Consider the following 140427-nt stretch of genomic DNA (forward strand, 5'->3'; position numbering starts at 1 on the left):
TTCTGAGAGCAACCGTGGCGGTGGTAGTTGTCAGTTATTCTAGTTACATCCCTTTGGTGTTCCCTAAGCCCCCTGTAAAATCTTGCTAAACTATCCAGCCTGGTCTCAGCTGGGCTGGAACAAATCGATGGAAGGGTCTGTGTTCAGGGTTAGGTCAGAGAGAGTAAAGGGCCAGCAGGGGTGTGATGACACCAGGGGAGTCCCAGAGTCAAGCCTGCCATGGCCCTCCCCACTGGAGAATCCCCCTCCCTGCCGCCAGCCTGGAGAATCAAGGTGAGAATTTGATGAGAACACTGGTGGGGGAGGCACAGCCACCCAAGTGACCAATTCCCTTTTCTACGCGTTTCCTTTCCAAAGACTAGTGCCCAGAATTATGTGCCCTGGGTGGCATGGGAGCCAGGGCTTCCTGTAAGGGCAGAGGGAGCCAATAGGGAGTCAAGAGAATCTGCCCTGGAAAAGCCAAGTTCAAAATCCAGGAGGACCAAGCTCAGAAGGTCAGAGCATGATTGGGGGGTGCGTTACAGAGTTTAGGGTTTAGAAACCTTCATCTGCCTCTTCAAATCTCTGACCTCATTTCCAAACCCTGCACTGGAGCCACTTAGGCTTCTTGCTCTTCCATGAGCACATGAAGCGACCCTATCCATATCAGGGCCTTTGCACCTGCCGCGCTTCCCCCTGGAACCCTCTTCCCACAGTTATTCACTTAACTTGGATCTCTGCTCAAGTATCACCTCCGAGAGACATCTCTGACGACCCTGTGGAAAATAGCTCATGTCTATCCCCTACACTTTCTTGTACTTCACAGCACTATGCCCTAAAATTTTATTCTATAGGACATTTATTTGTTTATCTGATTATCATCTGTTTACCCTGGTAGAATGGAACCCCATGAAGGCAGGAACCGTGTTTTGCTCACTGTTGCCTCCCAAGGGTCTCAGACAGGGCCTGGCACATAGTAGATACTCGATGAGTATTTGCTGAGTAAATAATTAAAAGTGATAGATGTCTACTGACCTTCCACTAGAGTTCCAATACTTGCCTTTCTGGAGATCAGCCTGCCTTAAAGGGGCAGGCACTGACAGAGGCAATGTGGACGAGCCACAGGTATTTCTACCTAGGCCTCTGGCGACTCTGTTTCCCATCTTTCTCTCTCTGGCACTTGGTCATCTCCCCTGAGGAGACACAGTTCTCTGCAGCATTCCTTGACCACACCACACACATTTACTCTGTCTTGCCATCCTTCATGCTTTTGCCTCTTACAGTGTTCTTTCTCCATTCTCTGCATTCCAAATCTTTCTTCTCTTTCAGGTCAGAACTATTCATCCTTTGAGAGCTAGGTTGAGGCTCTTAAACCTTTTCATAAAAACCTTTTTGTACCAGTCAAAACTAATATTCCTTTCCCTTGGAACCCTGAGCACGTTCTTTCGACTTCAGTTAAAGCAGTTTTCCCAATCTGGTGTAATTAGGACATAAGAGGGGGTCTGTCCTCCTTAGAAGATGATGAGCGGAGCTTCCCTGGTGGTGCAGTGGTTAAGAATCCGCCTGCCAATGCAGGGGACATGGGTTCGAGCCCTGGTCTGGGAAGATCCCACATGCCGCGGAGCAACTAAGCCCGTGCACCACAACTACTGAGCCTGCGCTCTAGAGCCCGTGAGTCACAACTACTGAAGCCCGCACTCCTAGAGCCTGTGCTCCGCAGCAATAGGAGCCACCGCAGTGAGAAGCCTGCGAATCACAATGAAGAGTAGCCCTCACTCGTCACAACTAGAGAAAGCCTGCACGCAGCAACATAGACCCAATGCAGCCAAAAACAAATTAATTAAATAAATAAATTTTTAAAAAAAAGATGATGAGCTTCTTAAAAATATTGAATGGAGGGTTGGTATCCCCAGGACTTTGCATATAATAAGTGCTCAATTAATGTTTGCTTAATTGAATAAAATTGATATTCTTCTCTGAGAATTACCTGGGGAAAATGAAATGAATTTAAATGTGCTCTGTGTGTTCCACACTGTGCTAATAATGCTATATTATACTTTAATTCCCAAAACCTTATTTCCAAAAAACTGCAGTCTTAACAGCATATACATCTTATGGCATGTATATTACCATCCCTGTTTTATAAATAAAGATCAGAGAAGTTGTGTGAGCTGCCCAGGGTCACACAGCTACTAAGAAGCAGAACAAGGGTTTAAAGTCAGACTTACATATTTAAAGACAAAATGGCTTATATTTAGCTTAATGGTTTATATTCAAATTATTTTTATCCCTGTAAATTCAGAATGAAATTCTAGAAGATGACATAGCTAGATATAAACAGGGATGGATTTGTAAACCTGATTCTAACACACCACATGGTTAAAAAAAAAAAAAAGTGTCCTTTTTCCACAAGAATGAGAATAACTTTCTGCTGTCTTCTGTGTGTGTGAGGAGTTTCTCTGAACTACATAGACATCTGCCCCAGATGAATCAAAACAACTGGCTACAATGAGGGCCCATAAACGGGTGATGCCTAACTAACATTTTTCCGGAGGCCAGAACAACTAGCATAGTTTTACCCAGGGCTTTAGAGATATTTATAGCAACAATAATGGCTGATTGCAAGTGTTTGTGTGCCAATTAAATTTATTCTAGGAAATCTTATAATTATCAGGTTCAGTAGCTATCACACAGGACCCAACAGCTGAAGCCACAGTTCAAAATTTTATTTTTAAAACCTCCATTGAAGCTAAGAATAGAAAAATAAGAGGGTTGCCCTGAAGTGGTATCGCAGGGCAAACTCAGCTCCCTGAATTTTGTTCAGTCCCTGAAGAAATAAAATTTCACAACAGTGTAAGTGAAATTAAAAAACTATTCATAAAAAAGCATCTTTCCAAATAATGCACTCTGCCGTTTATAGAACTTATCAGAACATGAAAATTGTCCTTTAAAGCATTTCTGCGAAATCCTTAAATACTTCCAGAGTGAAAACTAATGCATTCTTAAACTCTCATGCTTTTTTTCAGATTGAAAATACTTCCAGAGTGAAAACAAATGCATTCTTAAACTCTCATGCTTTTTTTCTAGAAAAGTTGTTTACCAAAATGTATTCCTTATAAACTCGAACAATAGAAAAACCTTCAAACCTAAAAAAATATAAAAAGAGGGGTTGGATGGAGATACTTTCATACAATGCTAGTGATTTTTTTTTTCCTTCAAAGAAAGTTTTCTTCTTTTAATGATGCTTTCAAGAAAAGGCTTTTAAAATAGAAAATCTGGAAAATACAGAAAAAAATGTAAAAGAATAGAAAAGAGAAAGACTTTTGTCCCACTGCTCCCAGAAACGATTGTGGCTAACACGTTGATCTCCTTTTGCTTTGTTTCTTCTAAGCTTGGTTTTTATTGTTTCCGTGTTTGTTGTTATTTATCTGCCCATGGTTTTGTCCTGAGCAGCGCTGGTGACCTGGCAGATGGAGGACTCGGAGTCCCAGGAGACTGAGCTGCCATCCACGGTGTGATCACAGGTGAGTTATTCCTCTTCCCCAGGCCGGATGTTTGCACAGGTCGGTTCTTAGAATCAAAAAATCAAGCACCCTCTGTCCACAGACCGACACCATCTTGCACACAGGCTCAGAGCCCAAGTCCAAACTCCTCAGCCAATCAGAAGCCTCAGGTTCAACACCCTGATCTAGGTGATTTTAAAGACCCCCCCCCCCACCTTGGGGGACTTCCCTGGTGGTCCAGTGGGTAAGACTCAGCACTTCCAATGCAGGGGTCCTGGGTTCAATCCCTGGTCAGAGAACTAGATCCCGCATGTGTGCCACAACTAAGTCTATGCGCCACAGTGAAGATCCCATGTGCTGCAAGACCCCGCTTTTTGTTTAAATCCCTGTGAGTTCTGAGTAAGAGGCAGGAGGAGAGAGCCTTTCCAGAACATTGCCTGGGCCTCCCTGTTGCAGACTGCTTGCCATCTCCACCACCCTTGCAGGTAGATTGTAGGAAGGGGCAGGGGCAATCAGCAGACTTTCTGCACGTGATCCCAGGTCACTGCTGGAGAAAATCAGATGAAAACCATCTATTTGTGTCAGGGTCAGGAGAAAAGAAGCCATCAGTCAAAGCTTAAGGAAGTGTTTTGTTTTTTCTGTCCCTGCAAAATGGTCCAGATTCATTACATGCCCCGGCATGCATTTGATGCCGCCCGGGGTGATGGCCACACCCAGGCCCTGACCACACAGGGTCCAGGGGCAGCAGGACTCTTAACTAGAGTTGCCAACCGCTAAACAGCCTGGGCCACAGTGTGTGGTAACCGTGACACACGCCATCTCCTCCCGGGACACAGCCAAGCCAGCAGCGGGGCAGTACGAAACCTGCAGGTCAGTCAGGGACAGAGTCAGGGGCTGGCAGGCGGGGCAGAGGGCCCAGTGGGGCAACTGGGGGCTCAGGGGTAAATGGTGCCCTGGGAAGGACTTCTAACGGGAGTCTGGAAGATGGGGGATTGGGGTAGAAAGAAACAGGGAAGTACTTCCTAAGTACTTACTGAACCCAATGCTACTTATACAATAATTCTATTATTTGAGCTTCTCAAACATGTGAGCTAGGTATTGTTCTGATGTTATGGGCTGGCGCTCTGCACCAGACCCTGGGGCACAGCAGCAAGCGGACACCAGATCCCTGCTCCCCGGGAGCTCACCTTCTGCTGGGGGAGCAGCCAAGAAAGAACTAGACAAATAAATATATGAGACGACAGGTGAATGAGCTCCAAAGAAAAAGTGAGCTACCTCAAGGGACAGCGAGGGGTGCCGTCGGGAGGGGCTGAGTGGCGTCTGTGTCTGAGACCCCAGGCGGAGGACGCAGCCGCGGCACAACTTGCCGGGGAAGTGTGCTGGGGGCCTGGGGGCCACAGGGAGGCCCGGGAAGGGCGTGGCATATTGTTACAGGCCGCGGTGAGCACTTTGGACGCTGTTCTGAGATGGGGGCCATCAGGGGCTTTTAAGCAAAGGAGAGACAGGATGTGGCTTCTGGTGTGAAAACATCGCTCCCTGGGTGGAGAATTAGACCACAGGTGGGAAAGAGGAAAGCAGAGCCGCCTCAAAACACCTCGTTTACAGATGAAGATTCGGAGGCTCAGGAACGTGCCTTCAACAACTGACGGCACCATGACCACCCCTCATCTTTAAGGGACTTCCTTTCGCCTTTAGAATAGAGCGCATGCGCGGACGAGACCACTTGTGATCTGCCTCCCCCTCCCACCCCAGTTTCCCCGGCTACCCCGGTCGCCTCCTGGATTTCTTTCTGGACTCCGGAGGCCCGCATTCAGGTACTTACCTGGTCTCTGCGCATTTGTCCTGATACCTGCAGTGCTCTCGTCCAACCTGCTCACCTGGCCGAGTCCTAGTCAGCCTTTGCATCCTGAACCACCTTTTCTCAGGGAAGCCACTCCCGTCCCCTGCAGACCGGGCCAGGTGTGCTGGGTACCTCTACGGGGTCCCCCTCCGCTTTGGTGGCATTCTTCACCTCTAGTGGTCCCTGCTCTTTGGTCGTCTCCCCTCCAGGCTCTGCAACACCCATAGGCAGGCTGGCTTCTCACCTTCCACCATCAGCACTTCAGCCAGGCACATGACCTGGCACGTAATACGGACCCTTGCTCATGAATACTTTGTGAGTTGAGGAGAACACTTGCCCAAGATCACACAACTAATAAATAGGCCGATCAGGGTTCAAACTTCTGATTCCAACTTCCATGTAACCTCAGGGTGTGGACTCAAGTCTTGGTTTAGCCCAGACCCTGGGCGCTTCTTAAGAATATTTCTTCCTGGCCTCATTCTGATCTGCAGAATCACAGCTCCCAGACTGACTTGGGATACTGCTTCTGTTTGTTTGTTAGTTTAATCAAGAACCCCATGTTCTTATCACCAAGTATATTTTGGAAACACATTCCAATGGGACTCTTTCCCAGAGGAGGTTCCTAAAAGAAAAGAAGTCAAGGAGGAGGTGAGAACATGATTCCAGGGACTACTTCAACTATAACAACAGTTCCTTCTCAAATGTCTTCTCTCTTTTATAAAAGGAAACTGCAACTGAAGCCCGATGTTTGTTTATGTGAATTATTTTGGGGGCCTAATGGAAGGTTCCTGAATTTCCATTGAGCGTGTAATTTCCTGGACAACTCGAAATAGCACTGCCCGACAAGCTTTGACCAAGTCTGAATTCAGGAACACTCAAAAGAAGCACAAGCAAAGGCAGGGGAAACTCTTAAAGGCCCTGAAGGGGAGACAGAAGACCAGAGAGGTTACCCAACCTATCTGAAGGCACACAGTGGACAGGTGGTAGAGATGGAACCAGACTTAGATCCCTGTACCCCTGGCTGTTAGTTTTTCTTCTGAACCATGAGTGTGCCAGGGCAATGTGGGTTCTGCACAGAAACAGTGATGCTTGCACTTCAGAGGAAAGGTGCTCTGTAAACATCACATTGGTGACGACCCACTTGAAGAACAGTACATGGCGCACAGTAGGTGCTCAATAGATAGTGGTTAACTGATTGACCAACCCCAGCCTCCTTATCACCTGAGAACTGGATGCTTCATACTATTTCATTCTCTGCCTTGTTGAAGTAAGTTTGTGGAATCAAGTTCCCACTAGCCAAATGAAAATATGTTTGATGATTTTAAAAAATAATCAATGCAGAATCAAGGGAGGCAGACTGATTCTCACTCTGCCATTTCCTTACCTCCCAGAACCTCAGTTTCCTGATCTGAAAAATGGGGATGATGCCTCCCTCATTGTGTTGTCAGTGAGGATTAGATGAGATACTGCATAGTACCTGCACAGAGTCAGTCAGCATTGGTTAAATTAAAAAGAACAAATGAATGACAGGAAGGAAGTAGTTTGTTCTGTCTTAAATTTAGAATTTGTCCTCCCTCCTCCCAGCCTCTTGCTCTATCTATCAAATGTGCAGCAACTATAGCCAGAACTTCCCTGAATGAAGAGTCTGTGGTTAGAGAGAGAAAGTGAGTCCAAATACACTATACTAATAAAGGCAGAAATGAATGACAAAAAAGCTCCCACAGGACCCACTATCTTTCATTGAATGTGATATATTGGCATTTTATTAGTTTTGAGGAAGTTTGGCTACAAGTAACAGATCAGAAAACAAAACGAAACAAAACTGTAGCTTAAACCTCATAGAAATTTGTTTGTCACTCATTATAACACTGGTGGAAGGAAGGCAGTGTGAGCTGAAGTGATGCTTCACTTTTCCTTTTATGTGGCTCTGCTGTGCATGGCTTCTATCCTCAAGGTCAACTCATGGCCCAAGATGGCTGCTGGAGCTCCAACCATCAATCCAAATTCTGGGCAGCAGGTAGGAGGAAGAGCTGAAGAAGGAGGCACCCTCTCCCTCTGTGATGGTTCATTTTATGTGTCACCTTGACTGGCCCCAGGTGCCCAGTTTAAACATTGTTTCTGGGTGTGTTTGTGAGGGGGTTTCCTGATAAAATTATCATTTTAATGAGTGAACTTAGTAGATTATCCTCCCCAGTGTGGTTTGGGCATTGTCCAATCTGTTGAGGGTTTGAACAGAACAAAAGCTTGAGTAAGAAGAGATTTCCCCCTTTTTTTCCCCTGCTTGACCTGGGACATTTCATTTCATCTTCTCTTGCCTGTGGACTGGGATTTACTTTATCAGCTTCCCTGGTTCTAAGGTCTTCAGACTCAGACTGAAGTATACCACCGACTTCCCTGGGGCTCCAGCTTGCTGTTGGGAGATTGAGGAACTCCTCAGCCTCCAAAATCACGTGAGCCAATTCTTAGGAATGAATCTCCATATAGATCTCCTGTTCTGTTTCTCTGGAGAACCCTCATTAATACGCCCTCTAAGGACATTTCCGAGAACTGCATACACCACTCTGGCTTTATTCTGCTTAACCAGAATTTAGTGATAACTCCGAGGAAGGCTGGGAAATGTAATCTTTACTGGAGGAGGTTATGGGTACTGCTTATTCACGATCTCAGTGAGTGAAAGAAGAAGGGGAGAGTGGACATTGGTGGGCAAGGAACGGTCCTGGCCACATCCTTATTGTCTGTGTGCTGCTTGACTACTAGTGAAGCTCAGGGCTTTTCCTAGGCCAATTTTAAATGTTGAGTTGGGGTAGAGCATCGATGCTTTTTTCTTAAATGAAGATCTTATTTAGTGACCTAACATATGTAACTGACACCTGGGTGTTCGTTCCCCTTGAAATGGGGCTGGGACTTAAGACTCCTGTCCTGAGCAAACTCTAGGGCTCCCTGCCCCAGAGTTAGAAAAACACACTCAGAATGGAAGCCCTTTGAGAAAAGGCTTCCGGTAGTGGAGGAGTCAATGGGCTTTTATCAAGTATTATCTTTGTAAGATACACATCACTGTTGTGCCTTTTGTTCTGCAAAGCTTAACGCCCACACCTTTCCATCCCCCACGGTGCCTCTCTTTCCGTGATGCAGGGGCCTGGTCTGGGCTTTCTCCAGTATTCTCTTCTCCCCTATCGTGCGATTGAAGGAAAGATCCCTGATCTGAGGGTCCGGAACCTTTGGTACCCATCTTCCAGTGATCCTCTAACTACAGTCTACTGAATCCTGTGGCTTCTGCTGCCAGCATCAAAGACTACGTGAGCAGGGAGTTTCTGGAAACGAGGGAGGGGGGAGATCTGAGGGACGGTGTGAGAAAAAGGGGATGGTAAGGAAGCTCTGCAGGCCTCATGATGGGTAATGTTCTCCTCCGTGTCTCTCATCCCTCGGGAGACTGGCTGCAGTCACCACACAGGGCAGTTTGGAGGCTTATATAGCGGAAGGGTGGACCTGGAAGCCATGGCGTGTGAAGGCAGGCCTTAAGGGGCAAGAAGATCCAGGTTTATTTGGGTCTTACTGGGTTTTAGTGGGGGAATCCCTCAGACCGGCTCTCAGTGATGGGTGGGCTAGAGTTTGAGAACCATTGGGCCAGGCACCCTCTGGGGATTCTTTTAGCCTTCCAAATTATGGCCGAGATTTGGGGATGAGGCCATACACCCCAGATCTGTGCAGCACCTGTGGAACTCCATGTTTTAAGGGCCCTGTAGCAATTTGGAGATGGTGGTGATAAGGATGTTGGGTCCTGTGATGGGCTGTGTCTGCAGGGGCAGGAGACAGGCTTCCTCAGGTGGTTTTGTGGCCATGGGTGTCAGAGCAGCAGCTGAAGGCCATGTTGGGCTCTGAGTGGTGGATGAAAGCAGGGAACAGACACCTTTGGGGACTCCCCAAAATACCTCATTGGTACTTTAAAAGGCGTCTACTTTTCTGCTTAGGTAAGGCGGTGAGGGGCAGGACATGGAGACTTCTAATTGGGACAGAAATGTAAGTGAGACTTTATTTATTTATTTATTTTAGTTATTTGGTTGGGCCAGGTCTTAGTTGCGGCAGGCGGGCTCCTTAGTTGTGGCTCTCCGGCTCCTTAGTTGTGGCACATGGGCTCCTTAGTTGTGACATGTGAACTCTTAGTTGTGGCATGCATGTGGGATCTAGTTCCCTGACCAGGGATCGAACCTGGGCCCCCTGCATTGGGTGCATGGTGTCTTATCCACTGCACCACCAGGGAAGTCCCCGAGACTTTATATTGTTGATCTAGGGTGTTGAGGCCAGCAGACATTTGCTGCATATAATAATTAGACTTCTTGCCAGCAATTGGGTAGAGAGAGGCAACACAAGGAGAGGTTAATCTAATGGATATTCCAAAGGCCAGAGCTCTTCAACGTAGAGGAAAAAGCCAGACTCCTGAATAGGGCACCTAGGCCCTTGTGAACCAGCCCCTGAGCACCCACACTGGACAGTGTCTTGTCAGGCTCCTCTCTCCCGCACCACACAGCTTCCTCCTCCCCAGCCCTCCTTCTGGAATAATCTACCTCAAACTAATGTCATACCATTACTCCTCTACTTTATAACCATTGATGGTTCCTCCATTGCCTTCAGATGGTCCAAATCCCTCAGCCTGGTTGTTGTATGAGTCCCTTCACAGCCTCACCCTTTCCAACCTCCCGCTCTAGATTCACTGTTTATTATTCATTTTTCCAAATTGTGTTCCACACACTTTGCAATCCAACCCTACAATATCACTGACTGAATCTGAATGTTGTCAAACCCAAGTTCAGTCCTGGAAGCACAGTGAGGCCAAACAAACTGAAACGTCAGAGTTTGGAGCAGAAATAAGGTTTATTGCAAGCGCCAAGTTAGAAGAATGGGTGGCTCATGCTCAAAAAGCCTGAACTCCCCGATGGGTTTGGGGAAGAGTTTTTATAAGCAGAATTTGAAGGGAGGGTTGCAGGGTATGTGACCTTACTCTGATTGGTTGATGTTGAGGTTACGGGGTCGTGTTCCAGGAATATCAATCATCAGCCTTCTGATTCCAACCAGAAGGGGTCCATGTGCTTGTGCCCAGCCTGAAGGTACCAACCTCCACCTGGGTGGGGGGCCTTAGTTCCTGTAGCAGAACTCAGAGATGTGTATCAGATTGTTCTATATATCCCTTGAGGAGGAACCAGGACGCTGCCCCATCACTGCACCATTGTTTCTTTCTCTTTTTTACAATTTATGTATTTTATTTATTTTTGGCTGTGTTGGGTCTCCGTTGCAGTGCATGGGCTTCTCATTGTGGTGGCTTCTCTTGTTGCGGAGCACGGGCTCTAGGCACGTGGGCTTCAGTAGTTGTGGCACACGGGCTCAGTAGTTGTGGCTCATGGGCTCTAGAGCACAGCCTCAGTAGCTGTGGTGCATGGGCTTAGTTGCTCCGCGACATGTGGGATCTTCCTGGACCAGGGCTCGAACCCACGTCCCCTGCATTGGCAGGCGGATTCTCAACCACTGCTCCACGAGGGAAGTCCTGCACCATTGTTTCTTGACTGCTCCTCCTTTGTTTCTGCTTTCCCTCACTCCAGTAATTAGTAACTGTTTGAATCCGCCCTCTGGAGTTAAGGGAAGGCCTAGGAGGCTGAAGCCTTTTAACTACAAACAAGAAATGGGGGGACATGGAAAGGCTTTTTTCCCCAGGAGGGCCCCAGAGGATCCTGCTCGGTTTCAGAAAGACACCTAGGAATGCTGACGGCTTTGCTCAGAAGGTCCTCCTCCTTTTCCACCTACTGAACTTCTCACTCCAAAGAAGTAGCTTGAGCACCAGGGCCCGTGGGAAGCCTTCCCTGATCCAGCTGGGGCTGAGCTGAGCTTCCTCTCTTTATGCCCACACGTACCTTGTCCTCGCTCTCTGTTGGTGCACCTAGAATTCAGAGTGTCCTTTATTTCCCCCACTAGATGGTGACAATCTTGAGGGCTGGGCTTGGTGTTCATCGTCTCTGCAGGCTTAGAGCTTAGTATAGTCGCATGCAGAGCCACGCCCCAAAGAACTTGTTTAGTGAACAAAGGGAAATGCGTGGATAAGCTCTGGTCTTGGCCAGTGTTGCATGGAGTCACACAGGGCCAGCACAAAATGTAAGGGGCGCCTAAAAGCTCATTAATGAAGATACATGATTTCTTTAAGTTGAAGTATAGTTGATTTATAATGATTCACGTGTACAGCAAAGTGATTCAGTTTATACACACACACATATACACACACACACACACACACACACACACATACACACGTATGTAAAAATTCTTTTTCGGGCTTCCCTGGTGGTTGAGAGTCCGCCTGCCGATGCAGGGGACACGGGTTCGTGCCCCGGTCCGGGAAGATCCCACATGCCGCAGAGCGGCTGGGCCCGTGAGCCATGGCCGCTGAGCCTGCGCGTCCGGAGCCTGTGCTCCGCAACGGGAGAGGCCACAACAGTGAGAGGCCCACGTACCGCAAAAAAAAAAAAAAAAAAAAAAATTCTTTTTCAAATTCTTTTCCATTGTGGTTTGTCACAATATATTGAATATAGTTCCCTGTGCTATACAGTAGGTCCTTGTTGGTTATCTATTTTATATATAGTAGTATGTATCTGTTAATCCCAAATTTCCAATTTATTCCTCCCCCTACCCCTTTGGTAACCATACGTTTGTCTTCTATGTCTGAGAGTCTATTTCTGTTTTGTAAATAAGTTCATTTGTGTCATGTTTTTTTTAGATTCCACATATAAGTGATAGCACATGATATTTGTCTTTCTCTGTCTGACTTACCTCACTTAGTATGATAATCTCTAGGTTCACCCATGTTGCTGCAGATGGGATGTAAAGATACATAATATTTTAATGCAATTAAAAAAAATCCATATTGATGCCCCAAACTCCACGATGAACAAATCTCAAAATGCTAAATAAAGACAGGATCCTATCCGGCCCTTGCCCAACTCCTGTCACTCATCTTCCTAAGTCCCGTCTTCGTTGCTGCACGCGGGCTTTCTCTAGTTGTGGCGAGCAGGGCCACTCTTTGTTGCAGTGCACGGGCTTCTCATTGCGGTGGCTTCTCTTATTGTGGAGCACGGGCTCTAGGCGCGGGCTTCAGTAGTTGTGTGGCACACGGGCTTAGTTGCTCCACAGCATGTGGGCTCTTCCCGGACCAGGGATCAAACCCGTGTCCTCTGCATTGGCAGGTGGATTCTTAACCACTGCACCGCCAGGGAAGTCCCAAAGGTGGTGCATTGATTAATCAGGCATCAGCAGAAAGCAACTCTGGCTAATCTTAGGAAAGGAACATACCGGAAGGGTGTTGGATGGCTCCTGGCCTTGTCAGGAGGCCGGAGAACAGAATCAGATGCAAAGGCAGTGGACACAGCCTGGTTAGGACACGGTTTCTGGCACCTGGCATCACAGTCTTTGCAGCAGCACACACTCCAGCGTCAAAGTCATGGGCAGCAGTGGCCAACTGGTCGGGTCTGGGTAAGGCCATGCCTTGGGTGCATGACAGGTGAATGGGAGGATAACCCTCTGGCATTTGTGGTGGAAGATGCTGAACTGTAACCCACTACCACTCACCACAAAGGGGTGAGTTGTCCATTGTCCCAGATGGAAAAGGGCTGCATGTTGGACAACTCAACTAATGACAAACACTTAATACAGGCAAGGTTGAATTTCCCTCTTGGGAGACTGCTTAGAGCTATGAATTAAGATGGAAAACTCTGGAGAAGGAACAAACCAGTAGTAAGTTGGTCTCACTTTCAGACACGTGTTCTGTTTTCTCGGTGCCTGTGAAGGCCAGTAGGACACATTCAGATGGTTTTCCCATGGAGGCAACAAGCTGTGGAGATGATATGGTCCTCGTGTACCATCTAGTACAGTTGTACCAAAGAGCTGCCTTCTTGAAGTGGGAGGTGGAGACGGGGTGTGTCAGAGCCATTCTCTAACCTGTGGCTCCAGTGTCTTTGTGATATCACTTTATCCAGTTCAGCCAGCCAGCCCCAGACCTGCTGGATGGAGAGGCAAGGCTGGAGTCTAAGGAAGGACCGTTGTCCTGCCCTAAATACAGTCAGGGCTGGTGTGGTCAGGAGGACAGAGCAAGCGCTTACTGGAACCCTCTGATGTGCAGGTGCCGTACATGCCTTACCTCATTCACGCTCTCAAAGCCCAGCAGTACTACCAGGGTTAATTCCATTTTACAGGTGAGGAAACTGAGGTGCGTGAGTAACACGTCCAAGGTGACCCATGGAGTTAGGTGTGCCAGAGTCAGATTCAAACCCAGGTTGGTCTTTTCCAGAATCTGTGTTGCTGTCTGGCCCATCACCAAGAGAGAGTAACTTTACACCCATTGCTGGCCCTTATCTATTAAATCTTTGAGGTGTTTGACATTTTCCTTCCTTAAGAACCAATGTGAGAAAAGTAGCCAAGAGGAGACAGGGGGCAGAGTTCGCCCCTGACTTGCTTACTCTGGTCTTCCACCCCACACTCAACTCAGCCCTGGTCCTCAACCCCACAGCCATCACACCTCACTGCAAGCCCACTGCACCTCCCATCTCCCAGTATTCCAGCCATTGACGTTCTTTTCTTTTTCTTTTTCTTTTTTACCTTCTTATAATGGAAAATTTCAAACCAGCACAAAATAGAACCCCTGATACCTATTACCCTGCTTCAATCATTTTACTGATTTATATTTGATTTCAGTGTACTCTTAAGATGTTCATTCGTATTCCTTGCATCTCTAGGTCTGCTTACCAGGAGATTTTCCCTTAGGTTTAAGGGAAGTTTCCCTTAAATTTACTTTTCTTGCCCCCTCCCGCCCCTTACCCCTCTACCACTACAACTTAGGTACCTCTAAAATCCTCTTTTTGGGTTTATGCATTATAGCACCTTCAGACAGCATTAAATGGCTTCTGAAATGTTTTGCAGAAAGACATGCATGCAAATGTTTCCTTCTGCTCCTTGTCCTCGTGAATCTCTGGACTCCTCTAACTTCACTCAGCTTTTCCAGGCCGTGCTTGCCCAGGTTTATGGTTCTGCTTTGTTGCAAAGGATCCTGGACTGTTCTTGTTCATGTTGTTCTTCTTACATTCTCTTAAGAAATTTTTTTTTTTTACCACCATCATTATTTGCCACTTAATAGGGTTTAATTGAGCAGTCACAGTACATGGGCAGCCAGGTCCTAGCAAAGAGTTTCTCACCCGGCATGAGGTTCAAGTCATCTCTGTGTCCCTGAGTGCCGGGACAGGGTCCGCCTGGCGGAGGAAAACTCACTGAGAAAGCGTCTTTGCTTCCAGTCTGAAGGCTGCCGTGTGTTCTTGTGGTAAGAACTTCCAGTCAGGAGGAAGAAGGTGGGATTTTGAAACGAATCATCCCATCTGTTCGTATTCGTTAGGGTCTACTTTCCCACCTAGACTAAACGCTCCATGAGGGCAAGGACTGTCTGCGGCTGTGTCCCCCGCACCCCCAGCACCTCCTGGCATGTAACAAAATAGATTTTTGTTTAATTTGCTTGGATAATACCTTCTTCCTAGGATCATCTTAAACATTAAATGGAATATTGAGCGTAATGGTTACCTTGATAAATGGTAAGTGTTGTTTTTATTGTGGACTAAGATAGAGTGTAGTCTGAGTCTGTGAGCCTCAGTTTCCTTCTCTGACAAATGGGGATAACAATGCCCCCTTAGGAGGGTTTAATTAAATAAGGGAACATAGGGAAAGCGCTTTGCTCAGCCCTTGACAGAGAGTAGATGGTCACCAAACGTCAGCAGCCAGCAAACTGCCCCGGGGATATTCGTCATCTCTCTTCTCATACTCTTGCTGTTACTATTGTCAAGGAAATAATTAATAAGCAGTCAATCTAAGAAAGAAATGGAAAATTTTATTCAAGCCAAACTGAGGATTATAACCCGGGAGCCAGTCAGTCTGTCAGAGAGCTCTGAGAAGTACTCCAAAGAGGTGAAGGGGGAGGCCAGCCGGTATATATGTGATTTTGGTGAAGGGGGTCCATGCAATCCAGCGCACATCTCAGCAGGTTGCTGCTAGCCTCGAGGGAGAAAAATTTTAATGAGTGGTTTTAGTGCTTTTCTAAGTACGGGAAGATGCAGGAACGCAGATTCCTCAAAAATTTCTCCTGGAAATATCTAACTACCCGAAGGCCTGTTCCGCCAGTTCTCCCAGAGCACAGAGCATGTCATCCTGGTCTTTGCCCTGAATTCCTTCCAGGGTGTACTGTAGGTCAGCCACTGCGGTGGCTAATGACTTGATTCTTATGGACTGGATGGTGGGCAACATTCTTTATTTTACAATCCCTTCCTTTTCAGTCTTAATTTCGACCAAGATTTGGGAGGCATTTCGTGATCAATTTGTCCCACGGCGCTAGGAATGCTCACTCCCAGGTCAGGCAAGGATTGCGTTGATAGGCCACTCAACGTGCTATTACTGGACTCGGCCCTGTTAACTGTAAGCAAAAGCCTCTGGACCGCCTGTCTCACTGGTCTGTTATGGTCCCGGAAGTGGTTCCCTCCTGTTGCTTCTTCCCATATCTAGAGTTACACTAACTATTACAATCACTGATCTTTTTTTTAAATTGTTTTTTTTTTTGGCCTGCGCCACATGGCACGTGGTATCTGAGTTCCCAGACCAGGGATTGAACCTGCACTCCCTGCGTTGGAAGCATGAATCTTTTTCTTTATTCTTTTTTTTTTTTTTTTTAGGATGAGAAAACATATTTTAGTTAACAATTTGTTGGCTGGATTCTTCACTTTCAAATATTTGACATGTGGTCTATGGACCTCCATGTACTCTTGCCCCGAGCCCCGTGTTAACGGGGAGCCTGGGCCCTGGGAACATTGCTTAACCTTTTGGTACTAGGTTCCCCATTTGTAAAGTAGAAATAATATCAGAACTAACCTCATAGAGTTATTACAAGGGCCGATGAGTTGGCACATGGAAACTAGCATTCTGCCCAATGCGTGGTGAACATTCAGTAAAATGTTAGCTGTTGTTATTTTTCTATCATCCAGGCCTGGGGTTCTACCCTCCATGCTCTGCAGACTTTCTGGTCCCCCACTGTCATGGGAAAGTGTGGAATCTTAACCACTGGACAGCCAAGGAAATCCCACAATCACTGATCTTACAGAACTATACGTTTGGTCGATCATTTCAAGTCACCTAATCATCATTAATTTGATCTGAGGCTCACACACATTTGGTAATGCAAGAAACGATAATCTTGTAAAATGAACAGAGTACAAGTAGTATAGCTGGTAATATTAGTAAGGGCATAAGTAAGTATTTAAGCTCTGAACTTCCATTAGGTGCAGTCCAGTATCTCCCCAGGTCAACTGACCCGTCTGTTCAGCACCCATCTTTAAGGGAAATTCTATATTGGCATTGCACATAAAGTTCACCGAAGATCTCTGCATGTACAAGGTGAGGGTGGGTCATCATGACCTTTTACAGGATTGAGAAAGGAACGTTATCTTCTAAGGAGTTACATGGCTGGCGCCAGTAGGAGAAAAATTGATCTTTACCTCTGGGGAGGTCTGGTTGACATCCAATGCAGATGCGCAATGCATACCAGTGGGGACGGAGGCCAAAGGGCAGAGAAAAAGTTTTACGTTTAAATTTTTCTTATCTTGCCTTAAAGTGTGAATTTTTATATCATCACTACTTTCATTTGTCTTCTTATGAGCTCATAGCTCCCCCCATTCCCCTTGTTTTCCTCTGAGATTTATTGAAGCCCTAGTACATACGGGGCGCTTTCTCGTTAGCCCATAGGAAATTTCATGAATTGTCCTATTCTTTTTTCTGAATGCTTCTGTGCTCACAGTTATAAGTAAAATGTCGAGTTTCTCCAAGTGGTAGGCTAATCTCAGAGCAAGCACCCAGCAGGAGAGGTTTGTGAAGGTCACAGCAGAGGAATGCAAGCAGGTAGCTGCATTCTCAAAACAACTCACTTTGCAATTCTTCCAGGGTAGGCTGTGACTGGGGCGATGGGAAGTCACTGAGGGCAGACTCCCCAGGGCCGGGTAGGTGATGTGAATGGATTAAGCGGCTTGGGTGCACAGTATGCTTCAGTTCATGACCATCACGCTTAGCACTTGCCAAAACTGATACCAGGGACTCCCTCTTTAATATAGGTCATAAATTCTGCCCAAACTCAGTCATTTCTCCTGTGACTTAAAAAAAATCAAACTCTAGATTTTGAAAATACTTGTTTGTCACAATTCGGGGGAAGGGGCCAGGGCGCTACTTCTGTCTGGTGGGTAGAAGTCAGGAATGCTTGAACATCCTACAATGCACAGGACAGACCCACAACCAAGGGTTATCCAGCCCCAAATGTCGAGAGCACTGAGGTTAAAAAACCCTGATCTAGAACAATATTCTCACTTCGTTTGTAATTTTTCTTCCCTCCATAATGAAGCATGGGCTTCCGTAGTTGAGGCACGCAGACTCAGTTGTGGCACATGGGCTTAGTTGCTCCTCAGAATGTGGGATCTTCCTGGACCAGGGATCGAACCCATGTCCCTTGCACTGGCAGGCGGATTCTTAACCACTGCACCACCAGGGTAGTCCCCAGGTGTTCTACAATTTTAACTTCTACCTTTACAGAGTTGTGATATAACCTAGTCAATATAAATACAATCAAATACACACCTCTGTAATATCCAATAATTCCCAGAAGGTCCTTTAGATCATGCCCCTCACTCCACTGAAAAGATGCCCAGTCATCTCCTTTGCCCATTGCCAAGTTTTGGACAATTTCCTTTGCAGAGCAGAAGTCAGAATATATCCAGCTTCTTCGGCCTCTCTGGCTTGGAGCCTTACAAATCCTTAGGACATATTATGTAAATATTTATGGGATGAATATTTAGCTTGTGGACCCAATAGCCCTACACCCTAATTTATGAACTTGGAAATAAATATGGGCGGTAGGGGTGAAAGGGAGTTTGACAGAGAAATAGTAAGAGCAGAAATAATAGCTGCTATTCAACATACCTACAGGTATGTTACATATATCATCTCATTTAATCTTTGCAAAACCTGTGGTTTGTATGTGAGGAAACTGAAGCTCAGAGACATCAAGTACTTACTGAAGGGTGTACAGTGAACATACTTATTGATTTGTTGGCTTGTGTGTCTCCTTTATGAGGGGGTTGGCTCTGGGAGGCCAAGGGTGTCCTTTGTTATTCTCTGCCCTATCTCGTTGCTCAGTCTGGCCCACAGAAGGTGGTCAATCACCATTTGTCAAATGCATGTGTAAGTGAATGAATAAAGGAGAAAAATGAATGAATGAGTGAGTGAATGGAGTAACAGAGCTAGGGCTCATTCCCAGTTCTGTTCAAGCTCCATCTCCCAGGTTTTCCACACTATTCCACAAAACATAGTTCCACCTTTCACTCTCTGACATGAGTAAGTGTTTGGGACTGTAATTTAACACCTTGATTGCTCTGGCAAAAGTGAATAGTGTTTTAATTAGCAGAAATTTTAGTGGATTTAAAATAAATATTTTAAATATTGATTTAAAATAAATATCTGATGATAGCTTAGTTGGCACATCAAATATGAAGCAAAAGAGAATTTTGCAGAGAATGCTTTTTTAGAAAGTCTCACAATGAGGGTAAATAAGAGGAAAAGATAGTGTTTGATAAAAGAATTTTTTGTCATAAGTTTCACTTGAAACAGTTGCCAGAAGACAGATTCAGCACACAAAATATAAAACTTCCCCACACCTGCCCCTGTTACAGTGTGACTGACTTTTCATAAGTATGTTCTGGGTCAGGGTAACTAGAATCTCTAGCTCCTGACGAGTAGCAGTGTTACTGAACTCAGATTCAGCTGCTTGTTGCTCAAGAATCCAATACTGAGAGACAAGTGTTAGGTGAAAGAAAGATAGCTTTATTGAGGAAGCTGGCAATCCTGGGGAGAAGGTGGACTCATGTCCCAAAGAACCAACTCCCAACTCCCCAGGTTTTGCTTGGAGATTATATAGGGAAAATAGGAAGGGGCTACAAGCTAGGGAGGAGATAATCTTCTATTTTCAGAGATGATTGTCTTGATTACATGGTTCCAAATAGCCATCAGGTCTCTCTTGTGGTTGGAACATTATCTGAGCCATAAATCTCTGGTTAGCTGGGAGGACTCCTCAGGGTCCTGCTCGGTTTCAGGTGCTGAGTAAACGTTACTGAATGAATGAATGTATGAATAATTAACAGATGCTTAATAAGTGCTTTCAGATGATGCAGAAGATAAATGCAAATTAATAGTTCTTTAGAGGAAAGTGATAATAGTAAGTATTCCCAGAGGGGTAAAACCCTGCATGCATAGATGTAAGTTTTGTGTTGTATAAATAAAAGTTCCTGAGTGAATCTCTTTTGGGATATAATAAAAACTGAAAACTATAGAATCAGAAATTGTAGAATTTTCCTGTCTACCTCCTTCTGCAATCTTGCAATAACATTTTAGCTGGAAAGAACCTTGCTTTCCTCAAGAAAATAAAAGCAAGTATCCTAACACTTTATAATTCTCTGACGTTCTGCTGCTCTCATTTTTTCCATACTGTTACTGAAGACAGATTATGAAGCCCCATCTGAGTTAGTGCATGTTAAAAATGATGTCAGGGGGAAAGCCACAGATGAAAGCCAGCCCTAGAGATGCGGCATTTATTTGAAACAGTTACCGAAAGACAGATACAACACATAAAATATAAAACTACCCAATACCTGTCTCATTAAATTGTGACTGAGTTTTCCAAGTTCTCCCCAGGTTTGGAATCCAGGCTCTGAGGTACTGTCCTTGGCCTGGCCCCTTCTCTCTCTTTCCTCCTCTTGGGCCAAACTAGATTGAAGTTTTTTTCCTCTGAATTAGTAAGCAGTGGGCTTGATGGATGAGTTACAAATCTTAGCTGAATGTACTCAAAGTACAAGAAGAATATATTCTTGGCTTTTGGTTATTAAACGCCAGCAATGCTATTTTTTGGCATCTAAGTCCAGAGGCAAGTGGAAAAAAGCAAGATTAACAGGAAATCATGAGGTAAAACATTTATAGGAGAACGTTGTCTTGCATGAAGTCATTCCCTTCAAAACTAGTGGAATTTCTATTTAGAACATTTCTCTTTCCCTCTCACTGGCTCTCTGTCTCTCTCTCCTTTTCCCTCTCTCCCTAGCTGTCTCTTACACAAATTTCAGCCTTAAGAAGACAAGGCAGTGGATGTTGAGATTGCATAAATCCATTTTTCTAAAGCATCACATGCTGCAATGTCTGTTGGTTATACAAATACATTATTTGGGGGGAACATAGTTATTTATAGAAATTTTCAGGTTAATTAGAACAATATACTCACTAACCTATTTTGTTTTAGTCTTAGTGACTCAGAGCAAAATATTCAGTGTTCTTCATAAGGAACATCTTGTCAAAGATCGAGGATTGTTGAATGACCAAGTATTGTGTACTCTGAGAATAACTGATTTTAATCAACACTTCATTTCTAATGTTACATAACCCTGATCACTTTTCTTGAAACTTAAGTTTGTTATTGTAGTCCTGTTGTAATTTTCCCTTTATTATGGTTCAATATTTAACCCAGCACTGTCCAATAGACCTGTCTGTGATGATGGAAATGTGCTGTCTGCATTGTCCAAGATGGTAGCCTTTAGCCCTATGTGGTCATTGAGCATGGCTATTGACCAGTGAGGAATGTGAAGCCCAGGGGGGTTACATGACTTACCAGGGAACACACTGGCTGTTCGTGACTGAAACTGAATGAATCTTCTGGATCCTTCTAGGATGCCCTGCTGCCTCCTGTTTAGATTTCATTTGGGCAGGCAAAGTGAGGAGCAATTTCAGAAAGGGGGACAATTTATGCATCTAATGACTCAGTGTGTGTATGGGAATAACATCACCCCCTCTGGCCTTGCATAGAACATATGGCATAGAAATTCAGTTGCACTAAATCAAAACCACAATGAGGTATCACCTCACACTGGTCAGAATGGCCATCCGCAAAATGTCTACAAATATTAAATGCTGGAGAGAGTGTGGAGAAAAGGGAGCCTTCCTACACTGTTGGTGGGAATGTAAATTGGTGCAGCCACTATGGAGAACAGTACAGAAGTTCCTTAAAAAACTAAAAATAAAGCTGCCATATGATCCACTCCTGGGTACATATCTGGAAAAAAAATGAAAACTCTAATTCAAAAAGATATATGCACCCCAATGTTCATAGCAGCGCTATTTACAATATCCAAGACATGGAAACAACCCAAGTGCCCATCAACAGATGACTGGCTTAAGAAGATGTTTTATATATATATATATATATATATACACACACACACACACACACAATGGAATATTACTCAGCCATAAAAAACAATGGAATATTGCCATTTGCCGCAACACGGATGGACCTAGAGAGTATTATGCTTAGAGAAGTAACTCAGAGAAAGACAAACACTACATGATATCACTTACATGTGGAATCTAAAAAATAATACAAATGAATCATATACAAAACAGAAAGAGACTCACAGACATAGAAAACAAACTTATGGTTACCAAAGAGGAGAGGGTGGGGAGTGACAAATTAGGAGTATGGGATTAACAGTTACAAACTATGATACATAAAAGACAGAAGCAGCAAGGATAGCACAGGGAATTATATTGAATATCTTGTAACAACCTATAATGGAATATAATCTGCAAAAAACAAATTGAATTACTGTGTTGTACACCTATAACTAACACAATATTGTAAATCAACTATACCTCAATTTAAAAAAAAAAAGAGAAAAGAAATTCAGTTGTGCTGAATAGTGGGACTGTAGGATTAGAACTCCAAGCCAAGCTGAACAGAATAAATCATTAGTTCCTGTTATAGTCTGCCTAAGGCTGCTCAGAACACATCTTAATATTGTGTTCTATGTTTACTATTTATTCATTCATTTATTAAACACCTACGATGGCCCAGGTAGAGTAGGTGTTGGAGGTATGAAATGGATAAAAACAGCTGAAGCATTCAGTGCCTGCAGGAAGACTGATAGCCAACCGTTTCAATCCACACTACATTATCTGTCGGGAGAGTACAGGCCCCAGAGGGTTTTATGTTATCTTTGGGGCACTGGTATGTTAGGATAATCATGGGCTCTGGAGGCCACATCTGGGTTCAGATTCAGTGCATCACTTACTAGCTCTGTGACCTTGGGCAAATTACTGAAACTCTTTTAGCCTTATCTTTTTTTTGTTTTTTTTTGTTTTTGCGGTATGCGGGCCTCTCACTGTTGTGGCCTCTCCCATTGCAGAGCACAGGCTCCGGACGCGCAGGCTCAGCGGCCATGGCTCATGGGCCCAGCCGCTCCGCAGCATGTGGGATCCTCCCGGACCGGGGCACGAACCCGCGTCCCCTGCATGGGCAGGCGGACTCTCAACCACTGCGCCACCAGGGAAGCCCCTAGCCTTATCTCTAAGATGGAGATAATACTATGCTGTTGTTGTTGCTAAGATTACATGAAATAATGCACATAAAGCACTTGGCATACTGCCTCATTTGTAGTAAGCATTCATTAAGCTTTAGCTATCACCACTATTACTGTTGTCATTATTATTATCATCATCGTCATCATCATCATTATTAGGAGTAAAAATGAGCTTTCTGAGGCATAATTATTTTTACTTTGCAGACAAGGAAACAGGCTCAGTGAGATTAAGCAGACAAAGTCACAGTGATGAAAAGGGACAGGGCCAAAATTTGAGGCAGGGCAGAGCTGGCTGCCCTCAGGAGGGAAGAACTCACCTCTGGGCCCCAGCCAGAGAGGGCTGCCCTTGAGCAGAAGTGCTGGGGCCTCTGGAGGTGTTCAAGCAGAGGCCCTGACCACTTTCAGACGGAGAAACAGCAGGCCTGATTAGATGTCTCAGGGCACCATCTAACTTTGCATGCCTATAGTGCAGTTTTCAGAAGTTTCCTGAACTAGCATTTATCCAGGAAATATGCACATTCAAGATCAGTTTAAATTTCAATCAAACAAAAATAATGCTCTTTCGAGCACCTGTTTTATGCTAGATTCTGGGGTAAGTGAAAGAGCTGTTGAATTAACCTTCCTGTCCATCATTCAATTGTCAGTCTGTCCATCCTTCCATGAATCCATCAATCCATCCATATCACAAACATTAAACACCTACTGTATGCTAAACACCGTCCGGAAGGTGCTTTTCTTCCATTAGTCTTATTTTTCTTACCAGAGAGTACTCTCCACTCAAGATAGGAAGTAGTGAGTGAGGAGTGACGTGAGCACAGTTAGAAGACGGAGTGGTTGCTTCTGGCAGAAGGTCCCCACCCCTCAGCTTGAGGGGATGGCAGGCAACGCACAGCAAAGAGACCGATATGAAACGAGTAATGAAAGCTCCGTGTGCTTGGAGCCATAGCAGATGCCTGTGTACGTACATGGGAGCAAGGGCTGCTTTTTGCCGGTTTTAGAGCTCCAGCCACTAGCATTACGATTGGTACACGCTAAGGAACCAAATGATTGGGGTTTTGTTTTATTTGAGTAATTTTTTTTTTTTTAAGTCTTGGAAACTGGCAATAGAAGCGTCTAAAGCGGTAGAGGGAGTCAACCAAGGCAGGTCTGAGGTGGAACCAGAGAGATGCGAAGTTTTTAGAAGAGGAGCAGCGTTCCAACTAAACCGCTCAGCCTGCCTCAAGGAGGCGTGGGTCCTGTGGGAGGGACGTGCTCGGTTGAGCGGGGCTCTAGCCTCAGGAAATGGTTGCAGCTAGGTCCCAGTGTGTGCCCCGGGGTATCGTGGCGAAGCTGCTCAGCTGGTCCAACCGGGAGCGCGCGGGCCGAACTCCAGGATTAGCTATCTCTAAAGTACCGAGCCAGTCCCCACCCGCCACCTGGCTGCGCGCTCAGCTCTCCCGCCGCGCGCGGGTGAGTACATTTCTGGAAGCAGTGCATTGCGGCAGTCTCATCTGCGAGTCCAGCCCGGGAGCTGCGGAGGCCGCAACAGGTCCCCAAGGGTACCCTGGGCCTCTCCGGCGCGCCTCGAAGGCAGGCGCCTTTCCGGACCCGCCCCGTCCCGGGGTCTGGCCGGCGCGCGGGGCAGCGGGACAGCGGAGCGGCCTCTCCGGAAGCCATCCCGGTGGTCCCCGAAGCCGAGTCATAAATCATTCATGAGCGGGGGCCGGGCGAGCAGGGCTGGGAGGAAAGAGGGGGGCGGCAGCGGCGGCGAGGGCTGACCGGTAGCTGGACCGGGCGCACGGTGAGTAGCCGCGTCCTCACGCCGGAGCTCGGAAGGTGTCTGCGGCCCCGACCCGGGGGCTGAGTGCACCCCTTTCCAGAAAGCTGGGGGCGGGGAATGGGGAATGGAGGGGCTTGCTCTGCTCCCTTCTCCTCCCAACCCTCGGCACCCCCTCCCCGGGCCGCGGCAGGTGGTGCGAGCCCGGGAGCGTCAGGGGAACCAGAGGGGCTGCAGGGCCGGCGAGGTGGACCCTGCGAGAGTTCCGGGCAGGGCGCAGACGCACGCAAACTTTGCGGGCTGCGTGGTGGGTCTTCTTTCCGCCCACTGGAGGGGAGCTGGCGGCTGTGGCCAGGAGCCGGGGCGCGAGCAGGCGGTGGTAACGCGAGTGGGACCCCAGACCCCGAGGCTACCGGCTCGTTCTCTGAGAGGGCGGCGGAAGAGGCGAGGTTGGTCCGGGGCTTGGGAACTGTTCGGGGGTGAGGGGAGGCCTGGGGAGTGGAACGAGGGGTGCGGGACACTGACCCTCCCCAGCTGGGTATGGAAAGGGGTCACCTTCCTCTGGTTTGCTAAAAGAAGTACGCGGTGCAATCGACCATCACAGGAGGGGGGCTCTGAGGGTGCCATGGGAGACCTTATCGCCTTGCCCATCTGGCAGCGCACGCACCCCTGGCTTGATGCATCCCCCCGGTCTGCTTTGGGTGCACAGCACGGGGACCTTTGGCGATTGCCTGATGGAGAACTGGGTGATGGAGGCGCACCCCGCTGGGTAAGGCGCCGGCCAGGACAACAAAGGGAAGCGTGGACAGAGGAGGAGCTTCGCGGTGCGGGAGAGTCTGGGGCCCGAGGTCAGTTTCCTCGAAAGCCCTCGCCGAGAGCGGCGGGGGATGCGACCAGGGGGCCCTGGGGCACACGGCTTAGGACGGCGACCCCAGTTCACGCCAACCCGCGCCTCGGCGGGGAACCGGCGCCGACTCTTTCGCGGCAGCCAAGTTACTCCGGCAACCCCCTCCCCCAGGGCGGCGGCGGATTCCTCGAGTCTCCTGGTTTCCCGCGCCCGCCTTGCCGCCTATCCTTTGTCCCGCAGCCGGAGAGAGGTTCCTGCGCGGAGGGAGCGAGGGCAAGAGCGGGCCCGGCCTGGCGGTGGGTTGGAGGGGAAGGCTGGGGGAGCGGCGCCACCAGCTTTCTGTAGCAACAGGTTGCGCCTGTAGCCCGCGGTGGCTGCTGACCTTGCTCCTGCCCGGGCTGGAGGAAGGTTTTCCCGGGTTTCTGAGAGAGGCGGCTGATCTTTGTTAACACAAGCAGGTGTGATTGAGGTCCTTGAACGTCCCCTCCCCCCATCCCAACAGAGACCCTCTGGAGACCCAAACAGCTGCTGTTCTTTGGTTGCTTGGACCGTATGAAATTGCCGTTTTCGAAAGACTTGAATAGTAGCAACTTCCTATTATTCAATGTGTGTGGAGTTACTACTTAGGCTTTTCTCACTCTTTTGTGAGTTTCCTCCTTCAATGTTCTGGAAGCTGTTCTGCCTGTCAGGGTGAGCCTGGCGGCCGAGTTGAGAATATTGCCGTTCGCAGGGGCAGTCCAGACCCTCAATCGACGGCCAGTTGTGTGTGTGCCAGGCGTCGTACCTATTCTATTTCCAACCCTCCCACACTATTTAAAACACCATTTTACAGACTAGCAAAAAGGAAAGCGTGGAGATTGTAAGCAACTGCTGTCACAGAGCTCATCAGCGGGGCTAGAGACTCCCAGTCTCGAAAGCCAGGGCTCTGGTCGCTGCAGCAGTGCCCTTTAGTTTAGTTTTGTTTTCTTAATGTATCCCATAATTTTTTAATGAACTTCCTTATGAGTTACACCCTGGACTATTTCTGTGTATCTAGTAAGGTGAAGCAAAGTGCATCAAAGGATAGGTCGAAAATATTAAAACTTTAAACCAAATATTTTTTCGTCGGGACTTTAAAATATGAAGGAAAGCAGTTTTGCAGGGGCAGGAGTTCGCTCTGAGATTTGATCAAGGTCAGGATGCATTGTTAAAAATGACAGAAGCCAATTCTGGGTAATTTTAGCAAAAAAGGGACTGGATACTGGGTGGCTTAGCGAAGTGACAGAAAGGCTGGCCAGCCAGGCTTGGGAGCCTGGAGGAGTGGGACTCAGGACATGCAACAGGACCCCTGATGGGTGTACGGCCATGGCTGCCAACATTAGACTCCGGCTGTGGCTGCTGGCATGTTTCCATCATTGCTAGGATGAAGTGGAAACTGCCTCTGCCTCAGTGTGTCTCATGCACAAGCCCAGGAGTAAGCATCTGATTGGCTGAGCCTGGGCTCAGTTTGGGCACCTCAGCTGGCCTCACCATGGGAGGCAGGGCTGCCACCCCCTGAACTCACAAAGGTGGGCTCAGAAGTTGGGCAGCTCCCATCCGCCCTCCCACCCACCAAAAACCCTAGACGACACCTACACAGATCCTTCTAAAAGAAATTCCTTCAAAAATTCCATCAAAAAGAAAAAGTAGAGAAGAAATGAAGCTGGATGGTCATCGTATTTGCTTTTAAACCAGTGTTCATGGAAGTGCCGATCTCTGGACCCCAGGCTCAGAATCATGTGAGGTATTTGCTTAAAATTCGTGTTCTTGGGTCCCTTTCCCAGTTTGAACTCAGTGTATTTGGATGGAATCCAGGAATCTTCATCCCATAAACCAGAAAATGGTGAATCTACCTTAGTGATTAGTCTAGTGCCTGTTTGAGGAGAGAGACCCCAAAGGAGCGATTTCCAAAGCCTGCTAAGTCGAGGATTGCAGCTGAAAGTATGCCCCCACCCACCCCCGCCAGAGTGGTAGACCAGTTGTTCCGCCATAGACGAATCCAATGAGGAGACAGTCTGTTCCCTGTGTTGGAGGAAACAGCTACAAGCAATCCAACACCTCCCTCCCGTGGGCTGAAGACTGCTCATAAACAGGTGCTTGACCAATTCTGAAATAAGTCAACATGACCATTTTGTGTCAGTCTTCTCTCTACCTGCGACCGTTTGATGTCAGCCATCCTTACTGAGTGCCTGCTGTGCGCCAGACTCCAAGGGTACGCAGAAGATGAGGAAGTCGGGGACCCCACCAAGCTGTTGGGCTAGATCAGTTCAATGCGATACAAGAAGGGCGTCTGGGGTGCTTTTGCCTCACGTCTGTTGTTCTGCAGTTGTGCTTGGGAAGATGGAGGTGTCTTTGGAAAGCGGCACGGATTAGCCAGGAGGGAACTCAGGAACAGTGCTGGCTCTCAAACCTTAGTTGTCCAAGAATCTGTCACCAGGGGAGCATGTTAAAAATGCAGATTAATGGGCCACATCTCCAGAACTGAGGTCCTATAATTTCATTTGAAACACAGACTCCGTTTTACGCTGATGCGGCTGTTGGGTCGGGAGCCGTCTTGGGTTTTCTGCTGGCAGTTCCCTGAGCTGCTCTCAGTGGCTCTTGCTACCTCGTGTGCTTTCCCAGGGAAGTACCCAGACCTTCTTTTTTGGAACAACGATTCAGACTGAGATGAAAACTTCTTCCTTTTTGCCTTGACTTTTATCCATTGTCTAGTGCTTCATAAGTAGTGAGATGTTCCTAAAAGTGGTCTAAACTGTAAGAGGGACCTACCCTCTGGAGCAAGATGCACGTGCCGCTCAGGTGCTGCCCTAACTCAGTGGAACACCCCATCTTTGCATTTCCGTTGGGATTTCTTTTCCCCTGCTTCTTCACTGAGGATGTCTGGAAGTCTGTTTATTCATAGCTCTCCTGGGGGCCTTCTGCCATTTCCCTCCCGCTGTGTTTCTCTCTGTCCTCAGCTGAGGCTTGGTGGCATTACCAGGAAGTCAGCCTTTCTTAGCAGCTGAGCCTCTAATCCGTCAGCTGCTGTGCTCCTGCCTGCCCTTTAACAGATAAGATAAGATGTGAATGTGGTGTGTGCCTGTGTGTGTCAGTGTGTGGAGTGTACGTTCCTGGTGTGTGTTTCGTCTCTGTGAGTTGTGTGTCATTGTGAGCGCATGCATGGTGTGTGTGATGTGTGTGTGCATGCCCACCTGCCTGCCTGAAGCAGCATGGTCCTATCCTACCTGAATAACCACACGCCGCCTCTTCTTTCGCATCTTCCTCCTGCCCTGTGCAGCCCTGCAGGCTTCAGAGAGAAATCTTGCAAAAGCCAACTTGCTTTGTTTCCTTCTTATCTGTTCTCTCTGGAAAAGACTTGAAGTCTGAGCAGGGTGCTGATTCCTGGTAGAACCAGTGAAAGGCTAGAGCACTTCAGAGCCTGAGGACAGGTTGTTGGCAGCAGCCATGCCTGGCAGGGATTGCCCTTTGGAAACAGTCACCAGGGTCCTGGTGTGTCTGTGTCTGTGGGTGAGATGGACCTGGAAGCTAGGGGTTCCATGAGGTTGGCACTAGGTGTCACTGGGGATCTGAGTAGCCCATGATTTGATAATGGGAGAGTCAAGGGTCATTCCATTGGCAGACCTGTGCAGAAGTAATAGGAGTGGTTATGAGGCTTAGAAGATGAGGCAGTATCTAAGGGGACCTGATATGAATGAACGTCTTCATTCAAATAGCTCATTAAATCCTACCTCTTGTGTGGAGCTCTCTTCAACTTGGTGGAATATAGGTAGCGGGTCCTCTAGCCTTTTGTGCAGTGTGTCACTTTCTTGGTAGTCCCTCGCCTCCATCTTGCATTGTGTGTTTCAGGAGTACCCTGTCTTTATTTTGAAAGTTCCTGAGTGTGTATCTGATGTAGGAAAGAAAATCAGGGTGTTCCTGACCCCAGAAAAGAATGGGCAAGCAGAGTATCCCAGTTGTTTTTGATTCATCTAGCCTGTTGCAGTGGCACACGCAAAGCAGCTGTTTTGGCTTATTTGGTTTTATATTCAACAGCTCTTACTGATAGCCAACTGTATGCCTGCCTTGTGTTCAGTTCTGGGGAGAGAAACTCGAGGAGGACAGGTCCACGCTGCCCTCACTAGACACTGGGCTGGTAGCCGATTTTAGTTCCTGATCTTTCTCCCTTTCCCCAGGGGAGGGCGGGAGTCTCGCTCTGATCTTCTTCTCATTGCCTGGACCCCGAGTCATCCAGGTGGTGACTTGGGACAGAGATTTCCATCAGGGCTACCTGATGAGCGTGTTAGACAGAAACCAGTGTCACCCGGCCTTAAAGAGTTTGTTCCCTGCCCTTGAGGCCATGCTTGTCTAGTTTGGACTGGGGGTGAGTGAAGATGGGATGAAATGAGATCAGTGAGCACATTAATAAAATAAAAGGTGGAGTAAGACATATCTCCAGAGATGGGGAGAATAACCCAAAATTGGAGGAAAGTTAAGCATCTCATCTATTGCTGTGGGCCTCTGCTTCTCTGACTGAAAGGGAGGGTTCTGTAGAGCGAGTGTCTTGGAGTTGGAAGAGTCTAAACTTGGGCTTTGAAAGCAAACTACTGGGTTTGGATTCTACCCCACCATGAATCAACCATGGCCTCGGGCAAGTTGCTGAAATTCGGAGTCAGTTTCCTCTTCTGTAAAATGGGATAATGCCTTAACCGAGGTTCTACCTGCAAAGCATGTAGAATGTGTCTGGAATGTGGTAAGTGCTAATGAATGTCAGTTTCCAAGACCACACACTCGTTACACTAGCTGGTATTTCTGGGCCTGGCCCCTAGCATGGAACCTTCCAGCTTTCCTGCCCCTGTGCTCTGAAGCAGGCTCTGTGTTTGCTTCCTCCGCCGCGGATTAGGCTGAGGGCTTGCTCTAAAGCCTTGCAGCCTCTCCTCCAGGGGAGCTGCCGGTGCAGGCGGGCTGCAGGCATTAGTGACCCCGCCCCTTCTCTCCCTGCCAGGGATGGTGCTTTGATCGACTGACCGTCCCCCCCCCACCCGCCCCACAGCCGAGAAGGTTCTCTGCCACCCTTCACCGCATGCCAACCCAGCCAGAAAGCCAAGGATTCCGCAGACTCAGACCTCGCCACACCTCTTCTGCACAGAAACGCACTCCTGTCTTCCCCAAGGCTTCCAGAACCTCTGAAGAGGGAGTCCCCCAGTTCTGCCTCATGTTTGGGGCATCTTGCTAGCTATGGCCCTTCTCCTCCGCTTCCTGCTGCTGCTGGGGCTTTATGGGGACACCATGTCAGAGGGGCCACCGCCATCATCCGCATACATTCCTGATGGTTTGGAATTTGAATTTCCTCCAACGAGCTATGAGACCAGAGATTCTTATGAAGCTGGACCTACTGGCATCCTCTTTCAAATTGTGCACATCTTCCTCCACATGGTGCAGCCGAATGCCTTCCCTGAAGGTAAGTGCCAATGGCGGGACAAGATACAGTATGTCTCCAAACATACTCACGGGCGCACACACACAATATTGTTTGTTAATGACAACACGATCAGTGCAGAATATATTCCGTATATTAAAGTATGAGATTCAAAGTGATTGAATTGCACAGGAGCAGAAAGTATTTAGCCAGAAGTTAAGAAAAATAAGTTAAATAGGTTGTTAGGAATGTGATGATAAGAAAATGAAATCAAACTGCGTTGCCATGTTGTTTTTCCAGTTCTTTATCCTTCTTCCCCTCCTTTTTTGTTTTGTTTTGTTTTGTTTTTTGGTTAGAGTATTGAATTGTTCTCAAGTTCATACCAAAGGTAGAAGTTAGGGTAAAAATGCAAATTCTCTGTCATCAAACGAGAAGTTAATAATGACCTCTCATGGCCATTGAAAGTTACAAATTTAACTCTCCTCCACCCACCGCAAAATGCAGTTTTGACACTGCTTAGGGCAAGGCCAGGGCAGACCATACCTGTTACCTGGGTAACTTGTTTGCTTCAGGTCTAAGAGTTTGAGTGTGAAGCCAGGAGGGAACATTCATGGCATCGTGCTGTAGTTTTGTGTGCGTACTCTCTGGCCTCACCACTGCGGCTCATCTGTACTCGGAAGTCTTCGGGGTATGTGTTTTTAGGAGTGGGATTATGAAAATTCAAATGGTCTGTGGGAATTGTCTGCTATTAAGGTTTGGCAGTCTAAATTTTTATTGATTTAATGTTAGATCTAGCTTAAGCTTGTTCTTTAAACTACAAAGATTTGAATATTATCATTGACTACTAAACATTATAAAATTTGTAGTAATCTTTATCATCTTCCTTAGCTGGCCAGCCATCGTTCATAAGCAGATTATTTGTGTGTGTGTGTGTGTGTGTGTGAGAGAGAGAGAGAGAGAGAGAGACGCACACACACACACACACACACACACAGAGAGAGAGAGAGAGAGAGAGAGAGAGAATGTATTTAGTGAACTTCAGCACCTGTTTATATTACGGGCAGTTTACAGATTTTCTTAATATATATTTACATAGAATTTTTTACATTTATTTGTCTCAGATTAAGCAACTGAAACAGTCTGAAGTGTAGTTTTCAATTTTTTGTTAGTTTAAATTTCGATTCAATGAAGTAAATCACCTCGCCCTACTGTCACAGAAGAGAGTCCTGAACAAGTACTGCTTACTGTTTATGTCGCTGCTTAAAAGACTAAATTTGGAAATCCAAAGGACAGAAGTAGAAAACAAACTGAGTTTATTTATTCATGTTGAATACAAATTCACTATTCTCAATATCTTTTTGTTTACTTTTGGACTTGATGTAAATATAATTGAATAAATAAACACCTACTAGTGTTTTTAGTCTTGGTTTCTTTGTTTTTTTATGTAAAAAGCATAGAATTCAGTTGTTTAATACGAATTTACAGTGACTTCTTTAAAAAGATTGTGAAGTCTCCTGTGTCATGCTAAGGCAGATCATGTAATTAATCCTGTAATCTCTTTCCATATGTCGTTTTATTTTTCTCCCTCTAGATTTCATATGAAGGCTTCCTCACACTTGTTTCACAAGGGGAAACAGTATCTTTAAAGGTCTTCATTCAAATGATCAGGTTAAAAGACATCCTGCTTCCGAAGCATTCTAGGGTTTTCACCTCCAACATCATGATTAGTCTAGAATTTAAATCCTAATGTAATCTGAGGGTGTTAGCCTTGCTTGTCCCTTGACCTTCTTTGATACTTACTACTTCGGAGAAAGAAATTTCCAGAAACAGACCAGCACTACCCCTTTCAGAAAAAATTGTCAGGTTGCTAAGAGAATATAATACTGAATTTAGCAGGTGACGTCTTGGTGTGTTGGTTTTCTTCCACCATCCCATTATTCATATTCTTTCACCCAGTTACTAGGTTTCGTAATAGCCTCAAAGTGCTCAAGAGGTGCTTTGCAACATAAAGGACACTATGAGGCAATCATGTTTTTCGTGTTTTTTTTTTCCCCTTGGCACGTGACTTTTTTTTAAAAGTTGAAGTATAGTTGATTTACAATGTCCTGTTGGTTTCAGGTGTACATCACAGTGATTCAGTTATACATATATATATATATTCTTTTCCCATATAGGTTATTACAAAATATGGAGTATAGTTCCCTATGCTATACAGTAGGTCCATGTTGGTTATCTATTTTATGCATAGTAATGTGCATCTATTAATCCCATCCTCCTAATTTATCCCTCCCCTCCCCTTTCCCCTTAGGTAACCATAAGTTTGTTTTCTATGTCTGTGGGTCTATTTCTGTTTTGTAAATAAGTTCATTTGTATCTTTTTTCTTTTTTAGAGCCCACATATAAGTGATATCATATGATATTTGTCATTCTCTGTCTGGCTTATGTCACTTAGTATAATCTCTAGGTCCATCCATGTTGCTGCAAGTGGCATTGTTTCATTCTTTTTAATGGCTGAGTAATATTCCATTGTATATATGTACCGCATCTTCTTTATCCATTCATCTATCGATGGACATTTAGGTTGCTTCCAGGTCTTGGCTTTTGTAAGTAGTGCTGCTGTGAACTTTGGGGCCACTGCATTTCATGAGCACCAAAACAGAGGCAGCTGTCTTGATAATTGAAGATGCAAGAGAGAGAGAGAGAGAGAAAGAGATAGATTTATATGTATTAGCTTAACTAAATACATCAACCAAAGCAGATGACTTCAGGATGAGTCCTCTGTGGAGTAACATCTTCACAGAAGATAATATCCCACAGGTCTGTTCTTTGATGTGAGAGAGAAGTTTTGAGTGCACAGTCCCAGTGCAGGAGCAGAAGAAGAAGGGACAGCCCTGGAGCCTCGGCTCCTTCTTTTCATGCTATCATTGGGGAGTTTTCCACATTTACATCCTGTTTCCAACCAAAATGGAATACCCAGTTTTGCATTTGGAACTCTCTAAAGAGAAGCCCATCCTGGTAAATACAAGATGGAAAGGTTTTGTTTAGCTGGGGCTTGAGACAAAGGCCTATTCCTGGATAGAAGAAAAGATTAGCTTAGATTAGACCAGGCAGACAGGTAACTCTACAGCTCGGCAGTGTGCTCTAGTACCTGGTGGGTGTTTCATAAATCCTGCCCTGATCTGAAGCTGCGAGGGAGATGTGGTGTCCTGGGCTTGGCTCACTAAGAAGACAGTGATGGCTTACATTAGGGGGGAATCGTCTGTCCATGCATTAACCTAGAAAGGGTGTTGAGGGCAGGATGTGTGTGTGTATGTGGCGGGGGTGGGGGGCCATGGGGGGAGCTGGGGAAAGAGCATTCCAGGCAGAGGAAACGGCATGTCCATGGAGTGGAGGAGACCGTGGTTCATGGTGGACCTGTGAAGTGTGTATTCATGGAGTAAGTCTGCCAGGGTTGGGGAGCCAGAGCTGGAGGACCCTGACTGGCAGGCCAGAGAGTTCTGTAGCGGGAAGGAAGCTAAGGCAGCATGAGCACAAGTTTCATTCACTTGACAAGCATTATTGAAAGCACTGCCTTCTGTGGTGCACCTTGCTGGGTGCTATGAGCCAGTGTGGTAGTGGACTTGGGTTTTGGGAAAAGAATCTGACAGCAGCTGACAGGATAGGTCACAGGGAGGGTGAGGTTCCTGCAGTGGTCCAGAGGGTGGTAATAATGAACTCATGTGGGTTGAGGCAAAAGTAATGGGGGAAACAGAGGCAGAGTCCATTCTGTGTCCAAAAGACTTGGTTTAAGTCCTATCTCTTGCCTATTACCTGCAAGGTGATCTAGGCCAACTTAATTTTCAGAGCCTCTGCTCTCATAGATGTAATGTGACTTTAATCATAACCCACTCTATAGCTTTTATCTGTGAGGCTTAAATAAAATGATGCATGTAAAGCCGATGTTTAAAACCATGCCTGAAAGGCACAGAGAAAAATCCTCAATAAACGTGGCTGCTCTTAGTATTATTACTCGAGAGGAAGAATTGACCAAACTGACGCCAAAATTGGTGTCTCGAGGGATATAGGAAAGAAAAGGTGTCTCCAGGAGGGATCTTTACAATGTCCTTGCTGCTGCTTCCTCAGCAACACTACATGGAGTTGCCTTGTAAGAAGCGACTGTGTTGCTTTTGAAGCTAAGTGGGTTGTGTCTCCCCAGCAAGCCCCACAGCAGCAGAACTGGCTCTAGAAGCCAGGATTTGGATGTAGCGCTACTTTACCAAGTAGTCTTTACTCCCACAAATATATCTGCATCTTGTGGGTTCTTGTTTTTTCTCTGTTCTCTCCTCCTCTCCCCAGCATCTGCTGTAAGGCACACTGTGCAAAGTGTTAGCTCATTTGAATCTCCCAGCAACTTTGAGAGGTAGATGATGGAGGTAGATGGTGGTCTTATTTCTATTTATTACATCCCCCTTTACAGATTGGAAAACTAAGTCAGGACAAGATTACACGTTCAAAGCACACAACTAGCCACTGGCAGATTGAGAACCCCCTGTCTCCAGGACTATTTTTCCTGTATTCTACAGCTTACTTTGTGGGTAATTGATTTCCTTTTTATTTTATCATACTGCTTTTAAAATGATTGTGAGTTACCACGAAAAATAGTAATTTTTGCACCTTGAAAGCGTACATTGCAGAAGATTATCTGGTGTGAATGGTGAGTAGTGCCTTTTCCAATTTGGGGTGTCTATGATGAATTTGGCATAAATCATGACCCAGGTCCGAGCCTTTTTAATGGAACAAGTGAAAAAAAGGTCTCCTCAGCTTTTATTTTTTTATAAATTTATTTATTTTATTTAATTTTTGGCTGCATTGGGTCTTTGTTGCTGTGTACGGGCTTTCTCTAGTTGCGGCGAGTGGGGGCTACTCTTCGTTGCAGTGCGCAGGCTTCTCACTGCAGTGGCTTCTCTTGTTGCAGAGCACGGGCTCTAGGCACGCAGGCTTCAGTAGTTGTGGCACGTGGGCTCTAGGCACGCAGGCTTCAGTGGCTGTGGCACGCAGGCTCAGTAGTTATAGCTTGCGGGCTCTAGAGTGCAGGCTCAGTGGTTGTGGCGCACGGGCTTAGTTGCTCCGCGACATGTGAGATATTCCCGGACCAGGGCTCGAACCCACGTCCACTGCATTGGCAGGTGGATTCTTAACCACTGTGCCACCAGGGAAGCCCTGCTTTTATTGCTATAGAAAATTTCTAAAATCATTTTCCACTCTGTTTTGGCATATTTTTAAATTAGATTTTAGGATGGTTGACCTATTTGTAACAACATTTTCTGCTAATTTGATTTGATCCCAGGAGTTGGTGGGTCTGGGGGCGGAGCTGGGGAAGTGGTAGAAGTGGGGAAGAGGGAAGAGTTAAGCTTGGTTTCCTCAGACTTTGAGATGCCACCAGGATGTGATATTAACTGAGAGTCCTTCTGTTGCAGGTAACAGAAACCTATCAGCAAAGGCAATCAGAAAAGGGGTTTATCAACAACAAGGTCCTATGGTATAGCACAGGGAACTATATTCGATATCTTGTAATAAACCATAATAGAAAAGAATATGAAAAAGAATATATGTATATATTCTTTTATATATGTGTGTGTGTGTGTGTCTGTGTGTATGTATGTATAACTGAATCACTTTGCTGTACACCAGAAACTAACACAACATTGTAAATCAACAATACTTCAATAAAAAAAACTTTTAAAAAAAGGGGTTTATCATGAGGACTCCGGGTTACTTCATGACGCTCAAGGGGGTTGGGGAGGGGATCAAGCCAGCAGGGACTCGACCTGGCTCCCATCTTGGCCCCTCTCTGCCCCGTGGCCTCTTCATTCCTCCTCCTTCCCATCCCCCTTTCTGGGTTCTCCCATCCTGTAATCCTCCTGGTGGAGAGCTAGGCTGCCAACGTCATAGGTTTCAGGCCAGCTTCCTGGAGAGCGAGTGGCTGGGCATTCTCTCTCTTTTCGTCCCAAGTCTCAGTTCTAGTCCTGCCTGGGGCCAGTCGCCAACCACGGGCCCTTCAGGTAACTGTGGCTACAGTCACACCTCGTGCCTGGGCCGGGTGCTGTGAGCCTGGCACTGTGAGGCACTGCTGGCCCTGTGGCATCACAGGCAGGGAGGTGGTTTCCAGAAAAGGGGTTGTTGGACGGACAGCCCAATAGGTGTGTCTGTGCCAATGTCCACCTAGAATTAGGATGTTTTATTATATCCAGCACCTGTGTGTTCTTCCTTAATCAGACGGAGCGAGCACTTGTCTTCTTTACATCACGTGACTCAGGTTGGCAATGGGCCTGGACATAAATAAGGTCATAGAGGGAAAGGACTAACACTAGTTGATCCTGTCTCCCCACTGTGCTTGGCAGTCTACGGCTGTCATCTCTATGCATCCGAACAATTAGAACAGCAAACAGCTGGTGTGTGCCGGCTCTCAGGGATTTGAACAACTCAGCAGCTCTGTGAGCTTGGGGCTATTAATCTTGTTTTACAGAAGAGGAAGCTGGGGTTCAGAGAGCTAACTGACTTGACCAGGGTCACAAAACTAGCCAGTGGCGAGCCAGGGTTTGAATTCAGGCAGGCTGGGTTCATTGTCCAGGCTCATAGTTGCCACTTGTATTTTGCTGATAAGGGAAGTGAGACTCAGGGAAGTTAAGGGAGTGTTCCAAGGTCACACACACTGATGGCTAAGGGACCAAGCCAAGGTTTGACCCAGAGTCCTGTGATGCCCACACCTGGGCTTGTCTCCCCTTGTGCTCCCTGGAAGGGGGCGTGTCTGGAGACTGTAACAGGCACTCCTTTAATCCATCTGATGTGTCTTCTGCTTCATAGTACAGCTTCCAGTGCTAAACTGAACAATGAGTCCTGTTGACTGTATTTTCATAAACTTGTCCACAAAGTACTGAAACGTGCCCCTGCCTTCCCGTAAGTGAGCAGTAGAGGTAGGCTGTGCCCTTCTAGAAAATAAACGTGCGCCAGTGCCGTGAAAGACACAAGAAGGAAAGCTTCCTGGTCTCCAGCGATGATGTCCTTTTTGAGGTCTTCAAATACATGCAGGAAATGAGAGATTAAGTATGAATGTAAATAAAGAGAGGCCACCCCAGCAGCTGCTGGATGAAGCCCATGTGGTATTAGACATTGCTGTCTACTGGGTGGAAGAGAAGTTCCAAAATGTACACTTGGAGAAGCAGCTGTCCAGTGTGGTCTGGATGGGGCAATGCTGGGGCAGAAGCATACAGCAGGAGGGACATTACAGGAGGGGTGGCCTGAGGTAGGCTTGCCACGTGCCCTCTGCTTGGCTGGGGTCTAGATTCGGAAATGAGCCCAACACTTGAGTGGTAGTGATGAGCCTGCACTCTGGAGCCTCTGCCTGGGTTTGATTCCTGGCTTCTATGTTGACGAGCTTTGTGACCTTGGGCAAGTGACTTAAACTCTCTGTTCCTGAGTTTTCCCTCTGTAAAATGAAGATAATAATAATAGTACTTTGGGGATCATCATAATATTTAAATAATATTTATAAAGCAATGAGGACCTTGTCTGATAAACTAAGTGCTATATAAGTGTTTGTTAAGTAAAATATGAATGTATAAAACCCATATTCATTATAAGCTTTTAAATTCATCTTACGTCTTGATGATCACATGGACAGAAGAGCAAGTATTTATGTGACTCCCACCGCACTGGTTTCTTAGGGATGCTGTAACAAATCATCACAAACTGAGTGGCTGAAAACATCAGAAATTTATTCTGTCATAGTTCTGAGAACCAGAAAATCAAGATATTGGCACTCAGGGAGGCTGAAGGCTCTAGAGGAGAATCCTTCCTTGCTTCCTCCAGCTTCTGGTGTCTCCAGGTGTTCCTTGGCTTGTGGCTGCATCATTCCAATCTCTGCCCATCTTCACGTCTGCCTTCTGTGTCTCTGGCTCAGATCTCCCTTTGTTTTCTTTTATAAAGGCATCTGTCACTGGATTTAGAGCCCATCCTACATCCAGTATGATCTTATCTCGAGATCCTTAACTTAATTATATCTTCAAAGACCCTTTTTCCAAATAAGGTCACATTCATAGATTCCCGGGGTCAGGACTTGGACATATCTTTTGGGGGGCAACCATTCAGCCCATGACACCTATTACATACTTCTTTAGTTCTTCCAGAGAATAGCTCAGAGATATTAAGTGATATGTCCAAGGTCATATTTCTGAAAAATGATGGAACCAGATTCAGAGCTGACTTGTCTGATTCCAAGTTCTTGAATTTCCATCCTGTAAGTATGTAGTGAGCTAGACCTGTTGCTGTTTGGCAGAAATGGCGTCGACTGGGTTCCCCTGCTCTCAAAAGGCTGACCTTGAGCACAGAGACCTCCACCTCCACAGTCAGCTATGATGCAGGAGGGCTGGTCCATGCTGACTATCCGGCATGAATAGTGTGCTCATGGCTGTCGAGAGGAGGGATTAGTCACGATGCGGCAATTGCAGAAGACTTCCTGGAGGAAGGAACATTTGAACTGAACTTTACGGGTGTGGAAGAGTTCAGGAAGCAGAGGAGAGCATTCCAGGTGCACAAGCAGAGGCCTGAGTGATGCAAGTTGAGACAGGAGCTTGTAGGATGTGGCCTGGTGAGCAGTGAGGCCAGAGACCTGCATGTCCGGGAGGTTGTCAGGCCATGAACTTGGGGAGTAGCTTGTGGGCAGATGGCAGACAGGCTCTGGAATGTCAGACCAATGTGTGCATGGGGTTCAGCAGACAGTGGAAAGTAGGCATCACTCAGTAAACCTGTAACCCCAACCAAAGCTACAGGAAGGAGGCGGTGGAGGGGTGGGGAGTGGGGTATGCATTGTCTGCTGTTTCTGGAAATTCTCATGTACACTTGGGCACTAGTGACCTAGCTCAGTGTTACTCCAGGTGTGGCCTTTGGACCAAAAGCATCAGGCATCACATGGGAGTTTGTTACAAATGCAGATTCTTGGGCCCTACTTACTAAATCAGAATTTGCTATTTTTTAATTTAAAAGTATTTTAAAATATTGTATGCATACAGAAAAGTGCACCTAAACCTACAGCCTGATGGCTTTTCATAAACTGCACACATCTGTGCAACTAGGTCCCAGATCAAGAAAAAGAACAGGCCCCCAGAAGAGCCCTCTCTTGTTTCCTGGTTACTGTCACCAACTCATCCCAAGGATAACCCTCTCCTGCTTGTTAATAGTGTAGATTTGTTACGCCTGGTAGAACACAATAGTATGTTCTCTTTGGTTTCTGGCTTCTTTTACTCACCATTTTATTTGTGAGATTCATCCATATTGTTGCATGTAGTTGTAAATATTCACTGTTGTTGTTGTGTACTGTTCTATCACATGAATATACCATAATTTATGTATCCATCCTACTGGATTGGCGTTTGAGAGGTTTCCATTTGGGGCCTGTTTTAGTCAGCTTGGGCTGCTATAACAAAATACCATAGACTGGGTGGCTTAAACAGCATACATTTATTTCTCACAGTTCTGGAGGCTGGAAGTCCTAGATTAAGGTGTCAGCAGATTTGACGTCTGGTGACAGTCCTTTTCCTGGTTTGCAGATCGCTGCCTCCTTGCTGTGTCCTCACCTGGTGGAGGGAGAGGGGGTTCTTGTCTCTTCCTCTTCTTACAAGGGCACTAATCCCTCCACAAGCCCACCCTCATGACTTCATCTAAACTCATAACGTCCCAAAGGCCCCACCTCCAAACACCATCATACTGGAGGTTAGGGATTCAATATATGAATTTGTGGGGACATAAACATTCAGTCCATAGCAGGGCCTTTATACATAGTGCTGCAATGAAGATTTTCGTACGTGTTTTTTGGTGATTATATATACACATTGCTGTTGGGTATATACCTAGGAGTGAATTGCTGGGCCGTAGGGTAAACATTTTTTCACCTTCAGTAATACTACCAAACAGTGCTCCAAAGTGAGTATACCAACCAAATCCTTAAACTTTTTTTTTTATTATTATGGAGAATTTCAAGTATGTGCAGAAGTAGAAGAGTCTGATGAGCCCTCACTTACCCACCACCCTGGATTCAACAACTCAACTCATGACCAATCTTGTTTATTTCTACCTCTACCCACTCCTTTTACTCACCCCCTTCATTTTGAAGCAAATCGCAGTTTTCCTATCATTTCCTCTGTAAATATTTCAGTGTATTTCCTTAAAAATAAAGACATCATTCTGTTACACTGTAGAAAGTTAACAATAGCTCTTCAATATAATAAAATATTCAGGAAAGATTCAGATTTCTCGGTTGTCTCATAAATGCAGTTTTTTTTGTTTGTTTTTTGTTTTTGCTGTACGCGGGCCTCTCACTCTCGTGGCCTCTCCTGGTTGTGGAGCACAGGCTCCGGACGCGCAGGCTCAGTGGCCATGGCTCACGGGCCCAGCCGCTCCGCGGCATGTGGGATCTTCCCGGACCGGGGCATGAACCCGTGTTCCCTGCACCGGCAGGCGGACTCTCAACCATTGCACCACCAGGGAAGCCCAGAGCTCTGGATTTTTAGTTTGATTTTTTTCTCCCCAGACTTTTACAGCTTTCTCACATGTACTTCATCCAATGGACTGGCCTTTTCTAAGTCTTTATAGAACATTAGACTTAGTTTTCAATGCTCATTCTTTTTATGTTCATATTTCCTCAGTTTGTGTAATATTTAATTACACATTTGTATAATATTTAATTACTTATTATAGATAAGGAGGCAGAAAGAAGCTTGGGAGCAAACCCAGTATTATGGGTTGAATTGTTTCCCCCTGAAATTCATATGTTGAAGTTCTAACACCCAGTACTGCAGAATGTGAACTTCTTTGGGGATAGGCTTGTTGTAGATGCAATTAGTTAAGTTGAGGTTAGACTGGGGTAGAGTGGGCTCCTAATCCACTTGGACTAGTGTCCTTATAAAAGGGGAAATTTGGAGACAGATCTGGACACAGGGAGGATGCCACGTGAAGATTGGAGTCATGCTGCCACACGTGAAGAAAGTACCGAAGGCCAGGAGAGATCTAGGACACATCCTCTCCTAGAGTCTTCAGGGGAACACCTTTCACACCCCGATTTTGAACTTCCGGCCCCCAGAACTGTGAGACAATAAATTTCTGTTGTTTAAGCCATTTGGGGTAACAGCTCTAGCACACTAATCCACCCCGGAAGTGAACAGGTGAACTGGTGTTTGCAGAGGGCCAAGGGTACCCAACAGAGGTGGTGATGGTGACTTCACGGTGAGGGCTGGTATACAGCCATGTTGTCTGAGGAAAGGAATTGATGGCTGGGTCATCTGATCAGCTGCAAAGTGGGGTTTACCTCCCAGAGCCTCCACTGTACGTTTGAATAGTCACACCGTCCAAGCCTTTAATTCATGAAGATTCAACTCTATGTGCTGAAGAGTAAAAAAGAGAGAAATAACTTGAATAGTACAAACATTTCTTTCTACTGTTGTACAACTGCATTATGTAGTGTGAAGCCACTTCCTCTGTCAGAGCTTAAAAGTTGTCACTGCTTGCTTGAGACAAGAGATTTAAGGGACTTCCATGAGTAATTCTTTTTTGCCTGCTTTCTGTTCACTGCATTTCCTGCTTGACCTGAGGACCTAACCCCCTGGAGATCAAACACCTCATTCTGTTGCTTTCTTCCTTCCACTTGCCTTTTGGCAAACTCCCTTTGTTTCTTTAAAAGTTTCTTCATGTGATACCTATTCTGGAGATCTGGTGGCTCTCATCGCATCATTTTGTCTGTGCTATCTGCGTCATTTATACACTTTTACTGTTGCGTGTTTAACACTGCCTTTTAATAGTTTGCTGTCTTAGATTGTACACTTATTGATGCCAGTAGTGCCTGGCACATTGGAGATCCTTCATAATCTCTTGCTTTTGTTTTGGTATTTTTGAACTTTTAAAACTATTGTACTTTCTCCCCTAACCACTACAAATTTCTTTCTCTATTTACTTAACAAAGGTTGAACATTTGCTATGTGTACTTTCTTGAAATACTAGTGTCACGATGATATCACCGAACTATCATACAGTAAAACCTGCAGGGCAGTGAGCCCTTCTGAAAGAGCATGTTGCTCTGCTTTTAATTTTTTTTTCTAGAATTTCCCTTACTGTCAGATTTTTGAATTTTTTTTTGTTTCTTTATTGTCAGCTGTTAATTTATCTCCGCTTTCTTCAAATCCTAATACTTCACTTTGTACACTTCAGCTTATACAACTATCTCAGTGAGTTGCAGTGGGTGGCTTCACTTTTTCCTGTAGAATTCAAAGTGTATTAACTTTGCGACAGCTATTTATATTTCAGAAACTTAAACTTTATTACCAAGATTGTTGCTTTTTTTACTTGCATGGGAAAACTCAAGTTTATAATTCTTTAGCCAACAAGATTACCAAATTTAACAGTAATTAAATATCTATGAAAAGCTCAAGGGCGAGAAATAGCTGTGATGTGAGGAACATCTTCTGTGATTCAGACTAAAGGTGACAAGGGCTTCTGGGGATACCTGAACAGAGAAGGAATAAGTATTGGATTAAATCTGAATCATCAAGGGACTTCCCTGGTGGTCCAGTGGGTAAGACTCCATGCTCCCAATGCAGAGGCCCCAGTTCGATCCCTGGTCGGGGAACTAGATCCCACATGCTGGAACTGTGTCCGCATGCCACAACTAAGAAGTCCACATGCCGCAACTAAAGGATCCCATGTGCTGTAGCTAAGACCCAGCGCAGCCTAAATAAATAAATAAGATAAATAAATATTTAAAAAAAAATCTGAATCAGCAAATGAGTCCAATTGGTTTCTTGCTCATTATTTATTAAAATAAAACTACATTTATTTTTAATATAAAAGCAATATACATACATACAAAGCAAATAACATTTTTTCTCGCTTTTTTTTTTTTTTTTTTTAATTTATTTATTTGGGCTGCATTGGGTCTTCGTTGCTGCGCGCAGGCTTTCTCTTGTTGCGGCCACCAGGGGCTACTCTTCGTTGTGGTGAGCAGGCTTCTCATTGCGGAGGCTTCTCTTGTTGCAGAGCATGGGCTCTAGGCGTGCGGGCTTCAGTAGTTGTGACTCATGGGCTCTAGAGCGCAGGCTCAGTAGTTGTGGTGCAGGGGCTTAGCTGCTCGCAGCATGTGGGATCTTCCCGGACCAGGACTTGAACCCGTGTCTCCAGCATTGGCAGGCAGATTCTTAACCACTGTGCCACCAGGGAAGTCCTTCTCACTTTTTTTAAATTAAAAAGAATTTATTATTTTTAAAATTTATTTTATTTATTTACTTATTTATTTTTGACTGCATTGGGTCTTCGTTGCTCCATGAGGGCTTTCTCTAGTTGTGGTGTGCGGGTTTTCTCTCTCTAGTTGAGGCGCGTGGGCTCAGTAGTTGTGGTGCGTGGGCTTAGTTGCCCCACGGCATGTGAGATCTTAGTTCCCAGACCAGGGATATTACCCGCGTCCCCTGCATTAGAAGGCAGATTCTTTACCACTGGACCACCGGGCAAGCCCCTTATTCTTATTTTTTAATAAATGCATTTATCCTGAAATGCGGGGTTCTCATTTTTAATTTCTAGTAGTTTATAATTTCAGTTTTGATTTCCCCGTTTACCTACTTTGGCTAAAACCAATTGAGGAATTGAGAAAATTTTACTTTTTTGAAAAGGCATGAATGACAAAGAGTCAATATGAGTTGTTAGAGTCTACTTATTTAAAACATTACCCATCTTCCCCTGTGTACTACTCTGCCATCCGCCTGGGCTTTGTCCCGAGCTATGTGGGCTGCACACCTGGAGTGATTCCTGGTGAGTCTTCCCATGCCTCTCCCCTCCTTGCTTTCTGTGATTGTGCAACGAAATATATCCCTTCACCTACCATTAGGGTATTGTAAAGGTGGTTAATCACATTTCAGAGTTTCCTTTCGGTGAGAGCACGTGGAATAAAATATTCCTTCTAGTTGAAGTTTTTCCTGAGCAATTGGACTGAACGCTTCTGGGTGGCTCCTGGGAGATTTTAGAACAGTGGCTCCCCCTTCAGGCACAGGTGTAGGACACAGGTGTGCCTCTTGCTTCCTATGTTCCTTTTCCATAAATGCCAAGTGCATGTGGAGTGCCTGCTTTGGGGGATGGAACCACGAGTCAGATGGCCTCCACCTGCATGGAGCTAAGGAGTTTCACCTTGTGTCCCTGGGCTTCCTTTTCTTTTTTCTTCCTTCTTATTTATGTTATACGTATCCCAGTAAGCCTAGGTAGAATACGAATAAAAATTTAAAATCCTAAAAAATAAAACACTAATTGGAAAAGGCACATAGACCCCAATGTTCCTAGAAGCATTGTTTACAGTGGCCAAGATGCGGCAGCAACCTGTGTCCATCAACAGATGAATGGATAAAGAAGATGTGGTGTATAAATATGTGTGTGTATGCATATATGTATATATATACACAATGGAATATTAGCCATAAGAAATGAAACTTTGCCATTTGCTAAAACATGGGTGGACTTGGAGGGCATTATGCTAAGTGAAATAAGACAAACAGAGAAAGACAAATACTGTGTGATCTCACTTACATGTAGAATCTAAAACAAAACAAAACAAAACAACAAACTAGTGAATATAACAAAACAGTAGCAAACTCACAGCTAAAGAGAACAAACTACATAGTGGTTACCAGTGGGGAGGGTGGGAGAGGGGCAATAGAGGGGTAGAGGAGTGGGAGGTCCAAACTGTTGGGTGTAAGGGGCTACAAGGATGTATTGTACAACGCGGGAAATAGAGCCAATATTGTGTAATAACTGTAAGTGGAAAGTAACCTTTAAAACTGTATAAAACATAAATAAAAAATTTTAAAAATTAAACAATAAAATCCTAAAAGCCAAGTTCTTCTTGAGTGGGATTAAAAAAAAAAAAAAAAACCTAAATATTGAATCATTTAAAACTAGAAGAGAGAGGATGGAGAAGACTCCCAGGGCGGTAGCTTAGGTGGAAGAAGTTTCTTCATCCTTTCAAGTAGAGTGATGACTCGTTTGTAGGAAGCAGCTTGAGAGACGAGCTTCTGTTTCTTAATTCTGTGGGAGGAAACTTCAGAGTCCACAAGGGCAGCCAAAAGGTGGGGACATAATTGTTTTTTTGTGTTTGACATTTCTTTAGCATTTATTTCAGGAATCCATCAGTCCTGTGTTATTGTTTTAAAATATTTAATATTTTAATAATTTAATTGATATATCCTGGGAAGAGGAGGTTGTCTATGTTCGAAAATCCTATTGGAGGTTGGCTGACCCAGAAGCTCGGCCTAATGAGATTTGGACAGCAGGCTTCTGGGAGGGCGATTGATTGTGACATGCTCACTGAATGCCACAAGGCTACTGCGGTGTAAAGTGACTGAATACTTGGGAAGCTTGCAAGGAACTGCATTTCTTTAAAGAGCCATTCCAAATATAACTTGTGCAATAGAAATAAAGCAGAGTAGAAATGAACGTCTACTCTGAAATTAACAGCTGACTTCAGAAATGAGTGCTTCCCTGCAATAACAGGGACAGACAAGTCTCCCTAAAGAACCTATTTGCTTACAGGTAAATCCACGTGTTCTACTGTGAGCATGTGTATCAAATCTGTCCACTTCTCTCTGTCAGGACTGTCCTCCCCCTGGCGGAGGCTGTCTGTCACCTGGACCAATGCAGATGCCTCAACTTAGGGAAGAGAATGGGGAAGGGGGTACACAGTAGCCTCAAGGTCTGTAATAGTTACGGCAGCTGCCTCTCCGCTCTTCCTGGAACACACCACACGATGTCCTGCTGCACACCCTTGGCATCTGACTGTTCTCTTTGCTTGGACCATTCTTCTGCATGGCTTATTCCTCATGTAACTTGGTCTTTGCTCAAATGTCATCTCCATCTCTGGCCACGCTCTCTAATTTAGGATCCCTCTCCCTAGTCCTTACGTTGTTTCATTTTTCTGTGTGACACGTTTATTGGTATTCTAGTAAACATTTGTTATCCTGTTTATCAGACTAAATATCTTAAGGGCTGGGACTCTATTCTGTTCACCTCTTCCATACCGTATCCCCAGAGCCTGGGACAGTGCCTAGAACGTACGTAGCAGGTGCTTATTAAATATTTGGTGTGTGCATAAATGGATAAACTCTTTCACACCTCCCTACCCTGCCCCTGCTGGCCTGTTAGTTCCTAGAAACTCTCCATATGCTCCTTCCTGGCGGTGGCGTCTTTGCACGTGCCTTGCCTTTCAGCCGGATGTTCTGCATCCTCTTAGTGGGTGGCTAGTTCCTTCATATCTTCCAAATCTCTGCCTGTGTTTCCTCCTCCGATGGGGCCTTCCTGACAAACTATAGCAAGCCGCCTCCTTGCTCTTCCTTCCCCAGCTCAGCACCCCCTGATCATGCTCTCAGAACTGTCTCATCTTCACTCTGTGAGCACCCACAGTGCTGTGTCATCAACCTTCCCTTTCTCTCCTCTCCCATCTTGATTCTCTTCTGGCAAAATCCCAAATCTGTTTGCACCGTTTTCTGGTTACTCCATCTTCTCATGACCATATCAGAGTAACTAACTGCTTCTAGAAAACGTTGCAACTGTGCCGACAGGACTTGCTTTAAATGTATATCCACAGATCTACAAACACACCACACTCCTGACAGAGTAAATGCCCTTCCTATTTGCATACTTTCTCTTCTCTTTCTCAAATTTCTACCCTGAACCCTCCTCCATCCACCAGTGACCTCATACTTCATGGAGAAAATGGGTGGAATCACATGGAAACTAACTCATCCCTCCGTATTTTTATTTCCAATTTTTCACTAGGCTTATTCAGACATTTAGAATTCTTTTCCCCAAATGGAGTCAATAGTCAAAAATATCATTCTCAAAGTTTTGGAAAGAATTATCAATTTACTAGAAGGTCCCGAAATGGTTTATGCCACCACCAGTAATGTGTCGGGAATTTTTTAAGGTTGAATTAATTGTGTCTCATTACTTTCATATATATTTCTGATCACTAGTGAAGTTGATTGTTTTCCCATCTGTTTCCTTTTTGAGGAGTTTGTCAAATGTCTGTCAAATGCCTTCTGCCTAATTAGGTAGCAGAGTCACTCTTTTTAATATTGATTTCGTGTCAGCAGCTCTCTGTACAGAAGCCCTTTGCCTAATCTCTTTACTGCGAATTGGCATTAAGCCATTGGTGTTAGGGAACTTGTCATTTAGGGACGATCGTCTGGTCAGAAATAATCATCCAATTTCATACTTCCATTTTATAGATGAAAAGCCTAAGACCCAGAGACAGGAAGCTTGCTCATTTCAGACCGTACAGCCAAATGGGAGCTGGCAGGACAGGGAAGCAAGAAGGAGGGCAAGGGAAATGGTTGGCTGGGAGGGAGGTGGTGTCTGCTTCGTTGTTGCCAATTGGGTTCCTGGTACTTGGAGAACAGCAGGAGCCTTGTTGACTGAACATGCTATGGCTGACAATATAAGTGAGTAGTTTATCATTTTTGGTCCTGTCATGCATTGCAAGCACAACAGACATACTTTTATTTGTATCCATTTTACAGGTAGAATATGTTCATATGAAATATACAGGAACAAAAATTTTACAAAGGGTCATAAACAGAAATTTTAAAAAGGGTTCATTCTCCACCCAAAGAACAAAGGCTGGTTTTCAGATTTTTTTCCCTGGGCAAAGATTCTTTTGTTATTGTTTTTATATAGCTAAAGTCACCCTATATCCCCATATAGAATGTAAGCATAAAGTTATGACCTAGAAGAAAAACAAAAAGATATTTAGATCATCTGGTTTCAAACCATTTACCCACTGGTCTCCTGTGTATGCAGATTATCTAGAACTGACTGTGCTTGAAGGTCTAGTCATTTTTTTATTATGATAAATGAGACTTAAAATAATAGGTTGTACATTTAAAGACCAAGCTCAGTTAAGAACTTAGAGCTGGAGAGAAATCAGCTTTTGTCCGATGTTTAGTGTACCATTGGAATGGCTGGGCTTTTAAGATTCAACAATAATGATGATTTGGGATCTTGTTTTAGTTTGTAAGAAGTCTTTGATTTCTCAACCCCACCCCTTTTAGAGCTTAATAAGGAAGGTGAGGTGAGGGCTTCCCTGGTGGCGCAGTGGTTGAGAGTCCGCCTGCCGATGCAGGGGACACGGGTTTGTGCTCCAGTCCGGGAAGATCCCACATGCCACAGAGCGGCTGGGCCCGTGAGCCATGGCCACTGAGCCTGCGCGTCCGGAGCCCGTGCTCCGCAACGGGAGGGGCCACAACAGTGAGAGACCCACCTACCGCAAAAAAAAAAAAAAAAAAGAAGGTGAGGTGAAAGACATGCAGGATTTTCTTTTTTTTTAATGATTTACTTTTTTTTAATTTAATTTTTATTTTACATTGTAGTATAGTTAAGTTACAATGTTGTCTTAGTTTCAGGTGTACAGCAAAGTGATTCAGTTATACATATACATATATCCATTCTTTTTCAGATTCTTTTCTCATATCGGTTCTGTAACAGAATATTGAGAAGATTTCCCTGTGCTATACAGTAGTTCCTTGTTGATTATATATTTTATATATAGTAGTGTGTATACGTTAATCGCAAATTCCTAACTTATCCCTCCCCTCACCGTTCCCCTTCGGTAACCATGTTTGTTTTTGAAGTCTGTGAGTGTGTTTCTGTTTTGTGAAGAAGTTCATTTGTATCATTTTTTTTTAGATTCCACATATAAGTGATCTCATATGGCCTTTGTCTTTCTCTTTCTGACTTACTTCACTTAGTATGATAATCTCTGGATCCATCCATGTTGCTGCAAATGGCATTATTTCATTCTTTTTTACAATTGCATAATATTCCATTGTATATATGTACCACATCTTCTTTATCCATTCCTCTGTCAATGGACATTTAGGTTGCTTCCATGTCTTGGCTATTGTAAATAGTGCTGCAGTGAACATTGAGGTGCATGTATCTTTTCAAATTATGGTTTTCTCCAGATACATCCCAATAGCTGGATCATATGGTAGTTCTATTTTTAGTTTTTTAAGGTACCTCCATAGTGGTTGTACCTGTTTACATTCCCACCAACAGTGTAGGAGGAGGATTTTCTTAAAACAAAATGTAACAAAACTTCTTAAGAATAGTGCCATGATTGTATTTCTAGATTTTTTTTCAAGGAAAATGTTCTTGCCTAGAAGAAGTTAGTTTATTAGATCTGATTTAGGTGTCTTGTTTAGGGCATGCAAGTTTTACTGGACACCTGTCACAGATGCATAACACTGGGTTAGGGATTATGAGATTTACATGGGAGAGAGAACATTTCCTACTTTAACAATCTCCAGTAGAGGAGACAAAATGCATTTATAGAGAATAAATAGTCCAGGGGACATGTAAGCCAATGGATCATTCAAGGTCACAAGTGGGTGATGAGTTGTAGGTATTTAGTGACAAGGATAGGAGGGTTTTTTGTTTGTTTGTTTTGTTTTTTTTGTTTTTGCGGTATGTGGGCCTCTCACTGTTGTGGCCTCTCCCGTTGCGGAGCACAGGCTCCGGACGTGCAGGCTCAGCAGCCATGGCTCACGGGCCCAGCCGCTCTGCAGCATGTGGGATCTTCCCGGACCGGAGCACAAACCCGTGTCCCCTGCATTGGCAGGCAGACTCTCAACCACTGCGCCAGCAGGGAAGCCCAGGAACTAGAATTTTTAACTTGATAGTATTACAGATTCTGTCTTTTTGCGTTTTTTTTTTTTGGTGAGGAGAGTGTTGGGAAAGGGGTGGAAGAGTATGTCAATGAAAGAACTTTGTTTAAATTTTTTTTAATATTCTCTTAAAAATTCAAGTGAGATCAAAGTATATACAGGAAAAAAAATCCCCCTCCACTCTGCTCCTAGTTCCATTCTCTGCCCCTCGTTTGGGGGAGGCCATGGTCAATCGCTGAGCCTTCTGTTGTCACATGACAGAACAAAATGGGGTGGTGTTGATTCCCGTTCTCATGGGAGTGTCTGTGCGATCACGTGCACCTTGGTGCAGACCAAAAAATGCGATTCAAACATCCTCAAGGCCAGTGTTCCTTAAATGAACAGCAGAGACAAATGACGTTTTCCAGGAACGTCTTAGGGGAGGAAACGAACTCCGGGACTCCACAGGTACTTTGGCCATGTTGCCTGCCTGGATTTAACAGTGGTGGCAACACAGCTGCTGGACCATCTTACTCTCAGGTCCAGCGGCCCCCTCCCAGCCCCATCCCATTGTCAGGGAGGCCACAGGGCCCTGAGCCCTTATCCGACTTGCATCTTGGTCAAGGATTCCGAGCTTCAGGAGCCCCCAGAGGTCTCCCTGCTCCTGTGCAACGTGAGAGCCTGCTTCCTCTAAAAGCACTTGACATGATTTAAGGGCCAGCCTGCCCAGTCACGGGCTTGGCTGCATGTGGCCTAACAGTGAAACAGAATCCCCCGGCACGGATCTGTGTGAACATGTGGCCGGCGGAAGGCTGCAAGGGCCAGACTGGTCCCAGATGCTTTTCCAAGAATTGCTTCCTGTGCAGCATTTTTCTGAGCTCTTTTCTGGAAGAGCGAGTGAGTGCCATCGTGAATTCTCATGCGAGCCGATGTGTGTCAGTCCTGCAGGGAAGCTGCTCCAATCAATTAAAGGAGGACTGCACAGTCACGTGCTGACAGCTTAAGTGAAGGGAAAAACTGCACCAAGGGTGATCGAATTGTATTTTAAATACAGGAAAGGGGGCTCGCCCTCTGGAATACTTGATTATATACTTGGAGGCAGGGAGCATACTTTTGATAAGTTCTAATAAACCCAGCTTGGCTTCCAAATGTCTGAAGCATCCATCCCTTTATTAAAAAACAAACCAAAGGGTTTAGTCATGTTGATGGAGGAGTTGAACAGCAGAAGGTAGAGCTCCGTGAAACTGAAAGGTACAGGACTGTGGCTGCCTGAAGGGGTTGTTAAAATGCATTCTCTCGGGCTTCCCTGGTGGTGCAGTGTTTGAGAGTCCGCCTGCCGATGCAGGGGACACAGGTTCGTGCCCCGGTCTGGGAAGATCCCACATGTCGCGGAGCGGCTGGGCCCGTGGGCCATGGCCGCTGAGCCTGCGCGTCCGGAGCCTGTGCTCCTCAAAGGGAGAGGCCACAACCGTGAAAGGCCCGCGTACCGCAAAAAAAAAAAGCGTTCTTTCAAGTACTAAATTTGGACAGACTCATTGCAGCCGCTCCAGAAGGATATGGTGAACTCCAGGACCTGAGGCAGTTGCATCGTTTGGGTCCCCACATCCTCACCCACACCAGCCAAAGGAAGATGTGAGCCAAGGAGCGGGTGGGTACCGTTCATTCCAATGTCAAAGGACAGCGAACATATTTAACCAAACCAGGCGGCTCGAAGATGGGCTTGCTAAAGTACATTCTTCAGAGAAGCAACACTTAACCTTGCGAGTGACAAACCAATTTAGTTCTGTCGTTTTTGATGGAAATCTTTGCAAAAGGCATATATTTATTTGCCTTTTAGTTTTGCACACACCAAACATAAGTTGATTTGGGGGGTTGTTCAGGGCCATCATTCAAGGTCGGTTGTCCTCAGAGACGACGTGGGATCTCCTGTCCTTGAATTAACTGGACCCCGATGACTTGGCTGGGGGCTCAGGCTGTCAGGAGTTGCCATGCCACTAATGGCGGTGACAGGGCCGCTCAGATGCGCTCTGCTCCAGCACAACTACGGGGCATACCCATTCTATGGGGGAACATAGCTGGCGTGGCTGAGTCATGGTTAGTCTTCTGTGCCCACTTGGCCAGGCTGTGGTAGCCAGTGATTTGATGAAATGCTCATCTAGGTGTTGCTGTGAAGGTGCTTTTTAGATGTGGTTCACACCTACATGCGAACCCTTTCAGTGTAGGGGATTACCCTCAATAATGTGGGTGGCCCTCATCCAATCAGCTGAAAGTTCTTCAGAGCAAAACCAGATTTCCACAGGAAGAAGAAATTCAGCTTCAGGACTGTGACGTCAACTCCTGCCTGAGTTTCCAACCTGCCCTGAGATTTCCAACTTGCTAGTGCCCACAGTTCCTTAAAATCAGTCTCTCTCCTTCTCTCTTTCCCTCTCCATCTCTATCTGTAGCTGTAGCTCTAGCTCTGTCTCTGTCTCTATCTCTATCTCCATCTCCATCTCTTCTATCTCTGTCTCTATCTCTATCTCTGTCTCTATCTCACCACTTACTGGTTCTGTTTCTTCAGAGAACCTGACTGACAGAGGCAGTTATTCCCAAAGTTTGGGATGAGGGTGGTGAGTAGCGTGTAGCTGGAGAGAATTCTAGCCCTCTCCCCATTCCAACCACTGAAGAATCAAATAAGCAAGGTCCTTGCATTTTTCCTGAGGCAGAGTTTATGATCATCAAGTTCTTTCTCTGAAGTAACCGCGTTCTGTGTAGACAGTGTCCCTCTGTGAGCCCATGTGGCCATTTTCATCTACCCTAATCTTGTGGCTTGGTGATGGGATGGTTGACACAAGTCTGCCTCTAAATAAGTGAGGACCTTTTTTTGGGTTTTTTTTTTTTTTTTTTTACCTTGTATGCTATCTTAACTCACCTCCATTCGAGCCAGTGGACTGATATCCAATAAAGGACCTCGGCTTTGCATCAAATGATGGTCAAACATATTTGTATTTATATACTTTAAGTTAAAATAAGATGTCTAAGGCATGAGTCTCTTCTTTTTATTTTTCCACTAACCTGTCAGCTATCAGAACAGATCACACCTACTATGCTAATGCAATGTATATTTAAACATTTTCCATGCAATGAGTTGGCTCCTTAAACATTTTTCTTGATTAAAAGGTAAACTGAGTCAAATTATCCAAATAACCAGAAGTTTCCTAATTTGTTTGAATTAGTGAGATTTTCCTGTCAAGAGAAGAATCAAATTTCATTTTAGAAATCAGAATCAGGAAGCTCTAAAGCATAAAAACAATCCACAGAAAACCTAGATCAAAGAGAGAAGACAAGCTTCAATCAACTTCAGTGGAATACCTCTGTCTGTAATCCAACATAAGATCTCTTCCACATGGGGCTCTGGTGAAAGTTCTAGGGACCACATACAAATTATGTGAATGTACATTTTCACCAACTACCTTTGCATCTTGATTTATTTTTTAAATTTATTTTATTTATTTATTTTGGCCGTGCTGGGTCTTTGTTGCTGTGCGTGGGCTTTCTCTAGATGCGGCGAGCGGGGCCTACTCTTTGTTGCGGTGTGTGGGCTTCTCATTGCAGTGGCTCCTCTTGTTGCGGAGCACGGGCTCTAGGCGGGTGGTTTTCAGTACTTGTAGCATGCGGGCTCAGTAGTTGTGGCTCACAGGCTCTAGAGCGCAGGCTCAGTAGTTGTGGCGCATGGGCTTAGTTGCTCTGCGGCATGTGGGATCTTCCCGGACCAGGGCTCAAACCCGTGTCCCCTGCATTGGCAGGCGGATTCTTAACCACTGTGCCACCAGGAAGGCCCTGCATGTTGATTTAAATCTGCAGTCTCCTCCAGAAAGAACAGCCTGGACCTGTTAGCTGGTGCTCACAACCCATTTTACCAGCCACCCTGTGCACATAACTCTTGGAGAGGGTACCAAGATCTTACATCCACTTAGTCTTAACTCCTTATCTGATGCACGTTTCCCTGAGAGTAGTTTACGTAAATAGTTTAGCACTAGAGACATGCTTGAATTCGTGGTTTAAACTGATTATGAACATATGTTTTGTAGATGAGGAAAATTCAGTTGGTAGTGAAGCTTTTGAAAGGCTTATGAACCTATCAGCTAAGCCTATTAATGACTACCAAGGCTTTATAGACCCATGGATGAAGAGCAGGCAGCAAGGGTGTTTATCTGAGCTATATTGCATTTCATTTTGTAGTGATTTTTCTGGGTTCAAATGCCATTTCATGCATCCTTTTATGAATACAGAAATTCTTTTAAAAAAATAATTTTTTAAATTGAAGTATAATTGATTTACAATGTCATGTTATATATATATATATATATATATATATATATCTGAACATATATATTGTTTTTCAGATTCTTTTCCCTTATAGATATTACAAAATATTGAGTACAGTTCCCTGTGCTATACAGTAGGTCCTTGTGGTTATCTATTTTGTATAGAGTTGTGTATATATGTTAATCCCATCCTCCTAATTTATCCCTCCCCCCTCTTCCTTTTCAGTAACCATAAATTTGTTTTCTATATCTGTGGGTCTATTTCTGTTTTGTCAATAAGTTCATTTGTATCTTTTTTTTCAGATTCCACATATAAGCGATGTCATATGATTTTTGTCTTTGACTTACCTCACTTAGTATGATCATCTCTAGGTCCACCTATGTTGCTGTAAATGGCATTATTTCATTCTCTTTTGTGGCTGAGTGATATTCTGTTGTATATATCTACCACATCTTCTTTATCCATTCATCTGTCGATGGACATTTAGGTTGTTTCCATGTATTGGCTACTGTAAACAGTGCTGCAATGAACACTGGGGTGCATGTATCTTTTTAAATTATAGTTTTCTCCGGATATATGCCCAGGAGTGGGATTGCTGGATCATGAATACAGAAATCCTGATCTTTGAATGAAGATGTCTTTTAAAATCCTGGTTTATGTTAGTGCCATCCTGTTGGCTTCAGTAAGTCTTAGTCTGCTATGTTATTTATGTGTATACTTGCTCCTGAGAAAAGTAAGTTTGCCTTTGTTTGGTCAAAGCTAGCAGGTTAGGCTATTTGTAGAGGAGGCTTGCAATGGAAAATGTTGGGGGTCTTAATTGGCTAAGGCTTTTTTAGTTAGGGTAAGTGACACCATTTGCTATAACAAACAAGCCCACATTTCGGTGAAAAACATTTCTCTCTAACAGCTCAGTCCAATGTAGAAGTGATGGAGTCGTGAGGGCTGGGCACTCTGTAATGGTTCCGTCATCCTATTGGGCTTTGGATTTCACCACTGGCTCCTCCAGTGGGTGATAGGTAGATGGGTCAAGTGAGCAACCATCAGGGGTCTTACAGGAGGCTGTAGAGGCCAGGAGTGGAAGTGATGTGCGCGCCTGTCTACCCACGTTCCACTGGCCAGAACTCAAGTCACGGGGCCCCACCTAACTGCAGGGGGACTGGGGAATCAAGCCGTGGGCCAAGGAAACTGAGGCCACACATGGTTCTGCTGAGCACTCATTTGGTGCCACAGGCTGAAGAACTGGAGAGGGCAGAGCAGTGAAGCGTGTGCGGTACAAGGGTGGAGGTGAAGGACAGACGCCAACATTTTCAGGTTAGTGTAACATACTGAGCACTGCCCTAAACGCCCTTCTCAGGGCAAAATGCCACTAGCTCTTCCACACCCGGTGTCATGCAAGCACATCCAAGAAGTTCACACTTTTCAAACTGTCTAAGTTTGTGTTTATCAGGACTTGTCAGGCATTCCACTTGGTCTGCCTACCTGCCCCTCATCCTCTCAGGAATTTGGTGTAGACGGAAGTCTTTTGTGCCTGGAAAGAAACAATTAAAGCTATGCTTTAAGTAATGTTTAATTTACTAAAGTTATGTATTTAGAAGCCCAGTGTTCGTAGGACTTTAAATTGAACTTGAATATTGTTTTATTCTACTTATAAAACTAATAGCTTTAGTAAAAATGTGAATAATCTCTTTCACTTTGACCAGTGTTGATTTAATGCACAAATTAGCAGATTAAGCCATTCTTAGTACAGAGACCCCCAGACCCTGTGAGTATAAAAGAATGCCACTGGGGGTCAATGGGGGACACTGTGGGCATCTCCACAGGGGGACACTTAACACTCTTTATGCTCTTAGTTAATCACATTTCCAGGTAAACACTTTAAGTGCCCAAGAGGGCTAACTCTGTGTGTGGGTAATTTTTTATTAATAAGAGTTCTAAGTACAATAACAAATTTAACCTGACATTTAGGAAAAAATAATGATTCACCTTCTAACATTTGTTCATATAGAAAAACCTGTTCTGAACATTTTACTCTCTAATTTTAATGCTTACACCATAATACTTCTAAGTCTATAACTTAATTTTAGGTTTAATGTTAATAATCCTATAGTGTTGCATCTGGTCAAAGAACCTAGAAAACATCAGGTAGAAATTAAAATAACCTGAATATAAGACTTGACTAAAAGGCTTTTCTAAAGCCTTTTAAAACAAACCAACCTAAAATTCGAATACTTTTGGCAGAAAAATTAACAACTATGAACAAAATTAACATTACATAATATTTTAGCAAGAACTGTATTATAATAATATTGTTTTACATATAGTAGAGTGATTTACAACATACTAAATGCCTATTTTATATCAGAAATAAAAATATCTTTATCAAAAATACTTTTTAATATAGTTTCACACTTTGGGGAGATTCTGTCCCCAGTAAATGGCAGGAACACAATTTAGAAGATGAAAGGTGTGATACATTTTTTTTTGGCTGTGTTGGGTCTTCTTCACTGCACGTGGACCCTCTCTAGTTGCAGTGAACGGGGGCTACTCTTAGTTGCAGTGCGTGGGCTTCTCATTGCGGTGGCTTCTCTTGTTGCGGAGCACGGGCTCTAGGTGCGTGGGCTTCAGTAGTTGTGGAGCACGGGCTCTAGAGCGCAGGCTCGGTAGTTGTGGCGCACAGGCTTAGTTGCTCTGCATCAGGTGGATCTTCCCGGACTAGGGATCAAAGCCGTGTCCCCTGCACTGGCAGGCAGATTCTTAACCACTGCGCCACCAGAGAAGCCCGTGGTACATTTTTAAATGAAGAGACCTAACTTAATTGAGTTGTCAAATAGATATTATCAGCAAAATCTTTCCAGGAGCACTTAAATTTGTCACAGATCTGATAAATCACCTGCCAACAACTGGGGTTTTTAAGTTCTCTATCCATTTTGTGAGAGAACATTCCAAAAGTGAACTTGCACTTTGCCTGGCTTGGTTCAGAACCTACATATGTATTAAAAGAAACCAGTTAGGAACAAATATCTTGTCGAAGATGAGGAAGATGAGTCTGTTATAGATGGATCCTGCACAAGGCACTTTTCTTATTTTATGTTGCTTGTGTAGCTTCAGACATCAAAAAACTCATAGAGAAGTTACACACACACACACACACACACACACACACACACACAGGAAGAACCAAAAACAAAACAAAACTACTTTGTAACCTGGTGGTATAACCAAGGGGTCAGAATTCGCTCTTGCTGCAACATTTCTTAATTTCCATCATCACATGAAATTTAAAGTAAGTCCCAGATAAGAAGACACTGTAAGGTCTAGGGGCTGAGCACAGAGAGGCTGACAGACAGTCCCTGTCATTCCAGGAAGACCCACAGAGTCAGATGCTGAGAAACAGTCTTCTGCCGTGAAAATAACTTTCTCATCTGCCTGCTTACCTATTTCCCTCCCACTGCTGTACCTTAAGAGGCAACTATTATGTTATGAAAAAGAGCATGGAAAGATACAGTGAGAAATGAAGCAGGGCATGAAAAAGGTGGCCAGACCACCCTCCGAGCTCAGGGCAAGGAGAACTCACCGGCCTCCTGGAGCTGTCCAAGCCGGTGCTCGGTGCCTTTCAGGCCCCATCTCAGCAGATCCTCCCTCAGTTCTGGAAGGACAAAGGGGTCACTATTGTCCGCACTGAAGTCTCACGGAGGGCAGGAGAAGACCGCGGTTTCTCAAGCAAGAGGTCTTACTCCTTTCCATCATGATCACAGCACCTGGCACCCTGTAGGCGCTTAACATGGTGGTTGAATATTGTTGAATGACCCGAAGACTAGGTCAGGTTTAAGTCACCAGGATTCGTGCAACAAACAGAACCCACTGCCATCATGACATCATTTTACAACCTGCTTTGAGCTGTGCACGCCTTCTCAGGGCTGAGAAGAAGCAGGTAGACACAATGGAGAATATTAGGGTAGAATCTGTTCGTTTGGAAGCTCTCAGAGCTGGTGTTGGTCACGGTACGGTCATCTTTGGTGAGCACCAAGGCTGAGCCGAGGTTTCCAGTTTGCGTGTTCTCTGTTTGGGGCTCTGTGCCACCTGCGTGCTAATGGCTAATACCCACCAGGCAATACGAGGAACTAGTCACAGTATTCAGGGGTCCTGTCTGATCTATGGAGTGGAAGCAGCATTTTTTCTTTTTTCTTTTTTTTTTTTTGGTAAAGAAGTATTGTGTTTGTGCCGCATCTATACCACAGACAGCTCTGGAGCCCTGGAACTTGCTGAGGGATTGCTTTGCAGCCTTGGGAGGGACCCAAGTGATATCTGAAACTTGGGGGCAAGGAGGGACTGAGAAAGAGGCGGAGCCCTCCAGATGGGACGGTGGCAGGTTTAAGAAGGAAGGGAACTTACTTACGAGGCTTGTCTTGAGCAGCTGCAAGATGAGTAGATCTCCGCACCCACCTGCCTGAATCTTAAAAGTTTATGTAGTGGCCTCAACTGGATTCAGTTATGTAGCCCATTCGGATGGTCTCAACTACACATTACTCTCTCAAGATTGCATCCTTGAACCCAGTCATAGTGTGGGATGGGTGGGCAGAACGGACGTTCCATGGGCAGGGGAGGGGAGGGGTGAGCAGCTTCTGAGTGCCTGGGTCCAGCTCGCAAGCCAACCAGTGGTCACATCCTGTCCACGGCCCCCTCCACCATGAGGATGCAGGCGACCCAGAGGCTGAGACGGTTTCCACCAGAAGCCTTCTATGAGCTGGCCAGGAAAGACAAAGGCAAAGGACTGGGATGCAGTAGAACGAGTGTGACACTTGGGAACCATGAAAAGTGTGGGGCAGAAGTGAGACCCCGGTTCTTCCACGTGCTTTCTGAGATGGACCGTAATGGATTCAAAGTTCTCACCAGCAGTGAACCTATTAGATCTGAGATAGAATTTCCTAGTGTGGGGTCCCATGGGCTCCCAGATGAGGTGTGAGCAGCAGAAGGTTAATGTCGGGGCTTGTCAAGTAAAGATGCTTGGGTTGTGCTGTACAGGCATTTGTGATATTCACTCACCCTGATTAAGAGCCGCTTAATTAGAGATACACAGGGAAGCCAAGGGAAAAATGGATATTGTGGTCCTGAGCGTGAAGGACGCCCATTCTGTGTTTTTGTGACAGGGGATGCTGGGAAGGAGGGGGCATTAAGGAAACAGATAGAGGCCTTGAGGCTTTGGGGGAAATGGAATTGCTCCGGGGTGAGAGTGGGCAGGGTTATCTGCCGCCTCTGGGCCTGTGCTGTCCAGTGCGGGAGCCACTAACCACGTGTGTCCATGGAGCACTTGAACTGTAGCTTGTCTGAAATAAAGGGCATTGACACCGGCTTCTGAACTCTTAGTATGAAAATAAGACTGTAAATAGCTCATTAATATTTACACTGATGATATCTTGAAATGATACTACTTTGCATATATTCGGAGTAAGTAAAACATATTAAAATTAATTTTAAACTAATCATGTTTTTAAATGGAACTACTAGAAAATTTGAAATTACTTATGTGGCTTGAGATAGATTTCTGTAAGACAGTGCTACTGTAAACCACGGGAAGGGAGATCATCTCTGCTCCAAAGTCTTGGGATGGGTTTTTAGCCAGTACAGCAAGGATCAGCTTCGCCAGAGGGTCAGGGCCAGCTGGCAGCCAAAGGACAGGGATCACCTGCCAGTGAGTGTTGTCGTTGGATGTAGTTGGGACCATGCCTGGGACACCCAGGACCACCAGCATCACAGAAGGACTCAGGAGGGGCTGGGTCTTCAAGCAAACTGATGGGGGCATCTGTTTGACAGAGAGGAATGTCACTGTTTCCCAGAGGTTGCCATGGGTACACAAGCCATGTTCTCTGGCATTGGCTCACCTCCACAGAGCTCTACTAGAGCAGCGCCTGTTACGTGTGTGCAGCAGACTAAAGCAAAGAGACTGGTTCAAGGTCGGAGAACACCTGTGATCCTGGGTTGCCCCCAAGGTACCTTGGAGAAACTCTAGGGTTCCCAGGGTTCCCTACCAGTTTGAAAATCTCTATTCCTGCAGCACATCCTTTACAGGTCTGATCCATGTATCTATCTGCTCCGTGCAGGTGGGAAGTTGTTTTCCAGAAGACCCTGTGGGGAAGTGGCTTGCTTTGTTTCCTGGCCTGTACATGTGAATGTCTTTGCTTTAAAGAAGGGTTCACCGTGGGGTTTCATTTGCGACCCCCAGTAGTATACTTTGGAAGTGCTTATAGCGGATACAGTCCTAGCATTCCAGAAGCTCATTCCTGGGGCAGAAGACAATGTGCAGTGTGGGAAGGACCTCGCACCAGGGGAAGGAAGACCTGGGCCTGTGTCTGGCCTCACAAATCACTGATTTTAGACAAGTCACCCTCCCTATCTGGCCATCAGCTATGCTATATCATTACTAGATGGGGGAATCAGGATACGAGGTGGCTCCTGAGCTATGTGAGAATTTTAAAATGCCCCAAATGAGCATGCCCAGAAAAAGTCAGTTTTGCTTAGCATTTTGGGTTTTTCTTGCACTGCTTGGAGAACGGAGAGGGACATCTCATGTTAAGAGCCCTCGGATTAGGTTAATTGTAAGATTTCTTGCATTTGTAAAATATTATGTAGTAGAAGTATTAAAGAATAAATTGCATTTGTGGTTCCAAATAATTAAGAAAGCAATTTCATGGGCTATGGGGCAAAAAACAGTAGGGATAAATGGAGTCAATTCCCTAAGGAAATCTGATGTTCCTAATCTGCGTGCAAATGTTAATGCATTTTCCACCTTAAAAGAAACATCACATTTAGAGTTTAGAGATTCATTATCTCCTGTGGCTAGTGGTGCTGTCAGTCCAACTTGGCTTACGTATATTAACCAGCAAAAATCATGCGCCCTGGTCACATTAAAACTTTAAACCTTGTGATTCAGTGTCCTGTCAACATGTTCATATAGACCAGGAGGGCAGCCTTTTTCTGTGAAGGGCCAGATAATAAAGATTTGAGGCTTTGGAGACCATATGGTTTCTGTCGCTCTGCTCTTGTAGTTTGTACGGCTGAGCAGGCAGAATCAACATATGGGTGGGGCGGTGTTGGAAATTTAATAAATAATAATTAATTAAACTCGATTTATTGACAAAAAAAGAATTAGCAATATCAATGTAACATTTTATTAGTGACTGTTAATGAGGTGTATGTAGTTTGCTGGTAAATATTAAGGTGTTCTGTGAGAAATTGAAAACCCTTAAAGATGGCAGCCCTCTAATTTTGCCACTGGCAAAATCGTAGGTCGAAAATATTTGTTCTCCATTCTTTGCTTCTGGTTAGAACCTCATTAGGTCAATTATTTACTTGCGCTAAGAAAGAGGAATAAAAGTATAAGAATACTCTATTGAGGTTCAATCCTTTGTGAGCACATATAGACCTTTATTTTCTAAATATGCATTTTATATTTTTACTGAAAAGGTAATCGTGCCATTGTTTTGTGGCTTTTTTCCCCCAGATATTTTAAGAAAAGTTGTACAGAAGGAGTTTGACCTGTCAACGGATTATGAGAAGGTAATTTTGACTGATGAATTTGTTAGCAGAAAATAAATATGAGCAAAACTTTGGCTGATTTGAAAGTAAATCTTTAAACAACCAGTCGTTTTACCTGTGAATTTAGTAACCTTTCTTGACCAAGAAGCTTTATGGAGTATTGAAATGCCTTATAAATCCCATTTGAACTACAGCAGAAATTTCAAAAGTAGCATTTGAAGAAACATTCGCCTTTCAAGCTGTATGTTATTGAAAAACTAAAATTTCCTTAAAGGAAGTCTTATGCTACTTTTTTTAGACAAGGGATGAGAACCCCTTAACTAAATGGAATGGTTTGAACGTCCCTAGAAGCAGGCATGCGTACTTTTCACATACACATGCATACTTGTAGAAGAAAAAGAATTAATTCTTACCAGAGCTCTTCCACAAGGAAGTGATGTGGGGGCTTGTTGTTAAAAAGATAAGCAGGGCTGAACAGGTGGGGAGGCGGCTTTGCTGGCGTTCCAAGCTGTGGGGACCACGTGAGCAGAGGATGAGGTGTGAGGGGAAGAAGCACAGGGATGGAGACGGTGGGTGAGAGGAAGGGGAAGGACAGGTGAGCTGGGGCCAGATCAGGGGAGGGCCTTGGAGTCCTCACTCAGATGAGTGGACAACAGTATTGTCAGAAAGTATCCAGGCACCTTTCATGTCTCTACTTAATACCAACGTTAGGGTTAGGGTGAGGGCTAAGGTGCTGTTAATTCACTCTGTTTGCATCCACGAGATTAACTTACCTAAACAGAAGAGTGTGTTATTTCGATTTTGGCCTATGATGAATGTCGGCTGCCAATGAAATAAACAGACGAATGTTTTTGCATTGAATGTTAGGATAAAAAAAATAGCTTTGTCAAGCTATTAGTCCTGCAGGGTCAGATGATTCGTTCCATCCTTTCCTGGTACAAAGGTGGTTATCAAGACAACAATAAAGGTACCAGTGGACTTTTATTTATTTAATGGCCAGCACAACAAAGGTGAATGACAGTGTCTCCAGCGGGTGTGACGGCAGTGAACTCTTGCCCTGTGGTGGGAACAGTGGCTGCATATTCTCAATTTGCAATAAAATGATACTTAAGGGAAAAGTGAATGCAGAAGCCAAAGAGGAAGTCCTCATCTCAAGGCCATTTATGTGTATAAAAGAGGATGAGCCAGATACACACTAGTGCCTACACCTTCCCTCCTACCACAGAAAGCATTTTCATTCTTCAGTGCCACTGGCTTCATTTATATCTTCCAAACATGATTGCCCGTGTGTGCCTGCTTCCCTGGGCAGAATAAAACGACCTTTGCTTTTCTATTTATATTGAAAATTTACATGCCGTTAGCAGCCCAGCCTGAATGCCAGTTAGCTCTGGCAAGGAATGAGTTGGGCGTGAGAGGCTGGGCCCAAGCCTTAGAGGACCAGGTCCTCAGACTCTGAGGTCACTCTCAGCAGCCTGCCAAGTATGAGCCAGAGCTGGCTGCCACCGTCCACGGCAGGACTCTCGGTTGGACGAGTCCTTTATGGTTGGCTCGATATTAGACTTGGAGTTCCTGTAAGCTTGGGGACCCCCTACTTCCTGATCTCCTCTCCACCTCAGGTGTCTTTACAAATGGATAAAAACCGTTTGGGTGGATCTGGTGTAGAGAAAGGAGCCAGAACTGGGCCCACATGAATGAACGGAATCCTACCCTAGGTGTGGAATTGGGTCATGTTTTCCAGTTATCCAAGGAAGAGGGATTTGGTTAAGCAAAGACACCAAAGAAGCCAGGGCTCCTTGGGAAGGGAGCTTTCTGATTGGCTTTAGGGAGATAAATGCTGGGTGTGTTTGGTCAGAGTCCCCGAAGCAGACCCGACCCTGAGTCAGGGACTCCAGGGCAAGTCACTTATTTGGGAGGTGCAGGGAACCCTGGCTGTGAAGTGGGAGGTGACACAGTGGAGGGAGGGCCGCCTGTAGAGGGTGTATCATTCCGCCACCCGCCACTGGGGGCAACAGAGCTCCATCCTGTTAGAGGAGCTCTGCTAGACACCGAAGACACGGGTGTGGGAATTAGCCCATGGGGAGGTGAAAGAGTTGAGGTATTTATACACCAAGACTGAAGAGGCACTTAATCATGATCACGACACGGGGCTTGTTTTAAAGACAGATTCCTGGTCTTACCCAAATCCCCTGAAACTTCTCCAGGGGAGGGGCCTGAAGTGTTTTTAACACACACTGTGAGGGGTTTATGATTGGTGAGGTTGGGAGGTAACAAGCCCGTGGGTCCCGGACCCAGGAAGGGAGGCTGGGGTCACTCAAGATGCCCTGTGGGTCCCCAGGGGCCTGTTACATGAACTGCCCATCCCAACATTTCAGATGATGCCGCTTTTAAAGGTTATTACCATCACAAACATTGTTCTTCCACACCTGTGAAAATCTACCAGCTAAGGCAATGGCTTCCAAACTTGGATTTCCTGGACCAGACAATTTGAAAAACGTCATCCGGGGAACACCATGGAGCCACATAATTTTATTTAACCACATGAGGACATTTTAAGTCAACTATAACAACAATAATGACTCTGTCCCTCTTCATACGTGTGTCACCTCCCTCTTCCAAAAAGAAGGATAGTCTTATAAATTGAGCAAATGAGGTGAGCACGGTGAAAGGACAAGTGTAGGACTCCATGGCATCAGGAAGGAGGGATGTACAGCAAACTCAGACGTCGTTATCAAGACAGACTTCCTGGAGAAAGCAACATCCAAACTCAGACTTGAGTTTCATCGGCGGAAGAGTGGTGGGAATAAGGTTCAAGCAAGAGGGAGCCCAAAGTGAGGAAAGGGAGAGAGACCATGATGCTTTCTGGGGACTCGAGTGCTCAAGAAGAATGGGGACGTGAAGCCAGCATTAAATAACATAGGACCACGTGGAGGAGTTTGAATTAAACATGGTGGGACTCCATGGAATGCTGTTAAACAAGGGAATGATACCATAAGACTGTCATTTTAAAAAGGACACTTGGAAGTTGGTGCCTTGGGCTCTGGGGTTCTAGGCAGCCACTGATTCTCTGTTTCATGGAGACCATGTGGTTGTGGTTAGTGTGTTAAGCATTTATAAATTTCCCTCTGATTCCCCTTGTCCATAACTAATTAGCATACTGATTAAGAACCTTTCAAGAAATCCAGTGTAAATCCAAATGTGAGCCCTAGAGCTTGACTGTACCCAAAACCCTGTTTGTCTAATAAATGCTCCCTTTATGTTCCGGTCTTGTGTCATCCTCCCCTCCCTTGATCTCCTCTGTGTGGGATATTAATGGTCTCAGTTGCGGTTAATGACTCCAGTAATGTTTTCTGTTTTCTTGATGCCCGCCGCCTCTGCTTGCACAAACTCTGCGACGGCTTTGACTTCCTCAGCCAGAAAATGTAGTCTTGATTCTGAAGGTAAAGTCCTCACTTGTTGTTTCATGTTGCTCCGTCTAAAGCCCGCGAGTGGTGTGACGCTTTTGCCAGAACTTTCTGTTCACTGTCATCTCCACTGTGATGACTTTTAAATTGTTTCCTTTTCGTTTCTGCCATCATCTTCCATCTTCTCTTTCAGCTTTTGTAGCCCACGAAAGAAGAGCATCCCATCTGCAAATTTAAACCTTGAGCTTCTCTTCAACACAGTCCATCCACAAAGCACTCCGGAGATCTTGGTATATCAGGAAATAATTTAGGTTCTTGCCAGATCTTGGCCAGACTTTGGGGTTCAGTGTTACAACTTTTTTTCTGTCTGCACCATGCAGCTTGCAGGATCTTAGTTTCCCGACCAGGGATCAAACCCATGCCCCCTGCAGTGGAAGCGTGGAGTCCTAACCACTGGACCACCAGGAAATTCCCAGAAACAATTTCTAAAAATAGTAACAATTTAGACTATTTGCTGAGAAAGATAGCAAAGTAAGTAAGAATTTGGAGTGTCCGGAGCTGGCTTCTCAGTTGGCCAATGATGTGAGTCTTCAAGGGTGGGTTACACACCAGCAAATAACGACTTTTCATGGCCGTGGTGTCCAACTTACCTTAAGAAGGCTGCATCAAAATTGCAATCACTTTTTTTCTTTTTAGCATTTTAACCTTAATATGGAAGTAGATAATATTCAAGTGCCATGTGCACCTTGCTTAATACGCATAAGCGTTTGCCCACGAGTTAGCTAATACTGACTGAACATTTGCTGTGTGCTGGGCACTTTGCTAGTTGTTTACACATTAACTCATTTAATTATCTGTCCCTCACAATATGCTGATGACATTAATGCTAATGTCACATTTCCTAGTTTAGAGAATTAAAAGCCGCCCCTGCTGGGATTTAAAGCAGGTCCTCTGACTCCAAGTTCACTGCTCTCTCCTAAGACATCACATTTGCTTCAAGGAACAAGGCTTGGGTTTCGTTTTCCTTTGCTCAGCTTGGCTTCAGAATGTATTGTTATCTAGCTGGTCCATTACAAACCATTACAGGTTGCAAACCGCCAACCTGTAATTTTCTGCCATTCTTTTAAAGTGTCTTGCTTTATGGAAATGTGAGTAACTGCACACATGAATTGGAATGAGAACGAGTTTTATCATCCTGTTGCATTAATTTTTATTTAGCCTGGAATAAAGCCATCAGTGATTATGAAAATAGGTTTAGGTCACTTGATTGTGTCTAGCTATTGTGCTAGTACCTAGGAACCTAGGAGCTATCTGAGACTTAGCTAGTGAGGCTGGGCTCAGCAGCCTGAAAGGGGCACTTAGCAAGTGTCTGCTCCATGCCAGGTACTTTCCATAGCACCTCATCACTAATCATACATTATCTGCAATATTCACAAGGTACGTATAAGGTACCTATTTTATTATATGTACCTTATACGTACCTTATAAGGTACGTATTTTATTCCCAGTACATGGGTGGGGAAACTGAGTGGCCTGTGAGTAACATGTCTGATTTGGAAAGTCTGAGCCTTTTTTTCTAAATTTAGATATATTCCAGATTCTTTCATAACAAAATATGAATTTGTCATTAATCGATCCAATCCAAACTACTTTGAATCCTTAATAACTATTACTAGTTCTATCTTTCTGGTGAAAAACATCCTTGGTATAGATTATTCATTATGCAAGGACTTCTGCCAAAATTTGTCATGCCGTTTAAAAACAAACAAAATACCTTTGGGGTTGAAATGACACCATTTGCAACTTGACCCTGAATTTGGCTATTTTCCCGGAAGTTGAAAGAAGGTAGTAACTGCTTGATCCCATATTCTGATAGCTCAGATCTCTGCTTCCTTTGTTTCAAGAAGGATCTTCAAAATGGACACACACACACACACACACCCCTCAAGATTTAACTCATGATGGCAAATAGCTTAAAAAGCATGAAATGTGTACGCTGTGGAATGTTCTACGTGTAATTTTATGTTACACTATGTGCTGTTTCTTTTGTTTGACTTGCAGATTATCTACTATGAGATCGGGATTATTATCTGTGCTGTCCTGGGATTGCTGTTCATTATTCTGATGCCTCTGGTGGGGTTTGTCTTTAGTTTGTGTCGTTGCTGTAACAAGTGTGGTGGAGAAATGCACCAGCGACAGAAGAAAAATGGGGCCGCCCTCAAGAGCTACTTCACACTCTCCCTCTTGGTGATTTGTATATTTATAAGGCAAGTAGCATCTTGGACAACAGCTGATTGTGTTTTAGGTTGATGAGAAATCTCTTGTGTTTTAACTGTTGAGCATGATTTGGAAACAACAACAAAATACAAAAAACAGAAAACAGAAAAGAGAGAGCAAAAATGCTTGCCCAGCACATCACTATAAGCAGAAATTAGTGCTGTAACCAGGCTGCTCTAGTTTATGTGATAAGCCAACTCCGTGTTTTTTTTCATTTTGAAGCCATCCTGATAAATCTGGGACTGAAGAAAGCATTCACCTCCCAGGACAGCGCCTCCTTCCTCTTAAATAGCTCTCATGAAACAGGCAGCATGCAGGAAGGCAGAGCAAGTATTTCTAGTTGATTTGTACGTCCGAAGGGATCTTTTGCAAGGAAATTTTTTTTTAATTGAAGTATCGTTGATTTACAATATTATGTTAGTTTCAGGTGTACAGCACAGTGATTCAGTTATATATATATATATATATATATATATATATATATATATATATATATATGTATTTGTTTTCAGATTCTTTTCCCTTATAGGTTATTACAAAATACTGAGTATAGTTCCCTGTGCCATACAGATGGGTAGAGTCCCTGAATTGGGGAATTGGAGAATATTGTTGGATGGAGTTAATTTTCTAATTATATGCCCAGTTTTTTTTTGTTTTTTATTTTTCTCATTTTTATTAGGAACTTAAAAAAAATCTTTATTTTATTTATTTATTTTTAAACAGCAGGTTCTTATTAGTTATCTATTTTACACATATTAGTGTATACATGTCAATCCCAATCTCCCAATTCTAGAGTTGCTGATACGAAACAGTCCCCAGGTGAGATGCAGTGAGAAAAGCAGTTTGTAGACCACGTGTAGAACACAACACCAGTGATTAAAAACAAAAAAGGAGGGGGATGTAAACACTTGGTTATGTTTGCATAGAGACCATGTGAAAGGATTGCTGAGACCCTGGCCAGGCGAGTTGCCTCTGAGAAGGAAATTGGTGGCTGTGAAGGGGAGGGAAGCGAACTCGCTTCTTACTGCAACCAGACTTCTTGTTTCTTTTGAATTATCTACCACACTAAAGTATTACTTACTGAATTAAGTACACCAAAAATTAAATTTAGAAAACCAAAAATTCCCCACAAAAAGCAAAAGCCAGTGCACTGCTACTGATTCCAAAGCAGTCAGTTTTTTTGAACAGATATCCTTCTGCTGAAAATAGTGAAATAGTAGACCTTAACACAGACGTAGAGAATGGACTTCAGGACATGGGGAGGGGGAAGGGTAAACTGGGACGGAGTGAGAGAGTAGCATGGACATATATACACTACCAAATGTAAAGTAGATAGCTAGTGGGAAGCAGCCGCATAGCACAGGGAGATCAGCTCGGTGCTTTGTGACCACCTAGAGGGGTGCGATATGGAGGGTGGGAGGGAGGGAGATGCAAGAGGGAGGGGATATGGGGATATATGTATGTGTATAGCTGATTCACTTTGTTATATAGCAGAAACGAACACACCATTGTAAAGCAATTATACTCCAATAAAGATGTTGAAAAAGAAAAAATTTAGACCTTAACAATATACTTATAAACAGGATCCAAGTGAATGTGTTAGCTAATTTCATGCACCATTGTTTAACCACCAGGTAGTTTTTGTGGGTGTGTTTCATCTGCAAGACGGGGGTGTGGGTTTCTCTGTCTCTCTCTCTCCTGTTTCCCTCTGTGTCCCTGTTCTCTCTGTCCATAATTTGAATTTAACTGCTTCTTCACATTGAATTCTGAAAGGCAGCTTAGGATCGGGGCAGTGGTAATTACAGATTTCCCCTGTCTCTCTGCTTTGTGTTTGAAGGATTTTCAGGAATGTACAGACCCTACAGCTGTGGGAGTAGTGACCTCCCCCCAGCTACCAGAAGAATGTCGGTTATAGCCCAAAGACCATTCAGACCCTTGTGCATTTCCTTTAAGCCTGAAACTTACATCCTTCATTCATCCAAAGACTTGGACAGCCATGTGTCTTCCTTTTTGTATACCCTAGACATCAAAGATGAGGCTCAGGTGACAAAGTGCCTTTTGAAAATACTTGCCCTGAGGGCTTCTTGTTAGCATGATTATTTATTTAACAAGTTAAGAATTTTCACTTGATATAAATACATATGATGTAACTTCAGGAAAATTCTTTATTGCATGTACTCATTTACCCAAATAAATGTTCACGTATGTAATAATGGGCTTTCAGTTTTTTTTAATGGAACATATGTCCTGTATTGGGTTTCTGTTTTTAAATTGCACTTTTATTTGCATTACATATAATTATGCAATATACACTTTATAGTTCACCCTGAACTGATTGAATTATTTATATGAGGTTTTAAATACAAAGATATATAAACATTAAAGTTACAATGTCAGAAGTAAACTTGGCTTTCATTTTATATAAAATGAATGCTAAATATATCTTTTATTCTTGAGAACTCAGACCCATCAAACACATTTAGGTAAGTTTTTTCTCCTGAGTATATTTTAGTTTAGAAAATTCTTTAAAAAGAAATCTGTGATTCTATCCTCCTACACAGTCAGCTAAGATATTTTCCCCACCCGAGTAAAACTTATTAATTAATATAACAATTTTAAATTTCAGAACAATTAAACCAAAGTTGATCAACTATTTGAGGCTAAGTGACAAATTTAAACTAATTTATTTCACATAATACATTGAATTTATATAAGGATTATAAATAGGTCTAAATAAGAGTAGTATTTGAGATTGTTTTGTTTACTTTGAATTCAGACGAGAAGTTTAAACTTCTTTGCTTTGAATTTTTTTTTTAATTTAAATAGCTATTTTGATGTCATCATTTTAGAACACCTACTGGTTTGCAAGTATCTTCAACAGCATGAGTTGAGTAATTGTTTTCACGTAATCAGAACTAGCCAAGAAGATTAAAGACCAGGAGAAAACAGAAATTTCCATATTATGATTAGATAAAAAGGAGAAGAAACTTATGTCCACAAAATCAGAAGATTAGAATGAAATAAGAGGGGAAAGAATGTCCACAAAATTAGAAGGCGGAAAGAGAAAGAAAACGAGGTATTAGCCTCTGCTTCCATCGACCTCAGCAGAGCTTGGATACTAGTGATAAATAATGTTTGTATATGATTTTTAAAAAATTCTTTCAGAAGCCCAGAGCGGTCTACTTGCCTTCTATCAGGCTCAGCTCCTTTTTGTGGCTGAATACTGTTACAATTAAAAAAGAAGTTGGTTTTTAAATTAGTCTTGACTTTTCATCCATCCCGTTTTATTAAAAATTTTGAAATCTTCTCTTTTTAATTGAGAAACGCATAGGTGTTAATGAGAAAGATCCCCTAATATGTGTGGAATATATGTGGTCATATTCTTTTTCCGTTTGAGCTTTTCCAAAGGCAGCTGCAGAGTGTTTGAATTCCATAGACGTTGACATATGTTTACGTAAGTCTGTTTGACCATCAGCAGAAGATTACATTTCCACGTCTCACTGTGGACTGTTTAAGCAGATGTGTCTTACTCCAGAAAAAGCCAATTTTTCTCTCCGTTCCTTTGCATTTGTCATCACTGCATTTTTCAGAATTTCAAAAAGGTTATAAGCAACAACAAAAAGGAACAGCTGTGCCTTTATTTCTCCAGAATAGAGGTTATTTCTAAGTTTCCCAAAAGTCAGCTTTTGCCAATTACTGTGGTGAAACTGAATCCCAGTCCTTTTCAGGAAGGTGGCTATTTTCAAAGTCCTCTTTTTTTTTTTTTTTTTTTTTTTGTCGTTGTTGTTGTTGCAATGTGATGTCAATTCCTGGTGTGGAGGCCACAAGCTTCCAGAAAAGAAATTGAGCTAGCATGCCTTGGAAATCATGAGACTTGCTTAATGAGAGAATTAGTTATATGAAGTTGAAATCAAAATTGAAAAATTATCTTTAAAAAGTAAGAGATCAGTTACAGACAGAGCATTTATTTGGCTCTTATTGGCTAATTTCATTGTCAGTAGAAATTGGTAGAAAAAAACTGCTACAAATCCTAAATGTTTAGCCATACTCTAAAAACTTTAAGTATTTACTTTTAAGTAGAGAAAATCGGTCTGTCCATATAAAATACAGAAGTTATAGTGCTAATATGTCATAAAAATAAATTCCTATCTTCTGCTAAAAATTTCAAGAGATTTTGTTGTACTACATAAAATTTTCGGTAGCTTAAAGGCTTTTGTGTCAATGCCAGAGAATTGATAGTCATTTGACTATCATTTGATTGAAATTTTATTCCCTTTTTGTGTGAGGTGTATTTCCCTCATTGTCATATCCTAATAGTTGACTGGTATTAAAAAAAACAAAACAAAACATTAATTTCATGTGATTTTTTTGTGTGCATGCTTAAAGGAACATTGAATAATAAGGAATGTCTAAATCAACAACAACAAAAAGAATAACTTTTAAATTCTCTATTTGTGTTTAACTAAGGGTTTTAAATTTGGGATTACAAATGGAGACCATCAATTGGTTTGTGTAGTATTTAAAATTTTTTTCTTTGATTTGTTGCTAATATTTAAAAATGGGAAAAGAAATTTGAAATGGGAGATTTTCCATATGAATCCAGATTCCCAGATTTTTGTGAATAATTGGAAGATCTGGTCTTCTTCCATCATGGTAGCACTTACTGGAGCCACAGAGCATCTGCCCGACCCCCATCTTTATCTCCAGCTCCCACAGGTCCATACCAGGCACTTTGCCCTTCATGCTTTCTGCCTGCCTGTGTAGGCATTTGAATTTGCTGTCTTTAATTTAAATATAAAATTTACAATGAGTTATGAGTGTGAAAATCAGCTTTGAAAGTTGCTAAATTCTATCCCAGAATTCTGTTTAGTACAGTTTTTTAAAAATGATTAATGCTTTCATTTTCATTAGATCTATAACTGAGTAACAGAAATGTGTCCTTTTAAATACAGTGTATTGAAATTCAGCATTGCATTGCAATGCTGTGTTTACTGATTGATGATTTTTGGAGTAACAGCATTTATTGAATAAAGGAACAAAGATAGTTTCTGACTTGGACATTCTGAACATATGGCTAATCTTCTAAATGGATCAGATGAAACGAGCCCAGTCCTTAAATCTGCCTTCACTGATCACCCACCAAGGACACGAGACCCTGCATTACCCAAGGTTTACAAAGAAGCAGTTTCCACCTCTTTTTAGGGAAGTTAAACATAGGTGGAAATGAAGGCAAAATAGAGTATGAAGTAAGAAAAACCCATCAGAACTTCAGGGCGAGACCTCTGGGAGTTCAAGGCAAGACGTCCTTCTCCTATCCAGGGGGTTCAGGGAAAGCCACATGGACTTGAACTTGCTGTTTGTTTCCCAAGTTCACTTTGACTTATATGACAAAAATGGGTCTGGAGCATGACGAATGACAAATAATTTGGACATGATGGGGAGAGAGCAAGGGCCCCCAGTGTGAAATCCTCTGGTGGGCAGGTATATTCAGGCGGTGATCCTGACTTGTCATGGTGCAGAATGGTTGAAAATTGGCATGGTACATAAAGGCCCAGGTACATTACTATGACTCAGCTTTTTTTCCCCTTCTGTTGACACTACTCCAAAGTCATTATTTTGGGTCGTTTAGCCTTATTTTGCATGAGTGAATCATTTAATAACTATTATTGCTGTGGTGTAATGCCAGCCTCATAAATACCAATGCAGACTTGAGACCGACAAAAATGGATTCTAAGGTGGTCCCTTCAAATGTCAGAGGATATTGTTAATTAGATCTTTTAAAGATTATCATCAACATGAACCCAAACTTAAAAAAAAATCGGAGAAACCTTGTGGACATCCAGTACCCCTCTCCTTTGCAGTCTGCGAAGCACTGATCTAATCTAATTTCTAGTTTTTGATGCCAACTGAAGCTCACAGAGGGAAGGGACATTCTCAAGCTCACACAGTATGAGTTAGTGGCAGTTGTGAGACCAGAACCCAAGTCTCACGTTCCTCCTTTATTGCATATTCCACTGCACCTTGGTTTTTTTTTTTTTTTTAATTTATTTATTATTCATTTTTGGCTGTGTTGGGTCCTCATTGCTGTGCACGGGCTTTCTCTAGTTGTGGCGAGCGGTGTCTACTCTTCCTTGTGGTCTGCGGGCTTCTCACTGCAGTGGCTTCTCTTGTTGTGGAGCACGGGCTCTAGGTGCGTGGGCTTCAGTAGTTGTCTCACGTGGGCTCAGTAGTTGTGGCTCGAGGGCTCTAGAGCACAGTATCAGTAGTTGTGGCGCACAGGCTTAGTTGCTCCGTGGCATGTGGGATCTTCCTGGACCAGGGCTTGAACCTGTGTCCCCTGCATTGGCAGGCGGATTCTTAATCTCTGCACCACCAGGGAAATCCCCACTGCACCTTGTTAACCATAAGAAATGTTGTTCAACATTGTGTTACAGACTTCGGGGGATTAGTTTGGAAAGGCAATGCACCTATGTAATATTGCTATGGGAAAATAGGTTTATTTCTCTATCTTTTACATTTTTTTAATTTTTTTATTGAAGTATAGTTGATTTACATTATCATGTTAGTTTCAGGTGTATGGCACGGTGAGATATATATATATTATTTTTCAGATTCTTTTCCCTTATAGGTTATTATAAAATATTGAGTATAGTTCCCTATGCTATACAGTAGCCCCTTGTTGGTTATCTATTTTATATATAGTAGTGTGTATATGTAAATCCCAGCCTTCTAATTTATCCCCCTCCCCCTTCCCCTTTGGTAACCACACGAGCAATGCTCCTTGGAATGACTCATGACAGAAATGGGGCAAATGACTCCCCAGTTACCCAAGACTGAGAGGTTTCCTGGGAATGTGGGACTTTTCGTGCAAAAGTGGGCAGTTGGCCATCATACCTGTAAATATATGAATGCATCATGCTTAAGATGTTGCTTTTGGTGAAGAAGCAGAAGTATTCATATTCTCCATCAGAATTTTTCCCCAAAAGTTTGCGTATTATTTGCAAAATTTTCTTCTAGAAACATAGTTACACCTTCCATTGGATGGTTACAAACTAACAACTTATTACAAACTAAAAATTTTGTTAACTTCTGGAGGTAACTTCTGTAGGGTGTGTTATGAGTTTATATAATTTCTTACTGCCATCTAGTGGCTAAATCCAACAGGGCCTTGGTGATTAGCAATCTTAAATGTAACATTTTAATGTTTAGAGGCCTTGACACAAAAACAAACCAGTTGGTCAAATTAATTTGTCAGGGGATTGTTAGTAATTAGTAGACATTAAGAGCTCTTAAAATGATTAAACGTAGACATTTCAGATGGCTCGAAAAATATGGTTGTTGTTTTCATGTAGTGTAGCTTTTCATGTAAGATGCCTCTCATGTGGTGTTTTTATTTATTTATTTATTTATTTATTTTTGGCTGCTTTGGGTCTTCATTACTGCGCACAGGCTTTCTCTAGTTGTGGCGAGCAGGGGCTACTCTTCGTTGCAGGTGTGCAGGCTTCTCATTGCGGTGGCTTCTCTTGTTGTGGAGCACGGGCTCTAGGAGCGTGGACTTAAGTAGTTGTGGCTCACGGGCCCTAGAGCGCAGGCTCAGTAGCTGTGGCCCACGGGCTTAGTTGCTCCACAGCATGTGGGATCTTCCCGGACCAGGGCTCGAACCTGTGTCCCCTGCATTGGCAGGCGGATTCTTAACCACTGTGCCACCAGGGAAGCCCTCATGTAGTGTTTTTGAAACTCTTTATTGAAGTGCATTTTATATGGAGAAAAGTGTTCCTATCATAAGCACATATGTGCGAATTTCTATGAAATGAACACACTAACTACACCATTACCCACCCCTCCCCCGAATATAACCACTGACTTTTGGCACCATTATTTTGTTTGATTTTGTACTTCACATAAAGTGGAAGGAGACGGTGTATACTCTATGGCTTGCAGCTTATATAGTATTTTAATGCTAAAGTAATTCACATTTCCTTTCAACCTGGACAATGCAGTAGCTAACAAAGACAATTAGATTAACCAAAAACATTAGAAAGCCCAAACCATTCTTATCATTTTAGTATTTTTCCTGACAGTCTTCTTGAGGGGAGCAGAGGTATGCACGTAGTGTGTGTGTGAGTGTGTGTGTGTGTGTGTGTGTGTGTGTGTGTGTGTGTGTGCACGCCCTGCATGGAGAGTGTATACCTACATTCGCATCTGTACAGAAGTGGGACTGTATTCCACACCCTGTCTTATAACCTTTGTAACTTCTATTTCCTGAACATTGTTCCATTTATAAGACTCATATTTAACTGAGCAATGTGTCTTGAATGGATATATGTCTTCCCTGAGAGGACTGAGTCTTGTTCTGTGGCCCACATTTTGTGGTGCGTGGATTTTGCGATGGAGGCAGGAAGCCTGTAGCGGTGGAGGGGCTGGGCTTGGGGAGCAGGGGTTTTCTGCACAGGAAGACCTTCTGCCTTCTCCCGGCTGTGGGCTGCTCTGCACCTGGCCACGGCCATGGCTCCCACAGTAAATGCTCTCCTTTCCATTTCCTGCAGCTTTGGTATCATCTATGGTTTTGTGGCGAACCAACACATAAGGACTCACATTGAAAAGACTCGGAAATTGTCAGAAAGTAATTTCAACGACTTGAGAACTCTCCTGAATGCAACTCCAGGGGTAAGGACCACAATCTATATCCCATGAAGCTTTGTGTTTGAGGCCTTTGGGAGTTCCTGTATATATTTGGAATCTTATTTGGACCTTCTGGAAACCCTATAATCATTGTAGACAGGTGTTGTCTTTTAATTTTAAAGATAAAGGAATAAAGGCCTAGCAAGTGATTTTCAAAAGAGTACAAAGCATAATTTCAGAATTGGTGCTTTTATTTTATTTCATTTTACTTTATTTCTTTTATTAAGGTATACCATATAATTATATTACTTATTATAAAAGTGCTTAACCATTTTAAAAGTCTCATGACTTTTTCAATTTTATTTATTTATTTTTGGCTGTGTTGGTCTTTGTTGCTGCACACGGGCTTTCTCTAGTTGGACCAGGGCTCGAACCTGTGCCCCCTGAATCGGCAGGCGGATTCTTAACAACTGCGCCACCAGGGAAGCCCTCTGCTGAGAGGTTTTTAAAAAAGATGTTCTGAATAGGCAAAGCATCAATGTGCTTCTGGGATACAGAAAAAAGGTACCCTCAGGTCACCCTGTCCCCAGAGACAACTTCTGTGCATGTGTGTGTGTGTCTCTCCTTCCCAAGGAATTTTACACATCTATACAGATATTAGCAAATAAGTGTTTATAAAACAGAAAGTTTTCATTACCAGAGTAACTTCAAGCAAACGATGGGGAGTTAATGATATTGTGAAAAAGAAAGGACAGTGGCACCAAAGATTTTTCTTTTTAAAAAAAGTCATGGGGCTTCCCTGGTGGTACAGTGGTTAAGAATCTTCCTGCCAATGCAGGGGACATGGGTTCGAGCCCTGGTCTGGGAAGATCCCACATGCCGCAGAGCAACTAAGCCCATGCGCCACAACTTATGAGCCTGCCCTCTAGAGCCCATGAGTCACAGCACTGAAGCCCGCAGGCCTAGAGCCCATGCTCAGCAACAAGAGAAGCCTCCGCAATGAGAAGCCCGTGCACCGCAACAAAGAGTAGCCCTCGCTCGCTGCAGCTAGAGAAAGCCCGCACGCAGCAACGAAGACCCAACGCAGCCAAAAATTAAATAAATAAATAAATAAAAACCTCTCAGCAGAAACCGTCAAATATATGATGCTGAGCCAACATGCAGAGAGAAGGATGCTATCCTATTAGATTCACTAATAAGAGCCTGCCAGAATCCATGGGCTTCCTTACACAGGGATGTGTTCTTACAGGTTTAATATGCTCTAAAAAAATGCCAACACATTAAATATGGTACTGGTTTTTTAATATGTGGTTGGAACTAAACATGCAAGGAGTGCAGGAATTTTTAATATTGAGATTATAGAAGCTAACTTTATTCAGCTTTATAGCCTGTGCAGAGAGGGAAATGCTTCGTTTCCCCAGTTTGTGAGTAAAATTCGTAATATTTTTTACCTATCGTTCTAAAGATGCCAAAGTAAAATCTGTTTCCTAAAAAGTTGGCAAAGTTAAACACATAGCAATCATGGCTGGTGAACTTTGGGATTGCTTTCATAATCTTGGAAAGAGACTAAAGTGTTATGGCTTTGGGGGAAACTTATGTAGTTCAAAATATATGAAAGAACTCTAACAAATCTATAAAAAATTGGGCAGAGAATGTCAATAATTGATTTACGAGGAAATATAACTGGTCCCAAACATCATAAAATTATTTTTAATACATCTTTATTGGAGTATAATTGCTTCACAATGCTGTGTTAGTTTCTGTTGTACAACAAAGTGAATCAGCCATATGCATACATATATCCCCACATCCCCTCCCTCTTGAGCCTCCCTCCCACCCTCCCTATTCCACCCCTCTATGTCCTCGCAAAGCACAGAGCTGATCTCCCTGTGCTATGCAGCTGCTTCCCACTAGGTAACTATTTTACATTCAGTAGTGTATATATGTCGATACTACTCTCACTTCGCCCCAGCTTCCCCCTCCCCACCGTGTCCTCAAGTCCATTCGCTATGTCTGTGTCTTTATTCCGGCTCTGCCACTACGTTCGTCAGTACCTTTTTTTTTTTTTGTAGATTCCATATATATGTGTTAGCATACGGTATTTGTTTTTCTCTTTCTGACTTACTTCACTCTGTATGACAGACTCTAGGTCCATCCACCTCACTACAAATAACTCAATTTCATTTCTTTTTATGGCTGAGTAATATTCCATCATATATATGTGCCACATCTTCTTTATCCATTCATCTGTCAGTGGACACTTAGGTTGCTTCCATGTCCTGGCTATTGTAAATAGAGCGGCAATGAACACTGTGGTGCATGACTCTTTTTGAATTTCGGTTTTCTCAGGGTACATGCCCAGTAGTGGGATTGCTGGGTCGTATGGTAGTTCTATTTTTAGTTTTTTAAGGAACCTCCATACTGCTCTCCATAGTGACTGTATCAATTTACATTCCCACCAACAGCACAGGAGGGTTCCCTTTTCTGCACACCCTCTCCAGCGTTTATTGTTTGTAGACTTTTTGATGATGACCACTGTGAGCGGTGTGAGGTGATACCTCATTGTGGTTCTGATTTGCAGTTCTCTAATGATTAGTGGTGTTGAGCATCTTTTCATGTGTCTCTTGGCCATCTGTATGTCTTCTTTGGTGAAATGTCCACTTAGGTCTTCTGCCCATTTTTTAATAGGGTTGTTTGTTTTTTTGATATTGAACTCCATGAGCTGTTTGTATATTTTGGAGATTAATCCTTTGTCCATTGTTTCATTTGCAAGTTAACCTTACTCTAGTAATTGGAGAAATGAACAATTAAATAATAATGCACATTTTCACTAAGAAGATGGGCAATAGTTATTTTATTTAAAAGTGGTAACATCCAGGGTTGCAGAGGGTGTGGGGAAGCAGACCCACAAAGACACGGTAGGCAGAAGGGTGAGTGGCCCCAGCAGAGCTGCTAAGTAAAATGATTCTAGGGTGGTAGATTTCACACGACCTCAAATTCTCTGCAGTTCCTCCTTTCAAGAGGTGGATCTGTTTTCCATCCCCTCAAATCTTGGATGTGTCTGTGACCCACTTTGACCAAACGAATGAAGTAGACGTGACCTTGTGCTAGTTTTGACCTTAGGCTTCCAAAGGCCTTGCAGTGTCTACTCTTGTCCTCTTGCTAGCGGGACCACTACGTGAAAACACCCAGCCTGGCCGCTTGGGAGGAAAGACCACATAGAGAGAGGGATCCGTTTGTCCCCAGCCAAGCCAGCGCCAACCAGGAGATCGGCATAGCCAATCCACAGAATCATGAGAAATAAGAAATCGTATTTCTTAAGCCAATAAGAAGTCTGAGCATCCCCAAAATAGAAATATCTCTAAGAACCTGCTTTCTTTTTAAAAAAACTCTGATTCAGGATAATTTTCATATGTTAAATCTCTTTTTATTGTGGCTTGGGAAACCTCCAGAAGAAGAGGTTTCAAGTAATCTTTTTTTTTTTTTTTTTTTTAGCAAATTGACTATGTACTGGACCAGTATACCACCACGAAGGCAAGGGCATTCTCAGATCTGGACAGTGAGTAAAATTTAGCGTTGCCTCAAATGTGTTTGTTTTGGCTAGAAGATGCTATGGCCATCTCCCATAAAACATGGACTTAGAAATGTAGTATGCTGTTTCTGCAATTTCTGCGTGAACAAAGGGGAAAAACAGAACAGTAATTCCCTAGCATTATTGAAACGTGTAGTTTGTTACGCAGCCATTAAAGCCTAGCATTTTTTATAAAAATGCTTCTGCTTTCCTGCAGTCACAGGCACCTGTTCTTCAATCTCCACGTGAGAGAAGAATTGGGTCTCTGTCCGATCTGCTGTTAAAGACAGATATGGGCCCCCCGGAGAAGCCAGTGGCTTCAGGAATTAGAGGGGTGGGTGGAGCTGGTCCCCATGTGCTCAGTGGTTAGCAGCCATGGGCTGTTTTGCCCTCAAGACGACATCTGCCAACATCTGGAGGCATTTTCAGTGTCCCGGTTGGGTCCCATCCATTGGCAGAGGCCAGGGATGTGGCTAAAAACCCTGCAACGCACAGGGCAGGTCCCACAGGAAAGACCGATCCGGCCCCCGACATCGATAGAGCCCGGGTTCAGAAACCCTGGTCCAGCTGGAGAGGTTAGGGACACCTGCAGCCGTGAATCAAGGTGATAAGGTGAATCTATTCCTAGTACAAAGAAACACCGAGTCTGCGGTGGTTAAGGTTTCACAGGGGGGCGCAGCTGGTGTGAGGGCTTGGAAGTGTGCCAAGAATTCTCCGCACGAGAGTCCACAGCCAAACGGGGTCTGGAGTGAAAAGTGGGATTTCGCGTTGGGAGAGGCTAAACCAGGCAACGAAATCGGCATCGGGAAGAGACTGAGAGGTAAGAGGAGAATAAAGAAAGAGACCCCACCCTCACTGTCCCTTATGTTTCTTGGAATTTAGATATTAAGTTGTTGCTGGGAGACGGAATTTTCAAACAGCTCAAACCTAGAGTGGTCCCTGTGCTGGATGACATCAAGGCCATGGCAGAAGGTAAGCACTGTGGCAGCAGGACCAAGACAGCCTCCACCCGGAAGCTCAGCCTCCCAGGCTCCCTCGCCCTTTTCTCGTTTTCCCTGAGGGTCAGCTAGGGCAGAGCCACAGTCCGTCCTTCCTTCCTCCCTCCCTCCCTTTCTCCCTTCCCTCCTTCCTTTTTCCCTTCTCTCCTCCCTCCCTCCCTCCCTCCCTTTCTTTCCTTCCTTCCTTCCACACCTGGCCCCTGCCTATCTTTCCAGCCTCTTCCACCAGCACCCCACTTTCCATTCTAGCCGTGAATCTCAGTGTTCATTCTGATGTAAGTCCCCAAAGGTGTCATTCTTCCCCAGACCCTGTACTGCACAGGCTTCCTCTGCCTGAAATGCCACAGAACCTTCTTCATCTAACATACATATTAGAAAATTGTGTTCCTAGAATGTGTATTTAGCTTTGACAAAGACTGAAGTTTAAAACAGCAAGGCTTGTCTTTAGAATGAGTCTTACCCCTATGGTTGAATCATAGTCAATCACAGCAGAGGTTCAGTGGTACCTGAATAAAGGAAAATAGATGGAAGAAAAAAGAAAACAAACAAAAACATAAGTTTTCTTGCTTTTGTCCTTACTGGGATATTGTTAGTGTACAACAGTTGTCCGAAGTTCACAACAAATACACTTAAACTCAATTGAAATAAATCTTCAGCCAGTGGTTAATTTTGTTTCTATCCATTAGCTGTATTTCGGACGGAAGGAGATGGGTTGGGGAGGGGTCCTTCCTTCCTTCCTTCCCCTCATGGTGAGGAAATGAGGCCTCCTGCCACCCGTGTTATTGACCGAGGAAGCTGATGGTCCAGCCCCAGTCAGTCCTCAGACGAACGCAGCCCCTGCTGCCAGCTTCACTGCAACCTCCGGAGAGATCCTGAGCTCAGCCACTCAGCTAAGCCAATCCCAGGTTTCTGACCCTCACATACTGTGTGAGATAATAAACCTTTGTAGTTTTAAGCTGCTGACTTTTGGAATAGTATCTCCTGCAGCAATAGATAACTAATACGGTGCTCAATCCGCAGTGACAGCTATTTTCCTAAACCATCAATTTTCTATCCAACCTTCAACACATGGAAAAGGAGAACTAAAAGCTTCTGATTTCCTAGTCAATATACTATGCTATTTGTGACTCATCAGAATATAATACTCCTTGATTTTAAGGCAGCATATATTGTATAGACCTTTGGATTAATTAATGTCTTTTTTGGGGAAAAGAGGAAAGTACCACATTAAATGCAAAATTGATTGCATGCTCATTTCACTAAAGTTAAAATGTAAAAAAGAAAGCAGAAGGAGGCAGTGAATCAGGGAAATATAGTAATCTTTAAAAACTGAAAGATGGCCCACTATGGAAACAAAAAATAATAAGTGAAAGAAAAAATGCACAAAAATGGTAACACAATGGACTAATAAGGGGCATTGTTTTAGATAAAGAGCTCAGTGTCCAAGGAGTGTAACCTCTTATTCCTGTTAATTAGTACATTTTCTTACAACTGAGTGTTACATTTCTTTCCTCCAATAACCCCATTTGCGACATGAAATGAACTTTTTGTCATCATGGCCGACAGATGGCCCCCAAACCGTGTGTTATTGTCCTTTATTGAAAATTAAATGGCATTAGTCATAAAATGACACCCTACATAAGTAGGGTGTCAGGTTGAAATATCAAAATACTAAAAAAGTGAATTTGCAATGGAGCACCATGTGCTTGTTTATTAAGCCCGTTAACTAATAGTATATAGTGTATAATAGTATATAATAGTATATAATTACTACCGTAATTTCAAAGTAGTGATGAGCAGACACGATACTGCCGATATCAGCAAACACTGAATATTAAATGAAAATATTTCTGATTTCTTCAGTGACAGAGGCACTGACAGAGATTCACTGTCTACTTTCGTAAGAGAATCAAAGGCTAAAGTGTAACTGGAGGGGCTAGTGGAAATGAAGATGTGGGTTTGGTTTGGTTTGGTTTTTTTTCTTCCAAGTTCACAAATCCCTTTGAGTCTGTGCACAGACCCCAGTTTAAGAACCGCTGATTTCACCTCAAATAGTTCAGGTTTGTCCAGGTAACTGATTATATCAGAAACAAGGAGCTCCAGGCTGTCCTAGAGTTGAATGAACAGTCTTCAGCGATTACTTTGTCACTTGCTGTTTGAGCATTTCTGCCACAGGAATGAAGATGAAGCCCAGACTTTTTCCCCAGAGAAGTTTCCTTCCATAGCTGCCCACCTTCTCTCCCCCTCACCCCCCCACTTCGCCCAGCCCTGTGTCTTAGCAGGAAATATCACTTAATTGGCCAGAACAAAACTATGAGGAGAGGTGGACACCTTGGTGGCTCCTCATTGCTTCACCTTGAGACTTAATCACTCATGTCTAATAGCCACGCAAAACCTTCCCTCTCCACTGCCCTCGGCATCCCTCTTGCTAATGATCTTCTGGGTCCCCTCATTATAACTTCAAGTGTTTACACTTCACTGATGGATTCATCATCATTTGGGCTGACCCTCTGACCTTTTACAATCAAATCTCTCCTGTCATCTCTCTTACTCTCTTATAAACATCTTTCGAGTAATCATGTGTCATTTACCTGATTCATACAGACAAATCTCTGTGTCGTTTTCAACTAAGTGGACTGTTGTCTCATGCAACTGAAACTAGCTTCAGGTGAGGCTTGATCTAGTGGTGAGATTCTTTCCATCTAGCTGTTCTCTACAGTGTCTGCATCGTTCTAATGCAAACTCCCCTTGCAGTGCTACATAGGGGAAATGGGTTGCCTGGGGGCAGTCAAGGCCCACTCCTTAAGCTGAGGGTGGGACCCGTGTTACCCAAACTCTGCTGCACCATAGGGGAGGGGTGACATGGCTTCTGAGATGCCAGCCAACCAAGTCCAACAAAGCAAGTGATTGTAGAATTGATCAGCCATGAAGTAAAAGTTAGAAAGCTACTGAGTGTTGAGGCCCTGCCCTGTGGCAACGCTATATAGCAGGTACTTTTCCTGCGCCATGTCAGTCGGTGCTCACAACAGCTCTGTGGGGTGAGTATGGTTACCTCCACTTTACCAACTCAAGAGAGTGAGGCTCAGAGTTCATGTAACTTGTCCCAGATGAGGTAGCTGGGAAGTGGCAGAGTTGGGATCCAGACCCTGGTCTGATTATAAGGCCTGTGCTGCCTGGACCATTCCAGATGGTATCTGGGTACATTTGGGAGTGTTAAGGTGTAGGGTGCTTCCGGGCCATCCACAGCAAACACAGCGCAGTGTAACTTTGAAAGAACAGTTGGGAATCTGGAGTTCAAGAGCTGGTGTGACCACAGGATGACGCCAGGCATCTCTGCACCCCAGATCGCTCTCAAGTCAGTGCATTGGAGTAGTGGTTGGCCAAGATCCCTTCCAGCTCCCAAATTATGTGAGGACAAATGCTGTGCAAAATGGTGCAGCGTGCTTGGCATGTACCTTTACTTTTTGCCCCATGGTTTGCCCAGTTTTTAACGTTTGCATTACAATTCTAGCTGGATTAAAGTCGATTAAAACAGATTTTTTTTTCTTTTCAGTGCTTCCTGTATTATTGAAGTGTTATATATATATATATATATATATATATATATATATATATATATGTTTTTTTTTTAAAGCCAGCCTGAATAAGTTAAACTTTAGCCTCTGATGTTGCCAGAGCTTCTTAAAATGTACTCAATAAACTGCTTTGGCAAGTTTTTTGCTAAAAATCCTTTGCAACCTTATGTGTCTGGTGGCCTTTGGAGAAAGCAGAAATATGCAAATGTATTTGTGCAAATCATATTTGAGCTGCAGGCTAGGACCTATAAAGGAAATGTTCTATGAACTAGTAAAATGTTAATTAGCTAACATTGAGAATCTAAAATATCTTTCCACTGACTCCAGATACATAATATATGTGATCTTAGTAGGCTTGGAATGACCCCCAGAGTTATAACCCAGTAGACATTTTAAACAAATGCTTTGAAGCCTTTGGAAAATAAAAAAAATTATTACTTCTGAGTCCTTCTTGGGACATGATAGCATAGCACCCATAACCTAGAATGTCCGTACACGGTGCCTAAATGGACACATGTTTTCTGGGCCATCAACTCGTTTTATCATCCATCATTCTTTGTTGTTGCTGTTGTTTGTTTGTTTGTTTCTTGCCTTAAAATAACTCATCTTGAAGTCAAAGTGGAAAAGGCAGTGAGCGGTAAACCACAGAACATTAAACTGTGAGGTGTGTGGTGTGAGTTATATTTTGCAATGCTCTTTTGCGTTCTGTTGTGTGTTTCTAGTTGCAGCTGTGTTCTTTGGTTCTTGTTTCCCTGTGGCAGATATTTATTGAGCCTCTAATATGAGCTGGGTACTAGCTCCATGCTTTGCTGATAATCCTGGGAGGTAGGTGGAAAAGATGAGAAACTGAGCTCCAGAGTGACTCTTTGATAAAATCTTTGTTATTATTATTATTATTATCTCAAATACTGTTCAGATAGTAGTTCTTCTGCTGCCTTGCTATAGCACCTTTGGCAAACTCTTTCACCTCTCAGGACCTCAGTTTACTCATCTGTAAATTAGGAGGCTGGTTGGGTCATCTCCTGGTTACTAGGGGAACCTGTGATTCTAGGCTGTGCCTTAGCACGTTTGCTCTCAGGAGATGGCATTGCCCATGTCATCCAAGATGACACCCCAACCTAGTTTTGATGATTTACTCTGAGACCTGGGGAGGCTTCCAGGATTGGACTGTATGACCCTTCATCCCCAATTCTATCACCTTATCTGAACAGAAAATCTTGGAGTCTGCTTCAAATAATCTTTTCTCTTGAATTTTCGTCCGATCCTGGAAGGTAGTAGAAGAACTGGGGTGAGCCCTCATAATACTCTCAGCAAGAGACCACGACAGGAAAGCATTAAAGTGTGTGTGTGTGTGTGTGTGTGTGTGTGTGTGTGATTTTAGAACCAAGTTTTATGTGGTTGCCAGGGAAAATTGGGAAAACCAGTTTTTAATGGCATTTACACTTTCCTAGCAACATGCAATTGTGGCCTGATGCCCTGACATCTGTTCTGTGAGCCCGGAAGACTTATTTGCTTAGAAGAAAATCAGTGCCCTCTAATTTAAGTTTCACGTCTTTTACTGCTGTGATTTTAAGTCGCTGTAGAAAAGAGTTGTATTTTGCTACCTCCCAAGTCATGACTATGGATTTCTATACCCCAGAGAAATCAAGATAGCAAACAATTTTTAGAGATCAACTAGTATAAGGATGCGGGACTAGGCTGCGGGACTTCCACAATAAAACAGGTGGACTCACTGCTATTGAGGAATTTCAATTTGACCATTCTAATCCCCACATTTTGTGATGAACATGGTGGTGGTTTCACCATTTTTCAGATGAAGACATTGCCAAAGAATGTTCAGGAATCGACTTCCGGTTACACAGCAAGTAGCAAAGTTGGGATCTGTACCTAGACTCGCCTGAATCCAAACCTGTGATCTTAACCATCGCTGTGTCTACTTCCAGCTCTTTGAATATCCATCACCAAAATCCTCCTGGGTGTGATCAGTTTTTATGTGAATTAAAACTGCTTGGGATTGAAGAGGCTGGCCTGTCTGGGCTGACCTCTTCAAAGCTAGGCAAGGCTAGGGCGGTGACACCTTTTCCTGTGGCTTCTGCTCCAGTGCTAGCCAGTTAATGCTGTGCCCACGAGTCCCAGTCACATTCCTAGCTTGGTACTCACCCCTGCATATTTGAAAGAGCTCCCAGGTAGGAAAGCTGAGTTGGTTGGAGTAGGCCATCAATGTCCCTGTATTCCCCTTTCAGACTGCCCCTCACAGCAGGCTCCTCTGGTTGCCTTCCAGTGTCATTTACAAGGTTATCGCAAGTTCCTTTAGGGTACTTTTGTAGATGAGAAGGGATTTTTCCATTTGCCAGCCCAGTGGGTGCCTCTGTTCTGAAGCGGGCTGTGTTCCTACAGAAATCCAAGAGACCAGAGAAACCCTGGTCGAAGTGAACAGTATCTTAACGGACATGAGACAGTTATCTGCAAATCTTAGCAACAGCCTGAGTAACGTTAAAGGGAACCTGGAGCAAGCACTCACTGACCCCATGTGCTCTGTGCATCCGGTAATGACCACCTGCAGCAACATTATGAACTCTCTAAGCCTTCTGGATGGCAGCATTGATTTTGATCAGGTGAGGAGGTAACCTGGCTTCAGGGCAGTGTCATTGGGACAGCTGGGGAGGGCTAAGCATGGGCTCACCCATCAGGGGCCCAGTGGCTGGGGGTCTCTGTCAGCCTTCCTGGTTATTTAGCCATCATGTTGGAACGGCTGCAGAAGAAGAGAGAGAATAATGGGAAATACTCCTTGAGGGTTCTCTGCCATCGATCTGATGAAATATATCAGAAAGAATTGAGCTTTTTTTTTGTTCAGATTCTTCTTTTTTTAATTTTTATTTTATTTTGACAGTTTGTGCATTTTATAAGATATTGGCTATATCCCCTGTGTTGTACAATGTATCCTTGTAGCTCATTTTATCCATAATAGTTGTACCTCTTAATCCCCAGCCCTGATATTGCCCCTCCCCGCTCCCCACTGGGAACCACTAGTTTGTTCTCTGTATCTGTGATGAATTCAGCTTTAAAAAGGAAAAAGGAAGCAAAAGCCATTTTTGTAGACCTTTAAAAATTAAAATATATATATATATATTTTTGTTTTTTTGCGGTACGCGGGCCTCCCACTCCTGTGGCCTCTCCCGTTGCGGAGCACAGGCTCGGGACGCGCAGGCTCAGCGGCCACGGCTCACGGGCCCAGCCGCTCCGCGGCATGTGGGATCCTCCCGGACCGGGACACGAACCCGTGTCCCCTTCATCGGCAGGCGGACTCTCAACCGCTGCGCCACCAAGGAAGCCCTAAAATATATTTTTAAATGATAGGCCTAGTATATTAACCACAGGTGCCTAAATATAAGGTAATTTTTCACATTCCCAAAGAGAAGATTAGAAAACAAAAAGAATTTGGAGCAACTTGAATATATAAAGTTCTGGGATATAGATAAAATAATCATGTCTACTCATGATTTTTAATGTATCAACATAGTGATATGTACACATAGCACTTTATATAAAACACTATTTTAATACAGCTAGATTTTTCTGACTTTCACATTTCATGAATCAATTTTATTCAAACACTTCACATTCAACATCTGTGTTGAATCTACTACAATCACTTTTGTTGTCATTGAACAGTTTTTCAGAGTGTAGGACCTATACTTGCATTTAAATTGTTTGAAATTGAGTTCTTTTGGGGGTAACTTTTTTTTTTAACAACTTTATTGGAGTATAATTGCTTTACAATGGTATGTTACTTTCTGCTGTATAACAAAGTGAATCAGCTATACATAAACATATGTCCCCATATCTCCTCCCTCTTGTGTCTGAGGTAACTTTTAATTTTGATGGGATTTTAAAACATGCAGAAAATCTGCAAGATTAGTGTACAAGGAAGCCCTGTTTACATCTTTTACCCAGATTCACCAGTTGTCAACACTTTGCTCCATTTGCTTAATGGTATTATTTTATACATTTATCTATGTATCTATCATCTATTTGTATTATCATATGTATGCGTACAATGCTATGCATTTTGTCCTTTTCTCAATCATCTGGAGGTGAGTTGCAGACATTATGCCCTTTTACCCTTAAATATTTCAGTGCATTTCCTAACTTTACATAACCATTATGATTACCAAAATTAGGACATATGACATTGACCCAATACCACCGTCTAATCCACAGTTTACATTCAAATTTTTCTAAAAAATGCTCTTTAAATTATTTTTTTTCTTTTCTCCAGTTTAAGGTCCAGTCTAGAGTACACATTGTCTTTAGTTGTCATGTGTCTTTAGTTCCTGTAATCTGGAACAGTTTCTCAATCTTTTTTCTTTGGCGACATTGACATTTTTTAAGACTGTAGGCCATTTATTATATAGAATGACCTTCGATTTAGGTTTGTCTGATGTTCCCTCATGATTCGATGTGAGTTATGCCTACTTATCAGGGATTTCACAAAAGTGATGTTGTGTCCTTCTTGATACGTTGTGTCAGGAGGCCCATGATATTTGTCCCAGAATTGGTAAGAGGTAGAACACGTTAAATCCATGTATAGCACTATAAATGAAAAATTTATTCCAGACCACTTACCAATATAACCACTATTACTTTTAAACATGTTTTTTAAAAGGTTGTTTACAACTGTATTCAACAATATTCAGTACCTGAAATTGTGAGGTCACACATATTCAATCTGTGTTAAATTTCTTGCCCTTATTTTTAGCTGACTGCAATAAGAGACCTTCAAACATCTAAAATTACTGCTTGTAGAGTCCATTCCGAGCTAATGTGTCTTCGTCCGACAATACACTATTGTTCAAAGGAAACTTAGATCACACCCTATAATATAGAGACTTCAGGACTTGGATTTAAGATGATTCCCTTTTTTATGACAAATAATTTGGGGGGGGGTAATCACCTTGCTTTATGTCTTGTTTTATAAAATTTCAGCTCCCATCTTTGGATGAACAAATTGGTAACCTTAATGATATTCTTCAAACAAATTTGTCCAGCCTAGTCCAAAAGGTATGTTTTTTGGAAAAAAAATACAGTAGATTATTTTAAAGAATAGAATAGTACATAAGGAAATAGGTAACAGCAAAAAAGCAGTGAAATTCTGGACAGGAGTTGCCAAGAAGGGTGATAGATGTTATCCTCCAGGTAATTTTGTTCATTCCCATTCAAGAATTTTTTATTATGCATCTATTGTACGCAAAGCACCTTGCTAGGACCATAAGAGATAAAAAGAAAAGCATGATCTCATCTTCCTGGGGCTCAGAATTGGATGGGTATAGTGTTGGACCCCATGCTGATTCTGACACGAGATGCTCTCCCACTCTGCCGGTGAGTCAGCCATGTTGATTTTGTTTCTTCCCACTTCTGCTCATGTGTACAGGCTGTGTGCTCTGCCTGGCACTCTCTTCTTTCTCCCTCTCCTTTGCCCAGCTTCTTGGGCTACTAGGAACTAGTTACTTTAAGCTTTATATATCACTTTCTTAACGAGGCCTTCCCTGGGCATCTTGACCAGATCAAAACCTCTTTTAATACATTCTTACAGCATTGCAAATATTCTTTGTTAAGTTCCTCACAACTTTGATTATTGCTTTCATGTCTTGATTGTGCCACAAGACTGTAAATCCTAAAACAGGAAGGGGTCACATTGATCTAGAATACTGTGATTTCCCCAGTAGCCTAAAAGGAAGAGAATAGCTTTATTCTTGACTCTGTCTTTTAGCATGGGTATAAAAAAGTCATCAGATATCTATTAAACACTCATCTACATATACTAACAAAGGAAGTGTCCCCTTAAACAAGTCATTGAAAACTCCTGGTCTTTGCAGTCTGATGTCACCTCATTTGTCAAATGAGGGAATTGAACCAGGAGATCTGTAAGTCCTCTCCCAGCCATTAAACCTCTTATGATGGGTGACCTCCCCAAGTCCAAACACAGATAAATGTAGAGGGGTCAGTTGTACCAAACCAACACAAGCACCAGTGTGCTGGGTGGTTTCGTTGCCTTTGAGGAAACAGAAGTCATGAATGTTCTTTTTATGGCATTGCTGTTGCTAGGCTAAAGTGGAAACTTGTTGGCACCATAAATCTTATAAACTTTGTAACTTAGATTGGACTGCCATAAAAGAATATCATAGAGTAAGTGGTATATAAACAACAGAAATTTATCTCTCACACTTCTGGAGGCTCAAAGTCCAAGATCAGTTTGCCAGCAGGGTTGGATTTTGATGAGGACACTTTCCAGGTTGCAGACAGCCATTTTCTCATTGTATCCTCACAGGGTGAAGAGAGGTCTCTGGGGTCCCTTTTAAGAGGGCACTAATCCCGTTCATGGGGGCTCCACGCTCATGACTTAACAACCTTCCAAAGGCCCCATCTCCTAATAACATCACACTGGGGATTAGGATTTCAACATATGCATTTTGGGGAGATAGACATTTGGTTCATAAGAAGTTGTAATCACTTCAGTGTTCCCTAGCAGATGTCTAAGTATGTCAGCAGACAGTGAGAAACAGAAATTAAGCCCCTTCCAGAGGAAAGGCTGTGCTGATTAGTTGAGTTGCTTGGAAATAATGACATTTTCCTGTCATGGATTTAGCTCCAAAGTGATATAGCTTGGCATGGCTGTTTGGGTTTTCGTTTTAGCCTCACTACAATTTATATTCTTTCTAAGTTGTGTTTTAGGGCATTACTATTTTCTATGAGACTAGATCTCCAATTTTATTGTGTGATTGGGCTGGAAAGTAAGATTCTATTTTTAGAAATTCACTTTATAGCCGCACATGGTACCTTGTACAGATCAGGGTTTCTTAACCTCAGCACTATTTGGGCTGGATAATTCCTTGTGGTGGGGCCTGTGCCCTGCTGGATATTTAGTAGCACCCCGGCTCGTGCCCACACAGTGCCAAGAGCACCCACACAACTGTGATAACCAAGACGTCTCCAGACATCTCCTGGGGGACAAAATTGCCGCCAGTTGAGAAACACTGGTATAAATACATGGAAGCTTTTAACATGAGTTAAAAGTTAAAAACTCTTAATATGATCTTCAACAGATACAATTTAAGGCAAGTCCTCACTAAAAGGGAGTTTTTTTCTAGACTTTTAATGACTGTATCATGATCCTTTCGGCCTTAAGATGAAAGTTACATTTTAGTGTTGCTTCTCTGCTCCATTCTAAGCTTACCATGAATACTAGTGAACTGCTCTTCTACTTACACTGTATATCCATTGATTCTGAATTATTTTTTAGGGCTATAGATCTTTCAATGCTATCCCTGGGATAGTGCAAAATGAAACCGTGAACGTCGTATCAGGTGAGATTCCCAAATGGAAGTAATTGTGTATCTCTTCTTGTTAAGAATTGGCTGGTTAGTACAAAGAAATGTATTGTTAAGAATTGTTCTTTTTCCCTCTTAAAAAAATATTCTCTCACTAAAATCTTAAAAACTAAATGAATATTTCACTTATGCTACCTTCACCAACTGATATCGATTTAAAAAAATAATAATCCTATCAAACGCTGACTACCATCCTCCCGTGGCTGGAAGCTTCAGGGCTGAGGGCCACACTGTGATGGCAGCCTTCATCAGGAGCTATCAGAGCTGACAACAGCCATAGTTTATGACTTGGAAGGTCACATTTTGATTGTTTTCACTGTGAATTTGTTTTCTAAACGAACTTAAAATTGATTTTTAAAAAGAATACTCTGTCTAGGGACTTACTTTGTCTCTTTAGGAAAATGTTCATATGCCTCAGAGGCTGATGTAATGCTAATTTAGGGTCTTAAACTTGCTTACAATTTTGGAGAGACAGAACTGAGGTCTGTCAGTTGAGAGAGTTCCACTGGTCTCAAATGACGGAATCACGTTGAATTCAGGTTATGGTATCTGGGGTGAATGTACAGAGAAAGAATGCAGTATAAACAGTTCTTTATGCAGGAATGGGAAGAAACCTGGGTTGTTTGCTAAGGGAAGACATCTCTGAAGCTATGTAAGACTATCTTCTCTCTGTCTCTTTTTTTTAAATCATCTCAGGGATTCTTTCTATCTGTTGACTAAGTAGTTTTAAAATGTTGTGTTAGAGGTATTTGATTATTTTTTCCCCTAATATTGTTCTTTCAACCCATTAAGACTTGGGTAAAAAGGATTTTATCCTACTACATAGTGCTTTGGAAGTTTTGTGGGTTCCCTTCTGATTTAAAATATTAAGATATTCAAAACAGAGTTCACGCTTTCCTATGCTAACATCTGAGGGCTAACCCACGCTGTACATCTGATAACCACCTGCTTACTAATCTCTGTGTTTACTTTTTTGTTTCCCCTTTCTGGACCTCTTCTGCCAATACGTGCAGCCCTCCCTTGTAAGTCTGGCCAAGTGAGGCTTGCAGTTCGCGTGAGCGAGGCCGGGTGTACACACTGTCATCACATAAACACGAGCCAGAGTTTTCCTGAATCTCAGCAAGTGCCACTCCATCAGATTGAAGACCAAGCGCTGGTTTTTATGTCTTTCCAAAACCCATAACCCTTAGCTCCCATGTTTTGGGCATTAGGTCCTATCCTGCACACATATTTTGAGTGCCTACTGTGTGCCAGGCACTGCTGGGCTCTGGGGATGGTAGATAAAGAAGGCACGACCCCTGCCTACCCTTCAGCTGGGCATGGATACAGATGCCCTTTATCACCCTCTGGGAAACTGGTGAGGTGTGTGCAAGGGATCCGAGGTGGGGAGAGGGTAGCAGAAGGCTTCCTGGAGGAAGCGACATCCAAACGGAGGCCTGAAGAAGGCACCAGCCCCTTACAGACCCACCAAGGCTGTGGAGTGTAGGAGGGCAGCACAGCCTGAGAACCAGAAGGGGCTCGATTCTGAGTTGAGGAAACTGTGCGTAGGAGAGGGGACGTCTACATACCACATCTCTCAAACCCCCAGAATTCCCAAGGTTAAAAAAGAGACCTGCAGAGTTACCTTGTGGAGGGTCCTGGGGTCTTGTGGCACACGAGCCATTTGGAGGAGACATCGAGCCACTGTGAGCTCTCCTCCTATGAGCTCTCCCTGTGAACCACAGGCTTTGAAAAAAAATTCCCACCATTGTTATGCAATTTCCTTTGGATGAGGCTACCACCTCCCCTAAGTTCGCAGGGAGCCCTGGGATCGAATTGTGAGCCCTGCCAATCTTGTTTCTGCTGCTGCAGAGACATTTATCCGCTTTTCAGGATGAGTGGACCTTGAACCGATTAGTATGTTTTTGGTATGTCCCTGTCAAGAATCACAGTGGATAAGGCCACCTTCAGATCAGGTGTGAGTGTTGGACCACGTGACAGCTCCCACCCCTGGTGGCTTTGATCCCAGGACCTGCCATGATAGTCAGACACTGCCCAGAAAACTGGAACTTACCTCCTCTCTGACAGATTAATAGAAACTATTTGACCGCTGGGAATACTATTGCTTTTTGCATGTAAGAGACACAGGTGTGCTTTAACAAGTCTCAATTTGTATGAGTCAAATAAAATTTTAACAAAAGTGTCGCCTGGGGTCACTTGTTCAAAAAATTGGTCGTGGAGAATTACTGTGTTCCTGAGTACCATTTCGTAGATGGAGGAATTGTTATATTATTAAATTATTTTTGCAAAAGCATTTAACAGAAGCTTTACAGTTAGATAAACCCGAGTTTTCATCCCATTTCTAGTGCTTTCTGAAAAAGAGACATATGGGCAAGTGATCTAACCCCTATGAGCCTCAGTATCACTGTTAGTGAAACGGGAATAAGAAATGGGTTAACATTTATAAAAGTGCCTGGTCCATTGTAGTGGCACACAGTGCATTTTAATCACCCGATCTATTTTTTTCTTTTTTTAGTGAAATAAGTAGAAGAAAACTCTGGCTTGATTTCAGCACCATGTCATTTAAGTTAGCTCTCATAGCTTGCTCTTTTGTTAAGTAATTGCTTTTTGATGGGCTTAGCTACATTCATGCTTGTTGTAGAACCTTTTCATATTTTAAACACATACATAAATCACATGGGAAAAACTAAAAGCAGTTCAAGCTTTTCACTTGAGTTCCGAGACAAAGTTTCTCGTCTCCTCTAGGTTTGAAAGTGCATAACTGAGGCATCTTTGTTTTCAGATGTCAAAATGACGTTGGATTCCATTGGTTCTGATATCAAAAATATAAGCAAAAATATTCCTATTCAGGATAAGCTGTCAAATTTCATTCGTTACCTTAATGACACTGAAAATTACATCCACCGCCATTTACCCACTCTGGAAGAATACGATTCATACAGGTGAGTGCCTCCTTTGAGCTGGTACACTAAAGAGGGAAACTTGCTATGGGACGGGAGAAAAATTTGACAATATAACCAGGATAAGCTTATGAGAGCAAATTGTACAAAGAGGCCATAGTGTGGTATGTATTCACTCTAGTTTATATTCATTAAAAAAATTGAAGTGTTCACTTCGGCAGCATGTATACTAAAATTGTAACTATACCAAGAAGACTGGCATGGCTGCTGAGAAAGGATGGCATGCAAATTCATGAAGCATTCCATATTTTTTTTTTAATTGAGGACTGAAAGTTCTTGAACCAAATAGTCAATTATTTGCAGTTTTGATGTCATCCGTGGCTTCCGAAATCTTGGTTATAATTATCTAAGGCATATAACAGGATTTTAAAACTTAAAAGGAATTAAAAAGGGCATTGGGATCATATTTTTCTTTTTGTTGGTTTATAAAAGAAATATGTAGAGGTTGGTTCTTACAGAAAGAGCATCCCTGAAACCAGCGAATTGTGTGAAGCTGCTGTCGTTCCCAGCTCTTTGCCCTTTAGAAACATGCTAGTGGTAGGCTTTGGCCTTGGGAGGTGATGGTGGACATAGATCTCAGACAAGAGCGCTGGGCAAGGCAGGACTTAGAGCCTCGAGGCATTTCCAGGCTCATGTGAGGTGTAAGACGTACTCTCCCCTCTGAAAGGCTCAGCCCCACGACCGCCCACTGGAACTATTCCTACTGCTCAAAGCCACGGAGATTCTGGACACTCCCATTCCTGTTCAGGTTATTTATTATGCAAGAACACAAGATAAATAATAACAATAATTGCTAGCCTTTAGGGAAGAGTCACAATGTGCCTGCCACGTGCTGTCCACATGGCATCTCATTTAATACTCAGAAAAATCTCCTGGGTTGTGTTCTGTCTATAATCCTGTTTCTTAGAGGCTCAGGGAGGTGAAGTGATTTTTCAACTCCCACCTGACTATGCCCATAATTATCAATATGCCATTTCCTACTGTGTGGCTTGGCCACCCCAGCAGGTGTCAGAACAAAGATAGGACAGACCCTTTCCCAATGAACTTACAATCTCAGAGGTCAGACTTTCACAGATGAAAAGAATGGTACAATGATCTGTCTACATACCAGCTCCCCCTTCCTTCCACCTTCCCCTGCCCTGAGACTATAAGTTTATTTTAAAAAGAAATTTAATGAAGCAGATGAGGCTTGCATTAATGGTAAAGGATTTCTGAGGCCAGGTTCCATGGCTTATTTAATTTTGTGTCCTCAGTATCTGGAACAAAAAGTCACAGAATGGGTGCAGGTGCTTATTCTAATTATTGAGTTTTTTTTTTTTTTATAGATCTTTATTGGAGTATAATTGCTTCACGATACTGTGTTAATTTCTGTTGTACAACAAAGTGAATCAACCTTATGCATACGTATATCCCCATATCCCTTCCTTCTTGAGCCTCGATCCCGCCCTCCCTATCTCACCCCTCTAGGTCGTTACAAAGCACTTAGCTGATCTCCATGTGCTATGCTGCTGCGTCCCACTAGCTAACTATTTTACACAAGTTTGTTCTTAGTTGAATGAAAAACTGTAGTGACAGTTTGTTTTATAGTGTTTTAAATGTTGGGAAGCATTTCTACCCTTGAATGCTCCTGGGTTGCTGGAAAAGTTTGATGTACATTCCGGGAATGCCAGTAAGACCTAATTGAGGATCCATTCTCCTGAAACGTCTCACAGGACCATTACAAAATCGAGACTTGCATTCTGCAGGCATTTGATTTAGGATGCTCCTAGAATTCTAAAATATTCAATGCACTCATCACATAGAGAGTGCCTGGCTCAGTAAGGAACACAATTCACTCCCCACCACCCCCAAATATTCCTGCAACCACAAAACATTTTAGTTAAAAGACCAAAGGAAGGAGACCCCAATTTCCTTATCTGTTGTCTAATCATGATCTGTCTACATCTCATCATCATTATAATAAGCACTTACAGCCTCAGGAACCTTGAAAGAACTTACAAACCTTAAGGGCCATGGTTATCGGTAGCCTTGGAGAGGTTGAGTCAACCCTGCTTCTGGGCCCTGTGGAGGTAAGGCAAAGGAAAGAAACGACAATCCCATGACCACTGAGAGCTCTTTGAAACCAAGATAAACACTGTCTTGGTTGGATTGGAGGACTAGGGGTGAAAAGGGGTCTTTTCACAGCACTCTCACCCTCTGAGGAATTAACAGAGGAATCTGATATTTGATTGCCAAGAGTTTTTCAACCACTCCAGCCCAGGTCTAGCAGCTTTTGTGTTGTGATGATGTCACCTCTTACGTTTGCTAACACTGTGTTTGCTCCACCAGGTGGCTGGGTTCCTTGGTTGTCTGCTGTTTACTGACCCTCATAGTGATTTTTTATTTCCTGGGCTTGTTGTGTGGCACGTACGGCTACGACCAGAATGCCACCCCAACCAGACGAGGCTGCGTCTCAAACACTGGAGGCATCTTCCTCATGGTGTGAGTGTTGGCTCTTCCTTGCCATGTGTGGGGGATGCAGGGAGGTAACTCTGGTGTGACAGGGACCCGGTGACCTCTGGTAAGCAGTCTGGGTTCCAGTGACGTAGGTGGGCTGGTGTGACTGTACTTTCATCGGTCTGGGAAATTCCATTAAGCATGAAAAGTAAAGGAAACTCTAGATTGGTTGCACTTTGATTGACAAGCTTAAAAGCTGATAGCTCTTTAAAGCAGCTATCAGGGAAATTATTTCCAGTTTGCTTTCTTAATTCTCATTGTTTTTCCCCATATCTATGTATCTACATATCTATCCATCCATCCATCCATCCATCCATTCATTCACCATACTTGCTGAATATTGACCTGACAGACAGACACTGTTCACTCTGAAACATGATTTAGAACAGAGGTTGTCTACCTGGCACCCTTGGAGTTACACAAGTAGCCTAGTGATGCGATCAGGTGTGAAGTACCAGCAAGTGGTGAGCCTGCAGTGGACTGGAGCAGTCATCCCCATTTCAATTACATTCACATCCAAGTTCATATTTTTGGAAAAAAACAACAACAAACTTTATAGGGTATAACAAAGCAGAGGGGGCATGAGCTGGGTGGAACTGGAGATGGAGCCAGTAATGTAAACCAGTAACCAGGGGTAAAAGCTTCAAATGCTCCCTAGAGGGGAATCTGTGTGAGTTCCAACCCGATATTCTCTTTTGTGATAAGCTTCATGGAGAACCAGCGGCGAGGGGTGTGATGGGGCTCGAGGGGAGTGTAAAGATTTGGAAGAAGTCCTTTGGGCAATAGAGAATCAAAACCACAGCGATTTCTTTGCTTATGTCACTAGTGACATGCATTACCTTGCTTTTTTAAACTTTGGGTCACTATAATAATCATGCTGCTTATGAGCTGTGATCCTAAGGCCTTTTCCTTAAACCTTCAGGCTCCACTATAGTACACTTTACTAACATTAATACAGGCACATGAGTTTCTTTTTTTAATTGAAGTATAGTTAATTTACAATTTGTGTTCATTTCTGCTGTACAGCAAAGTGACTCAGTTATACACATATATACATTCTTTTTTTATATTCTCTTCCATTATGCTTTATCACAGGATACTGAATATAGTTCCCTGTGTATACAGTAGGACCTTGTTGTTTATCCATTCTAAATGTAGTAATTTGCATCTACTAACCCCAAACCTCCCAGTCCCTCCCTCTCCCTCCCCAACTCCCCCTTGGCAACCACGAGCCTGTTCTCTATGTCTGTGAGTCTTTCTGTTTCGTAGATAGGTTCATTTGTGTGTGTGTGTTTTTAAGTGAGTTTTAAAAATAACCTTAAAGCTAATGACATGGGAGTCTGCCAGAACTGGACAAAATTGAACAGAGCTCCACACGTGGAAAAGCCTATTTGCTTACATACTTAAACTTAAGAAATGAAGCCAGCAAGGAAGAGTATATGTGCCCAGCCTTTTTGTTTAAATGTACACAGCTACAGAGAGAAAATTAATTTAATGTTCAGAATTTAATAATCCTGACACTTGGCTGTTTTGTCAGTGTCTTGATGGTGAATTTATATATTACATCTATTTATTACATACATTTATGTATTACATCTATTTAATTATTTGAAAGGAGGGCGTAACTTGCTCTGAAAAGGTACAAGTTTCATAAAGTTCTATTCCACTTTTAGGGATGAAACCAAAAAATGTGATATCTAGCTTCAAAGAATAAAAAATAGGAGAGTCATGAGTAACTTGGTGGAGGCTAAGAGCAACTTCAGTTTGGCTGTAATACTCACTTCTGCAGATTAAGGAATCTCTCTAAAGGGTTAAAGTCACATGGAAACCTATGGCTTAGGAGCCGTAGAATTTATCTCAGCAGTGGGGAAAAGGCTGGTAACTATAAGCTGCTGTCAGATGCATTTTGGGAGGTCTGCAGACTGAGATTTCTGTACTGTCGAAGCCTACCACTCATCATGGCTTGCTTTGCTACGCTTAGCAGAATTCTCCATCTCTCTCTTGAGACATCTGGTAAACAACTGGATAGACTAATCAGACTAACTAGAGGAATGCCGTTTCTTCTTTATAATTGTTTACTTGCTTGTAGAAATGAGAAAGAGTATATTTAGTTCAGCTTCAACCAAAACACCACCTGCTCTTTAAAAACGGTGACGTTATCCAATCAAGAGCATGGTCTCTTTAACAACCAAGCAAGAATCCTTGCCTCCCAAGAGGATCCTAGTGAAAGACCTGGAAGGAGGGAAGCAGAGAGTCCTGGCTCCTATCCTGTGTCTTCTGAGGGTCCAGGGAGCATTTTAGGGGCTGAATGGGATGCAGTGGTGAACGTACATCTACGGGGGGAATATGGATGGTTTCCCCAGAGATAAGGAGACCTAATTAAGGCAACCAGAAAACAATCTCTTGTACCAAAGACCGTTATAAAACTTCCAATTTTAGATCTTGAAAACAATGCCCAGATTATCGACACCTCTGAAGAGAAACTAAGATCACGTGTTGCCATGGACATATTACATACGGCTGGTGGCAGTTTCAGTGGTTATAGATATTTCAGAGAGCAGTTTGTCAGGCTATAGCAGGTCATTCCCATTTTAGGGAATTTATTTTGAGGCAGTAGACCAAACTATGGGAAAAGCATTTTGAGCAGAGACGTGTTTTCGTGGTGTTAGTTGTAACAGTGAGGCATTCGAAGTGGCACATAAGGCAGCCACTTCGGAGGCTGGAGTAGATTATGTGGCCGCTGAAAGGATAGAGAGGTTGGTTGTCCTGGGTGGCTGACGAAAGTTTCTAAGATGTTCGACAAGGGCCCACAAAATTATGCACGTGTTTTTTGGGGTTTTTTCTGGGTTTTTTTTTTTTTTTTTTTTTTTGGCGGTACACGGGCCTCTCACTGTTGTGGCCTCTCCCATTGCGGAGCACAGGCTCCGGACGCGCAGGCTCAGCGGCCATGGCTCACGGGCCCAGCCGCTCCGCGGCACGTGGGATCTTCCTGGACCGGGGCACGAACCCGTGTCCCCTGCATCGGCAGGCAGACTCTCAACCACTGCGCCACCAACGAAGCCCAATACATGCATATTTAGAAAACAAAGGCTGGAAATGTTAACAGCATGCTCTTTAGAGTAGTGGGGTTGTTTTGAAGTGAAGTGTTCTCTCAGAGGTTTGTAACTAACACACACGCACACACACACATACACACACCCTCTGATGCCCACAGTTAGAAGCCTGGTGCCTGGCAGAGCCTTCACACACCTTCCCCTTCTTCACACACCTTCCCCTTCTTCACTCTTTCCCTAACGCAGTAGCCCTGTTGGTCTGAGAAGGTCCAAAGGGACTTAGGGCCCCACCAGCAAACATTCCTTGCTATTTATTTCAGAGGAGCCGTGCAGATGTTTCTAATTATGCCTGGAGCATTTGCACTGGGGGGAGCCATGCCCTTTGGGAACACTGTTGTGATTGAGAGCATCAGCCTGCACACTTCCTAGGGTCCTTCCTGGTGTGCACCAGCGATGGTACAGGGTTTGGCTATTGCATCTAGACTAAGAGTTTGCTCCCTCTGTGTCTCCGGCGGGGCCACTGGGCACCGCTAGAGAAAAGTCATACAGCAGAGCACATTAGGATCCCTACAGAATTGTGATTCCCCACCTCACATGGACCCTCCACAGCCCTTCAAGTTCCTTCTTTCCTCCCTCCCTCCCGTCCTTTATTCTGCGATTGTCTTTTCACTCTGATACATCCATCCTCCTTATTTTCCTTTTCTCTTTGCTGATGGGCTTACCTTTCTCTTCACGGAGAAAATAGAAGCCATCATAAACTTGCCACCCCCAAACCTCTGAAGGCACCTGTGCTCACAGGCATGGGAAGCCAGAGGCAGAAGGGTCTCTCCCATCTAGGCTCCCCCGCTCCCCAGCATCCCCGCTGTGCTCTCAGCCCATCCCCACCCACCGTCCCGAGGATGGAACAAAGCCTCCCTTCTTTCTCCTGCGTCTTCATTTCTTCTCCTCTCCTAGACTTTCTTCTCAACACTTAAACATGTTCTGTTCTCTCCCCTCCTTAAAAACCGAAACAGAAAACCCCTACCAATACCCCTTCTTCCATCTAACTCCACTCTCTGCACAGACGTCTCAAAATAAAGATCTGTGCCTGCTGCCCGTCTGCTGCTTTCCCACCTCCTGCCCAGCCTACACCACTGTGGCTTCGTTGCCGGCCACTTTCAGGTCAGCAGTGACTTCTGTGTCTCCAGTACAGTGGACTTCTTCGAGTCCTTCTTGACCGTGTCCTCACAGCAGTGACTGGAACAGCTGCCACTCCTTCTGCAAACACTCCTTCATACCCCATCAGTGACCTCACACCCTCACGGTCTCCTTCCCACCTCCCTGACCCTTCATCTTGGTCTCGTTTGCTGTCTCTCTCTCCACCACCTGTTCTCCAAATGGTGAGGTCCCCCAGGCCCAGTCCTAGGCTGCTTCTCCGTCCAACCCCAGCTCCAGGGATCAGTCATCATTTCTAAGCCACTGACTCACTAAAGTAGGTCTGTAACCCAGGCATCTGCGCTCCAAACACCTGGCGGACTCCTCCACAGCATGTCCTCCGAGATGTCTCCCAGGCAACGTGACCAGAAGCCAATCTTCTCTGCCCTCCCTGTCCCTGCTGCTGACAAGCCCTGGTGCCCCTTTCCCTCCCTTTCCTTCACCTCCAGCGCACGTCTTCAGGACGTCCTGCTGCATCTGCCTCCCAGGTCACACCTCTTTCACCCGCTGGCTCCCCTCCACCACCGCCAGCTGCATCAGGCCACCATCCAGGGCGAGAAGCAGCCTCCTTGGTGGCATCCTCCTCCACATGGGCACCTGTCCCTCCACCCTTCACACTCTGCCAAGAGGGCTTTTCTTCAGAGAGAAATGGGGGTGTGTTCCTCCGGTGCTTAAAGGTCTTCAATAGCTTTCCCTCCCTGCATCCCCCATGCCCCACCCAGCTCGCCCCTACCTGCCTCTCGAGCTGCCGTTCACTGCTCGTTCTCTGCCATCTCTCTGGATGCAGAGCCACGTCAGCCCCTTTCAGACTCCCAAGAGTACATTTCCTACTGTCAGCTGAAAAAAATGCACAACCTGAAAGCTGAGAATTGTGTTTTATTCGGCAGACAAAACTGAGGACTTAAGCCTCTCAGATCTCTCTGAGGGACTGCTCCATAGAGGTAAGGGAGGAGCCCGGATACAGAAGAGTTTCTGCAACAAGGACCAGGTGGTAGGAACATCAGAAGGTGACTGTTCATTAAAGAAAACCAGACATCCCAAGTCAAGGAATTTAGCACTTTTCTATGTATGGAAGATGCAAGAGTCTGGGCTCACTGAAATCATTCCTTTGCCCTGCACCTCAGCTATCTGGGGCCAGCATCCTGCGCTTCATCTTGAGTCTCTCAAGGTGCCCCTGTTGGAAGGGGGCTGCAGCAGCTGATGACTTGATGGTGGGCATCCTGTTTTTATCCTGAGTTCCCTCAGTGCTCACTGATGGGGCAGATAGAATGTGATGGATTGATGGCTGCAACATCCTTTGTTTACTGATATGTCAGGCAACATTTTTTCATTGACACTGCCTTACAACCTCCTCCCTCACTGGAAAGCCTTGGTTCACTCAAATGACTCCAGAGCCCATGTCTGAACCACCGTGCTGGGCTTGCAAGCAGGCGAGGGACTCAGTCCTACGTGTTCCCTAAACAAGCGCCTGGTACTTCCTGTCTGCACCCCTCGGTAGGCCGACCCGTTTAACCTGCAGAAACCTGAAGACTCCAGGTCATTTTATACGTTGAATAGGTAGAATGAGTAAGTACTAGTAGGTAATACTGAATAATTCCTTGTAGAATTATTCACTTTATTTCTATTTTTTTCCAGCGGGGTTGGATTCAGTTTCTTCTTTTGTTGGCTATTGATGACCATCGTGGTTCTGACTTTTGTTGTTGGTGGAAATGTGGAAAAACTGGTCTGTGAACCTTACCAAAACAAAATGTTATTCCAGGTAAACATGGTTTTTGTGGCCATTACGAAGAGCTTGAGCCAAAACTTTTATTTTCCCCTTTCTCGTGGGTTTCTTCGAGAGCAAAAAGATGAGCAGGTGGTTTGTATTCAGTAGGTTGAGATTCCATCTATTTGTCAGAGCAAAAAAATATGGCAGTACGGTTGACCCTTGAACCACAGGGAGTTAGGGGCGCTGACCCTCCACGCACTCAAAATCTGCGTACAATTTATATTCAGCCTTCCGTATGCATGGTTCCTCCATATCTCCTCTCTTGGATTCAACCAACCTTGGACCGTGCAGTACTGTAGTATTTACTACTGAAAAAAATCCTCTTATAAGTGGACCCTCGCAGTTTAAACCCATGTTGTTGAAGGGTCAACTGTATTTTTTTTTTTCAATGTAAGTGAAATCAGTACCAGGAATTAAGGCTTGCTCGTCAATGTTGATTGTAATATTTGGGGAGAATACAATTCTCCTCAGCAGTAGTTCCCAAATGCAGAACATCAGAGGATAAGTTCCCGGGTTCCTTCTATACCTCAAGAGGTTTCTGACATCTCACATAACTTCCCAGATGACAGTTGCCCACACAGATGGTTTGAGGGTCGTAAATTTGAAGTGAAAGAGACTGATAAATGACACACCTCATAGCTGAGGGTTGTCCCTGGTGGAAATCTGACGAGGTAGTTGGGAATTGAATTCAAGCTTCACTTTCTCCATCTAAGACCAACTACTTCACACTCTAGGGCACCAGGTGCAAGTTTAGCTTCATTAGTTAATGAGGAAGTTTTGATCTACATGTCTATCTTCTAACTTTGGCTTTCCAGTGTTTTTCTCTAGATTCTATTTTAAAAATATATTTGTTTTCCTATTTTATTGTATATATTTTTTTACCTCAAATCTGTTATAAAATCAGGTGAGTGCTTGCTAAAATAAACCAGTTGTGGTGGTGGTTTTAATTACTCGGTTGAAGAAAATTAAACTGGGAGCATCAGTTTGTCAAATTATCTCCATTTGGCCTCTTGATAAAAAATAATAATAACACATCAAACCAGACTTCATCATCTTTTGTACTGTGTTAAATTGTTAAAAAGGAATTCTTAAAAAATAGAGGATATTTTGAAACCATTTACACTCCGTAAGTGTATATACAGTCATGTACCAATTAGCCCACCTTAAATATACATAATGTGAAGTCAAAGATTGTGGCAGATTTAATTCCTTTTGTCTAGAGGGAAGTAGTGAAGATCTGGGTCTACTGCTTCATGGCTTTCTATTAGATATTCTGAATCAAATTATCTATTTTTCTCCCATTTCTAATGTGTTTATTTTACTAAAATGAAATGTTCCCCCCAAAAAGTAGTCCCAATAATTCCTACTAATGCTATCCAGTGGTCGATATCTTTATTCCAATCACGCTATTATTTTCTAGTTTTAAGCTGAAAGTTAATGAGGAAAATCATGGTATAAAAATCCCCCAGATGCCGTATATTGAACAGAATATTCATTTTATTATATGCATGTATGTTAGTGTAAAACTGTCTTTAAAAAAAAGTTTTTTAATTTGTTCCAGGTTTTGGACACGCCATATTTACTAAATGCCGATTGGAAATACTATCTCTCTGGCATGGTATTTAACAAACCAGATATTCATCTCACTTTTGAACAAGTTTACAGGTATAAATAATTGCATCATGCATTTTTTGCTACTTAGAATGTTGTGTTTTTACAATGAGAATTTTGCTTTCAACGTGTCTTTAATTTTAACGGTCAACTTTCCAGTTTTAGAAGTAAGCTGTTCTCTGGTCTTAGCAGTAAGACCAAAAAGATAATCCTTTCCCTGAAAGCCTTCTAGGCCTTACGATGGTGCTGTCCCAAGCCACCCTGTCTTAATTACTAGAATTCACTGGTAACAGTGACCCTAAAATGCATTCTTGTTTAAGAATCACCCTGCCCCAAGTAAATGCCATATAACAAGAATTCATTGGATGGGTCTGTTGATGGAAATAGTCAGTAAACATGGGAATTCCCTGGAGGTTCAGTGGTTACAACTCGGCGCTTTCACTGCCAGGGCCCAGGTTTAATCCCTGGTCAGGGAACTAATATCCCGAAAGCCATGGTGTGGCAAAAAAAAAAGAAAAAGAAAAAAATCAATAAACAGTCTGTAATAGGAATAGAAAAGAGTTTTATTTGAGCCAAACTGGTGACTATAGCCCCAGAGACAGCCTCACAGATAGCTCTGAGGAATTGTTCCAGAGAACCATGGCTTTCAGAATAGTTTTATATCTTGTCAGAACAAAGAACATTAAACAAGTCAGGGATACATTCATTAAAGGTTTCAAAAAAAAAAAAAAACAGATCAGGATATACACAATGAATCACTGTGGCCTTGGCACCTGGGAAGGGAGTCTTATCATCAAAGGAGTACCAACATAGATGTCCCAGGGAGGGAGATATTTAATCTTTATTTTTAACATGGACATTCTTTACTTCTGGTCAATGCACCCTTTTCTTTCATAATTAAAGCCGATGTACAGTGTGTGTTTGACAGGCCACAAACAGCTTGTTTTAGTTAGCATAAAATTTGAGTTAAATCATGTAGAAGCCAGAATGACTTCCCGAGACCTCAATATGTGAACATTTCTTTCGTCAGGTCCAAATCTCAGACATGCTAATTGCAATGCAACTGGAGATCCAGGCTGTACAGTCAGGCTGCCTGGGCTCCAGTCCTGGCTCTACCACCGGGGCCTTTGTGATCTTGGGCAGTTCCACTTCCTGTCGCTTCAATAGGGATGATGACAATAGTAATCTGAGTATCACCAGCTCCCCATCACTTCTAGCGAATGAGACAGCAAACAAGCGGCACAGGTGTAAATCACTCACACCTCGCCTCCATGGCAGGCAATGGTCATCAACTGTGGTCTTCTGCTTTGCCCAGAGGGTCACAGGAGCCTTCTCAACAGCATGTTCTCGGTAGACATTTTCAATTCATTGGAGTTTCTGTGCACAGTTAATCCATCCCTAGGCTCAGAGGAGGCCGAGCTCCTTGGCCTGGTCTGCCGGCTCTTTGTGATTCTGGCTCCCGTGGAACTCTCTGGTCTTACCTCTGTTGGTTAGTGTATCAGACTCTCTGTTCCAATGCCAACCCACTTGGGGCTCCCTGGAGAGGAGTATCCCACCTCTTGGGGATGTGGGAAAGTTGCTTCTCCCAGGCATCCCTTGGGACTGGAGGGCCTTGGCTACTGCACAAGGAAGAGGCGCCCCAGGAAGTGGCCATCTGGGCAGCAAGGATATGCATCAGATAAGGCCACCCTGCTTAGCTCCTCCGAGGAAGCGTTTGTCACATTTTAAAGAAGCACGGAGAAGTGAGGCCAAGTTAGGTTTATAGCCGAAGTGGACCGACCGTTTGGATGTTTGTTGCTCCCTCCCTATCTCCATCCTACCCTTAGTCCAACCTTAGGTTTAGTAGGTGAAGCTCAACCCTGGAAATATGGAGGGAGATGGTCTGGCAGGGGCTTGATAGAGTTTTAATCTTTTATGAAATCTTTTAATGATAGTGCTTTGTAACTTACCTCTTTCTGACATCTGTTGTTTTTTTAGATTAGAGTTTATTTCTTCCCAATTTGTAAACTTGTTATTACAGCACTGGAAAGAACACAAAGGACACAGATAGAAGGATGTAGTATTCACCAGTCCTAGTGTATCTGTGGCAAACATAGGACATTTAGTAAAACAGGGAACGAAGTGAGGAACGGCGGGCACCCGGGGGTTCGTGCAGCCACTGGTGGTGGCCTTCTGTGTCCACACCCAGATGCCACGTCTGTGGTCACAGATTAAACAAAGACGAACAGTTCGCCTTTCTCTCCAACCTTAGCAGTGGACAGAGGTAGCCACAACTGCCTTTCTGGATCCTGATTTCTCTGTTTATTCCCTCAGTGATTGCAAAGAAAATAAAGGCATTTATGCCACACTTAAGCTAGAGAACACCTACAATATCAGTGAACATCTCAGCATTAAAGAGGTGAGTAATTAGAACCAATCAGAAAATTAACATTTCTTTACTAAATTCAGTTGTCTTTTTTTTTATGAAAGTCACATAAGATAAAAATTAACCATTTTAAAGTGACTTTAGTACATTTGCAAGGCTATGCAACTCTCACCTCTACCTAATTCCAAAACATTTGCATCACCCCCGACCAGTTGACTTTCTTGAGGCATGAGTTTCTCTAGCAGATGATGGAAGATCCTCTCCAGGGGCGTCCCTGCAGACACTTCACAGGGAAAGAGTTTATCCTTTGAGTGTCCCTGTTCCTGGAGGCACAAACCCCACTTGTTTCCCAGGGATACTGACTCTCCCAGACCAGCCATCCTTTTCTGTCACATCCCTGAGTGGGGACAAGCACCATGGCCCACAGAGTCCTCACTCCTTATGAATGATGGCTGTGGCCCCAGGGCTCCCAGATAGGCCTTTAACAAGAGACAGAGTGGCAACAAGGATGGAAGGGACAGAGGGAATGAATGACCTCTCCTCCTCCTTTGCCCAGACCGGCACCCAAGCCTTGAGTGTTCAGACTCCAAGGAGAGATCCCTGTAGAGCACACTGGCTGGAGGAAGGGGCAAGGGGGCTTCAGCAGCCCAGGCCTAGGGCACCCTTAGCCTAGGCTGTGTCCACTCCCTCATACCTGGAGGCCTTCTGGCCTTCTCAGCTGTGCAGGAGAGAATCTAAGGAACCTTGTTTCTTCTGGGCTTCTGATATAGAAGCAATTACTGAGGAAAATCAAGGGGAGAAGTTGTCCCCCAAACCCCATGGCTTACCCACTGAGGCATCCCAGAAAGCTTCCAGGGTTGCCATGAGGCCACAACAGCCTGATGATTTTCAGATGTGAAGAGGTTTATTTGAAAGCTGTATACAAATTTCGGATTCTCTTCCGTAAATATAGCTTGCATGTATTTATAAATAAAATATAACGTGGCAAGCAAGCCCTAATCGATGCCCTCTACTCATTTGCTCATTATGCCATGTGCCATTTTCTTGCTGCACCATGATGACTAGGGTGGGAGAGGCCCCAAGTCATGAACCACGTTCCCGTTGATCTCAAGTCTCTCTATTACCCAAGTCCAGTGCATGCTGCCTTCTTCCCCTGGAAAGCAGCCTGCCCAGCCCCTTTCAGCACCTCTGTTTGTCAAGACTTGCTCAGAAGTCACCTCCCCTCTGTTGCCCTCCCCAGCCTCCTGCCTTGAAAGGCTCTGCCCCTGGTGTCCCAATGCATTTCATGTGCCTTTATCACGACACTGCCTCTTCCCTTTGAGATCTTTGAGGGTAGAGATGCAATGTGATTTTGTTTTGCATTCCACCTCCTCACATAGTGCTTGGCATAGGGCAGGGAGGCGGGGAAGGAATGGGAGGGGAGAGAAGAGAACCGGGAAGAAACGCCAGTCAGGTACATGTGTATTTGTTTTGGCCAGTGTAATTTTATTGCTCTTTTAAAGCATTAAGTAGGTGATGTTTTTGGAGAAGAGTGGATTTATTTATATCTTTCCTTTTTATTATGCAGCATACCGGAAACATAAATAATAATTTTGAAAATATGAATATAAGAATTGACAATATAGTTCTGCTGGATGAGGCAGGAAGAAGAAACCTTATGGATTTCAGTTCTTCAGGAATAGACAAAATAGACTATGGTGCCTTCATGGCTGCGGTATGACCCATATGTTCGCACTTGATCTTTTGGGGAAAAGTTAGGGCATCGTGTGTGTGTGTGTGTGTGTGTATATATATAGATATATGATATTTTTTGTTTGTTAGTTTTTTGTTTTTATTTTTTAATTGAGATGAGAGTCACTCAACATGAAATTAACTCTTTTACCAAGTGAGCAATTCACTAGAATTTAGTATAATCACAATGTTACATAACTATCATCTCTATCTAGTTCCAAAGCACCTTCATCACCCCAAAAGAAAGCCCCGATCCCATTAAGCAATTGCTCCCCATTTCCCACTCCCAGCCCCTGGCAACCATCACTCTGTGTTCAGTTTCTGTGAATTTACCTATGTTGGATATTTCATATGAATGGAATCATACAGTATGTGGCCTTTTGTGTCTGATAACCTTAACTGGTCCGTTTCATGTAGCCCAAGTTTTTTGAGATTCATGTACATTACAGCATGTATCAGTATTTTATTTCTCTTTATGGTTGAATACAAATAATACTGTGTGTATAAACAAGAATGCAGATGTGTCTAGCCTTAGAGTGTCTAGCCTTAGTTTATGGTTGTGGACTCATGTTCACTCTGTTGCTTATTAAAATGCTGTTAAGTTTCAAAAATCCCATATCCATAACACAGCTTTTTACACCTCTTTTGTAGACTGGGAAAAATCCCACAAAAGTGAATCTTTTATCATTTGCAAATGATCTAGAAGTAAAAGCCAACCATTTGGTGAGTTCAAACGGTCCGGCTCAAGGCTGTCATTGTCGTAGATGTGAAATGTCAGTACCGTCCTTAGAGAAGCTATGGGAAGAGGTTCCTTGTACCACAGTAACCCTTGTTTAAACATGCCGCTCTGTGCATGTTAAAAGTTCCCATCAGCAGCCATTGCCACATGGCGCCACAGTCCGTGAGCGTGTGAAGGTTCCCAGGGCAGCTTCAGGGTGCAGGCTCTTCCCAGCCTCTGCTCGTGGTGCTGCTGCCCTCACTGCTTGAGCACCGGACCTGCTTTCACTCCGTCCACCCCTCCACTGCCAAACACCTGTGCGCACATTTTCTTGCAATGTAGGGAATGGTAACTGAGGACATGGGAGGGACATCCCGTTTGGTGCTTTGCATCGCCAATAATGAGCGGATAAGGGAGGGCAAAGACACCATCCAAGCCCCATAAGCTTCCCCATTACCAGCTTCTCTTCTGGTTGGTGACTAATGGCTGTAACTGGTCCCTTTCACAAAGCAGCAGACCTGGACTCTGGGGGAAGACCAGAATTTAAATCCTGAGTCAGCCTCTTCCTAACTGTGGGAACTTAGAAACAATATTTCACCCCTATGTGCCTCAGTTTCCTCATCTGTTAAATGGAGGCAGTAGTAACGCTTGTTAGACGTTATTATACTAAAAACGATTTAAGTGTGGGTTAAATAAAATTTCTCAGTTGATTGAGCCTTGGTTTTCTCATCTGTAAAATGGAGCTATAGCTACTGTAAAGCGGCTTTACAGTGGCTTTATTATGGTGAAGTGAGAGAGAGAGAGAGAGAAGGCAGCCTCAGGCACTCAGAAAGAACCGATGCGGGTGGGTTATTGCTGAGAGTTCATGGTTTGAAGGAGGGTGTCTTGGCACCGTCCCTCCAAGTTCGTCATCATATAAGAAGGGCTGCATACTTCTGTCCTGATTAGAGAGAGCGCTCCAGAGTCTGGAAACAGGTACTAATATTTATTTACTTTATTCTCTTTGTAGCCCCCAGGAAATTTGAAACAGACCCTGAAAAATAATGCAGGAATCTTAAGAAATATTCATCGTGACGAAATCATTCCTTTGCAAAAATTAATGGTAACAATCAACAACCTTTGATATTTCGCTGTGACCTGGGCAAACTCTGTTTCACCTAGCCTGATGATATATTGATATGTCGCGCATAGGTCAAAGTTGGTTGACCTCAGGCTAAGAAACTGAGCTATTTTTAAAATAAATGATAGTAGCTGGGCTTTGAAGAGGACACATTTTCAATTTTCACCACAGATTTTCTGCCTCTTTGTTGCCTTTTTCCATGTGAGTGTGAACAGTTATTTTAAAAATGTGGTTGCCTCCTCTGTTTTTCTCACGTTTCCATGGCCTTAAACAGGCTCCCCTAAACCATGCAGCAGCTGAAGTGCTGGACTCGCTCTAACTTAGTTTATTATTATTATCAAACTCTCTGTCTTCACACCCTGCCATGAAATATGTGAGGCCAGGCGATGTCCTTTCTTTCCACGTTCATTTAGCTCTACTCCCTGTTCCGATGTCCTTTGCCCCTCTCTTCCGTCCAGCTTTCTCACTCTTCCTGTCTTTTCTTTCCTCTCGGTCTTCTGGCTTCTTTCCTCAATGCCAGAAAGGCAGTTTGTAACAGAGAAAGAACATGGGCTCTGGAGTCAGGTCGACCTGATTTCAAATCTTGCTTCTGCCTCTCCGAAGTCTTGTGGCTTTCGGTTTTCTCATCTAAAAATGGTGGGAAGGGTCCTTGCCTCACCGTTAGTTGGCTCTTGGACATGAAGGATCTGACCTCCCAGAGGGACTCTGCAAAAAGGAGCCATTATTACTATGCTTGCATGTGGGAGGGTCATGTTTGCAGTCGTCAAGGGGAAGACTGCGTGGGAACCAGGTTACAGAGTCAGCCTGCTGAGGTTTGAAGAAGCTTATTCGTCCATTTGACTCCACCTTCACAATCTTCTAGAACTAGTGTTTACCATTTCTCGCTTCATTTTTCCTCCTGCCTTTCTAATTCAGTGGAGTATTCACAAAGTCCTCCTCTACAATTTTCTTACATGGTGGGCTGCACTCACCACAGTTCTCTCTCTGCTATACTTTATGCCTAGCACAAATATGTTAACATTTTAAGCTGGTGTCGACATGTTCCTTAAATGCTTTCCTTCAAGCAGACACAGGACTCCTCGGCCTTTTCAGAGTTGGGGCAACCTACAATTAGGCAAGTTGTTCTGTGGATGTGACCTACAATCTAAACCAGAGGTTAGCAAACTGTGGCCCTGAAAACTGCAGCCCGTGGGCCCCCTCCGGCCTGCTGCCTGTATTTATTTATTTACTTACTTTTTTTTTTTTTTTGGCCACGCCGTGCGGCATGCGGGATCTTAGTTCCCTGATCAGGGATCGAACCTGGGTCCCCAGTAGTGGAAGCTCAGAGTCCTAACCACTGGACCACCAGGGAATTCCTCTGCTGCCTGTTTTTACAAATAAAGTTTGACTGGAACACAGCCAGGCCCACCTAGTTGACAGAATATCTGTGGCTGCTTTTGGCTACAAGGGCAAAGTTGAGAGATTAGGACAAAGTCTACAGTATTTACTATCTGGTCCTTAACCGATAAAGTTTGCCAATTCCTCATCTAAACCATGCAAATTAAGCCACTCTTGTTGAACAGGTTTTACTGTAAACAATGCCTGCCACTTTGAGCAAACCTGATTCAGAAGAGTTTTGTGGCTACCTTACACATGGTGTGCTGCCCGTTGAAGCTCTGGAATATGTATCCCAATTTTCTTCTTCAGCTTTTCTTGTACCCAGATATGTGAGGTACTTATTGTTCCTCGTGTCTGTTGTTTTTTCTCGAATGAAACTATTACAGAGTAAAGTCGGATTTGATGGCTGACATGGGTTGGGGGGATACAAAGCATGTGATCTTGCAGCTTCACGTTACAGGTCAGGAAATATGATCTGTGTTTATTCACCAGAGTGCTGTGCACCAAAAATTGAAGGAGCTTCAACAGAAAAGCAGTGGATTGGGGGTAAGGATTTGTTTTCTTTCTCTGTCTTGGGGTCTTGTTACAAAAGCACACACAGACTTTCAGAGATGTTGGGTTTTGCAGGTACTTTAAGTAAAATCGAGTCTCAGTTATCCACCCATTTTAAACACCAAATTGGGTTTTCCCACCCTCTCCTTTCTACAAGGACTTCTGTAAATGGAGACCGCATCCTGGCATGTTATGTACACAGGAGAAAGCTGTTTTTGGATGTGTAGGATGCAAGTGTAGGTGGTACATCGGTCACTTTTACAGAGATAATTCTGCTTGACAAACAGCTTCCAAATCTCAGTGCCTTCCACACACAAACTTTCACTCTCACTAGAAAACCAGTACAGTGCCACCCACCATCTGTGCGCCATTGGCCAAAGCAAGTCACAGAGCCAAGCTCATCGTCATGGGGTGGGGACGGTGTTGGCCACCTGTATGTCTTCTTTGGAGAAATGTCTCCCGGGAAGCCAAGCCAGGGAAGGTGTCACCAATCATGAACAGCTAGTAGAGTCTTAACTAGCAAGTCATGGGGGTGTGGGGCTGAGTTAACAGTACTCGCATCAATATGCAAACTGTCTGATGAAATTCTTTTATCACTTGATACCGTGTCGACCGTTGCTGTGTTTTCCAGGTGAAAGTGGCCAATATCATTCGCTTTTTGGATTCTGCTCAGGACTTCATCACAAACCGAATCTCCACAATTATTGCTGAAGTAAGTGGTTATGCCAATAAGTGGGTGTGTGACCATAACTGCATGATCACAGAGGATGGTAGAGTCATTTTAATGGCTTTATTACTCTTTGATGTCTTTCCAGGAAAGTAAGAAGTATGGGAATACGATAATCAGCTACTTTGAACATTATCTGCAGTGGGTCAAAATCTCTGTAAGTGGTTTATCGTTGATGAACATAAGGGGGCTGTGTCTTGGGAGAGTCATTTTCTAGAATAAAATCAGGAGGAAATCAAATTAAATTCACAGAAATTAGACAGAAGGTAAGTAAAAGGACCTTGAATGTAGGAGCCACAAGTGGAGGCACCATAAGACTCAGCACAAGTGTGTCCATGCTGGGCAGCTTCCCGGGCCTGCCCACCGCGGACAGCATGCCCCTTGCATTCTCCCCCGGCTCCCTTTGCTCATTGCTGTAGGGATTCTGGTCTCCTCGACTGTGTCTCCCCTGGCAAACCGTGAGCTCCTTACGTTAGAGTCCATTTGCAGCCGTGGTTTGTACACGCCCTGGGCAGCACTGAACCTGCTATGTCATTGGTGTATTGGTCGACTAGGGGGCTTAAACAACAGGAGCTTATTTTCTCACAGTTCTGGAGGCTGGAAGTCCAAGGTCAAAGTGTCGGCAGGTTGGTTTCTTCTGAGGTCTCTTTCCTTGACTTGTCAGTGGCCGTCTTCCCCTTGTGTCCCCACGTCGTCTTCCTTCTGTGTCTGTGTCCAGATTTCTTTTATAAAGACACCAGTCCTATTGGATTAGAGTCATCTTAGTGACCGAATTTTACCTGAATTCCCTCTTTGAAGACCCTATCTCCATATACAGTCACATTCTGAGGTACGGGAGGTTAGAACTTTAACATTGGAACCTTTGGGGGACAAAATTCAGTCCATAAAGTTAAGTATCCATGAATAAATCAGTAGAGAGAAGTGGAGGAGCAGAGTGTGGTTTCCAGTGGCGCACGCAACCGATGGAGAATTATAGTACCTTTTCTCCACACCCTCCCCAGCATTTATTATATGTAGACTTTTTTTTTTTTTTTTTTTTTTTGTGATACACCGGCCTCTCACTGTTGTGGCCTCTCCCGTTGCGGAGCACAGGCTCTGGACACGCAGGCTCAGCGGCCATGGCTCACAGGCCCAGCTGCTCCGCGGCACATGGGATCTTCCTGGACCTGGCAGGTGGACTCTCAACGACTGCGCCACCAGGGAAGCCCTATATGTAGACTTTTTGATGGTGATCATTCTGACTCGTGTGAAGTAATACCACACTGTAGTTTTGATTTGCATTTCTCTAATAATGAGTGATGCTGAGCATCTTTTCATGTGCCTGTTGGCCATCTGTATGTCTTCTTTGGAGAAATGTCTATTTAGGTCTTCTGTCTTTTTGGATTGGGTTGTTTGGGTTTTTTTGTTATTGAGCTGTATAAGCTGTTTGTATATTTTGGAAATTAAGCTCTTGTTGGTCACATCATTTGCAAATATTTTCTCCCATTCCGTAGGTTGTCTTTTTGTTTTATTTATGGTTTCCTTTGCTGTGCAAAAACTTTTAAGTTTAATTAGGTCTCATTGGTTTATTATTGCTTTTGTTTCCATTACTCTAAGGAGAGGGATCCAAAAACTATTGCTGCAATTTATATCAAAGAGTGTTCTGCCTATGGTTTCTTCTAGGAGTTTTATAGTATCTAGTCTTACATTTAGGTCTTTAATCCCTTTCGAGTTTATTTTTGTATATGGTCTTAGAGAATGGTCTAATTTTATTCTTTTACATGTAGCTGTCCAGTTTTCCCAGCACCACTAATTGAAGAAGACTGTCTTTTCTCCATTGTATATTCTTGTCTCCTTTGTCATAGATGAATTGACCATTAGTGCGTGGGTTTATTTCTAGGCTTTCTATCCTGTTGCATTGACCCATGTGTACCCTTACCCCACTTTTTATAAAACTAACAGTGAAAAAGCCTATAAAGAGAGTGTATACGGTTGTTTGAGCTTGGACAAACATAATGTTATTAATATGGGCTGCTTTGTAAGGTAGAGGTGGAAGCAAAGGGGGAGGTGAGCCAACCAATAAAGGAAAAGAAATCAGACACACTCCCCACCCCAGGAACTCGCATCTAGCTTCTTGTACTTACTCCAGAGTTTTTTGAACGAATGAACATAGTTTTCTTAAGCTAATGGGATTGGAGCATCTGTCTGTGATTCATTAAACTTGTTTAGTCTTACCTCAGCAATGAGTACTTTGCTTTCTGTCTTCTAAAACGGGCGTCAGCAGGTCCTGCCATTTTTGTAAATAAAGTTTTATTGGCACACAGCCACACCCATTTGTTCATATATTGTCTGTGGCTGTTTTCGCCCCACCATGGCAGAGTGGAGCAGTTGCGACAGATACATCTCAGCCGAGCCTGCAAAGTCTAAAATATTTACTCTCTGGCCCTTTATAGAAAAAGTCTGCAACCCCTGTTCTAAAATGTAGACTTATTCATTACCTAACTTTCCACTTTCTTCCCACATCCTTTGTCAGACTACAAAGGCGGCGGGTAAGAAACTCAGACTGAGGCACTGTGCTGACCACATATACTCTTTAAGTCTCTGCAGAGTCCAGCAAGATACTTTTCCAAATAACAAACCAGGGAACTAAAAACCGAGGCTCAGAGAGAATCGGCGTCTTCCTTTCAAGTACATACTTTTTTATGTCGTAGAACTCATCCATAGAAATCAGCCATCAGCTCCATATCCAGAGGGCCTAAGGATTCTTTCTGTGAACAGGCCAGAAGGGAATAGGTGTTTAATTTTATTCTTGTGGAATTTTGTGGGTGTGGCTCCATCTAAGTTTGCCTGTTTTTCTTACCCCCATAGATCACTGAGCAAATGGCAGCCTGCAAACCAGTGGCCACCGCCCTAGATTCGGCTATTGATGTCTTTCTGTGCAGCTACATTATTGACCCCCTGGTAAGAATTTCATCTTTCAAAAGAAGAAAACACAATAAACTCATTATGTTTGATCTTTTTTTTCAGATGGTAGTTCACACTATAATATAAAATAGGTTTCTGCTTGGGTCTGTTACAGTTGTAGAATCCAAGACCTAAGATCTAAAATGTAGATGAATGTGTTCTGACACTAATAAGCTAGAAAAGTCAAAGTCCTCGCTGCGTATCTTCACTCCTTACTTGAATTTTATTTACAGAAGTCAAGAGACCCTCATGAAGAAAACTGTTTGTCTGAAATAATTAGAAAGGAACATCACTGGTGTGCAGAGTGCCAATATTCCAAAGGACTCTTAGTGCAGCTATATATGTAACCCTAAAGCTATAGCAAACTTAGTTTAATTTTTGAGTTAACAGCCCTTTAAGATGTTACCATTGGGCTGGTAAGTTCCAGTTAACCAAGTTTATTCCTCAGCTCTGTTCACTCCTCGATATACACTGACTCTCTCTATGAGTCAATCCTCTGATTCCCTTCACTTAAAGCACCTCAGTGGCTCACTGTTAATATCACGGGAAGGATCAGAATCCTTAATGTCATGCTCTAGACCCTGCATGACTGGGTACCTGCCCATTGGCACATTTTGTACTATTTGATCACTTTTCTCTCTGTGCTTCAGTGTTTTCTTTCATCTCTTTATATATTCCAATAAAGATGTTAAAAAAAAATCTAGATTTCCCCACCCCAGGGCCTTTGCATATGCCAGTTCCGCTGCCTAGAAATTAGACACAAGCTCCTTCTCCCTCTGTTTCTCTCTCATTCTTCCCCTCTACACCCATATCCCACCTAGCTGACTCCTCTAGGTCTTATAATATAATGGTTGAGAACACAGACTCTGAATTCAAATTCCACTTCTACATTTTCTGAACTCCGTGACATGGAAAAATTATTTATCTTTTCTGAGCTTCTTCACCTTAATAGGGTTGTTTTGATGGTTCAAAGAGAGACTACATGGAAAGCCCTTAACACCTTTCCTGGTACATTAACACACTCCATAAATGTTCGCTGTTATTAGCTGTTATTCTGTTTTTGAGTCCTAGCTCAAACATATCTTTTTTTCCGGGAAGGTTTTTCTGATCTTCCCAACTCCATTTGGCTCCCTTTTGTACACTCCCATGGAACTTTCTGCTTTTCCTGTAGAGATGTTTTTGCTGTTTGTATTGTACATTGGTGTGGCTCTTTGGTAAGACCTGTCCCCCGCAACACACACTACACTCTGAACTCCGTGAGCACGAGCTGCGTGTTCACTGCTGTGACCCTGTCATCTGGAGTTGTCTGGCACAGGCCGTAAGGATGATCAGATAGCTGCCTGTCACAGTACATTCAGAGTGCTCTATTGGTCCATCTCTCTGTTCCATTATCACTTGTCTCTCTGGGAGGGACTTTTGTACCTGGATGGAAATGATCCTCACACTTTCCCAGCCATGCAGATCCCCCGCCTTGGTCTCCTGGCTGCTTCCCTCCCCTCCTGACTTTGTACCCTTTTGTCTGCTGCTTGGAGCCCCTGCTGAGGGCTTTGAGTTAAGCCCTCATTAGGGGAGCCCTAGGTTAGTTAGGCTGGTTCATTCTGAACTGCTCTCCTTGTGCCCAGTCTCCACTGCCTGCCGCAGCCAGTCAGATCACCCAACTAGCAGGTGCCTCTCCAAAACCATCGGGGACCACTGGAGGGGAGGCCTGAAGGATGCTCAGGAAGACTGTAGGCTAGAGCTTTGTAGCAGGTGGTTTAAAGAGTAAGGAAGAGTTCTGGCCTTTGGCTCAGCCAGGAAAATAGACTCCTGGCTGGCAAACATGTTTCTTTTATACCTTGATTGTACCCAGAAGGAAAGGAATGGTTGTCATAAAGCTCTAAGCCTCTCAAAACAAGGTTGAAAGTGTAGAAATCTACCAATAAAAGAATATGTGGGAAAGGAGAACAAATTTACTGAAAATTCTGGGCCAAGTGATGCCTCTCTGTCCAACGCTAAACTCAACCAGGAACAGAGCAGAAGCGCAGTGGCTGAGACATGAGGGTCTGGGCGGTTGTTTTTATGTCCGAGCTGCCTTTTACCTCCCAGTGGGCTGGGGAGGGCTGCTCTAGTGTTACAGGGTTATCCTAAGGCAGGGGCCACAGACTTGAGCCTCTACAAAGATCTGGAAGGTTGTAGATTTACAAAACAGGCCAAGACCAGATGCTGGCTAGTATCTGGTACCCACAGAGCCATACTGGTTGTGCACAGCCATCTCTGTTCTGATTGGTGGGTCAGGTTAAATAATGTTGGGTATCACCCCTGTAAGAGCTAGTGGTATGGCCTGCCACAGACTGAGGACAGATACCCCTCTTGAAGGAAGAACCATCACTCAGCTGCAGCTGATGTTGCCTTGTGGGAACGAGGGCTCAGCATTGAATTCCGACTTGAGACTTTTAGAGAAAAGACGTAAAGCCAGGTTTCTGTGTGACATCTGACTTAGGAATATAGGCAGCTGCCTTTTAAAAAATACTTTAACATTGTTTTTTAGGCAGAACAGGATTGAATTCAGCCCATGACCATCCTTAAAGATTGGTTAAATTCATCATGGAACGTTTGTTGGGGGCATCGTTACGTACCAAGCATTGCATCTGTTTTCTTCACACAATAGTGTTATGGGATGAGGATGCTGCCAATCCCACTGTTCAGAGGCAGAGCAAAGCCAGGAAGTTGAATGAACAACCCTCACATCAAAACAACTCAGAGAAGGATCTGAGCTCAGGCCTGCAGGCTGTCCATGCTCTTATGGCTGGCCTCAAAGCCGGGGGCCATCTAGTGGGATGGTTAGCTGTTGTTTGGGGGTGTCTTAGATGCTAAACCTTGCTTCAGCACTTGCTGCCTCTGTTCCTCATTTATAAAATAAATATGACAATAGGATCTATTCAAGGTTTTCAGAAAGATGGAATGAATTATAATAATAGGTAGCACTTCACACAGTGGCCAACTCATCTTAAGTTCACAAAATTAGAATCCATTAAAAAAACTGCAAAATAAAGTTATTTTCCCCAAGCCAGTGTTGTTTTCCATTTCCCATCTTCAAGCATCTAATCCTCATGATTTTCCTTTTTCCCCGCAGAATTTGTTTTGGTTTGGTATAGGAAAAGCTACCGCATTTTTACTTCCGGCTATCATATTTGCCGTAAAGCTGGCTAAGTACTACCGTCGAATGGATTCTGAAGATGTATATGACGATGAGTAAGTAGACAAGAGGCTGGGGAATCATTTTCTAAGTGGCGCTACCTTCTGAGCACTTGCTAAAGAGCGGCTCTGATGCAATTAAACTTGATTTTTTTTTTTTATGATTACAACTATATGACATTCTTTTTTTTTAATTTATATTTTTATACAGCAGGCTCTTATTAGTTATCCATTTTAAACATATTAGTGTATATATGTCAATCCCAATTTATTTTATGATTACAACTATATGACATTCTTTTTTTTTAATTTGTTTTTTTATACAGCAGGTTCTTATTAGTTATCCATTTTATACATATTAGTGTAATAGGTCATCTCTATTCAGATGAAATTTTTATACTGGTTTTCTTATGCTTATTTTAACTTTTTTTCCCCTTGCTTAATCGTCTCAGCTTCCTTAATCAGCCTTCTTATTTCTTGTTTGCAGTTCCTCTGTCTCAGGGACTTGGCACTTTACTTTATAACTGTTTTTACTAGTTTTCATTTTGGCTCCGTGGTCCACCCTTCACTCTGTGCCTGGTGAACTTGTATTCAAAATGTGTTCATTCTGACTTCATTTACCTCCTTCTTAATATGTGTTTCTCCTGAATTTGCTTTTTCAGCATCTGTATTAGAGTAAAAAGGTGGGGGATGCAGCTGTTGAGCTGTAATTGTAATTGAAAAATCATTTTATCTCCTTTTTTGTGTTTTATAGTGTTGAAACTATACCCATGAAAAAAGTAAGCCTTTTCTTTTTTAAGCCATATTTATAAGGTGGGACTGGGGAGGGCTTTATTATTAGATGACAAACTTTTAAAACTAAAATAATAACATTAAATTACATAACAACAACAAATACGCCCGGATAAAAATAAATGCTGATGCCTCTTAAAATGAGAGCTGGAACATGGAGAATACCAAAGACATCCTTGTTGAACGAATGAAAATCGTCTATGTTAAATTTATTACTATATAAAATGTTTGTTTGGATCTTTGGTTTTTTAAAGGGAAGAAAATGTAAATATACTTTTTTACCTTCTTTATAGATTTAACAAATTGTTATATACTTTTTACGACCATTACATTGTCTTTGTAATCCATGATGTAAATGCTTCATCTTAGAAATAACATGGTGTTTTTGGTGCATTTATTTTTGTTACAGTATGGAAAATGCTAATATTGGTTCTCGTAGACATCAAGCCTCCAGTATGGAAAATGCCAATATTGGTTCTCGTAGACATTGAGGCACCCAGACAAATTGAACAAAGTTTTTAAACAGCTCCAACTGCATGAGTTCATGACCTGCAGCATCTCCAAATATTGGGAAAGAAACCTTCTGTTCAGGAGCTTACAGAGTTCAGTGAGGTCACACGGAGTATGCACTGACCGGCCTAAGAGTGGAAAGCGCACACGCCTATTTTTTAGAAGTTTTACTTTAATCATCTGAGCCTTCTATGAAAATTTAAATATGTAAAACATTCATGAATTCCCAGTTTAGCCTTTGGAGCAAGACAGGAATTTGGGCACATTTCGTCCAATGGGACTTCGACTCCTAGTTAGACAAAGTCCAGAAAATAGCAAATCTGTGTGTGAACAATAAAAGAATGATTTCAGAATTATGACTCTAATCCTCTTATTGAAAAATAGATCTAAACTACAGATGTCAATGAAGTCTCTGTAGTATTTTCTTAGAGCAGCTGTAACACATCACACAAACTGAGTGGCTTAAAGCAATGTGTTATGGAGGCCGGAAGTCTGAAATCAACACGTCAGCAGAGTTGGTTCCTCTCAGAGAGCCTGAGGGAGAGTCTGTTCCGGGCCTTTCACTGAGATTCCTGCCAATGATTGCTGCCAATCCTTGGCCTTCCTTGACTTGTAGTTGTATCACTCCAGTCTCTGCCTCTGTCTTCACATGGAGCTTCCCTTTGTGTGTGTGTGTCCCAATTCCCCTTATCTCCTAAGGAGACCAGTCACTGGGTCAGGGCCCATCCTAAGCAAGAATGAGCTCACCTTCATTTCATCGTATCTGCAAACAACCTATTTTCAAACATTCACAGGTTCTAGGTGAACATAAATTTGGTGGCGGGGTGGGCGGCCGGGGGGAGATTATTCCCCCACACACACACACAGTCACCCAACAACAATAGCAAATAGCCAAAGAGATAGAGAAGTGGAAACGAAAGAAAGTGACACTGTACACACAGAAATTAAGGTAAATTACCAAAATCAGAAATGGCAGAAAATAAAAAAATGTTAGTAGACATACACAAAATAGTGACTCATTCCCCTCTTAATTTTAACCTTTAAGATTTGTCTGTATCTAAGAGCACATTAATAACCCACTGCATGTGTCAATCAATTGTCTCTGCATCTAACCCAGTGATGCCAGCCCCTGCTACACAATGGATTCACCTGAGGGGGGATCTTTTTAAAATTACTGATGTTTGGGTCCCAGCCCAAGAGATTCTTATGTAGCTGGTTAGGGATGTGGCTTGAGCATGTGGATTTAAAGTGTTTCCCAGGTGATTGTGATGTACAGCCAGGGTTGAGAAACACTGCCTCGGGTTAATTAAATCAGAATTTCTGAGATGTATCCCAGGTAATTCTCATGTGTAACCTGGGTTGAGAATTACTGGTACAGCTTCTACATGCATTTCATCTGATTTATATATATATATTCATTGATCATCTACTATGTCCCAAGCACTGTGCAAGACACTGGATGGGGGAGAGGTGAGCTAACAGACTAGATCCAGCCTCCTAGGAGCTCAGTGTCAGTGGTGGAAACCAAGATGACCCATTTGATGAGTATATGAGAGACACAGAAGGCTGTGGGGTGGTGGAAGTCAGGGGAGGGTTCCTGCAGTTGAATTTCTGAAAAATATGTGCGTGAGAAACCTGTGACACATTTAACAAATCTGTTTCTTATGAAGGTTCTGTGCCTTTCACTTGTCCCCTCCTGTAATCCTCACTGCATCCCATGAGGTCAGCAGTTTTAGTTCTAATTATAAACGAAGTGGCCTGAAGCTTACGGAAGTGAGTTGTCCAATATCAGCCAGCTCATAAGTGTTTGGGTCAGAAGATGATCCAGGTCCCCCAGATTCCATAGCTCCTGGCTCTCTTGTTGAATCTGTTCCGTTAGCGCTAACCTTAGTGCTCTGTTGCCTCTGCTTAGTCATGCTGGCTTTGCATCTTTTGTAAAAGAATGTTGCCTACAGCCTGAAATATACAGGATAGCCCATTCTCAAGGCTCTGACCTTTAGAATTATAACACTTTGCCATTCATATAGAGATAAACAGAGAATGATATCTGTCCTGTTTTGAGGTTTATAGGAACATTGTGACCAAACCTGTAAGAACAAAGGATTCCAGCACCAAAAAGTTTGCAACAGTCAGTGCACCCCTTCCCCTTTTAGTATAAAACAAGCCTGAATTCTAACTCGGGTAAAATGGTTCTTTGAGACACTAGTCCACCATCTTCTGGGTCTGCTGCTTTCTGAATAAAGTTGCTTTTCCTTGCCTCAACACCTCATGTCTCGATTTATTGGCCTGTCCTACAGTGAGCAGTACGAGCTTGGACTCTGTAACATCGTCACAAGCTAGGGTGGGTTTTGGCACAGACCGCTTACTGACAGCGTTTCAAACTAAAACCACCAGATAGCTGTCTGGTGTTCTCTAAGGATGAAATGCAGTATCAATCAGTGCTACTCAAAGTGTGGCCTGAGGACCAGAAGAATCACCTGGGGAGCTCAAAAAAGGCTAATTCTGACTCCACCCCAGATACCCTGAATCAGAGTCTCTGAGGGTGAGGCCCAGAGATGTGTATTTTAACAAGCTTTCCAGATGAGTCCAAAGTACATAAAGTTGGCCAAGCATACCTCAAGTCACCCTGATGGAAAAGATCATTTAGAAACTAGCTTTCGTCCAAGAAATGTGGCTAAGCCCCAGTGCAAACTACAGATTTTTGGTGCCTATGTAAGGGCTGCAGGGGAAAAGGGAGAAGGTGGAGCCAGTCCTGAGAGCATGTTCATGGCTAACCCCCAGGCCCAAACCCACCATCCATCCATCTGAAATGCCTGTTTCCACTCCCATCTTCCTGAAGAAGGGGCTCCTGCACGCCTTCATTCCCTCCCTGAAACGCCACTGCCATCAAGTCAGATCAGTGACACCCACCACTTCTCCACCCTCTTCTAAATGAGCATTTACTCTTGCTGTCTCTCCCCAGCAAGATCTCAAACCCTTGCGTACAAAGCCCAGGTCTTAAGTTCCTTTGAGTCCCCATAGCCCTTTAGAGTGTTAACCACAATTTCAGAGACGGACACCTGATTAGAGAGGTGTTTATTTGGGGTTTATTAGGAGTGCATCCCAGGAGACACACATTAAAGATGTAACCAAGCAGGACCCTATGGGACCTTGCCAGGACAGTCACCCCTACCTCACCATGTCCTCTGCCTGCCTCTTGTTTGTAGAAAAACTTTAGTCTCCTTGGCCTTCCCCAAGTTGCAAATAATATCTGGAATCAGGTAAGTGAGAAAATGCAGAAACAAAGGAAAATAGTCAAGCAAGACAAAATAATTGTTTAGCAATTAAACAAAGTGTATGACCTTTCGTTCCTCCCCAGGGTTCTGAGTCATGTCCTTTGAGCTGTTTTGCGGAGACTGAAACCCCCACCAGGTGGAAGAAGTTAACTGTGTGCTGCCCACAAGCCCATAGACCCCAGACCAGTTGGAACCAGAAGGTTGATGATGTTGACTCCTGATGACCTCACCACCAACTAGTCAGAAGAATGTCCATGAGCTGATGACACAGCCTGCAACCCTCTCCCTCACCCTGTCTTTGAAAACATTTCCTGCCATTTGGGAGTTCAGGTCTTTTAAGCACTAGCTGCCTGGACTCCTTGCTTGGCACCTTGCAATAAATGCTGCACTTTCCTTCACCACATTTGGTGTTAGTAGATTGGCTTTACTGCACACGGGTGAGCAGACCCAAGTTTGTTTGATAAGAAAGAAGCACTTGAATTGTGTTCCACCAGACTAGAAAATGGGGGAAGCTTATAAAGGCGAAAAAAACGCACGGTGACATAAAGTTGTTTGTCAGGAATTAGAACTGGAGCCGGCAAGAAGTAAAGGTGCTTGTTAAGGAAGGATTGGTTGGAGTTTGAATGAATACAGTGTTGTGAGGGGCAGAGGGGATTTTGAAACTACAAGGTTGCAACTAGCAGCTGCTAGCAGATAATGTTTTCAAATGTAATGCTGGTGGTATCCTTGAGTTTGATACCATTCAGAGAAAATTCAAGTTCTCAGGGACACAGGAACATGTCTGAAACCACAACCACAAAGTCCACCCAGCTCCATTTTGGATGTCTGAACCACAGTTACTCCATTTCGATATTTAAGTGATCTTAAATATGTCATCAAGAGGCAGTATGGACTGATACTGGATTGGACTCAGAGACCTCAGTTCAAATGTGCTCTCCCTTGAGAAGCAACTCAAGCTCCTTTAGCCTCATTCCCCCCTCTGTTAAATGGGGAGGGGATTATGCCCACCTCATTGGGTGGAGGTGATGGTCCTCATGATGGCTAGCACTGAGTAGGCTCAATAAAGGAGGGCTAATGTCACCTGCCAGTGACATGGTAGGCTTTCAATATATAGCAGATCATGTTTCTTTTTGAGGCAGTGAACTCCTTGTCACTGGGGGTTCAAGGAAGGCTGGTCAAGCTATCCTACCTGTGAGATGCCATGAAGAGGTGTCTCCATTCAGTTCAAAGAGGAAAGGAAAGGGAAGGTGGAACAGTAGGGAGTACCAGGATCTATCTCCCCACTTGAAAATGAATTGCACAGGCAGAATCTGTCTGCTATAACTATTATGGAACCCTGGAGTCTACTGAAGGCTGCCGAATTCCAGAGGAAGTCTTGGATGGTAAATTATGGTTAATTTCAGTCAATTTCAACTCTGAGCTCTGTAGCCACTACTATTCCCCCACCCCACTCCGATGGCAGCCAGTCAGTGGTGCATGAGTTCCTGGAGTAGCTTGCACACAGACATTGAGGGCAAGAATGGGCATTAAGGACCCTGTCCTTCAGATATTGGAGGTCTGTGTTCTGACCCCTGGTTGTTGCTTCTAATCACAGAGGTGCAGATGCAGAAGTGAGCGGCCCTGGTTTCACTCCCTCTGAGGGCCAGCTGCATTAACGCTCGCCTTGTCTGGCTATATGGTAGTCCACAGTGCTGATAGCACAGTCTGTCCAGCAACCTTTCCAGCCACGTCCCTTCTACCTCTGGATGATGCCACCAGCTGAGCATGAGAAGGAATCGGAAACGTCTGTGGAATGTCGTGTTCATTAGCCTACTGTCAGGGGCCCTTTGCTGTCAGTGGCATGGCATCTATGACCGTAAATGAACCAGATATCCAAAAATATGGCAGAGCTTTGTCTCAAGTGCTATTATGGTGTGGCCCAAATCTGCCACTTGCACAGAATGGCAATTCCAGTTAGGGGGTTAAGTGTCTAAGGCCATTAGAAGCCATAAGTAGGGACTTCCCTGGTGGCATAGTGGTTAAGAATCTGCCTGCCAATGCAGGGGACACGGGTTTGAGCCCTGGTCCAGGAAGATCCCACATGCTGCAATGCAACTAAGCCCACGAGCCACAACTACTGAGCCTGTGTGCCACAACTACTGAAGCCTGCGTGCCTAGAGCCCGTGCTCCGTAACAAGAGAAGCCACCGCAATGAGAAGCCCGCTTACCACAATGAAGAGTAGCCCCCGCTCACCACAACTAGAGAAAGCCTGTGCACAGCAACAAAGACAAAAATAAATAAACAAATAAATTTATTTTAAAAAAAAAAGAAGAAGAGGTCGTAAGTAGCCATGAGATGGCAGCAGAGGACACATGTTGTCTATTTGCCAGAAAAGGGCAAGGCTCACCCTTAGAGCTGTAAGGGTCCCCATTTACCTTCAGAAAGACAGATGAACTACTGACAGTACCACATCCTGATAGCCATTCCAGTCCCCTTGGCACACAGATGTAAACCTTCCACCCAGTGGACTCCATCAGTTTCTAGTTGGGATGAGCCTTCCATAAACCAGACCCAAGCCTCGTCAGGGCTTCCTGGGAGACATCTCCAGGTAGCCAAAACTGGCCCTGAGAGTAACCAAGGGAGATACAATGCCTCAACCTTCTTGTGTGAAGAGCACTCATCTGTGGCACCAGGCTTGATGCTCTGGAATGTTCCATTTTCATTTTTTATGAGAAATCTCTTCGCCTTTCCAACTCTGCCTTTAACATCTGAGGAGACCAATGCCGGATGGGGATCCCCGGACACAGTGATATCTGGCTGTCGTTTCTAAGGCCCTTGGTCTCCACAGGTGCCCAGGAGCAGGGAAGGAGCCATTTTTTTAAAGTGGGGTATTGCTGGAAACTGTGTCTCCAAGAAGCCAGTACCCCAAGGGCAGACTGGGCAGAGACTACCTTCCGCAGCAAAGCTCGCAGTATCAGAGAGCCGGTTTTCACCAAATCCTTGGGGTTTGCAGGGCTCCAGCATAGGTAGCTTGTGGGAACTCGAGCACACCTGCTACCTAGGTCCCCAGGTATAGTTGGCAGACTTTCTGGTCACTTTATACACAAGGCTCAACAAAATACCTGGATGAAGCCCACATTGTCTTCTGTTCCCAAACTGCCCCACTGAGTCAGGGCTTCCTACTCGGGTTGTGAGGTCTTTAGGGTAACTTTTTCTTCACTGCCTCAGGAATCAATCTTTGAGCCTCAGTCCCCGGGACTCCCAAGAACTGACTTGGTGACTGATGCCCGATATCCTCAGGACTGCTAAGTGCTCTCTCCACCCTGCTTCGACATTAGCCAGTCTATTCCGAAGCTGCCACCATCTCCCCTTTATGGGAGCCTCTCAGCAGGAAGGCATCCACGTAGTCATATCCTGAAGGGAGAAAGCCTTGTCCAGTTACTTGGCTCACCCACTGACGACAAATACTAGGACAGTACATATGTTTTGGACATCCAAGTGATCTTCCAAGCAAACTGACCTTTGACACTTGGTACCAAAGAGACTGAGAAAAAGGCATTAGCCATGTCCAAGGCAGAATACTGACAGAATGTATAATATTTAGCTACAAGCAGACAAGGTGACAGGCTGGGGCTGTAGAGGCAACACCTGAATTTTGTTGGCTATAATTGACTGTGGAAACGTTCATTTTGGACTTCATGTGAGGAAGAAATGACCTTCCAGTGTGTTAAGCCCCCGAGATTTGGGGCTTTATTTGTAACAGTGACTGCATTACCCATTTATACACTCTGCTACGTCACAGTCTCTAGGACTTTTAAGAGACACATGAGCGGTCTGAGCTTTATTTAGGAACATCAGTAAATATTTGTCAAATTAATTGAATGAATGGATTTAAACTGATGGCATTGAACTATATCATCTCTCACATATACTCCTCCTCTTCCATTCAGAGACTCAAAGTTTATTTGAACGTTGGGCCAGTTTGGACACTGGGCCAATTATTGACCTTTTTAACAACAATATCACTGTCTGCAGGAAGGATTTAAGAAATGCCTGAGAAGTGCATTGGGGTAAGGGGTCTAAGTGCTTTGAGTTTAAAGGCTAAGAAATATGTGAGCACAAAAAATCCCATGCTGTGTGTCTAGTTGCAAATATATGCAGGTTTCTGAGCTCCACAGCAATGGCAATTTATAATCAGCATAAAGAAACCCTTTGAAGGACTTTTTTCTGCCTGGAGAGCTCAAGTCTGAGGCCATCCTGGAGGCAGCTGGGGGGTCTTGTGTCTGTTCTTTAACAATATATATTTTATATTCCCCTGAAGTCATGTATCCATCAATGTTTTAGAAATCAGATTTGGAGAAGACTTCAGATCTGCTAAAGATAGTGACCATTTTATGCAAAGGCACATATCCCCATCCTTTCTCCAGCCTTTGAATCATTCACCCTGCACCCACACCTCCCAGGAGCATCTGTTCTCTTTCTGCCTCTCCTTCCTTTCTCAGCCCCCAGGCTGTGAACTGAAGTCTTACCAGGATTTTCTATGTGCAGTTCTATCTCCTGAATTTTTTTTCAAGAATCCTGCACTCATTTGCTGTCAGGCTTAATCTGGGGTTGTGGTGCTACAAAAAGATGAGAAAAAAAATCTTTTTCTATCAGAGGAGAAAGAATACTGTAACTGGAGTAGGAGATCTGGGTGTAGCTGAAAGGATGGCGTTCTGAGACTTCAGGGAAGTCCCGTAAGTCACTTTTCTCATCTTTATTTTAAGCATAAAAGCCACTCCTTACAGCGTTGTTGTAAAAATCTAATGTAATAATATACAGTGAAAGCATAACAATGACATGGTGCTATGTGGATGTGTAGTCTGGTTATCACTCAAGTAGAAAAGAGATGCAAATATTCAAAAAGGAAGAAAAAAACCTCCTCATATCCCAGTGTGGTCTTCCAGGATAAGATCACCACATGGCGGTGATATGGAGTCACCAATGCTTCTGAAAACTGGTAACAGGAGGCTTCCGATCATACTGAGGACAAAGGTCTAAACTAGCCTAAACAGAGCCCGTAACCATGAGCATCTGTTGTAAAAGTTGGTTGTTATAAGTTGGAGTCTAAGACAAATTCAACCATTGAATTCATTCAAGTGATTGTTTTTTTTGTTTCTTTTGTTTTTTTGCGGTACGCGGGCCTCTCACTGTTGTGGCCTCTCCTGTTGCGGAGCACAGGCTCCGGACGTGCAGGCTCAGTGGCCATAGTTCATGGGCCCAGCCGCTCCGCGGCATGTGGGATCTTCCCGGACCAGGGCACGAACCCGTGTCCCCTGCATTGGCAGCTGGATTCTCAACCAGTGCACCACCAGGGAAGTTCTGTGAGGTGATATCTCATTGTGGTTTTGATTTCATTTCCCTGATGATTAGTGATGTTGAACATCTTTTCATGTGCCTGTTGGCCATCTGTATGTCCTCTTTGGAAAAATGTCTATTCAGTTCTTCTGTCCATTTTTTAATCGAGTTGTTTTGATGTTGAGTCGTATGAGCTGTTTATATACGTTGGATGTTAACCCCTTATTGGTCATATCATTTGCGAATATCTTCTCTCATTCAGTAGGTTGTCTTTTCATTTTGTTTGGTTTCCTTTGCTGTGCAAAAGTTTTTAAGATTAATTACATCCCATTTATTTATTTTTGCTTTTGTTTCCTTTGCTTTAGGAGACGAATCCAAAAAAAATATTGTTGCGATTTATGTCAAAGAGTGTTCTGCCTATGTTTTCCTCTAGGAGTTTTATAGTATCCGGTCTTACATTTAGGTCTTTAATTCATTTTGAGTTTACGTTTGTATATGGTGTTAGAGAATGTTCTAATTTCATTTTTTTACAAGTAGCTGTCCAGTTTTCCCAGCACCACTTATTGAAGTGTAATCTTAAAAGTAAGGAAACATAAAATAGAAGAAAAATAGATATGCCTCCCTATAACTGTAGCCTTGTCGAAATTCCCCAGGATCATAGCACCCACTGCCTTAAAGCAGCCCATATTGGGCATAGATGCAACATAATGAATAACAAATTAAAATAGCTTTTGGCACTTATAACTTTGCTTGATAGAATTGGACCCAATGACCCCCCGTTAAAATAGTTAATATGGGGCTTAATGTAAGTTAAAACAAGACCTTCAGAGATGAAAACTTATTATATAAAACCTAATTAATGAAAGGATGATTATCCCTACTTCTCCATTGGACAGCCCAATTTTGCCTGCTCTTAAATCTGGAAAAAATAAAGGGCACCTCCTTGTGGATCACTACAACTTTAGTGCTGTGTTGCCATCCACCAAGGCCCTCATACCCAATATCCAGTATTATTAAAATTACTATACTCCATGCCTAAAGGGAAGTCTAGTAGAGGTTGCTACCGTCTGAGCCATTGTAGAGATCAGTGGAGATTATGGCATTCCCCAGGAGACTCCTGCCTCACATCAGTCAATTGCCTCGGGCCCCTCGGTAGAGGACCATCCTCTCTTCAGTGCCTCTTCCTGCTACCACCTCCTGCTTACCCACACAATCTCCTGCCTTGCGTTTCCCATGCAACCGCCATAACCAGTCCTTCCCCTTAATTACGCATGATACCACTAATCTTTACATATACTGTACTCACTTATTCGTTTGTATCCTCTAACAGCATAACTGCCAGGCCTATCACCTTGAACCAAGGTACGTACACAAAGACATTATTGTCAAACTCTTAATGATTTCCAACTCCACCAAGGTACTGTTAGAAACCTCCCCAAATTCCAGATCTATTTTCTTGGATTACATCATATAAATTGAAAACCTGTTTATGGACTGGCCTACAAGAAATCCATACACTTCTACTTGTGTTCCTCTATTTTACTTTCATAACAAAATGTTTTCTTTGCTGTTTGGGGCAACTTATGCCCTACTCCCTAAAAATCTCCATGATCATCACACCAAGATTTCCTTATATGATGTTAAAACATCAGAAGATAGATTGAATTAATTTTTTTAATATTCTGCATTTTATGATGCTTCCATATTTTGCAGGGCCTTGTAAACTTGAGGAGAGACTGCCCCTCCCAGGGTAGCTAATTCCTAATGATAGCAAACAACTTAATTGGGAGCATACCTCTCATTTGCAAGTTAAGCACTTCCTTTATTCAACACTCATACATCAGGCCGATATTCTCCCTGCCCTAAATCCATCCAGGGCCTTGTACAAGATAGCTAGGGAGACCCCTGTACCCCAGATCCCACTGGAGCTATTCAAATGGCCAATCCAAAGCTCATTACCAGATGCTTCTCCATGTGGCCTGGCATGGCATGGCATGCCCCCTTCTCCTGGAAAATGTAAGTTATAAATTCTTTTTTCAATAGCTTTATACTCTCCATATAGTCACTTAGTAAATTCCTTAAATTAAAATACCAAAGGTACATTTTGAGACAGTGGTCCTATACAACCCTTGCCTTCCATGAGTTATAAGAAACTTCCAATAGATTCTCAATTTTGTTTCTGTTGTTTTCAGTTTTTTATTATTACAATCAGAATAATCTTGATAAATACAGAATCCAATTCAATCCAATAAACATTTGCTAAGTGCTTTCTAAGCTTCATTCTTGAGCCCTGGGCTAGGGATGTCACTAGCCAGGGTGATGATGGTGGCAAGCCCATGAATGAACCAAAACAAGGTGACACCTCAACTGTAATAATGGTGAAGTCTGTAAAAATTTATGAGAACCCAGATGAAGGAAGAGTGAATTCTGTTGAAGGCACAGGGAGTCCGGCAGAGAGAGAATTTGCCAGGTAGATATGGGTGGAATGGAATTTCAGGCAAAGATAACAGTTTGGCAGAGGCAACGTGTCCTGAAACAGGACATGTGGGGAGAAGAGTGGACAGTAAGATATAGCGGGAGCCCGGGGACACATGTAGGATGTGGTGGGTATTGACCTTGAAGTTGGCTAGGATTAAGATGGGAAAGACCTCATATGTCAGACTCAAAATTTTGGACCTTTTCTGTAAGCAACTGAAAAGCATCAGAGACCTGAGGCTGGGATGTGATGAGATGTCGCCACTACAGCAATCCTCAGAGAGTGAGCTGTCAACTGAGCTGGCAGTCTTGAAGCTGGGAGCCAAATCACTTTCACCTTGCATTCCACACAGTGACTAATACTGTGCTTTACATAGAGCGGTTACTGAGTAATCATTGAATAAATACTGTTCTTTTCTCTCCAGCCGTTGAGTTCTCCTAACCAGTTGAAGGCTCTTGAGAAATTCTCCCTGCCTTTGGCTAGGTCAGATGTCTCCACCCTGGGCATTCCAGCCTTCCCTCCAACATTTCAATCACCCCTACATTGTTGTGACTGGTATCCTTATCTTGCCCCCCTAATTCCATCTTCTTGAGGATCATGTCATTCTTGACTGCATTTCATTCAATGACAGAGTGAGCCTGGGACATGCAGTGCTTCATGAGTGCTCTCTGGATGAATGGAAGAATGAATGAATGACAGAAGAATGACAGATTGAGTGACAGAACGAATGTAGTCTGGGTAGAGGCCAGCGCCTAGATGGCAGTCTCTTACCTCCCTGCCATCCTGTCTTCTCCTTATAGCCCATAGCAGGCAAGAGTGCTTTGCTCTTTGGGCGTGGGTACCGTTTGCCCCTGTGCCATCACAGGCCTTTTCAGAGCTGTTTTCTGATGTCTTTCATCTAAACCTCTTCATCTTTTCATGTGACAGAAGCAGCAAAACATGCCCACGTGCACAGTGACTCACAGTATTAATGCAAAGGGCAACTTGTCTTCTCTCTTTTCCAGATTCCCAGGATGGCAACTGACGCTCTTTCTAAAAAAAGAGACTGAGGGTTAGAGGCACGGGTTAGAGACTGATAATTCCAAAGGAAGGCTCTCTGAGGCCTTCTGCCCCAAGATGCAGAGGTGGCAGGCATGCATATGTATGTGTACCCATATGTGATGTATCTGCACGAGAGTGTGTGGATGTATGTGTATGTGTGTGTGCATATGTGTAGAGGTGCACAGCAATTTGTGTGCTTTGGAAATTTTATCCAAAAGAAGCAGACTTCTTTAAAGAATGAATTAGATGTTTTAGAGTGATTTCCTTTAAAGAATAAAAAAAGATATGAAAAACTTAGAAATAATCAGTGAACTTAACTTGTATGGAGAGTTTATTATAAAACACTAAAAAAAATTTTTTACACACTACTATATTTAAAACGGATAACCAACAAGGACCTACTGTACAGCACAGGGAATTCTGCTCAATATTCTGTAACAACCTAAATGGGAAAAGAATTTGAAAAAGAATAGATACATGTATATGTATAACTTTTTAAAACTTTTTGTTTTATATTGGAGTACAGTTGTTTAACAATGTTGTCTTAGTTTCAGACGTACAACAGTGATTCAACTATACATATGTCTGTTCTTTTTCAAATTCTTTTCCCAATTAAGTTGTTACAGAATGTTGAGCAGAGTTCCCTGGGCTATATAGTAGGTCCTTGTTGGTTATCCATTTTAAATATAGCAGTGTGTACATGCATGAATCACTTTGCTGTACATCTGAAACTAACACAACAATCAACTATACTCCAATATAAAATAAAAAGTTTTTAAAAAGTATATATAAGGCTTTGAAACAGCTGTACTACTTGAGAAAAAAACCTTCTAAAACCTTTAATTATTATGAGTTCGATCTATTCAAGATTGTTGCTATTCTACCATTTTAACCTACCACAAACAGCAATTTCATTTGGTTTAACTTAACTCAAAAACCATGAGTTACCTTTTAGATGGATTCAGAATCAAAACCAAGCATTGCACATGACTTTGAAAAAAAATAGTTTCCATGTTATGAGGTGTGACACAGGGCACTCCTTTAAGATAAATAAAAATGAATACATTTTCCTTTTGCAGCCATACAGAATGCTGCACTATCAACTCTTCACTGACTCTTATTGTTCTAAAGTAAAACTTTAGTAGTATATATCATTTGATTTGCTGCACAGGAATACTTAAATCTCATGCATAATGAGCAGTTTAAATTTGTAGTGTAAATACTCTTCTGTAGGTCTATGATGAATGCTTTCTGTCAGGCTGGTTATATTTTAGCTGAGGTTTACTTGGCCAATTTCCTCATTTTCTGACAATGAATAAGTTTTTAATGCACAAAATTTAACCAAAAAATTAATATTGCTTTGACACAGTGACGAAGCATTTTGTCTGTATATGAGGTTATTTTTGAAGGAGGGACTAATTTGTGAGCAAATTTGACCTGATAAAGTGTACAGTTAAGACTCACCACAGTACAAAATCGCACCCACTGATATATCTCTGATGACTGCATCCACAGGGGCCAGCCCTCTGGGTCAAGGAACCATGTAGTAGTAACATGCATGAGAGTAAAATCAGCTTTTTTTTTTTTTTGCGGTACGCGGGCCTCTCACTGTTGTGGCCTCTCCCGCTGCGGAGCACAGGCTCCGGACGCGCAGGCTCAGCAGCCATGGCTCACGGCCCCAGCCACTCCGGGGCATGTGGGATCTTCCCGGACCGGGGCACGAACCCGTGTCCCCTGCATCGGCAGGCGGACTCTCAACCACTGCGCCACCAGGGAAGCCCTAAAATCAGCTTTTGAACTTAAAAATTATCAGAGACCAGACTGCCTAAGACATGTGTTCAACCACTTGTGTTCAGACTTTCTATGGAACCCCCAAAGGAAACCTGCTATCCATCATTTAAATCTTTGACGAAAAGAAGAATGACATAACCCCAGTCTAATCACAAGAAGCACACCATACAAATGCTGAACGGGGCACATTCTCAAAGCCCCAAGCAGTACTCCTGAAAACTGACGAGGTCATCAAAAACAAGGAACATCTGAGAAACCGTCACAACCAAGAGAGGCCTAAAGAGTCACGTCTATTAAATGTCACGTGGAATCTTGGATGGGTTCCTGGACCAAAAAAAGACCGTTAGGAGTTGAAAACATGTTCACACCAAAACCTGCACACAAATGTTTATAGCAGCTTTTTTCATAGGTGCCAAAATGTTGGAGCCACTGAGATGTCCTCCAAGAAGTGAATGGATAAATAAACTGTGTCACAAACAGACAATGGAATATTATTCACTGCTAAAAAGAAATGAGCTATCAAGCCAGAAAAAGACACACAGGAACCTTAAGATCATATTACTGAGTGAAAGAAGCCAATCTGAAAAGAATAAATTCTGCACGATTCCAACTCTATGACCTTTTTGAAAGGCAGAACTATGGAGACAGTAAAAAGATGGGATATATCCAGCAGTTGCTGGGAGGGAGGGGTGAATAGGTGGATCACAGAGGATTTTTAGGGCAGTGAAAATACTATGTATGATACTATAATTGTGAAAACATGTCATTATATCTTCATCAAAATCCATGGACTGTACAACACCAAGAGTGAGCTACTATGAAAACTATGGACTTGCAGTAGTTATGATGTATCGAAGAAGGTTCATCACCTGTAACGACTGTACCGCTCTAGCGGAAAATATTGACAGACTGGGCAGCTGTGCTCGTGAAAGACAGGGTTGATATGGGAATTTTCTGTACTTTCTACTCAATTTTTCTGGGAACCAAAACTACTCTTAAAAATAAAGCCTATTGGGCTTCCCTGGTGGCGCAGTGGTTGAGAGTCCGCCTGCTGATGCAGGGGACACGGGTTCGTGCCCCAGTCTGGGAGGATCCCACATGCCGCGGAGCGGCTGGGCCCGTGAGCCATGGCCGCTGAGCCTGCGCGACCGGAGCCTGTGCTCCGCAGCAGGAGAGGCCACAACAGTGAGAGGTCCACGTAACACAAAAAAAATAAATAAATAAATAAATAAAAATAAAGTCTATTGATCATTTTTAAAAAGAACATTAGGTAAAAAGTAAGGAGGGCTGAACAAAATATGGACTTTAGTAAAAACATAGCAATATTTGTTCAATAGTTTTATAAATGTAGCATTATAATGCAAAAAGTCGATGATCGGGGAACCTGGGTGAGATGTAGGGCAAAGGAACTGTCTTTGCAAACATTTTTTAATAATACTATTCTAATATTTTTAAATATATATATTAAAGAGAGAGAAGTTTACAATTTATCAAAGTGTGGGTACATTACTTTGTTTTTAATAAAAATATTAGAAGTGGCCTCCATTTCGTCTTCCTCTAATTCTATGTCATCTGTACCACAAGGATCCAGAGTCAATTCTCCAGGAGTCAGGGAACCCCTCAGTCCTGGTAGTATGGGGAGGTGGGGAGAACCTGTAGTGGGCAGCCTTGCTGGGGCTCCAAACCTGCTTCGGTTCCCCAGTGCACTGTAGTGCAAGTGTATCATTTTCTCAGTATATCGAGCTGTGAGTTAATGTGTGGGTACATCCTTAGCACAATGCTGGCACTCTGTAAGCACTCACTGGAGGAATGGCAGTCTATTTCTCTCCATGAACATCCATAAAAAGAGGGACATGGGGAAGGATCAGGGGACAAATGACACCAACAGATAGATGATATTTGATCTGGATCTTGAAGGATGAGCCAATGTGTTCCTGGCAAAGTAGGACTGGAAGGGCATTCCAAGTAAAGGGAACAGCAGGAGCAAAAGCAGGAAGGGGACAAGCTCACCAAGTATTTAGGACATGGTGGGTGAGGGGTTTAGTGTGGCCAGATTGGACTCTGTGTGTGTGTGTGTGTGTGTGTGTCTAGAAATGAGTTTGAAATAACAGGCTGAGCTAACAGGGAGAGGGCTCCACAGCCTGGTCTAATATTGTGTCCCCTGTTTGGAAAAGAAAGGTCAAGGCGGAAGTTGGGAAGGGATCACAGGAAGGCCAAAGGTCCATGGGAAGCCAGTGGGGAAGTTCCATGTTCCCTGCCAAAGCTTAGAGTCACTTCTCAGAAAAGATCCTGGAGTCCACATGTTTCCTTCTAAATTTGCTTTGTGTCCTGACCTATTGTCTTTATCCGGAAAGAATCTGGCTGCCACTTGAGGATCAAGATGATTTTCTTGTTTTACAGGAGACCACCTTGGTCTATATCTCCTTGTGGAACAAAGCATCTTTGTCTTGCTTGGGTCCAAATAATCCCTCAAAATACCACAATGTGAGTGCCTGTTTGTGCAGGTCATGGTTCAATAACGTGTTTGTCAGAACAGTGGGAATGGATCTCCAGGTGAGCCAATTTTACATGAGGCATGGAGTTTGGGGAAATAGCCTACTTTGATGGAATTCATGAAGAAACCCATTGAACCACTGAATGAACCAGTCAACATCCACAACTCTGTGACCTTGGATTCTTGAACAGGTAGAACTTGGATGGAATCCAACCACCGTTACAACTTTTTGTATCTTTTGTTTTAGAAAATTTCAATTAGAAGCCAATTCCATGTACACACAGCTGCATGTTGGGAATCTCTTAAAAATTCATGAAATGTCCATTAAAAAAAAAAATGTGTATGGGATTCCCTGGTGGCGCAGTGGTTGAGAGTCCGCCCGCCGATGCAGGGGACGCGGGTTCGTGCCCCGGTCTGGAAAGATCCCACATGCCACGGAGTGGCTGGGTCCGTGAGCCATGGCCACTGAGCCTGTGCGTCCGGAGCCTGTGATCTGCAGCGGGAGAGGTCACAGCAGTGAGAGGCCTGCGTACCAACAAAACAACACAAAACAAAATGTGTATGTGAAAAAATTTCATTAGTTCTGAAGATACTGACCTCCATGCCAACATGTTTTCAGTCACCTGGCACTGAGTGTTGACATTTAGGTATCAGGAACTACACAGTTTGCCTCAGTCCCCACCACTCCTTATTGTTCCTGTCCCAAAGGCAAAGGTCACTTGCTATTTATTATTTATTATTATTATAGCTCTTGTGCTACTGTTTTCCTTACAGCTGAGTCAAGAAGAAAATGAAGAGTTTCTTATGCCCAAACATCATGAAAAGTAAAGTAACAAAATATAGTGAGGTCCACATCTTTGTGGAAGTGAGTTCTTTTCATATGCTCAACATGGAAACAAAATATATCTGTTTTTAAAGAATACAACTGAAGGCCATCTTATGAACCATATCTGTTCTGCTTCACTTGATGTTAATAGCTCAGCCTCCTACATAATTTAGTATGAAACCCTAAATGAGGTACTGTTATTGTCAGCTATCAATAGATGAACACATGGAGGGTCAGAGAAGTCAGGATCACAGCTAAATAAATGCTGTATCCAGGGTTCCACGAGGTTATCCTGCTACTAGACTCTGCCTAGAGAAGGCTCACCAGAGTGAGGTCCCCACCCGTGACCAAAAGGTGAATACTTTGAACAAAAACCCAGATCAGGAATTTCCAGCCTCTCAAGGCCTGAGGATTCCTCTGCCCACACAGTAACTTCAGGTGCTTCAGAGAAAACAGGATTTCAGACACTGAGATGGCTTCCCCAGCTCAGTCCCTCATTCACCGAATGTTTACAGAGTGCTGGGTAAGAAGAGATCAGACAGTGGGGCCCAGGAGTCCAGGCTTTAAACTCTAGGCTCCACATCCCCCTGGTCCTGTGAACTTGGACCAGCCCTGAATATCTCCAAGCTCCAATATTCCATCTGTAAAATGGGATGAATTATATGTTACCATATCATGGAGGGGCTGTGATAAGAATTAAGGGAAAGCTTTGAGTAAAATGGACCTATTGTTTATAACCTCCCCCACAGATTTTTCTTTTGGGATTCTCATCCCTTCATGGAGGGTCTTTGCAAGGCTGAGCTGTCCTCAACTGGCTGCCAGGGGAAAGGGAAAGGGCTTGGAAGAACCAGGTCTAATGCCATGCACGTAACCCGCCTCCCACAGGATTACACCAACCACTTTCCCTGCAGGAACTGGCTGTCTCTGAAGGGGTGTGGCTGGGAGGAGTGTGAATAAAGCTACACAAGTATATGAGCTGTCAAAACCCTGCTCCCTGGGCTCTTATATAAAGGACTTTCACTGCCTCACTGCGGATGAGACAGCAGTAAGCCTTCAAGCTCCCTCTCACATCTGGATCGTACTGGACCTGCAAACTCAGAACAAGGTAAGAACCTGGCTTTCTTAAGAGTTTCATTACCTGTCCCCCTTCCAGCTCCAATGAGGACCTCAGGTTCCTGGGGTCTGGATCCCCTCACGGACACATGGGGACTGAGTCCCAATGCCGTGAGGAATGAGTGGGTCTTTATCGAATATCCCTAGCTCCCATCCCAACTTCATTTCGGAAGCTCACAGTCTGTGACTGTCTCCCCTTTATCAGTCCTAAAGAGAGGCCATATGCCCAGGGTAGAATGAGATCAGACCTAGAACTGCCTCTTTTTAAACAAAATTCTGTATTCTTTTCAAATGGAGCACTGATAACATGAGTTATCATCATAAACTAAGCCAAACCAAATGAGTTGTTCATAATTGCTTTTTTATTTCTTGCCAATATTTTCTGAAAGGCAGAGTAAGGTGAAGGCAAGAGGTATGCAATGAGGGAGGGGTGGCATAAAGGACCAGAGAGAGAAGTTCTGGCTGCCTGTCCCAGCTTTGTCACCTGCCCACTGTGGGACCTTGGGCAATTTATTTACCAGTCTGGACCTTAACTGTCACATCTGTTGCCTGGTGGTGATGGATTTTTACCTACCAGGAAGGGCTCTTGTGCTAATTAACAAGGTGAGAATGAAATACAGGTCAAGGGCTCTGGCACATAGCCGGTGTCATATAGAAATGCTAATTCTCTTCTTTGAAATGTGGTTTTTGTTACCCACCTGATAAAATCTATGTAGTTTAGTGTAGCAGCTAAGGTCATCCTATTTATAAAATGATTTATTTTTAAAAGCATTGATTGAGGACTTTCTCTA

The 140427-nt window shown here is 43.6% G+C and overlaps 2 protein-coding genes and 1 non-coding gene across 4 annotated transcripts in view; all 3 read left to right on the plus strand.

The window, feature by feature from the left end:
- The first annotated feature begins 24322 nt into the window (after positions 1 to 24322).
- PROM1 (prominin 1) lies at positions 24323 to 121649 on the plus strand. Its single transcript, XM_033410643.2, has 26 exons — positions 24323 to 24603; positions 30426 to 30881; positions 62346 to 62401; positions 65791 to 65817; positions 67843 to 68048; positions 76605 to 76725; positions 80176 to 80239; positions 81134 to 81223; positions 87222 to 87439; positions 89811 to 89885; positions 92125 to 92188; positions 94995 to 95154; positions 97501 to 97653; positions 103551 to 103674; positions 105245 to 105348; positions 107608 to 107692; positions 109227 to 109373; positions 110042 to 110113; positions 111118 to 111210; positions 113098 to 113151; positions 113789 to 113869; positions 113973 to 114041; positions 116732 to 116824; positions 119940 to 120058; positions 120756 to 120780; positions 121248 to 121649. Exons 2-26 carry the CDS (start codon positions 30659 to 30661, stop codon positions 121275 to 121277), a joined length of 2553 nt encoding a protein of 850 aa, XP_033266534.2. The 5' UTR covers positions 24323 to 24603; positions 30426 to 30658; the 3' UTR covers positions 121278 to 121649.
- LOC117197717 (U6 spliceosomal RNA) lies at positions 95318 to 95424 on the plus strand. Its single transcript, XR_004478528.2, has one exon. It is a non-coding gene; the product is annotated as a U6 spliceosomal RNA (small nuclear RNA).
- Positions 121650 to 139471: 17822 nt separating the features above from the next.
- The window catches only part of FGFBP1 (fibroblast growth factor binding protein 1), a 2892-nt gene continuing 1936 nt past the window's right edge, over positions 139472 to 140427 (plus strand). The window contains exon 1 of one of the 2 annotated variants that reach the window (XM_033410638.2): positions 139472 to 139628. The gene's annotated coding sequence lies outside the window, so the exon portion shown is untranslated. The remainder of the gene's footprint in view (positions 139629 to 140427) is intronic. The other variant, XM_004282529.3, reaches the window with a different exon arrangement.

This window comes from Orcinus orca, chromosome 4 (assembly GCF_937001465.1).
Source record: "Orcinus orca chromosome 4, mOrcOrc1.1, whole genome shotgun sequence".
Lineage (NCBI taxonomy): Eukaryota > Metazoa > Chordata > Mammalia > Artiodactyla > Delphinidae > Orcinus > Orcinus orca.

Excerpts from the sequence above, each read along its gene's own strand:
- PROM1 (XM_033410643.2), top strand. The coding sequence starts at position 30,659 with ATGGCCCTTCTCCTCCGCTTCCTGCTGCTGCTGGGGCTTTATGGGGAC. Across the intron at positions 30,882-62,345 it reads GCCGAATGCCTTCCCTGAAG|ATATTTTAAGAAAAGTTGTA; the intron begins GTAAGTGCCAAT and ends TTTTTCCCCCAG. Across the intron at positions 110,114-111,117 it reads AAGTAAAAGCCAACCATTTG|CCCCCAGGAAATTTGAAACA; the intron begins GTGAGTTCAAAC and ends TTCTCTTTGTAG.